Genomic DNA, 136318 nt, shown 5'->3' with positions numbered 1-136318 from the left:
CCACCTGAAGCAGTCTCCTCTGCAGGTCTTGGCTTTCCCTGGAGGAATGCCTCATATCTTCACTCCTAAAGGGTCTGTGCCCTTCCTGGTCCTGCCTGGACTAGGTTGTTGGAGTTTCCACTGACTTTAATCACAGGACATGGCAGTACCAAGAGATTCCCTAAAGCAGCAGTCCTCAACTTGGGGGTCGTGACCATTGGAAAACATGTATTTCCAATGGACTTAGGAAAGGAGACACTGGCTCAGTAACAGAATTACAGTTTTGAGGTAGCAATGGAAATTTATGGTTGGAATTTCTAAGACCATCAGAAATATGTTCTCTGATGGTCACGACACACAGATTGGGAACTGCTGCCCTAAAGCATCTCCTGACCTCCAGACATAATTTTTCTTACCTCCATTGTGGAGAAGCAATCCAACTTCCCCTTTGGTAATCTGGATCAGTCATCCCTCTTAATGCTGTTATTCCTTTCTTAGCCTGATGGCTTAAAGGCATCAGAAGCCCAAAGTGGCTAGGGGAAGTCAGAGCTTCCAATACAATGGGATGTTTGTCATGGCTCCTGGCAGCCCCTCTGGAACCAAAACTTCTAGGTCAGCAGAATTTAATGTTTCAGGAACAGGAAGCAAGGGGTGAGAGTCCTTTCTACCTCTTGATTCCTGGACCTAAGGATACTAGCCCCAGCCATGAAAACCTAGGAAGAATTTAAACTCAGAACTCAGTGATCTAGACCGAGGATAACTAGAGGAAGTTTCTGAGGTTAGAGTGAGCCCCAAACCAAGTTTAGGGAGGCTTCAGCTGGAATAAGAGATAAGGAGCTAGTCCTGCCTGAAGAAAGACCTTATCCTAAGAGGTTCCAAAAGGTTTGGGAAACTGCCAAAGGCTAAAGGGGACCAGTGTAGTAAATGGTCCACACTTCTCTGTGGAGGGGTAGAGGTGGATCTAGAGGCATGGGCGGAGCAGCTCATCTCTTGGTATCTGCTCCTGGCAGTTCCGCCACCTGCCAGGGTCCTTCCATAGGAAGCAGGAAGAACTCAAGTTTACTACAGCCCTTGGAAGGCTCCAGCACCGAGTAAGGGAGACTCGTCTTCTCCGAGAATCTCTGCAGCAGAGGACCAAGGCTGGACAAGGTGGGGTCTAGGGCCTGGGCTCCAGAAGGTCTTGGGGAGGGTTTAGAAGCTCTCTTTTTTAGACCTCTGCCACTCTTTTTATACTCCTGATTTCTGCCCTGCCCTCAGTGTCTCTGCACAGCTTGGTAGAAACTCCTGCCAATGGCTCTGGTCCAAATGAGGTGAGTAATGACTGAGTTAAAGTGAGTTGGAAGGATGCAGTTGACAGACACAGACTGAGGTGTGGGAAGGGATGGCAGGGTGGTGGGTCCTGCTCTCAGGGGTCCCAGGGAGAAGGTAGTGTCTGGCCCCTGCTCAGGCTCCTTTCTGCTTTTAGGACCTGGCTACCCTGCTGCAGGGAACTGTAGGGGACCTGGAGGCCACCCAGGCCCTGGTGCTGAAAAGGATTCAGATTTGGAAGCGGCAGCAGCAGCTGGCAGGGAATGGGACACCCTTTGAGGAGAGCCTGTCAGGGCTGCAGGAGCGGTGAGGACAGGGAGCTGGGGAGGGAGCTTGGCGGGATGGGTGCCAGTGTCTCTGCAGGATGGTACATAGATATGAGGGGAAGGAAGCTGAGCATGATGGCTGTGAAGTAGGCCAAGATGCAGGAAGTAGTTCCTACAGCTGCCCATGTACATCATTCACAAATGTCTCAGTTGAGGGGTCAGAAGTAGAAAGTCACCGTTACTTCTCTCTTCAAGCCCAGGGGAATGAGGAGGCTGGATTGCTTGTTTTTAAGACACAGACTTATACTGTAAGATGTCCTAGAATTTACTATGTAAACCAGGCTGGCCTTGAACTCACTGCAACCCTCCTGCCTCAGCCTCCCAAGTGCTGGAATTATAGGTGTTAGTCCCCATTCCTGACTTCTTTTGGTGAGGACACTTTCCCCAAAGTGCTTGGTGCCTCAGGTACTAGAAGGTAGGAAGAGGTGAGGTTCTCCACACGGAGTCTACAGTGAACTCCACACCCAGAGCCAAGACAGATCCTAGAACCAGCCTGGTGCCTTGCAGCCACACCCAGTACCTACCCCATACCTGCTCACTCAATATCTTATGCTCTCTCTGGGTTTGGGCTGAAGAAAACAGCCTGATATCTGTGCTCCCTGACAACCATCCTGGCCCCAGGTGTGAAAGCCTGGTGGAAATTTATTCCCAGCTGCAGCAGGAGGTTGGGGCAGCCAGTGGGGAGCTTGACCCCAAGACCCGGGCATCGCTGATAAGCCGTCTGGACGATGTGCTGCAAGCCCTCGTGACCAGGTATATGCCACAAGACCCTGCTTGGCTGTAAGCAGACCCCAGAAAGCAATGGGCTTAGAATTTGTGAAGAGGAGATCCCAGCGCTAACCCTTGCCCACCCTTGCTCCTCCAGCTCTTTCCTGGTGGAGAAGCAGCCTCCCCAGGTTCTGAAAACACAGACAAAGTTCCAGGCTGGAGTCCGATTCCTGCTGGGTCTGCAGCTCCTGGGGACCTCAGCCAAGCCTCCCCTGGTCAGGGCTGACATGGTAACAGAGAAACAGGCCAGAGAATTAAGCCTGCCCCAGGGGCCTGGGGCTGGAGTGTAAGTGGAGGCTGGCTGTGGGTGGGAGGAGGTTGGATGGGTGATGGGGTGGGAGGAGCTGCGGGCTGGCTTCATAAAGAGTAGGGTTTAGGAAAAGAGACCTGTGCAGAGTGGAGACACTGAACTCTGTTGACTAGTTAAGGCAGAAGAAGGCGCGGGATCTGTTCAAGATGGAAACTTTCCTCTTAAAAACCCGGAAGAGGGAGGCCAGCAAGATGGCCTGATGATATGACTTTGATTCCTAGAACTATGGAAAGGCAGGAGAGCTGACTCCTAAAAGCTGTTTCTTGACTGATATATGAACCCATTTTATCAGGCATATGTACAACAACAACAATAAAAATTTAAAACACAGGACAGTGTAGCTCAGTGATAAAAGGTGCTTAGCATGCCAAGGGCCTAGCTTCAGTACTAGCAGTATATGTAAATACACACAGAGAGGAGGAGAAATACAAATAGGGACATGGAGAGCCAGGGCCAGCGACAGCAGTGGTCAGCACCATTCCCCAGGGACCCAAGCTCCTCATCACAGATGAGCCTGCCTGCTCACACTCTGATGCCCCTGCAGGGAGAGCACAGGGGAGATCATGAACAACACGGTGCCTCTGGAGAACAGTATCCCCGGAAACTGCTGCTCTGCCCTGTTCAAGAACCTGGTAAGAGGCTGTAGGACTTTGGCGTCCTCAGACCTTAACTCTCATTGGAAGGGATGTGGAGGGCCCAGAGAGGAAGCCCTCAACACCTTTGATCTCTCATACTTCCCTGCTCTCCCTTATTCTCATCCCCGCAGCTCCTGAAGAAAATCAAGCGCTGTGAGCGGAAGGGCACAGAGTCTGTCACCGAAGAGAAGTGTGCTGTGCTCTTCTCTACCAGCTTCACACTGGGCCCCAGCAAACTCCTCATCCAGCTGCAGGTGGGTGCTGACCCCAGCTCCACTGCAGACACATACTTGAGCCACGGATTCTCCTGATAGCCTCATATCCCATTTTTCTGGGATAATACAGTGGAGCCAGACAACTGACAGGGGCAAGACCTGGAGGGCAGGTCTACCCAAGGAACAGTGAGTGTAGCAACCAAGGTCTGCTGCTGCTGCTCTGTTCTGTTTACTTTCTTTGAGGCCCAGGTCTCATGATGTAGTCTACGCTGGCTTTAAACTGTTTTGCTTTAGCCAGGTGCAGTGGCGCATGCCTATAATCCCAGCACTCTGGGAGGCAGAGGTAGGCGGATCTCTGAGTTCTACATGGTCTACAAAGTGAGTCCAGGGCTAAATGGAGAAACCCTGTGTTGAAGAAAAAAAGAAAAAGAAAAAAAAAAGACTTTTTTTCCTTTAAATATTATTATCATCATTATGGGGGTGTGAATATTCACTTGTGGAAGTCAGAGGACAACGCTTCCACTTTTAGGTGGGTTCTGGAGTCTAACTTGGGTCACTAGGCTTGTGCCGCAAACACTTTCTGCTACTGAGCCATCTTACTGACCCTCAAACTCTTTTTCTCATTTTGTTCCTCTCTTCTCCTTTCCCATCTCCTCTAATTTCCTTCCCTCCCCTCCCCTGCTCTCCCCTTCTTCCCCTCTCCTCTCTCTTTAAGAGTCTTCTATAGCTCAGGCTGGGATTAAACTCAATATCTTGCCTCGGCCTGCTAAGTGCTAGGGACCATAGGCCTATACCACCAACACACCTCTCTAACTCCTGTTACATGCTTTATATGCATCAGGAGATCAAGGCACTGCTATAAATGACACACACACACACACTCATGAGCACACGTGAATAACTTTTTATATAATAGGACCCTATTCCCAGTGATATGCAAGCAACACATGGTCTGATGGTTTTTCTCTTAGTTAGGGTTACTGTTGCTCTGATAAAGACCAGGGCGAAAGCAACTTGGAGAGAAAAAGATTTACTGCCTCTTACTGTTCCAGGTGACCTCCATCACTGTGGAAAGTCAGGGCGGGGACTCAAGCAGGGCAGGGACTCAAGCGGGGCAGGCTCCTGGAGGCAGGAACAGAAGCAGAGCCACAGAGGGGTGCTGCTTACTGGCTTATTCCTTATGGTTTGCTCAGCCTGCTTGCATACACCGTGCCACCTGCCCAGGGATGGCACCACCCACAGTGAGCTAGGCCCTCCCACATCAGTCACCAGTTAAGATAATGCTCCACAGGCTTGCCTACAGGCAGTCTTGTGGAGGCTTTTTTTTCCCCTCAAATGTGGTTCCCTCTTCTCAGATAACTCTTCTCAGTTAATCCATTACTTGTTTCTAGATAACACTGTAAGATAAGTACTAAACCAGGCAAGGTGGCATGGGCCTTTAATTCCAGCACTCAGGGGGCAGCGACAGGGAGATCTCTGCGATTTCAAGGCCAGTCTGGTCTACTGAATGAGCTCCAGGACAGCCGGGGCTACACAGTGAAACCGTGTCTTAAAAAAACAAAAACAAAACAATAAAAAGATAGGCACTATTAGTTACCTCAGTTCACAGATATGACGTTGGGTTATAGAATAAACTCAGTAGTTTGCCCAGTTCACATGGCTTCTAAGCATTGGAACTGGTGTTTGAGCCTGAAGCCCGGCTTCGGTAACTTTGTGACACTGACTTGTAACCAGTTTGCTACCCCTACACCCTCAGTGCACTTCACAGTGTCCAGAGATGTCCCACCAACCCTTAACTCTGTCATGTGAACTGATACGCTGGAGTAACACCCAGCTCTCAGAGGACGCTTCTGACTCCACTAAGGAGAAACTTCTCCCCTCACCCCTCAGGCCCTGTCTCTGCCCTTAGTGGTCATCGTCCACGGCAACCAGGACAATAATGCCAAAGCCACCATCCTGTGGGACAATGCTTTTTCTGAGATGGTAAGAAAAGACCCACAGTGGGAGATACGGGCAAGGTGGATTCTTATGTAGTAAGATGAGCGCTGTCCTGGCTGGTGGGTGGCAGGCATGTTCAAAGGCATGACAAGTCTTTCTTGTGGGCTTACTTTTGTGTTCTTACCATGTGTCATACCATGGCACCACAGCTACTGAGAAATCATTGTGAGCCAGCTCAGAGAACAGTGTTAGGAAGGGCACCTCAGAAAATCAGGACGAACAAAAGCCACCGGAGGAAGACTGGCCATGCTCTCTCCCCTTCTTTTACCCAGGACCGTGTGCCCTTTGTGGTAGCTGAGCGAGTGCCCTGGGAGAAAATGTGTGAAACTCTGAATCTCAAGTTCATGGCTGAGGTGGGGACCAGCCGGGGACTGCTACCAGAACATTTCCTCTTCCTGGCCCAGAAGATTTTCAATGACAACAGCCTTAGCATGGAGGCCTTCCAGCACCGCTGTGTGTCCTGGTCACAGTTCAACAAGGTCATTCCCCTGCTCTTTCAATATCCTTCTTTCTTCACCTTTGGGGCACTAAAGCCACCCAGCCTCTGCTCAGGGATAGACTTCTAGGATCTTTACAGCACTCCACCATGTCCGGCCCAGAGAGAAAACTCTTCCACTCGGTGGCATTCTTTGGCACCCATCAGTTTTGGTCTGAGGGAACCTGACCTCTCTTTTTAGCAATGATTTGCATGATTATTCAGATTGTGTGCAAACAGAGCTCTGAATTAAAACAAAAACAAAAAATTGAGTTTGACACCTCAGTCTATTGCAAAATTTGGGTGAAGTCACACAAGACCACATGGGTCAGGGTGCTGGTGTTGAGGGTGCTTTCCACACACCAGGCACTGTTTCACACTTGTGTGCGCCACCTCCCGTAATCCCTTCCGACATGCCTTTCAGGTTGCTGTCACTTGTATCTGTTTCATAGATGACAAGCCTGTGCTTAGAGAAGTCCTATAGTTTGTCCAAGGTACCCCCACAAGGTGGCACCCACTCAGGTAGAAACCCAGACATCTTTTTGTCTTCTGACACAGGGCTTGCTCTGTAGTTCAGGCTGTCTTCAAACTCACCGTATAGCTCAGGCTGGCCTTGACCTCAGGATCCTCCAGCCTCAGTCTCCTGGGTACACAGATTTACAGGAATGAGCCACCATGTGCAACAGGAGCCCTGTATCTCTGACTTATTAGCTACTGTATTTTTTGGTGAGATGGCTCGGGACTGAATCAGTTACTAGAACAGGGAAAGGAGAGCTCATGTGTCTGCCCCTGGTGGCCGTCATGCACAGCCACCAAATCAGCCCTCCGGTCACCTCTCATGGGACAATGCCTTGCCCTGGCTCCCACTTTAGGTCTTTCCTCTTTCAAACAAAGAAGCAAAATGGCCTGTGGGGGAGAAGATCATGTGACTGGAGAATGCGTTCCTGAAGAGACAGGACAGCAGGACAGTTGGCTTCCTCTGGAATGGACCTTTATCGGGTCCCACTGAGGACAGGGTTTAGCACCATGATTATGAGGGGCTCCCATGCTGACTGCTGACTTAAATTTGCATTCTGTCCTTCGCTAGCAGTGTGGACCCTAGGAGGTGAATACCTTTCTGGGCGTCATTGTTATGATTGTTATGTTATCCCCAGAGAGATCAAATAAATTTAAATAAAGAAAGAAAATAAATCAAATAAAAAAATAGCCTGAAGGAGCCCAGTGTGGCCACAGTAAGTGGCTGCTGTTGCTAGGCCTTAGGCCCACTTTGGTCCTCAACCTCTGACTCCATACTCTTATAGCCTTGTGCTTTCTCTGGCTCTCCTTCCCCACTCACCTCTGCACTCCTCCACTCTTCAGGAGATCCTGTTGGGCCGCGGCTTCACTTTTTGGCAGTGGTTTGATGGTGTCCTGGACCTCACTAAACGGTGTCTCCGGAGCTACTGGTCAGATCGGTGAGTCCCTGCCCCAGGAGGCCAGACACCTGTACCATCCAGTCCACACACAGACCCGCACCGTGCCTTCTCCTTCCCTCTGGCAGGCTGATCATCGGCTTTATTAGCAAGCAATACGTCACTAGCCTCCTCCTCAATGAGCCAGATGGAACCTTCCTCCTCCGCTTTAGCGACTCTGAAATTGGGGGCATCACCATTGCCCATGTCATCCGGGGTCAGGATGGTGAGTCACCACAGCCAGCCCTCTGACTCTGTGCTGTGATCTCTTGGGTTTCTGGGGGAAAGAAATGCCCTGGCTATCCTTGATGTCCACCTGATCTTCAGTAAGTTCTTCCTTAGGTCTGACTTCTCATCGTCTATGAACTAACCTTCCACTTCCATGGTAATGGAGACTACTGGGTCTCTATCATGCAAGACTTCTACCCTAGACCTTCTCTCACTTGCCCTGGTGGATTGAGAATGGGTCTTGCAGTGGGGCTGGGTAAAGAGAAGTTTGTACAGAGGAGACTTTAGGGTCTCGTTCCTCTTGTAGGCTCCCCACAGATAGAGAACATCCAGCCATTTTCTGCCAAAGACCTGTCCATTCGCTCGCTGGGGGACCGGATCCGGGATCTCGCTCAGCTGAAAAACCTCTACCCCAAGAAACCTAAGGATGAGGCTTTCCGGAGCCACTATAAGCGTGAGCAGGCAGCTCTGACTCCTCCTGCCACCCGCTTTCTCCCTGTCCCAACTGTACCCCTCTTTCTGCCTGCTGTATGTTGTCCCTGTCCTCCCTCCCATCTTTGTAGCCCCACCTCCACTGCCTGGGGACCTTCCTCCTTGCTATCTCCTTGACAGTGGGATACTCCACAGTTCTCCTTTCCTTCCCACCACAGCTGAACAGATGGGGAAGGACGGGAGGGGTTATGTCTCAACTACTATCAAGATGACTGTAGAAAGGTGAGTGAGATGGTTAGTGCTTGGAGACTGGAGGCCGGCACTAGTCTGCAGGAAGGAGTGTCCTTTGTCAGTCACCTGTGCTTGTTTTTCCCCTTCAGGGACCAGCCTCTTCCTACTCCAGAGCCCCAGATGCCTGTCATGGTGCCCCCTTATGATATTGGAATGGCCACTGATACCTCCATGCAGCTCAGCTCAGATATGGTGTAAGGAGCTTGAGAGACAGGGAGGGGACTGGCGTGTGCTGGGAGGGCCTTCAACATAGCCTGCTGAGAGGGCTGGACTTTCAGACTGAGGTGGAAAATTTCCTTTCTTGGAGGCAAGGTGTATAGTTACCAGGGGGAAGAGTGATACAGAGTCTGCTTTCTTTCCCAGGTATCCTTCACAGTCTCATTCCATCCACCCATTTCAAAGCCTTCCCTTAGAAGAGCCAATCAGTGTGCTGCCAGCCTTTCAGGAGTAAGTAAGCCGGGTGAGGTGAGGCAGTGTCCTGTCACAAGCCATGGCGAGGGGGGCGTATGTAGGAGAGGCAGCACAGGCTGACCCCAATCCTCTACATGCTTGTGGGGGTGATGTCTGAGACTCAGGTGGCCAGCCTTTGAGTTCCAGCTGGGCTGACTTTATATAGGTTACCTAGCCCCCGACGACGATGATGATAATAATAATAGTATTCTCTAGTGCACAAGCTTATTGTGAAGTTTATATGGGTTCATAATGTGTGTAGGTCTGAGCTGAGTGCTTAGAGCAAACACTGTTAGCATATTCTCTCTGGCCTGTGAAACTGACGGGAACTTATTTGCTGTATTGTAGTGCTGGGGCCTGAGCTCAGGGCTAAGGACTGATCACATGCCAAGTATGGCTCTATCACAGAGCTACATCCCAGCATTGCAATGAGTCTTATTTGTTAATCTTTTCCCTCCTCAAAGTGGCCTAGACCTTTATCTTCCCTAAGCACCACTCACTTGTTCCATCAGCTTAGGCAAGGGTTTAACTGTCTTCTGGGAGTTGATGTGGGCAGGTCTATGAAACAGAACATAGTTCAGACTAAAGAAACATTGGAAATTGGACATGGAGACACACACACAATGCACATACCATTCTACAAGGGGAGAAATCTGGTCTCAGAACACAAAAATGGCTTTCCGAGGGAAGCCAGGCAGTGAGATGCTCCTCAGTCAGGACTGCCTGGCAGCTTGATTTCTGACTCATATCTTGACTTTGCAATACTCTCCCTCTGCCTGCTTTTCCTTCCTGGTTCCAGGCCTCACCTGCAAATGCCCCCCAACATGAGCCAGATAAACCTGCCCTTTGACCAGCGTCACCCCCAGTAAGTGACAATGCCCCTACTGGCCACCCTCTCTGTCCTTTCCTTGTCCTTTATACCGCTTCTAATTCTCTGTTGTGATCTCTGGCAGGGGCCTGATGCAGTGCCAGTCCCAGGAGCACTCTGTGTCCAGCTCAGACCCCTTGCTCTGTTCAGATGTGACTATGGCGGAAGACAGCTGCCTAACTCAACCCGTGGGAGCGTTCCCCCAGAGTACCTGGTGAGTGGCAGCTTGGGAGTGAGAGCTCCCAAATGGGAAATGGGAGTTGTGTCTACTCCACTACTTCACCCTCCTCCTTGCAGGGTTGGTGAAGACATGTTCCCTCCCCTGCTGCCTCCCACTGAGCAGGACCTCACCAAGCTTCTCCTGGAGGGCCAAGCAGAAGCAGGAGGAGGGTCCTTGGGAGCCCAGCCCCTCCTGCAACCATCTCCTTACGGGCAATCTGGGATGTCAATGTCCCATCTGGACCTAAGGACCAACCCCAGCTGGTGATGCCAGCTGGAGAAGTATAGAGCCAGAGGATCTTCTGCCTCTACGGACCTGCTCTGGACCTGCTCATGCAGGTGCCTCTTCTCTCCCTGGTCAGGAGGAAAAATGGCTGGACGAATGCATGGTGTATGGAATCATTGTGCTCTGTCCTTCCTGCCATACCAGGGGCCCCTTTTCCAGCGCTGGAGTCAGTGGGATGTTCAGGCTCTAATGTGATACAGTCCCCTGCATGCCTATACCACACACACACACACACACACCAGGCTGTGCAGGAGGGGAGGAGGGGGACTATTCAAGCAGAGGTTAGGACACCAGTGGCTCCTGTGTTAAGCCAGGGCCTGGAACACACATGTAGAAACATGACTGTGCCATGGATAAAAGACATAAACCTAGGGCATTGAAGCAGGAGTTCAGAAGACTCTGGGTGGGAGGAAAAGGGAGGGGTGTAGGTATATGGTTACTGGTATGGATTTTGCCCGGGTTTTTAATTTTTCTCCAAATTCTTGCCAAAAACAGGCACCGTGACCGTTGAGACTTTGTTACAAGAGCTAAGCTTCTTTGTGTGTAGCTGTGCCAATATTTACCTGAGACACATTAACCTATAGATGTCACATATTCACTGTATGACGACACAGACCATGTGTCTGCGCTTTGGCCTGTGCAACCTCACTATCGGAGCCTGAGGACTGAGCAGGGACACAGACATCACTGTGCCGATTCCCTGGGTCTTGGGGGCCCCAGCTGGTTCTCTCTCCTGTATCTTTCTGTCCACTGCCAGCTGGTGTCCAGTCTCATGTGCCATGCAGTCTCGTTTTCCCTTGCCAGGGAGAGGGGATCATGGATCCTAAGCCATAAAATAAATTTTATTCCAAAATAACAAAATAAATAATCTACTGTACACAATCTGAAAAGAAAGACGCTCTAAGTGGTCGACAGGTGCTGCAGTCCTGCTGGCCGGCCTGAGGAGACCCAGGGTCCGACCCAGGCCTCTAAGGGGCTGGTGGAGGGAGCTGCGGGCCGCCCTCACACACAGTGAAGAGAGAACTGCCAGGAGGCGGGAGATGAGAATGGGTGGGCAAACTGCAGCACTTGTTAAAGAAACAAACTAGAAGCACAAAAAACAAAAACAAAAAACAAAAACGAGGATGGGAATGGGGAGGGGAGACCCAGTTTTCCCAGGCCCCCCAGTCTCAGAGCAAATGGTTTTACTGTAAGCAGCTAGACCTTCCTGGGGAAGTTCATTCCCTACTTCCGTCCAGCTGTTCACACCACTGGGGGCCACCAGGAGAATGGGTGTATGCAGAATGAGGGAAGAGAGCCCCACAGGCTAGAGGCAAAGTCCACACCCCTGAGCCGGGTGAGGGTGCACCCTGCACCCCCTCCTATGTCCTCTGGCCAGGTCTCTGCTTGTTATTGCTTGAAGCCCCACAGTACTATGTCCATGGAGCAGATAGAGGCAGAAGGGCAGCAGAAGGATCCTTCCACAGTGGTGACAAGAGTGCAAGGGCGGAGAATGGGGCTGGGTCTTGCATCTGAGACACCGTCACGCTCACTGCCGGCTGGCCTCGGCCTCCACTTTGACGCTGCTCCTGCGACCCTCCACCAATGCTGGGTGAGGTCCTGGGGCTGGGCATCGGTCCATTAAGCCTTCCTCGAATTCTGTAGGAAAGAGATGTAGGTTGGTTAGAACACTGGGATGCAGGCTGCGCAGAAACGCTGTCCTGAGTGGGGCCAGGCACAGAAAACTGTAAAGACAGCTCCATTTATTGAATTACTGCCTCCTGCCCACTGTGTATGGGGGTTCCATACCCAAGTGTATGCAGCTCTCCCTCCTATTTTGGTTGTGTGTAGCTCTCTGTCTCTGTGTGTCTCTCCCTTTCTCTATCTCCCCGCCTCTGCTCTGCTGGAATTTCTGGTTCTGTCAGGAGCTGCGGGGGCCGCTTGGCTCTGACCTCTCCCCCTCCCTCTTGCCAGGCCCAGCCACCCCCCATTCATCTCTGGCCTCCTCCCAGGCCTCAAGCTCCCTACAAGTGCCCCTCTACCAGATTTTGGTAGCCAAATCAGGGGAAACACAGGAAGCTAGACTCCCAGCTCCTCCCTCAAGAAAAGCCCCCCTCCAGTCCCCGCCCCCACTTCCCTCCCACGTACAGTTTAAAAATACCAAGCCAGGGTTGGTGGCTTTGTCTGCTGCGTCACTCTCAGCCCAGCGGCTGCCCTGGCCCTCTGCCGGCCCACTCTACCCCTATCCACACATAAAGTGCCCAGCTTGGGGCTCCTGGGCTTCCAAGCTGGGGAACCCCAACCCCACAACTGCCAGTGACTCCACCCCCATGCATGAGGCAGTTCTAGTCAGGCTTCCCTTACTGCTCACTCTCCTCCTGCTCACCTTCACCCCTAATTTTGTTGTCTACTCCATGGTCCGAGAACCCCATCAGGGTCAGACCCTCCCCACTGGTAACACAGCAGTAACTTGTCCCTGCTCAAGGTCTGGCTAGCTATAGCCCCTTCTACTGTTCTGACAGCTGTATCCCTCTTCTTCCCTCTGGTCCTAGAAAATGAGGACCCACATGCGGGCCTGAGTAGGTAAGGTGTTTAGGGACAGCACTGCTGGCTGCCTCACCTGCGAGAGGCGGCTTCGCAGGCACACAGGGGCTGAGGCGGCCCACGCGATCATGGGAGACGAGGCGGGCGAGCCGCAGCCCCTCATCCATCAGTGTCTGCTGCAGGATGTGGCGGCTCCATAGCCCATGGGCTGGCAATGCCAGGGGCAGGTCAGCAGGGGGCGGCGTCAGCCTTGGGCACGACCCCACAGCTGTGGGCATGGGCACTGGTCAGGTCAGGGGCTGCCGCCAACGGTACCCACCCTCAACCAACAGTCATTCCCATAGGCTCTTGTGCCCCCATCCAGCCAGGCCTCCCAACCCTGTTCCAGGCAGCTGACTCCCGGCTCATTCCTCTAACCCACCCACCACTCCCACCTTCTCCCAAAGCAGAGGAAAGTACAATAATGAACACTTACCCTGCAAGTGGCCATCGAGGCTCTCCCCAGACAGACTGGCACTGTCCTCCTCTAGGCTGGGGCGGTATGGGGGTGCGTAGGACTCAGGGCCTGGAGGAGGCTGCTGGATCTCAGTGTGGCTCTGTTCTCCAACCTGTGGGTGCCCAACATTGGGAAATGAGGACCTAGCAAGGCAAGTGGTTGGTGGAGGCTGTCCTTCCCTGCCCCCAAAACCATACCTCTTGTTTCAGTTTCTTCAGTGGTGGGCCTCCTAATTCTTCAGAGTGAAGCCTACAGAAATAGAAAACAAGGAAGGCAGGGTAAGGGAGGGCCCCAGAATGCACAGGGCATACAATCTGGCCAGGAAACATGCATTACTTCAAAACTCCACACAGAAGGTGTCTGGATAGGAATCTCAAGTCCAATCATCACCGTGGGGGGTTGGGAGTAAAGAGCAAGCCTCAGACAAGTTGACTTGGCAAGAGGAAGACATGTAGGTGGGCGGGAAGCCGGCCTAGAGCTGCCTGAGCCCCAAGTGGGGAGACTTCCTTAGCAGGATCCCAACCCAAGGCAGCCCTGGGGAAGTGGGTGGGGGTTCTCACCTGGATCCCTTCAAGGAGGAAAGATAGGTGCTCTCTCGGGCAACTTGGCGGGACAGTGAGAAAAGTTCTACCCTTCGCAGTAAAAGCGTGTTGTCCCTCATGCAGAACTGGGCAGCAGCTTCATTGATGGTCAGCTGTGGCAAGAAGACAGCCAGAGTGAATTTCCGACTCTCCCACTGCTTTGGCCCTTCACCACCAAGAGAAGCCCCTTCCAAAGGATGCATGCTCTAAATAACACCAGGAACTTCCCAAAGTTAGAAGGCAGAGGTAGGGACTCCTAGCACAGTGTCCCTATCAAGGCCTCCTCTGTTCCTGGGAGGATGTGAGCAGCACAGGGCTGAACAGTTGGGCTCATTACTATCTCAGCTTCCACTAGTCGATGGAGGTAAAGCAGCAGCTGGGGCTAGATGTGTGTGGGAACTTGGGTGGTCAAGGGGACAATGGTACAGAGCTGGAAAAAGCAAGAATGCAAGAATTCTCAGAGGCAAATGGATTGAGCCGCAGGAGTTAAGGGCAGTCCTGAGGACCCAGGTCTTCACCTCATGCAAGCTGAGTTGCTTGCCCTCCCGCCGTTTGGAATCCAAGCGGCCATAGATGATGCTGTACTTTCGGATCTCTTCTTCCTTTTGGCTGTCATTATCATCCATCTCAAAGATGTGGCCCACACTCCGTGCCAGCTTCTTATTCAGCTTCAACAAGGATGTGACCTCCCCAGCATCACCCCTGGGGAAACTCCGGAAGATCCTTTCCACACTCTCCACAACCATTCGGACCATCTCTGGCTCCAGGCGGTCTGGACCACCCCCAGTTCCAGCTGCAGCCACCCCCCCAGCCCCAACTCCCTCAGGGACTCCTCCCCCTGCAGGTGGGGAGAAAGGCGGAGACCCAGCCTCCTCTTCTCCTCCTGCTCCAACATCAGACTCTGGAGTGCTCTGGCCTGGCCAGCTCCGGGGATCCCCTGCCCCAGGTCCTCCAGATAGTGGTGATAGCTTCTCTCCAAGTTCAAGGGGACTCTTGGGGCTGAAACTTCGGGCACTGCCCGCCTTCTCTCCTGGGCTGCCATGCCCATTGCTCATGCTCCCTTTCCGAGTTCCCGCCGTCTCAGAGATCTTGAAAAGTGGGATGCTGGAGACAGGTACAGCAGGCACCGGTTGGCTGAAGAGCCCAGGGTTGGTGGCCCATTCTCTCAGAGCTTTCTGTAGACGTCGGACATGGAGTGGTTTGGTGGCCATGCCCACAAGTGCCATGATTTCCAGGAACTCCTCCTCACCCGCCTCGCACAGCTGCTGCACATCATCCCCTCCCTGCTGGATGAAGGTCTCGTAGTAGGAAAGGAGGTTGGCACGCTGCAGGACCCGATATAGCTGCAGCTCACCCAGTGTTCGAGGCAGTGCCATGGTTGGGGCACTGGCCCTGAGAAGAGAGAGGCAGTGAGTACAAGTGCCCCTGCTGGGCACCAACCCACACCAACAATTGTCCTCTCTTTCCTCCCTCCTCCCCCCTTCTCTCTTGAATGCTTTCTCTGCCCAGTGCACAAGGCTGAGCACACTGAGAGCACACTGCTCACAGGCACAGCCATGTCCTTGCCGTCCCATCCCCAGAAACACAGAAGGCAAGCTGCCCTACACAGCTATCTGACAAACTCTCACCTCAGCTTTTGCTTTCATCTTTCTGGTCTGGGGCAGCACAATTTTGAGCACTGAGGCCTACTAGCACTTCTCTGAAATGGCTAGACCCACTCCCTGCCCCACCTCCCCCAAATACAGTCAGTACCTCTTGCACTAAACACTCAGCAGCCTTTAACACTACTTAACGTAGCATTCCATATTGAAGTTAACTTAGAATACTGGGGCTACTGCTGGCCGCTTTACTCCTTGCCCAGGTGGCTGAGAGGCAGGGGTGTAGCCTCTCCCTTGGCCAGTGTACCTAGTGGACCCGTGTTCCTCTGCTCTTAGCTTTCTGGGATTAGGAACACCAGATTCCAAGAATCTGCTCCAACTTTCCAGGCTGCCCAGGACCCTTCAGTTGTTCCCTCCCTTTGTGTGGTCTTTCCCTCTATTCAGGAGACCCCTCTCTAACTCGAGCAATGGGGGAGGGAAGCCTCGTTTGTTCTGCTCTGGAGCCATACTTCCCACACACTCCCACAGAGGCAGCGTCTGTGGGCGAAAGCCGCCCGGGGGCTCCGCCTACTCCCCTCTTCCTTATTTTCCACCCTTATCTTCGAAGAGGGGTGCGGGAGCAGCTGAAGGCATCTTGAGGAAGGGGCTGCACCCAGGAACTACCCCTCCCAGGGCTGTGGACGGTGATTTAATGAGGAGACCTGAGCACACCCCCTTCAAGGCCGGAAGATGCTCCCTCAACTCAAAGGGAACCACCTTCTCCCGGACTTCGGGACGGTGCGCTGCCTGCTAACGACACTCTGAGCCAGCCGAGAAAGCGCCCCTGCCCCCGTACTGTTGACAAAGCAAGCTCTGGACCATTTCCTGGCGCTCAGGGACTTTCTTTGCTCACGTGCCAGGTCATGCCCACTGAGTAAATAAACCTGGAATGGAAAGCGAAGCACTACTCTAGCATATCCAGGTTCATCGGGTCTTTGTTCGCTCCCAGGGTCCCCTAATTCGAATACTCGCCCCCCTTTCCGTCAGTCTCCACCTCCCACCCCCGTTCTGCTTCCCCGCGTCCTCTTTTCGACCTCCACCCTCTGGACCCCGTTCCGGAGTCCAGCTCCACCTATCTCCACTCCCTGCCACCTCCTTTTGCCCACTAACTTGAGTCTGGGTTGCGGGGTCCGGCGGGTGTTATCCCCTCTGTCGGGCGGCTGCTCCGCTGTGGGAGAGGGCGCTCTGTGCATGGACGGCCGGAGAGCACCCGTGCCTCCCCTCGCCGCGCCCGGCCCCTGCTGCGCGTTGCGCTTTGCCTGGCGCGCGCGGCCCTGGTCCACCGCTGTCCAGGCTCCGTCCCTCCCTCCACGTCTTCTTTCTCGGAGCCTCCGCGCCTCTGTCTGTGCCTCTGCCCCCACCTCCTCGGCTGCGCTTGCCGCCTCTCCGCGCCTCCTCCCCCGCAGGACGCACAGGGAGCTAGGCCCCGCGCGGCGCTGGCTGCCGGGCTGGCGGGAGGAGGGCGTGGGCAGAACCGGGGGCTGGGACCGGAGGCGGGGGGTGGCAACCCAGGCCTCTGAGCCTCCGAGAGGCTGCCGCCGAGACTGAGAGGAGGAGACTTGGGGGTGTGTGCGGGGGGGTGTAGAGCAGGAGGCGGAGGCGGGGACTCAAGAGTCGGGGCGCCGACTTGGGGACCGAGGTGACGGAGGCCTGGCTGTGGAGGGGGAGCTTGGGGACCCAACGGGCGGGGCAGGTCGCTCCTTGCTGCCCACGCCGGATGCACAGCCGGCCCTCTCTGCGCCCACGTACCCACGTGAGCACCCCGCCGGCTACATTCCTACTCCCTGCACCACTCCTACCCCTGTGAGCCGAGAACGCAGTTTCACAAGTATGCAAAGGCACAGAAGCTCAGATACAGGCACACGCGTCTCAACGACCTAGACACCCGCTGCCCACACTGCGGCCGCGCCGCGCCGTTCGTTCGAATGTTAGAAATGATGGGGAAAAGTCGGCCAAGGGTCGTGGGGCGTGCGCTTCTTTCTGCTCGGCTTCTCTAGAATGTACGCTTAGGGTGGACCCCTGAGCGCCGGGCTGCGCAGGAATCCCTTCTCTGGCCTTAAAAGCTGTGATCTGAAGAGGTGGCTCTCAGAAACGCTGGTCGCCTCTCTCCCTGCATCTGGCTGTTGAAGTTTGAATAGGGGGTTATACTAGAAACGACTAGACTACTTTCTCGAGCGTCGCTTAGCTACGTCCACTTTGGCTAGGTGGGACAGGGATGTAGGTGCCATGGCTCGTGGCACCCTATTTTCTGATGACCAGGTCTTGTTGTTTGGATGGTTGGGTGGCCAAGCCAGGAAAAGGCAGCCACCTTCTCTGGGGTCATCTGTTCTCTGGACAGTGCAGTGGAAGGTGGCCAAGACGCTGAGAGTAGTTACGTGACTGCCCACCGTGGAGGAACGCCTTCAAGGAGCCCAACCTCCTCGGTTTCTTCTAGCCCCATCTGGTTCCCATTACACACGCCCACGGCTAGGAGGGGTGGGGGTGGGTACTGGGCACGCGGGGGTTGTGAAGCCTTTGGGGAAAATGGAGGGCGGTGGTGGGAAGCGTGGCGGACTGGCCAGTTCCAAACTTCGGCTCCGCCCCTCTGGTCCCCCTTGTGAGTGGCTCGCCCCAGCTGGGCGTGGGTGGCGTGGGCCGGGGCGGGTTCTACAGTCCCGATTCCTTCCAGACTGGCGGGGGGAGCTCTCGGTTTCTACAAGAGGGACGGGTACTTTATCGAGGAGGAACGGTTTCAGTAGCTCGGTTTTTTTGTCTTCATTCCAAACATAGTAGGGATGGTAGGAAGGAGCAGGGTCCTTCACCCGATCCCCTTTGCTGCTACGGAGGGCGCGACTAGACGGCCTCCTTGGAGGCACTCCGGGCCCTTTCCTTGTGCGCGGCGCCCTTCCCCCCACCCCCATCTGGTTATTTTGGAGTCTGGGTTGCCAGCCGCTGGCCCCGGGTTTCCTCGTGCCCCCACCCTCCCTCTGCCCACGCTCCCCGTGACGCACATCCTCTGCCCACGCTGCCTTTGCTCCAGGCGCCCCCCTCCCTCCCACAGATCCCCTTGGGGTGGCGCTGAGTCCTGAGGTCTGGAGAGAGAGACTGCAGCTAGTGGTGCTGTAGGGGGCGGGGAAGAGTAGGGCGTGAGGCTTGGGAGCTGGGACTCTGGGCGCTTGGTCCCGGTCCAGGAAAGAAGACGCTGGAGGGAGAAACCGAATCTTAAGGCCTTGGCTCCCGGGTTTGGGACCAGAGAAGAAGGAGTGGAGACAGATCTCCCGGAGACCCTTGTCCAGATCTCTTTGGGAGTCAGAATGGGTGCCGATGCGAACCTGAGTGTGAGAGTGAAACTGCCTGAGTTATCATTTGTAGCTTTGTTTCTCAAGACTTGCCTTGAGGTTTTGGTAGAGAATCTATGTGGAAACTGTTAATTGTAAAGTGCTAGTTAGATTGAAGATTATTGACAGTATTAGTTGATGTGTTTGTTTCTTTATATCTACTTGTGTATCTGGGTGTCTGTTGGATTATATCTGTGTCCTTATGTGTGTATTTTAAAATACATACACTAAAAAAAAAAAAAAAAAAATACAGAAAGCAACATTGACTTGTCAGGCTCCACCAGAGGCCCAGGGCGCCCCCGCAGCCCGCAGCAGAGCTGCTGAGATGTCTGTTCTTCGCTTTCCTCCCACCGCTCCCACCCCCACATACCCGCCTACTCTCTTCCGCTGAGAACAAGGAATTTCCAGCCTTTAGCAAAGGGGTGTGTTTGTGTGTGTGTGCGCACACACAGGTGTGCTTTCGGGGCTGACAAGAGACGAGTGGGAACAATTTTTTTTTTTTAATTTCTTTTTCTGCCCGGACTCCATTCTGCCCAGTGTCCGATTCGATTCTAAAACCACATCCTTCTTCCTCTGCCCTCCCACCCCAAGTCATCTCAAAGGCGTAAGAGAGTAACCAAGCAACCAATGTCATTTAACCGAAATGTAGGATTCCCTTTATTGTCTCTAGCGGTCTGTTCTAGGGAGGAAAACAGTATTCCCAGTCGTAGTTCTTAAGGAAAGGGGTGGAGGAGACAGAAGAGAGTGGGTAGAAGAGGAGTGGGGGGACTGCGTGCCAGGACTGTCTTCCCAGGCACGTGGAGATTTTCATCTAGCAGATTGCTCCGCTCACCCCCCGCCCCCCACGTTGTCACCTCACCCTGCCAAAGGAGAAGCGCTCAAGCACTCGGCAAGGTTTGGCCCAAACTCACCTTCCTCGGGGACACACACTCCCTTCTGGATCCCACTCCTTGCCTCCAGGCAGAATTAATTCCTCCCACTCTGTGGGTGACAGTGTTTTCTATGTCCTTTAAGAAATATGTTTTATTTCATGTGCATGTGTGCCTGAGTATGTATGTTTGTATGTACGCACCACTTGAGTGCAGGAGCCCACCGAAATGGTGCATGGGTGCTGGAAACCGAACCATCCTTAACTCCTGAGGCACACTCCTGTGTGCCTGAGTATATGTTTGTGCACCGTGAGCATATAAGAGCTCACAAAGATCAGAAAAGGCACTGGACCCTCTGGAACTGGAGTTACAGATCGTTGTGAGCTGCTATGTGGGTGCTGGAAACTGAACTCAGTCCTCTGTAAAAGCAGCCCTTCCATGGTCCCCATCTGTCCAGCTTACCCTGCCCGGGTTTGTTTTTGAGGTAGAGTCTCTCTATGTAGTGCTGGCTGTTCTGGGTTTCACCATGTAGCTCTGGCTGTCCTGGAAGCACTTCACCTCTCAAAAGTAACCTACAGTTATAACAGTTGTGAACTGTCATGTTGGTGCTGGGAAATGAGCCCAGGTCATCTGGAAGAACAGTCAGTGTTCTTTACCGCTGAGCCATTTCTCCAGCCCTCGTTTTACACATTTTAATAGTGAGTGGTCAGTGATCTTATGTAATTAGTTACCAAACCTAGAAATAGTTCACCCGTTTTTGCCGTTAGTGAAAATAAAATTGAAAGCTCAGTGGTGAAAATGGAAAGGCCTGGCCTGGTATGGTGGCCTAGGCCTGAAATCTCAGGCTATATGGAAAATTTGAGATCCACCTGGGGTACACAAAACCTTGTGTTCAAAATAAAGTAAAATAAAACCGGGCTGAAGAGATGGCCCAGTGAGTAGAGAACTCCTGCTATTGCAGAGGTTTGGTTCCCTACACCACATGACAGCTATCCACCGTCTGTAACTTCAAAACCAGAGTATCCACAGACTTTTTCTGACTGTCACAGGCATTATATGATCATTACATGCACGTGGTGCACAAACATACATGTAGACAGAACAGCTGTACACATTAAATAAAGATAGATCTTAAAAACAAACCGGAAAGAAAGAAGAGAGAGAGAGGGAGGGAGAGAAGGAGAGAGAGAGGGAGGGAGGGAAGGGTGGGCCTGAAAGTAAAGTGTGCCAGACTGCTGGTACCTGCCTGAATCCCAGCATTTGGCAGACAGAGGCAGAAGGATCACAAGAAGTCTGATGCCAGCCTCATCTGTACAGGACAGCCAGGGTCATATAGCCAGAGCCTATCTAAAAAATGCACATCTATACATATCACATGCATTCGCACACATATATTTACACACACAAGAGCATTGCTAGAATTTAGTTTTTAAAATCAGTTTTTGACCTACTTGAACACTGAAAAGACAGTACAGAGACTTTCCATATAGAGGCTTCTATCTTCACCTATTATCTTCTACTGAAAAATAGGCTACACTTGCTATTCTTATTATTACTCACATATTAAGAAAAAAGAAACTGGTGGCTGAAGAGGTGGCTCAGTGGTTAAGAGCACTGGCTGCTTTTCCAAAGGACCCCAGTTAGATTCCCACCACCCACAGGGCAGCTCACAACTGCCTCTAAGTCCAGTTCCAGGGGATCTGACGCCCTCACACAGACATACATGCAGGCTAAAACACCAGTGTACATAAAGTATAAATATTTTTCAAAAAGGAAAAAACAAATTAAGGTTATATTTTATTATTTTTTTCAAAAAATTTCAATTATTTTTTTGCTGAGTGCCTGTGAATGCAGTCCCCTTGGAGGCCAGAAGAGGGTGTTGGAACCCCTGTAGCGGGAGTTACAGGAGGTAGCCAGCCACCAGGAGTGGGTGCTGGGAGACAAAGAGCCGTACATACTTTTTTTAAAAGATTTATTTACTTATTATGTATTCAGTATTCTGCTGCATGGGGGCTACGCAGGCCAGAAGAGGGCACCAGATTTCTATGCTGGGAATTGAACTCAGACCGTTTGGAAGAACTGTCAGTGCTCTTAACCTCTGAGCCATCTCTCCAGCCCAACTGTATATACCCTTTACTGGGGCCAGCTCTGCAGCCCTATTCATAGTTTTCACTCATAGTCACTGAACTCAAATCCAAGTTTTTCAGTGCATTAGGCTCCTATCCACTACATGGCTTAACATTTGCAGGCTAGGCAGAATATGTGAACAGTACTTGTAGAAATGGAAGTACTTAAAAAAAAAGCAGGATCAGAAAATGGGCAGGGAGAGGCGACTCATGCTTATAACCCCAGTCTTGTTTCCAGGCCTTTTCCCCCCTTCCTGTTCCAAGACCCATAATATTATATGTAGTTCATGTTTATGTACATTCCTTTGCGTGAGATAGTTTCTCAGTCCTCCCTTGTTTCAGATGAACACGGTAAGTTTTCCTTTTGAGGTCGGTTCTATACGTATGGTGGATCCTCTAACCTGAGTGTGCTGAATGCTGAGGTTAACAGATTTGTGCCATCATGCCACCTGCTAAACTTGATTTAAAAAAAGTTTATTGTGTGTGGGGACACTGTGCCACAGAATCAGTGTGGAGGTCAGAGGACAACGTGTGGGAGTAGGAGGCTTGCTACTGACCATCCTGCCTTGTAGGTTGAGCGATAAGGATCTTTACACACAGAGTCATCTCAGTAGGCCACAGATGTGCATATATATGTATACATGTATGTGTGCACATACACAAGTCACAGGTTCTCAGGATTCAAATTCTCTAATCCTAGCTAGTCTTCAATTCTCAAAAATCCTCCAGCCTCGGCTTCTCAAGTGATGGGATTACAAGCATGAGTCATTGTTCCCCTTCAATTTCTGTAAGTACTATACACACACTGCCTGAAATTTTATTTCATATAGTGGAAGCCACCTAAGTCACAGAAAGAACTTAGACTTCAGTTCAGAACTACTTTTGTCTTTCCTTTCTCTCTCTTAGTCTTGGCTTCCTTTTAAACGGAGATGACAAACTCTGTCTTAATTCTCACCTGTTTCATTCCAAAATCAAAAATCTCCGTGACTTGTGCTCTATTTCTTGTGGTGCTGGTGATTGAAACCAGGGCCTTGTCCATAGTCCAATCAAAAAAGGAAACCAAAAACAAATTAATTTTTTTGATGTCTCGTTTTGTTTTGTAGTGCTGAGGCTCGAAGTGAGAGCCTCGGACCTAACATGCCTTCCCACTGAGATACACTCTCAACTCTACGACTACATTAAGAATAACGTAATCCCTGTGCAGCTCTGGCTGTCCTGGAACTCACTCTGTAGACCAGGCTGACCCTGAATTCACCTGCCTCTGCCTCTGCTGGGATTAAAGGTGTATGCCACCAAGCCCGGCTCAATGACTACATTTTAAAATGTTGTTTATGACTATAAAACCTAGACAACGCACAATATTCCTGCACTGACGCCGGAATCTTTCAGAAGTTTGAGGACATGCTGTCAGTAATTTTACCAAAACAAACAAACGAAAACCCAAAATTGTCACACGCCGGGCATTGGTGGCGCAAGCCAGCAGGGGAGGCAGAGGGAAGCAGAACCAATGAGTTCAAGGCCAGCAAGGTCTACAGAGGTTCAAGGTCTACAGAGCAAGCCCAAGACAGCCAGAGATACACAGAGAAGCCCTGTTTCGAAACAGACAGACAGACAGACAGACAGACAGACAGACAAAAGACCCAAGAAACTGTCGTGTCAGGAACCTTATTCGTAAAGAAAGAGGTACCATCGGCTTGCCTGTAATAAAAACACCGATGTGAAAAGGAAAGAAGAACTAGAAGGAACTCGAGACAGTTTCGACGGAAATACAGTCCAGGACGCTCCGCCCATTCACATTTCTATTGGGTGGCCTCGCCATCAATCTCCCTTGTAAATAAACCGGGGACGGAAGCAGGTCCGGTAAAAGGGTGGGACTTTCCTGTTGAGGCTGCGGGGTTGGGGTTGTTAAGAGGTGTGGCTTCTAGGGGCCGGGAGGCGGGAGCGCGCGAAGCCCCGCCTGCTCCCCGGGAGTGTGGGGGCGGGTCTCGCAGCTGATTGGCTGTTGGCGCTGCCTGTTCGGGGACAGTTGCAGAGGAGGGGCTGGCGAGGAGGAGGTGGTGTGAGGCAACCATGGCGGGAGGAATCAAAGTGGCTGTGCGGTCGGCGGTTGGTCCCGGGCCCCGGACGGGGGCCAGGGGCGGTGGCGCCGCGTGGCTGCTCCTTGTCATCTCCGGCTGCGTGGTCTCCGTCGCAGGTAGCACTAGGGCAGCAGCTGCCCAAGGCCGCGCGCGAGGGCGTTGTTTTTGGAAAAGTGGGTTCATCCCAAGGGTGCGGCCCGTTACTCGGGAGGGATGCCGAGGGAGGCGCTTCAGGGGTCAGTGGTCGCCCCGGGGCTGGTCCCGGAGAGCCGGAGTCCGGAGCCTTCAGCGGTCTCGGGAACGGAGACCTGTGCTTGGTGGGAAACGCTGCAGGGTTGCGAGGTGCTGTTGGGTTAAGTTTCTTGGTTAAAACGGAGGAGGTCTGGGGACCACTTCGCCCTGAAATAAGCCATGAGAAAGGAAACAATGCACTCATTCAGTTTACTAAAAAAACAAAAACAAAACAAAACAAAAAAACACATCAGGAATACGTTCTCCAGGGTTTCGCTGTGTAGCCCTGGCTGTGCTGGAACTTGCTCTTTAGACCAGGCTGACCTTGAACTCACGGAGGTCTACCTGCATCTGCCTCCTGAGTGCCAGGATTAAAGGCGTGTGCCACCACTGCCCTTTTTTAAAGAGCCTCCTCCCTAACAGCTCTGGAATCACTATAGTTCAGTTGCTCAGAAAAGGTAGAAGCCATCAGCTTTGACCAGGATGTCATTTTTCCAGCACATTCATTTTGTACCTGCTGCTGGGTAAAATGGGAGGAAGTCTGGGGACCATTTCTCTCTGAAGTATGTCATATTTCAGGCATAAATATATGCTTGAAAGAATGAGTAAACTTAGGAAAGATGTCCTACTCAAAGCTGATGGTCCTTCTCTCTTTTCTGGCCAACTGAACAACCCACTTTTGACTGGATAAAAAACTTATTTTGTGCTCCAGTCTAGAAAAATTAAAAAGTTTTGAAAGAAACTGATTTTTTAAACCCTTTGCTTAACAGTGGATAGGAAAGTAAGCAATGATTGCAAACTTCCACTGGAGGGAGTAGCAACCCCAGAGAAAGAAGACAGATAAACAGCTCTGAACTCATTCAAGCCCCTTTCTGCCCCACTATTTAGCAAGTATTAATACAGTTTGGTATAAAGCAGGCAAAAACCCTTGCAGTTTATTGCATGTGTGTGTGTAATTCTTGTGTTTGAGCACATTCAGGAGGAGTCGTGCCCTTGTGTGTATGTGTAGGACAGAGGCTGGTATCTGGTGTCTGTTTCAGTCCCTGGCTATCCTGGTTTGGAGACAGGTTCCCCTAGTGGAGCTGGAGCTGGAGAGTTGGCTAGACTGTGGGCCAGCCATCTCCCTGGATCCTGTCTCTGCACTGGGATCCTCGTACATGCCACTGTGCCTGGCTTTTGAGTGCTGGGCACCTGTACTCAGGTCCCTGTCTGAAAAGTACTGATACCATCTCCTAGCTCCAGGTTGTATATTTGACGGTGAATATGCCCTTTATTCAGGGCCTGCTGTACGGTTTCATTCTTTGAGTCAGGATTTCATAGTCCAGGTTGCCCCCTTGTATCAGAGACTTTCAGTTTTTCATCTTCCTGTCTCTACCTCCCATATGCTGGGGTTAGAAGCTTGTGCATCTATATGCCACCATACCTAGCTCTAAATTTGTAAGAAAATTATTTTTTCATGGTGCTAGATATCAAATCTAGGACTTTATACACACCAGGCATGAGCTCTAATCAGCTGCATCCCAGCACTGTTAATCTGTGATTGTTACTTATAAGGACTTTTATATAATTGTAAAGTAAAATTTAGAGCTTGTTTTCCCCTCCTTATATTTTTATTTTTTATTTTTTTGTTTTTTTCAAGACAGGGTTTCCTTGGCTGTCCTGGTCTTGCTTTTTAGACCAGGCTGGCCTCGAACTCACAGAGATCCACCTCTCTGCCTCCCCTAGGGCATGCACCACTATGCTAGCCTTAAACTTTTTTTATTGGGGCTGGAGAGATGGCTCAGAGGTTAAGAGCACTCACTGCTTGCTCTACCAGAGGTCCTGAGTTCCCAGTAACCACATGATGGTACACAGCCATCTATTATGAGATCTGGTATCTTCTGGCCTGCAGGCAGAACACTGTATACATAATAAAATAAATTAATCTTTAAAAAAATTAAAAAGAAAAAAAATTTATTGGATTTATTTATGTGTGAGTATTTTGCCTGCATATAGTTGCACCACATGTGTGGTTGGTGCCTAGAAGGTCGGCAGAGGGTGTCAGATTCCCTGGAACTAGAGTTAAAGGTAGACAGATGGTTTTGGGAATGAACTGGGATCCTTTGCAAGTGCTCCTAACCATTGCTCCTAACCACTGAACCATTGCTCCAGTGCCTGGCCCCCTTTCTAAAAAAAGTTTTATTTTTATATTTGCTTTTATTTTATTTTACGTTTATTTTATATATGGTCATTTATATGTGTTTCATTATTTGGATTTTTACTTAAGGTATTTCCAGGCCAATGAGATGGTTCTGGGGTTAAACAAGAATTACCATACAAATCTGGTCACCTGAGTTGAGTCCAGGAAACCTGTCATTGGAGGAGATAAATGACTCCCTAAAGTTGTCCTCTTATCTCTGCATGTAGGCCAGGATATGCACACACATGCACAATGATAATAAGATAAAAGGAGATCTGTAAAGCTGAATTGATACTTTTTTTATTTTGGAGGATAAGTCTTAAATATTTTTATTTTACTAATATTTTTAGCAGAGCTGGGAGTTGAACCTTGGTCCTCAAACATGCAATATTAGAGCTCTGCCATTGAACTGCAGTTTTAGATTTATTTATATATCTCTCTTTTTCTTTCTCTCTTTCTCTTTCTTTTCCCTTTCTCCTCTCTCTCTCTCTCTCTCTCTCTCTCTCGCTCTCTCTCTCGCTCATTTTTTTGAGACAGTTTCTGTGTAGCCCTTGCTGTCCTGGATCCAACGTGTATATAGAGATCCACCTGCCTCTGCCTCCCTGAGCATTGGGATTAAAGGTGTGCACTACCACGCCTAGTTTATTTATTTCTTTTTCAAACAGATCTTGCTAGGTGGCCCTGCCTCTTTATTTTTAATTTATAATTTGCATTGGTGTTTCGTGTGCCAGATGAGGATCTGGATGGATTCCATTTTTCAAATAGTTATTTGTCCCAGCATGTAATTTAATAATCCTTCACAAAACCTGCTGATTAAAGGTGCTAGGTCTTAGGACGCTTTTATTAAATTTGTTGTTTGACAAATTCATACATGTGCATAGCCTGCTCTGATCACTGCTACCCACCCAGCCAGCCCTTAGCTCTGCTCAGCCCATGCTCTGCTCAGACCCCTGCAGGGTCCTTTACCACATTCCTATCTTTTTTTTTTTTTTAAACTCAGCTGCTCACTCAGTTTAACTAGGGCCATCTGTGTGGTCACAGATTTGAAATTATCGATTGGAGCCTGAAAAGATGGCAGTTTTGGGCCCAGCTAAATGGCTCGGGGCATAAGGTGCCAAGCCTGAGGACCTGAGTTTGACCCCTGGGACTTGCATGACAGGAGAGAACCAGTTCCTTCTCTGACTTCCTCCACACATGCTGTGGCACCTGTGGGCCTGCACACATGCACACATGGACCACTGTGGCATGTGCTTGCAGGGACACATACAACACTAAACCTAAAAATATGTAATCTTAGAAAGATGCTAGTTGTAAAAGAGTCTTTTTAGTTTGAATGGGTTTACTTCTGGACAGAAAGGAGTAGAGGGCATTTAAGAATTAGAAGGCGGTGCTGGAGGTTTTGCTTAGCAGTTAAGAGTGTTCCTGAATGTTTGCTCAGCTTTTTCCTTGCTCTACTTTTTTTTTTGTTTGTTTTGTTTTTGGTTTTTTCCCCCTCCCTCCCTCCCTCCCTCCCTCCCTCCCTCCCTCCCTCCCTCCCTCCCTCCTTCCTTCCTTCCTTCCTTCCTTCCTTCCTTCCCTTTTCTGTGTAGCCCTGGCTGTCCTGGAATTCCCTTTATAGACCAGGCTTGCATCAAATTTGCAGAGTTCCACCTGCCTCTGTCTCCCTAGTGCTGAGATTAAGATGCATACCACTGTCACCTGGCTAAAAAACAAACTAGGTTTTAAATTAATTGTTAATTGTGGAGCTGTTTCTTTAAAAATGTAAATTAAAATATTATTTTTAAATTTCCACTTTATTTGGAGAAAGAATACAGCTTTGCCATGAGTACTGCCTCTGGTTCTTGAGTGCTGGAATTACGGTGGATGTCACCATGCCAACCCATCCTCAGTGAATCTGTAAATACATTATTTTCAAGTTTTACATAATATGAGATAGGATTTGCTGTGTAGCTCAAGCTGGTTTCAAACTCACTGTGACATAGGCTGTCCAAGTGCTTATGATGAACTTCCTTTCTCCTTTCTGAGAAACAGTTTCTCAGGAGCTGGGATGCCAGCTGAGCACTGCCATGCTCAACATAAATGGCATTGTGCATGCGTGTGCGTGCCTGTATACATGCATATGTGGAGGCCAGAAGCTGACGTCAGGTGTCTTCGGTCTCTCTGCACCTTAGTTTTGGGGACAAATTTCTCATTGAACATGGAGCTCACCAAATTGGCTAGACTGGCTAGCCAGTAAATCCCCAGGACACTCTTGTCTCTGCCTCTAGAGCATGGAATTGCAGTTGTACACCACCATGGCTGGCTTTTTCCACACGGGTTCCAGGTCTCCATGCTTGCACAGAAAGCACTTTATAGACTTGGCTATCCTCTCTAGCCTGCTCTTTGCTCTTCCGAAGGAAACAATGTCTTGATCTGTATTTCTAAGTAAGTATTTTTTCTATTTATGGGTACGTATATATTTTTTACATATGAACTTGTTAGGGAGATAAATATCAATAGAGTTTTAAGTTTGCTTTTTTCTTGAGTTTACATTTATGTGAGTGCCATATGTATGTAGGGTTCCGTAGAGGCCAGAAGAAGATGGTGGATCCCCTGGGGCTAGAGTTAAAAGCGGTTGTGAGCTGCCCCACATGGGTGCTAGGAATTGAACTCAAATCTTCTGGTAGGAGCAACAAGCACTCTTAAACACTGAGTCATCTTTCCAGCCACTCAATGGGATTTTTTTTTTTAAGGGATTTATTTCCAGCCACTCAATGGGATTTATTTTTTATAGTATTCTGCCTGTGTGTATGCCTGCAGGCCAGAAGAGGGCACCAGATCTCTAAATGGTTGCTGGGAATTGAACACAGGACCTCTGGAAGAGTAGCCAGTGCTCTCAACCTCTGAGCCATCTCGCCAGCCCCAGGTTGCTCTTTTTAGCCCACTGAGTTAATTTTCCTTATGGTATTTTCAAACAAGACTTGTCATTTCTTCTCTTTTCATCTCCCCCCTGTTTTTTTGTACTCTCTACTTTAAAAGCCTTTCTGTTTTGATGTCATATGCGAGACCTGCTTTTTCAAAATAGAGTTTTAATTTATATATGCTATTTGGTGGATTTTAGTATTTTTCACAGTGTTGTGCCGGTATTGTGACTGTCTAATTACAGAATATTTTAGTCAATCCAAAATGAAACTCTGTAAACCTTATCAGTCAGTCCCTAGTTTCCTATCTTCTCTCCATCCCTGGCATCTGCTAATCTATTTCCTGTCACTGCATTTGCTCCTTCCAGATGTTTTATGAATCCATCCTAAGTGTACATTGCCATTTTCTTCTTATGGCTTTTTTTTTCTTTTGCTTCTTTCATATTTTCAAAATTCATCCATTTTGTAGCATATTTCTTTTAAAAAGCTTGTTGTTGTATTTTATTTATATGGATATTCTGTTTCCATGTCTATGCACCCTGTGCATGCCTAGTGCCCAAAGATGCCAGAAGAGGGCACTTGATTCCCTGAAACTGGGCTTACAGATGGTTGTGTGCTGTTGGTCGTGTGGATGCTGGAAACTGAAACCAAGTCTTGTGGAGTAGCAGCCTATGCTTGTAACCGCTTCACCTTGTAATACTTCGTTTTCTCTTAGAGCTAAGTCATAGTCCATTGTGTGGATATACACATTTTGTTTGTGTACTCATTAGTAGAACAGCATTTTGGGTGTTTTTCACTCTTTGGTGGTTATACTGCTCTGATAGGTTTTATCCAGATTCAAGCGCATGTGTTTGTGTGAACATGTTTTCAGTTTTCTGGAATTGTACAAGGAACTATTAAAGTATTATTTTATTCTCCAGAAAAACAACCAAAAGGCAGTTGTATCATTTTACATTTATGTCACCCGTATATGGGGTCCTAGTTTCTCCATATTCCCAGCCAACCTAATGCTACTGAATTTCTTAAAAAAGAATTTAAAATGTATCCATCTTGTGTGTGTGTGCTGGTGTGTGCAATGTGTGTGGACAGGACAGTTTGCAGCCTGTTCCGGGGATCAAGCTCAGGTATTAGACCAGCAAGACAATCACTCACTGTTACCTGCTGAGCCAAATCTCTTATATATGTGTGTGTGTGGGGGGGTGTCTCACTATGTAGCTGTATGGAACTCAGCTGGCCTCCAACTCACAGGTCCACTTTCTACCTTCTGAATGCTGTGATTAAAGGCACCTGTGCCTGGCACCCAAGCATTTTTTTGGCTGTAGCCATTCTAGGAGGTGTGAAGTAGTATTTCGTTGTGTCTTTGGTTTCTATTTCTCTAATGATTTGAGCCTCCTTTTCGTGTACCTCTGTGTGTTTTCTTTGGAGAAAGGTCAGTTTACATCTTTTATGTATTTAAAGACCTGGGTTGGCCTGGGGTGGTAGCATATTGACTGTAATCCCAGTTCTTGGGAGGTAGAGGCAGAAGGTTCAGGGATTCAGGGTCATCTGCAGCTGCACAGTGAGTTTGAGGCCAGTGTAGATCAAATGAGGCCGGCTCAAAAAAGGGGGGGAAAACAAAAGAAGGGAGTTATTGTAATGGTTGTTTCACTGTGAGATGCATGGTTGAAGATGTGCCCTCCTGTTTCCTGGGGTAGTCTTCTCTTGTTCTTTGTGATCTTTGCATTAGAAAAGTTTTGCTTTCTGTAAAGTTTTATGCATGCATATGTATGTATGGGTGCGTGTGTGAGTGTATGTGGAGCCTAGAGGGCCACCTCAGGTGTCATTCTTAGTGACATTGCCCATCTCTTTTGAGTTAGGGTCTCTCATGGGCCTGGAACTCACCGGTTAAGTTAGGCTGGCTGGCCAGGGTGCCTCTGGGTCCCTCCTGTTCAGACTTCCCTGAGCTGAGATTATGGTGCGCACACTGACGTATTTACGTGGGTTCTGGGATGTAGCTCCTCCATGAGTTTACTCCACCTCTCCCCTTGCCCTCTCCTTTCTTCTTTTCTGGTGCTGGTAGGAAGCAATGGTTTCCTCAATCTGCTTGAGAGATTTCTTCTTGGCTTCCATATCTTTTAGGATCCTACCACAGAAGCCACTGTCTAATCCAAGGCCGTGGAGAATTACAGCTTTGTTTTCTATGTTTTGCTGTGACTTAGGCTTCTAGCTAAATATTACTTTAGTCTGGGCCCAGTGGCATCTTTCAGATGGATAGTGCCTGCCTGTAAAGTAAGCCCTGGGTTGGATCCTCATCAGTGAAAAGAAACATTAGTCTTAGTTTCACTTTAAAATCGTTTTGACTGGAAGGATGGCTTGGTGGGTACAGGTGCTTATCTATCAAGTCTAAGAACCTGAATTCAATCCCTAAGACTCATGTGGTGGCACAAGAGAAATGACTCTGAAAGTTGTCCTCTGGCCTCCACACTTTTGCTGTGCCAGGCTCCCCACCCCCACCAAAGTAAATAAAACCTAATAAGGAAGTTACTTTTAAAAAGTATGTTAGCTTCATGAGCATTTTTGCTTTTTGTTTTGTTTGGCTTACTTTTGAGTCAAGGTTTCTCTGTGTAGCTCTGGCTGTCCTGATACTCACTCTGTAGACCATACTGGCTTCAAACTCAGAGATCCTCCTGCTTCTGCCTCTTGAGTGTTGGAATTAGAGGCATGCACCACCACGCAGATCATTAATGCTTTTTTTGTGTGGATAATTTTTGACTTGGATTTGGATCAAGATTTTTTTTTCTTATTTAAATTCATTTACCTTATACTAAAAAAACCACACTGATAATTATATTTCTTAATTAATAATTAACAAGAAATAATAAATAATTGATAATTTATGATTGTTTAGTAGGTTTTTTTCACAGGGTTTTGAAGATGGCTTAGATGGAAAGAGTTCCTGCTGTCAAGCATGCTGGAAGGAAAGAATCAAGTTGTCCTCTGATCCTCAGTTGTATACTTTAGATGCATACTCATACCTCCCTTATCCCCACAAAAAATAAATGTAAAAACAAAATATTTTTTAAAATGTTCTGCATAATATAGAAATTCAATGAAGAAATAGTTAGAATAGAGGTTCTGGGTTTAATCTCTAATACTACAAAGGAAAAAGTTACTTAACTGTGTTGAAGAAGGGAGGAAGATATCAGAGAGTGGTTTCTCTTAAATTTTTAGTTACTAAGAATGAACACAAGTTGAGGCAGAGTCTTCTGTCTGAGTCAGAGGAGTGATGGATAATCACTGGCTGTTAAAGCGGCTGGAGCGAGACAGCTGCCTTGCAGTCCTTTAGTAACCGCTCAGTGGGCTCTTGAGAAACCCCAGCAAAACTGCCAGCTCCACCCTTCTGAGAAAAGGGGCACGGGGAGACAAGCGGTGGGTTCCTGTAGCTTACTTTAATTGCCTGTCGTCAGACAGGAAGAGTGTGCTGAAGGTGGGAGTTGGACTCCCGACTAGCTGTATGACCCTGGGAATTTTCCTTGGGTGTCAGTTTCCTTGGCATTAGTTTCCTTGGGCATGAGTATATAAAATGGAGATTATGAAAATGCCTACCACACAGCATTGTTTAGGAGGGTTAAGTGAAGCAGACAGCAGAGTCTGTTCAGAAAAGTAGTTCTTACAGGACAAGCGAGATGGCTTAGTAGCTAAGAGTACTGGCTGCTCTCGCAGAGGACCCAGGTTTGGTTCCCAGGGCCTCTGGGCACTGTACTCATATAATGAGCAGACACACACACACACACACACACACACACACGTAAAACATACATCCACATAAAATAAAGTTTAAAAAGTAGCTTTTATTCATTCTGTGTTAGTGTAGTGTTAACTATTTGTAATAGTTAGACAATTAAATGTTGAGGTTGTAGCTCAGTGATAGGGTATGTGTTTAGCATGTTTGATATCCTGTAGTCAGTCCTAAACAAGTACACATGTGAGAGTGAGTGTGTGCACACATGCAAGTTGGACAGAGATAATCTGCCTTATTTTGTCTCTTGTTTCAGGTTTTTGTCTTTTTGTTTTTTTCTGATTCATATTTTAAGCCCAAGTTTAAGTAGTAGTTTTAATTCTTTTTATAAAATGAGTTATAGTTGTAAGCTTGTTCTGTTATGTTATACTTCATTCTTGTTTCTTGTTTCTTTTTCTTTTTTTCATAAAGCTGGAATTAATGTAAATGTGGTCATGCTTCAGGAGTCCCAAGTTGATAAAAATTCCAGTCAACAATTCTGTTATAAAAACGTACTTATCCCAAAGTGGCATGATATATGGACACGGATACAGGTAATGGGAAGCCCCTCCCCCAGGGTGTCTCAGCTCCCTCTACCAGCTTAGGGTACTATGATTCTGAGGTGAACTTCCTTCCTGTAGTCTGCATGCTCATGCCCCCTTTGAAATGTCTTGTGCCTTCTTTGGGCTGGAATCTGGTGTGCATGTCAGCATGTAAACTCTTTTCTTGTGCTTCCCATTCTATTTTGATTCTGTGAGAGAAGTTTCCTCTGGGTAGAATGACTTTGGGCTCTTTTATTTCATAACACTGCTAAGTCACCCAGCAAGCAAGTCTTTGGGTGTGATAGTGATTGAACAAAATTGGCCTTTTGAAGATGCTGCTATAAATGTGGACACTGATGAGGGTGTTTGCTGTTCACATCAACAACATGAGAGCTGGGGCTGTGAGCTTTTTAAAATTCCTTTTTCATTTTCTGATAGAAAATTCGTACTGTATCTGGGGCACATTATAACCAACATTTATCCATAATCAGTGATTTGTAACAATGCACTGAACTTCCCAGCCAGTCATTATGGGAAACATTTATTTTCAGTTTTCTGGGCTGTGTATGACTGGCAATTTTCTTAATATTCCAGGTCTTTGCTTTGTATGATCTCATAAATAGCTGTATTGATAATCCTTTCTGCTTGGAAACTCCCTCCCCCCTCCTGGCTTAATAGTAGATTCAGACCATGTTAACAAGAAATTGTAGCAGCTGCCTCTATCAGAGCAGTATCATTTGCCAAATTATGTTTTGCTGCTGCATCTGTGCATTTCTGGTAAGCTTTGTGGGAAACTGGCACATGGCGCATTAGCTGTGTAAGGGTTTTAAAAATCATGTTTATGAAAATTTCCTACTTTTTCATTCTACTCTCCTTTATGTTACAGATCCGGGTAAATAGTTCCAAATTGGTCCGAGTCACCCAGGTGGACAGTGAGGAGAAGCTGAAGGAGCTAGAGCAGTTTAGTATCTGGAACTTTTTTTCTTCTTTTTTAAAAGAGAAGTTGAATGACACCTATGTTAACGTGGGTCTGTACAGCACAAAAACCTGCCTCAAAGTTGAGATTATAGAGAAGGACACCAAATACAGTGTCATTGTGACCCGGAGTAAGTCTCACCTCTGTTTTCTGGTGGATTCTCTAGTGAGATGGGACAAAGCTTTGGAGGGTAAAATTAGTAAGACAGGGAAGTCAGCCCAGGATTGTGCAGGTTTTGATTATAATCTAGACTATATCATGGCCCTTGACAGTTTAGGGAGTCTCCACCCCACCTAAAACTTTTAAGACCTAGCATTAAAAGTCTTCCTCTGTAACTCGTTGCCTAGAATTGGGCGGGCCCTAAGTTAATATGGTCAGTGCTACTGGAGTCAGTCAGTTGTATTCATGCCTTCTGGAGACTTCTTGACAAAGGTAGTTGTGCTGCTATGTTCAGGCCTGTATTTGAAGACAGGAAAGCTGAACAGTAAAATCAGTGACTCACAAAAGAGTACTTGTGGAGTCATAATTAAAGATGAAGACCCCTGTAGTTTAAGGCTTATTGACTGGTCCTTGGAGAAGATTTTTCTTTTGGATATAAAAGCCACGGGATGATCTGGTGTGCCACCAAGGGGTCTGCTTGGGCTTCCTGGTCCTGAGTGAGCTATGTTTGGCAGATAGACTTTTTCAGCACAGGGCTGTATAGTGAAGCAAAGTCGGAGGTGTGGTTGGGGAAGAAGAATGCTAGGTAGAGGACATAAGGACTACATCCAAAGTTCTAGGCCTATCTCTGAAATTCCCTGAAACCAAAATGCAGAGACTCCTTTTTGAGCAACTGTATGAAGCTATGATGGTATCATGTCTAATTTAGTTCAGCATTAAAAAAAAAAATCCTTAGTAGAGGAAGCCAAAATAGAAATAAGATATTCAAGAGAATACAGATTAGACAGAAACCTAATTATGTTTGGTGCCCAGAGTTTGTGTGGTATCTACACTGCTATTTAGTTGGCTGCTTGCTTTGCTTTAGCCGATCAATAATACCAATATTACCTTTTATAATAACTTTAACTGAGTCTTCTTCTTTTAAGCAAACATTTTATTTATTTCAGGATTTGACCCCAAACTCTTTCTTGTTTTCCTCCTTGGACTTATGCTATTTTTTTGCGGAGACTTGTTGAGCAGGTACGTGTGAACTTGATAAAACTCTTATCATAAGAATTTTAAGTACTGCTAGCTCCTCTTCTGGGATCTATGCTTTTTTGTTTTGTTTGTTTTTTAAGACTTATTTTTTTATTTTGTGTATATTTATTTTGTTTGTTTGTTTGTTTGAGACAGGATCTTACTATGTAGTGCTAGCTGGCCTAGAACTCATTATGTAGGCCAGATTGGCCACAAACTCCATCTGCCTCTGCCTCCCAAGTGATGGGATTAAAGGTGTGGCCACCATATCCAGTATTTTTTTAATGTGTATCTTTATGTCTCTGTCCATGTGCATGTGGTGCCTGCAGAAGCCAAAAGAGGACATCGGGTCCCCTGGACCTGGAGTTATAGGGAGTTGTGAGCTGTCCGTCATGGGTGCTGAGGACAGAACTCAGTTCCTTTGGAAGAGCAGTAAGCAGGTGAAACAGCGGAGTCATCTTTCTGGCCCTGCTGGAATATTTTAAAAATAGATTTTTTTTTCTCCCTGATTTGAATATGATTGTTGATTAATGTGCTTTCTTATTAGATAGTTCCATCATTAGTTTAATTTGAGTTACCTAGTACTAGAGAGTTGACTGCCAAGTTAGAAGTAATGTTCCTGTAGAGATTTATTTATTTGTTTGTTTGTTTTTTATTGGTTTTTCAAGACAAGGTTTCTCTGTATAATAGTGCTGGCTGTTCTGGCTTCACATAGGTGGCCTTGAACTCAGAGATCTGCCTTCTCTGCCCCTTGAGTGCTGGGATTAAGGTGTGTACCACCATGCCCAGCATTAGTGTAGGGATTTATACAGTGAATTTGCTACCAAATTATACGTTGATGAGTTTCATGCTGTTTAGATATAAGGAGACAACCATCAGTTCATTTCCTTTTTTTTAGAAACCTACTAGCATGATAGTCAAAACTGACATGCACTAGTATAAAGGCCCAATCTTGAGATGAAATTCTTACCTGGTACTGCTGAAGCAACCAAGAACCTGAGACCAGATAAGTCGTAGGCCTAGGGAAAACCTACTACAATTATTCTGCTAAAAGAACATAGCAGGAAAATGACTCCTAATGACAAAGTGCTGATCAGTGCCTCACTCAACCTTATCAGAGAAGCTGCTTCTTGCAGCATATGGTAATTAATACAGAGAGCAACACAGAAAAGTGAAAGACTTTGGGCTCATCCTTAGGTAGGCTGTCTCTATCTAGTCCCTCCCTCCCCTCAAGGCTCAGGGATGTGTGTAGAAGAAGAGGTGCAATTGTAAGAGCCAGAGGTAGTGAATGACGCACCAATGAACTCAGAGACTATGGCTATATTAACAAGTCACACACAAGTGCAAACCAGTCAAAATCACAGCATGAAGAAGGGGGAATAGGCGCAAAGTTCCACCTTTAACCAGGAAACTATTTGCAGGGGCTGGCGAGATGGCTTAGCACTTAAGAGCACTGACTGCTTTTCCAGAGGACCTGAGTTCAATTTCCAGCACCCACATAGCAGCTCACAACTGTCTGTAATTCCTGTTCTAGAGGACCCGACATCCTCACATGCAGTCAAATACCAATGTACATAAAATAAAACTAAAGAAATAAAAAAAAAAAAGAACTATTTGCAATTGATTTCTGCTGGAAAGGGAAAATCACTTTCTTCAAGGGAGGGTCATTGGGTCCATCAGCCACACTCCAGGGCAGTTTTCACACCCAGGAGTAATTGGCCAACACAAAACGGACTTCATGGGTTGGTTGGTTGTTGTTATGTATATGTATGACATTGAGTTTCCCTAGGATTGTTTTCACAACATGGATGAAGGTTTACAGCCACAGGTTGCACCACTGAAACCATGTTTCCCTCTCCCATAACCCAGTAACTAACTGTACAAGTTTTTGGTGGGTTGTGGGGGTGCAGTGGCTCATGAGAGGTCGGGGAATCTCTGAGTTTGAGGCCATCCAGATGTGCATGAGTTCCAGGTCAGCAAGGACTACATAAAACTGCCTCAAAAAACTGAACTATAAAAATAAGAGCAGTATGTATGCCATGCCTGGCACTTAGGTTCCCACCACTCTTCTCCTCCTTTCAGCTCTTGCACTCTTTGAACCCCCCTTCCATAATGTTCCTAAGCCTTAGAGGGGCTGATACAGTTACCCCATTCAAAAGTCATTTATTCTTGGTGCTTTGACCAGTTATGAATCTCTGCAGTCATCCCTGACCACTGCGAAAAGAATCTTGTCAGAGCAGAGGAGGTGATTTGATGGGCATGCTGTGTTCCTTTAGCAAAAGAAGAGCAGTAGCCCTCCACTTGGCTCCATAGGTTTTCCAGCCATGGGCTTTTGATGGGATTGCTCACCAGATATGAATTCTCTCCTGTGCAATGGCATCAGATCCAGTCCTAAAGTGACTGGTTACTCTTGAAGAAGATTCCAGTGCGCTTCTGCAGTGTGCTCATCTTGTGTGGCCTGTCAGAACTGTGCTGCACATGGGGTCCACAGCTGAGTGAGTCTGTTACTGAGAGTTTTCCCCCAGCATCCTGCATAGTCCATTCGGGCGCTGTGAAGCCACCCAGCAGGAAGCAAGCTCCAGTCAGCTCTGGCTTGATTTCTATGCTCTGTGTCTATTCCATGCTGGGATTTGGAGAGCATGGACATGGAGTGAGATTTGAGAGGTTCTCACTGATACTACCTTCTTAATATATCAACTGCACATTGGTCTACATTTCCTCAGCCTTGAATAGGGTGGATCCTCTTCTAAGCTTGACAGTTTAACTAGAGAGATGTGATTTCATCAGTGCTCTGTATAACTTATGTTATTACATAGTCAAGAAGAATATTCTCTCTGCAGGAGTCAGATTTTCTACTATTCCACTGGGATGAGCGTGGGGATTGTGGCCTCTCTCTTAATCATCATTTTTATGCTCTCCAAGTTTATGCCCAAGGTAAGTAGTCAGATTCCTTCTAGTGTTTAGCTTAGAAAGCTGGAGGGTGGCATTGTCTTCTTGGGTAGTCTTAGGACACAGAACATTTGCATTGATAGCTGCTGAGTCAGCATCCATCCTGGTTTTTTGTATTCTGAAAAGCACTTATATGATAATACTAAAAGCCTGATTACATACAGACTCTTTATTTAGAATCGTGTGCTCGGTGGGAACTGAGAGCCGCTCTCTGTTTCTAATTGCGCAGTTAGGCTTTGAGTTACTTAGCATCTATCTGCCTGGTGCTCAACCTTTTAGGTAGAAAGCACATGTTTTTAAGAGATATGTTTTTATGCATTTTGAGTAGGTAGAGTTGTAAGAAAAATTGTCCCATTTTCTTCTCTTATAAAAGCCTTGTAACTTTTGCTTTCATTTCTACTTTGTCTAGAGAAGTCCCATTTATGTCATCCTGGTAGGAGGCTGGTCCTTTTCTCTGTACCTCATTCAGTTAGTTTTTAAGAATTTACAAGAGATATGGAGGTGCTATTGGCATTATCTTCTAAGTAAGTATTATTGGCTTGGCTTTCCTTTGTGACTATAGATTGTTTGGTTATTTGACTGTGAGAAGATGTTGCCTGCTAACAAGGAGTTGGTAGCTAATACCATTTGATTAACTTGTAGAAATTACAATTTTCTACTTATTTCTGATACCACTGTCTCCTTAACATCTTTTGAACTCATGTGCTGTTGATAAAGATGAAGCTTTATCCCAGAGACTCATACTCCAACCAAGGACTATTCATGGAGATAACCTAGAACCCCTGCACAGATGTAGCCTATGGCAGTTCAGTGTCCAAGTGGGTTACATAGTAATGGGAACAGGGACTGCCTCTGACATAATCTGATTGGCCTGCTCACTGATCACCCCCCCCTGAGGGGGGAGCAGCCTTACCACAGAAGATGACAATGCAGCCACTTCTGATGTGATCTGATAGATTAAGATCAGAAGGAAGGAGAGGAGAACCTCCCCTATCAGTGGACTTGGGGAGGGGCATGCATGCAGAAAGGGGAAGGAGGGTGGGATTGGGAGGGGAGGAGGGAGGGGCTTATGGGGGGGATACAAAATGAATAAAGTATAATTAATAAAAGTTAAATAAAAAATTTAAAAAAAGATGAAGCTTTAATTTGCTGGTATTTATTTTTATAATATGCAAAATTTAAAAACTTAAATTGGCTTTATTAGTGTTAATTTAAATATGCTTTGGGACCTTAAGATATCAAACTGCAATGAATCTTGTATACAGTAGTAATCCTTTGGTCACACAGATAGAAATTCAGTTTATTATCTGAGAACATTAATATGGATATCTATATTTTGGGATTAACATGGACTTTGGAAATGTCCAACATGTGGCTTTTAAAAGTGATTTAGTTTCAGTAGCACACCAGGTCTTCAGCCGCAGCACTGGGGAGGCAAAGGCAGGCACACACCAGGCCTTCAGCCGCAGCACTGGGGAAGCAGAGGCAGGCACACACCAGGCCTTCAGCCGCAGCACTGGGGAGGCAAAGGCAGGCACACACCAGGTCTTCAGCCGCAGCACTGGGGAGGCAAAGGCAGGCACACACCAGGCCTTCAGCCGCAGCACTGGGGAGGCAAAGGCAGGCACACACCAGGTCTTCAGCATTAGCACTTGGAAAGCAGAGGGCAGCTAGGGCTACCAAAAGAAACCCTGTCTCGAAAAACAGCCGCCACTGCAAAACTAAATAGCCAAAACCAACAACAGATTTAGTAGTATTTCTATGTATGTGTGGGTGTGTGCACTCGGATGCTGGTCCTGTAGAGTCAGCTCCACTGGAGCTGGAGTTAAGAAGTGGTTATGAGCGGCCCATGTGGTTGCTTGGAACTGAACTTGGGTCCTCTGGGAGAGTCCTGAGTACTCTTAACCTATGAGCCATATCTTCAACCCCTTTGTTAATTGAGGTAAATAAATTTCTGACAAAAAGAATAAGAATGATACATGTATGTATGTATGTATGTAAAAAACAGTGAATAAAACTCATTTCCTGAGAATTCAAAATAGGTAAATAATTGAGTACAGATGTTGTCTAATTTTGCGGTTCAGTAGATGCCATCTAGTGAAGTTACCACTGCTTTCTACACAGTGGTTGAAAAGGGCCGTCTTCTGATACTTCTTACAGGCTACATCCTCACAGTTGGATTCATGAGTTTTGCAGTGTGCTACAAGTACGGGCCCTTGGAGAATGAACGGAGTATCAACCTGCTGACCTGGACGTTGCAGCTGGCGGGCCTGGGCTTCATGTATTCCAGCATCCAGATGCCACATACTGCCTTTGCTCTCATCATCGTTGCGCTGTGTACTAAGAACCTGGAGTACCCTATTCACTGGCTGTACATCACCTACAGGTGACTAAAAGGCAGTGTGGCTTGTGTTGATGTGAGACATGGGATTCACTCTGCAGCAAAAGGATATAGAGCTTTTCTTGGGAACCTTTGTAAGTAAGGAATCACTGCTGTTTCCACCCTTGTTCCTTTTTCAGTTGAGTATATTTCTTTTTTCTTTCTTTCTTTGATTCGTTCGTTCGTTCTTTTTCTTTCTTTCTTTTTTATAAAATAAAAGCATCTAGTAAAGTGTCATGTGTTCCTGCTACCACTGGGTGGTGCAAATTATATGAGGGTTTGTTTGTACCACAGGCCTCAGGTTCCAGTTTCAGGTCATTTCATACTGATTGTCAGATTGCTCCAAAAATCGTGATCTTATTTTAAGATGTAATTCACACATGTTATTCTTGCAAAAGTAAATAAGGAATGGTCCTGGATTCTGAGGTTGTCAGTGGCTGTTCCCTTGCAGATAATCAAAACAGTATCTTCAGTCTGGGGAACTTGAGTCACGAACCACGACATTATAACATCATTTTGTTGTTGTTTTTCCACTTATTGGAAAATAAATATTTTGTTGGTCATTTATTGGAAAATAAGTGAGTTTGACTACTCTGGTTTTTCACTTCTAGTTGGGTATGTCAGGAGTACACTCTAATGAAAGGTGTCCATGGAAGAAAGGTGGGGTAGTGACTCGAATGCTTAGTCTGTCTGCTGTGTGGTTGCTCTCCTGAAACAAGTGCAGTAAGGAAGGGCTTGGATATGATTAATGACTCATGATGTTATTTTGCTGAGCACAGAAGGATGTGCAAGGCAGCAGAAAAGCCTGTCCCCCCTCGCCTCCTGACAGAAGAAGAATATCGGATACAAGGAGAGGTAGAGACCCAAAAGGCTTTACAGGAACTCCGAGAGTTTTGTAACAGTCCAGAGTGCTCTGCCTGGAAGACCATATCTCGAATTCAGTCTCCAAAAAGGTAAACTCTTGGCCTGATAAGCCAAGTATTTATGGACAGTTAATGACCTTGAGTTCTGACGGAGATCATACCTGCAGATACATGTGTCATATTTTGCCCTTTGATTACTGCTCACCCAGGAGTAGTCAAGAACAAGTCACCTGTGTCACTGTGTCAATCTCCTGTTTCCCCGTGGCAGCTACCTCGTTTTGATTATACCATTAACTTAGGAAGACTGTAGTTCCAGGTTTGAGTGAGGTCCTTGAAAGTTTGACATGGATGTCTGAGTTTGCCCTCCCCTCTTTTTGGTTGGGAATAGTTGTACCAAAGAATCTGTGAAGTTTCAATTTGGAATCATGATAACATAAAGTTTATAGGGCCATAAGTGCAAAGAACTGTAATACTTTCATCCTCTCTTATCAGGAATACAGTGACTCAAGGAACCTTAGCACTTCATAACTGAAAAGGACAGGGTGGTAATTGTCAGGCAGGGTGAGAGTGCCAGGGATGTTGGCCTCTGATCCCATTCCTGTTTCCTGCCTAGTTCTTGCTTCAGTGTATCTATCTGCCAAAGTAAGGGCAGGAATTGCAGTCAGATGCAGTATAATTTGAACTGCAAGCATGCGGAGCCTTTCAGACAGTTCTTACTTTGGAAGCTGTTTGGGAAGGACAGGCAGCTTCCTGATGAGCATCCCTCTCTTTTGCAGATTCGCCGACTTTGTGGAAGGTTCTTTTCACCTCACGCCAAATGAAGTTTCTGTTCACGAGCAGGAGTATGGATTAGGGAGTATAATTGCCCAGGATGAGGAGCTGTCCTCAGAGGAGGAGAGCTCAGAGTACCCTACTGTCACACAGAACAGCTTCCTGACTTAGGTGGCAGCTGGTTATTTTGTGTAGATGGACATGGTGCCTTGATGATCTATGTTGTAAGTGCTATGCAGTTCTCCCAGGCCTTTGTAACAGCCTGGAGAGGGCACAGGGGTCCTACTCAATGAGCGGCTGAGTGGGCTATCCTCCTGCAGGACTTCTGATGGTCTCCAAGGGATCCCTGAGGAAGACTGGAGGATAGTGAGTGCTGTGGTAGCTTGCTTCCGGCAATTGAATGCTTGCTGTACTTTCTGTGCCTGAAGAGGTTGGTTGGCCATGGCCAGCATGACATGGTAGCTCCTGTTTGAAAGTTCACTGACTTCTGGCAACATTGTCACTGTGACAAACCCTCAAAAATGAGTATTAAGTGCAGTGATGGGTTCAGACGGAGGCTGCACCTTCTAAAGAGAGTCTGAGCCATTTTTAATTCTGCTTCTATTTCAGTGGATCCTTATAACAATCCTTGATTTAACTATTGAAGAAAAAAGATTGTTGCCTGTCTTGTTCTTTTAGGCACATGTATTTTTTTTAATGCAACAAATCCGTGTTCTAGAACCAATACGTTCTCCAGAGTACAAAACCCCACTGACCCCAGATATTTATTGGTATAGATATTCCATGAGAACCCCTAGAGCTGTTGTTGTTGATCCTTGGATTCTCACAACTCTGAAATTCTGAGCTTGCTCCATTTAGAAATGTTTGCTGGCCCTTCTGTAGGTTCGGCTTCCCAAGCTTCTTATTCTGTCAACATTGGTGCTTCTCTCCTGACGTTTCTCACCACTCATTTCTCCAACTCAGGAAGGATCTGCTCCTTATTTGTGGAGTATATACAGTTCAGAAGTTGATTCATTTTCCTCTTTGCCTCCTTTACTCTTTCCCTTTTCTTTTCTAACACTGGATTCCCTTTGCATTTAACAGTTTTGTTTTTACTTTTCCTTTCTGGCTCTGGGTCTTGCTGTGTCTTAGTCTGGTCCTTTAACTCAGCCTTTCTGTGCTAGAATTTTATGCCTTTGCTGCTGTACCAACCTTGTTTTTTTTTTCTTCTTTTTCATTTTTTTGAGACATGGTTTCTCTGTGTAGCCCTGACTGTCCTAGAACTTACCTAGTAGACCAGGCTGTCCTCAAATTCATAGACGTTATCCACCTGCCTCTGCCTCCCGAGTGACTAAAGGTGTGTGCCACCACTGGCTGGCATGCCAAATTTCTTGTGTTGTTTCACATATATGTATATGTATTCCCTTTGCCTTCCTCCATTATAACTGGGCAGAGAGGTCTTGTTTACCGCCCCTCGCCCCCCCCCCCCCCCCAGGGCTGAGGATATGTAGCTAGCTCAGTGGTAGGACATTATTGGGTCAGCACAAGAGGCCCTGGTTGGATCATTAGCCACAACAAAACCAAACCAATCTTACCTCCTTGTCCCTTGTCACCTTTTATATGCCTGTTCTGCCCATTTAGCCTTTGTTAGCACCTGCATGCTCCCAGATCTATTAGGTTTCTTTTTATATGATTTCAGTTATGTAGCTGTCACACTTCCCACGGCAGAGACTAGACCCTGAGGTGTGCTTCCCGTCTCTGATGTTCATTCAGCTGTCTGCATTAGATGCGATCCCCCAGAATTTACTATACTTACAGTTCCATTTCTGCAGAGATACAGTGCCTCTTGCTCAGTGATGTTAGCTTCAGAACCCTTTGCCGTGCAGATACCTGTAGGAGCTGGCAATATCATTTATGAGGGAGCAGACTCAAGGTTCTGCCGTTTGCTTGGTTCTTTCATTGTGATCTTCACCATCACATTGGAAGAAGTGTGTAGCTTTTAATGCCTTCAGCCAGGGAGGTAGGCGCTTGCTCACGTGGGTGTACAGCCTCAGACTCACTGTCTTAGGATCATTGACGAGGAAGGTGGTATTTTGAGGACGCTCATATGGCGTCTTCAGACCTGCTGTCAGCATGTGATTTTGAAAGATCCTGGGCTCTACTGCTAGCATCCAAAATGTCAGCTGAGACGCTGCTCCAGGTGACCAGTTAGGTATTTCAACCAATGTTCCCCATAGCCTTAAATTGTCCTAAAGTGACAACTACCTCAGTTGGTAGAAAGTAATCAGGAGAAATGGAAAAATGAGCATTATTTGAGCAGATGCTATAAGTTAAAGCTGTAGAATACAATAGTAAGGAACATTTTTATCTTTGTGAATTATGAATATGGTAAAAATTGTCCCTTTTCAAAGAACTGTTAAAGCATTTGAAGGGTGGGGACACAGCTTAGGTTTAGTGCTCGTTGCACAGGCACAGGGCTGGGTTCGCTCCTGGCGTCACAGAAACAAAGCCCATTGCTAACAACAAAGGCCTCCAGAATGCACTATTTTGGAGTCTTCTCTTTAGAAATTATGTTTTACCTAATATATTTTAATGTGAAAAAGAATTCAGCTGTACAAGTGGTGTTAGTTCTTGGGAGACCTTGGTGCCTTTCCCCAGATCACTCCTCCAAACGGAGGAGGCATCTGACTTATATTTTTATTTTAATGAGAAATCACTGTGAATGATTTCTCTCTTCTGTGTGGTTAACTCCCTGTGAAATATAGATTTCATTTCAAGGCCAGTTTTAAAACTGTATTTGAATTTGGGGTGAGTAAAGCAAGCTCATCTTCTTACCCGCCCCCTGGTAGTTGGAGAACTGAGTGCTGTGATCGCTGCTCTCAGGCATGAAGGACGGGGCCTCTTTTGAATGCTGTGTATCCTTGACCTGGCTGCCTGTGCGGCTCTCCTGGGTATTTCTGAGCCTCTGTGTGCTCCGATACTGCTTGACTCAGCTCAGTCTCATCCCTTCGGCTCGTCTCACCTATGATTGAAGGGAGGAACTGGAGTGAGCTGGACACTGGAGCCCTGTCTTTTGCCGTGTCAGCGTCTTGCTCAGCAACCATCAAGCCCTAAATTGGTTCCAGGGCTCAGGGTCTCATTAGTATTGGAAATCGATTACATCTAATTGGTCTGACCTGAGTTTATGGAACATGATTCCCTTTGATGGGAACACAAGAGGCAACTGGCATAAAACTTGACAGTTCTCTTTCCTCATGAGAACACAGTGACCAAAGCCAAGAAAAAGTTAGCAGCTTTGATAAGAGCTAGTTTCCCACCCACATTCTTACGTCAACGGTGGTGCTTTGCTGGTGATGGTTCTTTGAGTCCCACTGTTGCACTCTAAGCATATAACCTCCCATTCTAGGGCATAGCCCGCTATTAATCAGCTGTACTTCCTTTAGCTTACTCTACTTGGTGTGGGTTACCCAAGTCGGCCAGAGAATCCTCACAGGCCTGGATACCCATGAAGGGTTTGGGCATGGGTTGCATAATTGTCCTTACTATTTCTAGGGGGGTAAAAGATGAGCTGAGATGGACTCCCGTGTTAATATGGTCCCTAGCAGTGTCCTGATAACTATGAACTGAATGGTAAAAGTTGAAGTATGAGAACAGAAAACTAAGTGCCCTTCTAGTAGTCCTCTTTCTCAGGTCTAGCATATTGTCTGTATTTGAATGCTAAGAATTTTTTCTGAACGCAAGGGAGGACAGTGGGGCAGATTTACTAAGCTTTTTGCCTTAGCTAGGCACTGAAACCAAAGAGTAAACACACAGAGGAGCCGATGCACACAAGTATGCCTAATTCCTTTGCTTGTATTCACATAGCAGAAAGTATTTCTTTGGGGAGAACTTCGGCAATTTTTGTGGTGTCTTAGTGAGGTAACTATGGATTCTGTTGCTGTTGCAGTCCCTGTGGTTACTACCTTGAAAAGGTGCTTTGAAAGTCCGGCATGGTAGTATGTGCCTGAACTTGGAAGGTTGAAGTGACAGGATCACTTGAGTCTGCACATTTGAAATTGGCAGGGGCAACAATGGAGACCCAGTCTCAAAACAGGAAGGCAAAGAGTGTTAAGTGCCTTACATGGCAGGACCTAGAAGCCATGGGGACTGAACAAAGCATGTGAATGTCACTGTTAGTCCTTTAACCTCAGCAGGGACAGACGTGGTCACGGAAATCACACAACTGTGTCATTTTTCTTTTATACTTTTTTTTTTCGGGGCCTGGTATTGTTTAGACAGGGTGCCACTATATAGCCCAGGCTACCCTCAAACTCAAGGCAGCCTTGTCTTGGCCTGCTGAGTGCTGGGATTGCAGGCGTGAGCCACCATGCCCAGCTTCCTCTTTCATGCTCTTGGTGATAACTTGAAAATGGTGAAGTCACTTGTTTGAACTTGTGGGCAGCGTGAGCATCACTGTTGATTTGAGCTTGTGGGCAGCGTGAGCATCACTGTCAGGACAGATTGCCCCGAATGTGAACCTTACAGCCTATCAACTTGCAGTGGCAACAGTTTCCATGCCTATAGGATTGATGCTGAAGTAACAGGGCTAAGAAACTACTAGGTAAGTTTTAGCCTGTGGGTAATGCCTTAGTGTTATTTAGATAAAATAGTTGTCATGAATACGTAATAAATGTTAAGGAATGTTCAGGAAGAACAAAGTTTTCAGGGATGGTTATTTGCCATGAGTCTTACACATTTCTGTAAGAAAAACTGATGCTGTGTATTTTTTTTTAATTTTTATTATGGCTTGTAAATAATCCTAATTTTAATAAAGTTTTATACACTTTGTACATAGTCATTTTTTAAAATTAAAGTATTTTAATTTTTTGTGTATGTGCTTTCGTGTGTGAGTGTGCTCATGCTGTGGCACACACGTGGGCATCAGAGGACAACTTGTGTGACTTTGTTTTATCTTTTTACCGTGTGGATTCCAGGGATCCAATTCAGGTCATCAGGCTTGGCAGCAGGCGCTCTTACCCACTGAGTCTCTTAAAGAATGTTCATTTTTGTTTGACTCACATACTTTCAGGTAATTGATAATTAATTACATCAGTTTCATATGTATTTCCTTTTTCCTTCTTAACCACACCTCCCCATCCTGAGAATATTTTGGGTTACTGTTTTGGAGTCTAGGAGGTTTGAGGCAGTGTCTCATATAGCCCAGGTTGACTTTGCACTCCTTATTTTCCTATCCCAACCTCTGGAGTGCTGGGATGACAGGCATGAGCCACCACACCAAGTGTATTAAATTATAAAATCTTTTAAAAGTGGCTGTGTCTGGGAGGCTTGTTGAGTGAATTGGTGTGATCAGATGGCTGCCCTCAGCTATCAGAAACCAGTACCAAAGGATTGGAGTTGTCTTTTCATCTTCTTTCCATATTCTTCAGAATGTAAGTTACACAGACAGTAAAGTCCCTCTATTAAGTGTATAGTTGGGCTTTGTTTGGCACAGTCAATTGTCTAAACACCACCACATCATGATGAGGCCGCATCTCACCAAGTTCCTTTACAACCATTGTATGGAATAGGCTTATTTTTCTTTTCAGGGTTGGGGATTGTATTCTGGGGCGCAGTGCTAGCCACACACTACCACTGAGCCCAATCTCTAACCCTGGGGTAGGTCAGAGACGAAGGGGTAATTACAGGAGTGAGCTAATAGCCAGACTGCTTCCGCAGAGTCTGGAAAGCACATCCCACCGCTATACCTGCTCACAACCTCTTCAGCAAAGGCGCCTTTGAAATCCCAGCAGCTGCCTTGGGTGTGTGTTTGATACATTGTAACCTTAGAGTGACCCACTTGTTATTCCCCCCACCCAGGTCTTTCCTAGTGTTTGCTTTGTAGAGGGTGGGTCAGGGTCTCACTATGCAGCACTGGCTGGCCTGGAGCTTCCTATATAGTTGACTAAACTGGCTTCAAACTCAGGGGGATCCCCCTGCCTCTGCCTCCCTAGTGCCAGGATTAAATGTGTGTGCCACTACGTGTGCCACTGACTTCACTCAGCTTCTAGATTCACACCTCTGGGTATATAGGAGCCCACTGTGGGTCCCTGGCAGGCCAGTGTGGCTGGTAGCTGGAGATGTCCTGTTAATACCATTGTTTTCACACCTAAGAGCCATCTTGTTTTAAAGCTTGCAGTAGGCACTTACATGATTGATTGGGCAGAAAAGCACTCCAAGTGGGTGCAGGCTCCTAGCCATGGGAATGGAAGGCCCAGGTTCTAGTGCCGGCCATGAAGGCTTGTGTGGTGTGGTCCCGGGAAGGTATTATTTGAGTCCAGGGGAGAGTGGGATCAGTAGTGACCCTGGCTCTGATACAACCATACTGCCTACCCCCTGTAATGGGGGTTTATGTTTTGATACAACTTCGCTCAGCTTTCTCTTGCCTGCCTCCCTTCCTTCAAATAGAGTAAATCAATAAATTATGTAAGGGCAGGTTGAAAACGGAACTGCTGATGAACCAGGCTTATGCAGAGTGCTTCTTCGAGAGCCATAGAGCTCAGACCTTGAACCAAGCAGCAGAGGCTGAGAGTTGGAAAATCAAGTCTCCATGTTAGTTAAGTAAATGGAATGACCTAATTTTTTCTTTGTGCAAGCCTTGGAGGCAGGGGCACAGGCTATTAAGGAATTTTCCTGGGTAGATGAAGGCATGTTTGGGAAATTGGATTTTATAAGCTTTTACCTGTCTGAGGGAGCCATTTCTGCTGGGCTAATGCCCAGGAAACAGCATCTCAGGGTCTTATTTGGTATCCTACTGAGAAATGATTAAAATTAGAAAGCTTAAAACTTAGGCTGCAATCTTTCCAGACAAGATCAGGAAGTGTGTCCTGTTCCTGGTTCCTGATGTGCTGGCTGTGGCATGGGTGCTGTGTGAGCATGGCTTTGTCTCTTTACAACAAATGGAGCTTCTGTGCCAAATACCTCACAGGGTGGGGCGTGTGTGTGTGTGGTGGGGGATCCAAGCAAGTGTAAGGAGCCACAGCTCTGGCTTTAATCTATGAGTCTCAATGATGAAGTCTCACCTAAAGGAAGAGAAGTGGACAGGATTTGGATTTTCTCACTTAGCCCTCCAGGTAATCTGAGTACCCTGGGAATACTCAGAAAGATAGAAAAGGTAGCTTTAAGGGTGATACTGTTTCTCTGCTAGGAAGACCTCCATCCTACCCACCTACCTACCCAAACCTGCTTTCATCCATGGCAAAATTTCCAATTCTTGAAAAATCTTTTCCTTGGATATAAATTCTGTTCCTTTTGCTCTTAATTCCAAGTTCTTGGAATAGTGGAACATGAACTTGTCTCTATTAGAGCCCCTCAGCAAAAGCCAGGCAAAGAGCCTTTCCCTAAATGCAGGGAGTCTGAACTCAAGGGCTTGTGAAGGGTTAAGGGAGCCACACCCTGAGCAGGAACAGCCCTGGACTTTGTGCTGAGCAGCCATCTCTGTGGCCTCTTCTGGCCTGAGTGGCACAAGGAGCCTGGGTTAGAGGAGGCAACACAGAGGGAGGTCAGATAGAGGACACCCGGCTTCGTTGACACCATGGACAGCTCCTGTTAACTAAGACCTCTCCATCTGTGTCTCACACTCTCCTGTCAGACTGAGACTTGGACCCCATTCTCCAAGGGGCACCGAAGTACACCCTTGTTTCCAGTGTTGGGTAAGTCCTGTCTTAACCTGTCTCTGTGGAGTGCTCCTTCCGGGATCTTTTTCTCCTTTCTCCAAGTCATTATACTCTTAATTCAAACTAAAAAAAATGTGTCTGCTTCACACCCTTCCCTGCTTCAAAGACTTCGAGTGTGTATGTGTGTTTTGAGACTGGATCATGTTTTGTATGACTGATTGGTCTGGGGTTACTCAGGTTGGCCTCAAACTGATGGCAATCCTGCCTTGGCCTCCTGAGTACTGTGATCACAGGCATAAGCCACCATGCATGGCTACTTAGCTTTAATCTTAAAAATATGGGGTGACAATAGTATCTCCTTCATGGGCTGTTCTAACTGCCAAGTTGCAATGTTTAGAGCTCTGCTGGCCTGTAGTGACTGCTGCATGTTTTCTAGAGGCTGCTGTTACCAGTATTCATACTGTGCCCTAAGCATTTTGGAAGTTACTGGAGTGTGGAGAAAGCAGAATGGAAGAGAAGGAAAGCTGGGTTACTTCCTTGCCCCTAGGTTCAGAGAAGCCAGAGACTGAGGGAATGTGTTAAGAGTGCTGCTTGGGAGTGGCAGTGACCATTGTACTAATTCTGCCACCGCCGCCTACTCTGTCGGCCTGGAGAGCTTGCTTCTTCCTGCAGAAACGCCTGCCACATGCCTGCTGCATGCAGCCCAGCCCCATAGCCCTCCCTGTAGCAAACCTCCTTGCCAGTTCCACCAGCTACTAAAAAGTAGGGTGTGTCTCTTCAGGCAAGGTTCATGAGGTCCAGAAGATGATAGGGATGAGTATAAACCTGCAGATTTTACAGTGAAAGGCAAATGAGGGGGGACAATTAGAGACCTGGCTGCTGGAAAATCATGCCTGCTTCCATCTTCTCCAGGGATTGCTGTTGGGGAGGACTGACTATATTCTTGAACTTATCACCTTATCCAGTGTCATCTGAAAATGAAGTCAGTGTGGTAATGACAGGGAGGAGAGACCACCAGAGACAGGCATTATGGAAGGGCTTAGGTGACTGTAATAGGGGTTGAATATAAGCACTGGGCAAGCAGCCAGGGAGCACGCCCTCAGGGGGAAGGGCGCAACCTGGCTGAGGAATAAAGCTTGGCTCACACTTCCTTCAGCCTTCTCCTTAGGCACAATTCTGCTCCTCCACTGCTGCCCACTGACTCCATCCTTCTCCAGGGGGGCAGACAGATACGCCCACCTCATGTCCATCCCACCCTCCAGCCAGGGATCAGGACCCTCCACCTCCCTGGCTGGCCAGGCTGATTCAGAGGCCCTTCTGGCTAGAAGGCTCCCCTGCAGTGAGGGGGAAGAGGGCTCCCATAGGCCCTCTGCCCTCTTCCCCTCCCACCAGGCCTTAGCGCCTAAGTAGTCAGCAGCTATTTACCCTGTTTACTGCTAGGATCCTCAAGCCTCTCAATATGCCTCTCCTGGATGGCCCCGTGGGGGTGGAGGACCTTGTCCTCCTGGAACCTCTGGATGAGGAGTCCCTGGTCAAGAACCTGCAGCTTCGTTATGGAAACAAGGAGATTTATGTGAGCCCACTGTGGGTGCCAGACTGTGGGGTACCCAGAGGGTTCCAATATCCCTGCTGCCAGGCTTATTTGCTTCACCCTCCTCCTGATCCCAGACCTACATTGGGAATGTGGTGATCTCAGTGAACCCCTACCAGCAGCTTCCTATCTACGGCCCAGAGTTCATTGCCAAATACCGGGACTATACTTTTTATGAGCTGAAACCTCACATGTGAGTAAAGAGGAGGGTCAACAAAGCTCTAGCTATGTGTCAGCAAGGCATCCTCATTTCTCCCATCCCTTCCCCTAAAGGAGGTTCTCCAGCATCCCTTTCCCCCTGAGAGTCCTTCCTAGGCCAATCACATCTTGCCTAATATTGCCCACATAAGGAGGGTGGGTGAACCTAGTGCTGTGGATTGAAAGATGCTATATTGGGCTGGTCTCATGTTAGTTCTTGCCCCCTTCCTTCCTGTAAGCTATGCTTTGGCAAATGTGGCCTACCAATCACTGAGAGATCAGGACCGAGATCAGTGCATCCTCATCACGGGCGAGAGCGGAGCTGGGAAGACTGGTGAGGAGGTGGCTGGCTCGGGGGAAACCAGAGAATCGCATCTGGAATTGTCTCCTTATCTCTTCCAAGCCAGGCCTGCTTGGCTGGCCTATCCTCAATCCCCACTACTTCCTCTTTAGTTCCTCTTCTTCATTTTATAGGGGTTTATTTATTTTATGTGCATATGTGTATGCTTGAGTGTATATGCAAATGCATCATATACATGCAGATGCCTGCAGAAAACAGAAGAGGTGGTCAGATCCTCTGGAACTGGAATTGCAGGTGTTTTTGAGCCATGTAGTGTGTGCTGGGGACTGAAATAGGTCTTCAACAAGAATAGCAAGCTGGGTGGTGGCGCACGCCTTTAATCCCAGCTCTCAGGAGGCAGAAGCAGGCGGATCTCTGAGCTCCAGGTCAGCCTGGTCTGGAGTGAGTTCTAGGACAGCCAGGGCTGCACAGAGAAATCCTGTCTCAAAAACCTAAAAATGAAAACCAACCATCCAAACCAAACAAAAAAGTAGCACGTGTTCTTAACCACTGAGCCGCCTGTCTCTCCTGCCTTTATTTCTGCCAGTGGTATGAGGTATCAGAGATAAGTGGGGTAAGAGTGGGTGTGTCCTGGCTGGGGACTCCGTGGTATGAAGGGAGGTGCGGGTGGATATGCCCTGGCCAGGCACTCAGAGCTTCTCTGCACAGAGGCGAGTAAGCTGGTGATGTCCTATGTGGCCGCGGTCTGTGGGAAAGGAGAGCAGGTGAACTCTGTGAAGGAGCAGCTGCTTCAGTCAAACCCAGTGCTGGAGGGTGAGCGCTTGGACCTCTATTCTCTCCATCCCTGTCTTGCCTTTGCCCCCCACTGTCCCTCAGCCTTAGACACTCTTCCAAAATCACTGTTTGCCTTCAGCATAGGAAACCATGTGACTAGGTAGTAGATTGGAAGGAGCCATCCCTGCTGTTGGGGGGGTTCAGCCCCTCACTTCCTCTCTCTTCATTTCCACAGCATTTGGCAATGCCAAGACCATCCGAAATGATAACTCTTCTCGATTTGTGAGTAACCGCATATGCCCAGGAGGAGTGTGGGGGAGGAGGCTGAGAGTGAGGAGGGCAGCACAGACCCCAGGTGCTGAGAGGAGAAGTCAAGGCTTTCTCTGGTCTCTCTCTGAAGGGAAAATACATGGATATCGAGTTTGACTTCAAAGGGTCCCCCCTCGGCGGCGTCATCACCAACTGTATGTGTCCCCCTCCCATATGCCTCACCAACACTCTCCACCGCCGACTTGGTCCCTTTTTGCCTATTGCTTCTGCAGACAGGAGGATTATTGGATTTCAAGAACCTCTCCAACCCTTGGGAAGACTGGGGCTCAGGGTGGACTTAGAGGGAGATGCCATGCTGTGTCCCAGACGCCCAGGTGGATGTTTCCTCACTCTCTCCCAGATCTGCTTGAGAAATCCCGAGTGGTGAAACAACTCAAGGGGGAGAGGAACTTCCATATCTTCTATCAGCTGCTGGCTGGGGCGGACGCACAGCTGCTGAGTATGTGTCTTCCTGGGCACCTCCACCCTGTCCTATCACTAGAACCCTAGGCCCCCTTCTCTCAAGCCTCCTTCCCTCTGCTGTGAATCTTGTGACTCAGGGTTGAGACTGAGTTCCCTGGCCGCTCTACTCTCTGCCCTTGCTGGTATGGGTTGCCAGAGAGCCTTCCTGTGTCATCACTGCCCTCATCCCTATGCCCTGCCTGGTTCTTTCCTCCTCAAGCTGATGTCAGGTATAAGACACTCATCCCCAGCTACCTTCCTTCTTACCTCACATTAAGGGGTTGTGTTGACAGTTACACAGAGATGTAGGCAGAATGTATGAGTGTTTGAGGACTTCCAACAGCTTTGGTAACTGCGTCTGGACTCGTTCACCTACCTCACCTAGGACCTTCCCTGGTTTTCTTCTTTTCTTTTTGTCCTTTCTTTGTTTCTTTGTTTTTTGAGACAGGGTTTCTCTGTTGATGGAACTAACTCTGTAGACTAGGCTAGCCTCAAAACTCACAGTTTTATTTTCAAGAGTAGCTCTCTAGAGATTTCTTTCATTCATTCCTTCATCAAGCATGTGTTGAACTCCCCATCAGGCATCATGGTAGTGGTGAGCTGAGTATGACAAGGATCCTGTCAAAGAACTCAAGTTCTGTAGAGATGGCAGGTGCATGAGCAGACACCCTGTAATGCAGAGCGGTTCCAGTAAGCCTGTGTAGTCAGCTGTAGGAGTGGCTGCTGTGGCTCTCCTTGCCTGTCCTGGGTAGGTGGCTATGGGTGAGTGTCATTCAGTGATCTGCTGGAGCTTTGTTCTTGATGGGGTTTGTCTCAGCCTCCCCTCTTGCTGTGAGAACCATGGATTTTTAGCTCCTCAGGAGCCGTCTCTTTGATTTCTGCTCCTTGAAATCTCTATGGTTCAGGAGCCTCCATAGGTCTTTTCCTTCTCTTCTTGGCTTAATGGCCTTAGTGCTGTTCAATCTGTCTGACTCACACGTACTAGGGTTTTATTCTGTCTGGTCCATACCTGTTAGTCTAAGTTGAGTCTGGGTGAATCTCCCTGGTGTTAGTATTCCCAAGTTTTCTGACTCATTCTCCAGCTTACTTACTTTTTTTTTATTTTTTATTTTATGTACATTCGTGTTCACACTTACTGTTTGTAAGTGTGTGTGTGTGTTTGGGGGGGGTGTTGTCAGATCCTCTGGAACTGTAGTTGTAGATAGCTATGAGCTGCCATGTGGGTTCTGGGAATTGAACCCCGGTCCTTTGGAAGAACAGGCAGTGCTCTTAACTGCTGAGCCATCCGTCCAGCCCCTTGCCTTTCTTAATAAGCACAAATTTCTGTATGCTAGAGGAAGCTGCCATTAAAATCCAGTTTGAGGTTCACTACCCTGATTTTCAGATTATTTTCATAAAATAAAACTGACATACCTAGTCTGTGATCAGCCTGACTCTATACCTAGTCTATGATCAGCCTGACTCTTCCTACCTTAGGTAAACAGGTTGGAGTATTTCCTTGATTCATTTACTAAAATGACAAAAAATTCTGTTTGCCAACCAGGTACATAGATAGATGATGGAGATAAGAAGTAATCCCAACACAAAAATCACTCATTTGGGGGAAGAAAAAAAATTCAAAAGTTAGCTCTCCTGATGTAGGCAGGGAGAGTCTCACCTCAAGGGAAAGCTGTTTAGCTCAGCAGTCAGCATTGGAGAAAACCGTCCAGCGGAGGCATTAGGGCTGGAGAACAGGTACTGGGTGCGTTGACACAGCAGAGGATGTTGAAGCTGGGGCCAGATATGTGTTTTCCTTTCTTCCCTTACCTTCTTGCCAGAGCAGGAGACAAGATTTGCTTGATTGTTTCCATTGTTTGGAACTCTGAGGGTGGGGATAAAAATTCATGAGACTCTTGTGGAATTCTTTAACAGGTATGAATACCCAACCCCCAAAACCACTTTAAAAGTTAGTTTATCATCATAGAAATTTATTATCCCCAAGCAAAGGAGACAAAGGATGAACCTAAAACATGAACCAGGGTCATGACCCGAGTTGTGAGCCAGGCTGTATGCTCTAGAGAGTAGGTGCTGACTCTTTTCCTCTATGCTCGCCCTCCCAGAGTCCCTAAAGCTTGAGCAGGACACAAGTGGCTACACCTATCTGAACGGGGAAGTGTCCAGAGTGAACGGCATGGATGATGCCTCCAACTTCAGGGCTGTACAGGTGAGTGCCCAGCGTGGGGCAGGCTTGGACCCTTAGGCCATCCACTGAACCCAGGGTTTGTGAATAGAGGCACGGGGCCGGCCCCACCAGCTCAGCTTCATTTCTGCTTTCTTTCCAAGAGTGCAATGTCAGTGATTGGGTTCTCAGAGGAGGAGGTCAGACAAGTATTGGAGGTCACAGCTCTGGTGCTGAAGCTGGGGAACGTGCAGCTGGCAGATGAGTTCCAGGCCAATGGGATACCATCTAGCGGCATCTGTGATAGGAAAGGTTGGTACCACTGGCCCTGAGTCTCCTACATCCAACATGACTGGCTTCGGCTGGTGCATTTGCACTCAGCCCACTCCTGCAGTCTCCTCCAGAGAGACTTACTGATGATTCATCTTCGGAATGAGCTTCTGAAAAATTTTAGGCTTCAGTCTGCGACGTTCAGAACCTTAGCTGAATCCTCTGAGATCCGACAATCTGACAGGAGATGCTCTAGGAAAGTAGAAAGTGCAGCCGGTGTGCCCCGTTCTTCCTGGACCAACTGCAGTGACTCCCAGCCAAAGTGGGTCTCTAGTCACCCAGGCAGCTTTGCTGATCGGCACCCCACGCACAGACATACGCTGGGATGAGGTCCCCTTTCTGGCCACATTGTTCTTCTTGTCATGCTAGGCATTCAGGAGATCGGGGAGATGATGGGCATGAACTCGGTGGACCTGGAGAGAGCTTTGTGTTCAAGAACCGTGGAGACAGCCAAAGAGAAGGTGCTCACACAGCTGAATGTCTCGCAGGTAAGAGCCCTCCTGGAGGATCTGACTTTGAGACTGTTCTGTGGCTGCTGCATTAATGAGACTGTCCCACACCCAGGCTCAGTATGCTCGGGATGCCCTGGCTAAGAATGTTTACAGCCGCCTCTTTGACTGGATAGTGAATCGCATCAATGAGAGCATCAAGGTGAGAGGCCAATGTGCTTTCCCAAAGCCTGCTTCATAGCACTGACTGCAGACAAGGATGTACATGGTTACACAAGCGTGTCCATTCGTCAGCACTTCCTCTCAGGGACATCTATCCAAGAGAATGTTGCATGCAAACATTTGTAGGAAAGCTATACATGATAGCCAAAAAAGGAAACTGGGGGGATCAGGAAGTCTCAGCCAACTTAGCTACACAGTAAGTTCAAGGCCATCCCTGGCTATGTGAATACTGTTTCTCTACAAAGTACTACATAAGTTAATGAATACATAACTAAATAATACTACAAAAGTAGAAACAACCCATGTTCATCAGTTTATGACTAGATAAACAAAGTGTGGTATATCTGCAACAGAATACTCAGTCAAAAAGGAACAGAAGGGCAGGAGAGGTGGCTCAGCAGTTAATAAATGAATATTTCTTTATGGTTTTGGTTGGGGGGGGTACAACAAAAGATCTCATTCATGTTAAGCATGGCTTCACTGCTGAGCTACAGCCCAGCTTCAGTAAAGCTGTTCATGACCATCTATGTTGAAGGTGAAAGGCCCCAGATTTAAATGAGATTTAAATCTAGGCTGGGATAAATGCTGTTTTCTTTTAAGATTTGATTTTTTTTCCCCTCTAGAAAAATGGAACTAATCACATAAGGTTATAAATGGCATGGGATTTTCTTTTATAAAATGTTAAAATGTAGCTGGGCATGGTGGCGCATACCTTTAATCCCAGCACTCAGAAGGCAGAGGCAGGCGTATCTCTGTGAGTTTGAAGCCAGTCTGGTATACAGAGTTAGTTCCAGGACAGCCAGGGCTACAGAGAGAAACTCTATCTTGAAAAAACAAAACAAAATAAAAATAATAATAATAAAATATGAGGGATGGCCAATACCTGAGGGGTAGGAACAGTGACACCACAGTTCCTCTCCAGCCTGTTCAAGTGTGTTATGATTTTGTCTGCCCCTACTCCAGTCCCATCCACCTGGTGTGCGCAGTGCACATTCCTCATATTTATCCCTCCCTCTTCTTCAGGTGGGCACTGGGGAGAAGAGGAAGGTTATGGGGGTCCTGGATATCTATGGATTTGAGATACTGGAGGTGAGAAAGCACCAGACAACCTCAATGTCCTGCTTCCCTGTTAGGGGGACAGGCTCCCAGTGGTGAGGGAGAGCTATGAGGGGAAGGGTCTGAAGTGAGCTTCCCTCCTTACACTTAGGATAACAGCTTTGAGCAGTTCGTGATCAACTACTGCAATGAGAAACTACAGCAAGTGTTCCTAGAGCTGACCCTCAAGGAAGAACAAGAGGAGTACAAGAGGGAAGTAAGCCTCCTCCTTGCTTTGCTCAGGGACTTCCAGATGTATGCCTTTCTTCTTGATGGCAGTTTCCCTGTAGTTGTCCCCGGAGGAGAACACGGGGGAAAGCGTTTCTCTCACAGCTGAGCGCTCAGTATTACTGTCTCCCCAACACTGTGCCCCGCTCCCATCTTCCATGTGCCCAGCTGTCTTCTCCAGCCAGGCTAGACAGGGGACAGATGGATGGAGGGCTGTTTGTGTGTGGAGAGTCCTGATGAGAGTGAATTGACAGTTGACTGAGAGACAAATTGAGACCAAACTGAGGATATTTCTCCTGAGCTTCGTACCTTACACACCCCTTTCCATTCCCTTCTCTAACATGTCGGAACCCCTTGCCTCCCCCAGGCACTGGCTGACGCTGCTGTCTGCTGTTAGAGTTGCATTATTCTAGACTCATCAGAAGTGCCCTGTGGTGCCCAGTTTTCACACCCTTTCTCTGACTCAGTGTAAGCCCCTGCATCCCATGGCTAGGTGTTAGAAAAGCTCTCAGATTAAGCCAGTCTACTGCCAGTGTGAGCAGCCAAGTCTCACTCAAAGACTCCCAGAGATTGATCCCTGTGAGCTCAAGAGCCCTTGTCTGCAGCAGGGCCTCAGGAAATACGGCTACAATGCAGGAAAGACATTTAAAAAGTTGTTTCACAGATTTTTTTTCTCCACCAACATGGAAGGGATGAGTTGTGAACTGAATGAAACCAATGACCTCTTGAATGATTAGCCTTTCTAAAGTTCCTTTGTAGGGTCACTAAAGAGAGCCTGCATCTGGTGAGGTCTTTTAAGGTTTTCTGGAATTTGTTTCTGTAACCGATATCTCCCTTTGCCAGGGCATCCCATGGACAAAGGTGGACTACTTTGACAATGGCATCATCTGCAACCTCATTGAACATGTGAGCAGCTGTTCTGTCACCTCAGGGACTTCCCTTTCTAGACTGCTTGAACATCTCCCTTCTCTGTCTCCCGCTCTCCCTTTCCCCTCTTGCAAGAGGGACAAGGATGGAGAAGGGTTGAGGGGACAGCAGTGATGATTTGGATGTCTTGAAGGACCAGGTCAAGGTTATGTTGATCTTGTTACCTTGGTCTAGAGTCAGCGAGGCATCCTGGCCATGCTGGATGAGGAGTGTCTGAGACCTGGAGTGGTCAGCGACTCCACTTTCCTAGCAAAGCTGAACCAGCTCTTCTCTAAGCACAGTCACTATGAGAGCAAAGTCACCCAGAATGCCCAGCGCCAGTACGACCACACCATGGGCCTCAGCTGCTTCCGCATCTGCCACTATGCGGGCAAGGTGATGTGGTAGGGCTGTGTGGAAGCCAAAGGCAGTGGGGGGTACAGAAGCGGTAACTGAGAATGCTTCTTGGTCAGCCTGGGAAGCCCAGTGCTAGGAGAAGGGCATGGGGTCTGAACCCACAGCTGTTTCTCTGCAGGTGACATACAATGTGACCAGTTTCATCGACAAGAATAATGACCTACTCTTCCGAGACTTATCCCAAACAATGTGGAAGGCCCAGCATCCCCTCCTTCGGTCCTTGTTTCCAGAGGGCAATCCCAAGAAAGCGTCTCTCAAACGTCCCCCAACTGCTGGGGCCCAATTTAAGAATTCGGTGTCCATACTCATGAAGAACCTGTATTCTAAGAACCCCAACTACATCAGGTGAAAAGCAGGGAACCCAGGGAGCATCCTCCATGTGGGCTGGGGTCCATGCATGGTGGAGCATGTTGGGGAATCTCTGCTCACATGAAGACCCAAGCATCCTGTGGCCAACCAAGTGATATCAGAGGAGAGTAAAACTGGGAAGGCCGAGAGGGTATTCTTTCATTTCTATAGAAATTTTCACCTCAGGGGGTTGTGGGGAGTAGGCATGTGGAGACCAGGGCATTTCACTGACGGGGTGTCTGCTCTTGAGCCTGTGTCCTTCCGACTTCATGACCAGGTGCATAAAGCCCAATGGCCAGCAGCAGCAAGGCAAGTTCTCCTCAGAGCTGGTGATGGTCCAGACTCGGTACCTGGGCCTGCTGGAGAATGTTCGGGTGCGCAGGGCTGGCTATGCACACCGCCAGGGCTACAAGCCTTTCCTTGAAAGGTACCGACTGCTGAGCCGCAGCACCTGGCCTCACTGGAGTGGGGGAGATCGGTAAGACCCAGGCGGGAGAAGGGGCTGAGAAAACCTGCTGAAGCAGGGCGATGAAGTCTTGGGAAAATGAACCCACAGCTCTTCAACAGGGCTGCAGGTGCAGGGAGATGTCACACCGCTCTGTAGCTCTCCCCCATCCACCCCTGTAGGGAAGGTGTGGAGAAGGTCCTGGGCTCTCTGACTGTGTTGCCAGAGGAGCTGGCCTATGGGAAGACAAAGATCTTCATCAGAAGCCCCAAGACGGTGAGTCAGGAAGTGCACTGGAATTTGGAGCCTCTGAGAAAGGCTAGCAAGGGAGGCAGCATCCACTGCAGGACTAGATGGTGCCTGAGGGAGGTGACACCCTGGGGCTGAGTGCTGGACCTTCTCTGCCCTAAGCTCACTGCTGGGGGCGGGCGAGGCGGGAGGGGGCAGTCTTGGGTGCTGGCTGGGGAGCCTCCATCCGGTGTAGTACAGGAGGAGAGAGCAAACACCTTTTTTGCAACCCTCCTCCCCCAGCTTTTCTACCTGGAGGAGCAAAGGCGCATGAGGCTTCAGCAGCTGGCCACCCTCATACAGAAGGTTTACCGGGGCTGGCGCTGTCGGACGCACTACCAACAGATGCGGAAGAGTCAGATCCTCATCTCCGCTTGGTTTCGGGGCAACAAGGTGTTGCCACTTCCTAAGCACCAGCTCGGCACTCCTGTTGCAGGGATATGCGGTTTAGAGTGTGGCTCTTTCTAACAGTGCCTGTGTTTCCTACAGCAAAAGAAGCAGTATGGGAAGATAAAGGCGTCAGTGCTGCTGATCCAGGCTTTTGTGAGAGGGTGGAAGGTAACAAAGGGCAGAGGGCTTCTGTTGGGTTGTACCTCATACTGTGAGAAAGAGCTCCTAAAGTGACACCCGGACCGTCCAATAGCTCTGGCCTATCGGGCTGTGGATGTGTTTCCAGGAGACCAGTGTGTGAATCTAGGTGTGTTTCTGCCTTAGCTGTAGGTGACTTCATTTTTCCTGTTATACTCTCAGCCCTTTGTTTGTTTGTTCATTTATTTTTCTGACTGTACTTTGGTTGAAAACAAAATAGCAGAACCTCTTCTAGACTGTCTTCATGCTGATTTCTTCCTCTCACATCCCTGCTAGGCCCGCAAGAATTACCGAAAATACTTCCGGTCAGGCGCTGCCCTCACCTTGGCAAATTTTATCTATAAGAGCATAGTAAGTGCCGGGGCTGAGGTGGAAGTGGGCCAAAGGAGTTGGGACAGTCATGTAGGGAGATGGGGAGTGACTCCAAGCTTTCCCTTGGAGCTTCTTCACTGTATGGGATGGAGCAGTCATGCAGTGGGAGCAGGCTTGGGCGGTCGTGGCCAGAGTCACATCACTTGGCTCAGGTAGATGCTGTCTGCATCCTGGGCTGGGGAGTAGTTCTGGCATTATCACCTGAGCTGTGGCACAGACTTAGGGAGAGACTGGCTGGGGTTAGCCTCCTTATGAAGTGGACATGAGGACACACAGGGTTAACTAGCCTGGCCTCCTAAGATCCATTTTGAGGTGGAAGGAATCGTACCTCCTCCATATCTTCTATTAACCCCCAGGCAAGTGAGGAGGGCCATCTCTGACAGAGGGAACTGACGGGGTGGGGGTGGAGGATGGGGGGTGGGGGGAGAAAGGGGGGCTGGAAGCTTCCTGCAGGATGTCTGCCAGATAGTGGCGGCACTTCTGAGAGGGTATTGTGAAAGCCATAGAAGGAACAGGACCCCAATAAAGCCTTGGGAAAGGCCAGACAGGAAGGGGACATGGGGCATTAACCCGAGGGTGGCAGGAAGGTGTGGCTAGCTTCAGGGAACTGGATTGTTAGTTCTTTGCTCCCTCACCAAGTCTGCTCAGTTGAGCATGAGGTGCCTTCATTTGGAACTCCTCTTTGCCATTGTAGATCCCAGACTTCTTGCCTGGGGAGGGGTGGGAGTTCTGAAGCTGAGGTCTCCTGGCATCCTCTGCCTTTGCTTCCCCCTCCTCCCTGGCCCCATGCTAGCTTGGCCTGTTGGGCTGGCTCCACCACATCCTGTCTCATTCCACAGTCTGTGCTGTCTCACTAGACACCTGAAGCCCTCTATCTGACTTTGCACTTATCTTCTGAGTGTCCCTTCTTCCAGCTTTTCTTCCACCTGTGCTTTCTCAGGCAGTTGCTGAATGTCAACCCAGGAGCTGTGTGACTTAATAAATCTCACTCTAAGAATCCTGGGTTGTTTGTTCTCTCTGTGTTTCTGACAAGCTGCTATGGCAGTTAATCTAGTGCCATCACCTTTGAACGCTGGCAACATGCTACGCTCATCTTCCCAGGCTTGACTCCAAGACAGCCCTGTTATATAGGCCCTCTGCTTCCTCCAGTCTGATAGGTTAAAAAACTAAGACTCGGGCCAGGTGTGTGGTGCACGCCTTTAGTTCCTGCACTTGGATGGCCAGCCTGGTCTACATAGAAAGTGCCAGGCCAGCTAGAGCTATGTTGTGAGATCGTATCTCAAAGAACAAAACAAAACAAAACAAACTAAAACTTAGGGAGGCTGAGTAATTTGCCCCAAGCCCTGTAGCTTGTCAGTGGTAGAATTGGGATGTAAAGCATTTGCTCTCTAAGTTTCTAGTCACTGCCTAAGATTGTGTTTCTAAGTGAAGTTTGGGTACTAGGAGGGCTTGAACTCTGAAAATTTAGCACTATAAGCCCATGGGCTAGAAGGTATTATGGGAGATCCCGGAACCTCGAGTGGGTTGGGGCTTCAGGCTGCGGCTCACGGATCGGGCAGGGTCCCATGGGCAGAGCTGAGCTATCAGATGAGTAAGAAGTAGGTCGAGTATAAAGAAGGAGAGCTGCGCCAAGGCTGGAACACTGGGAGTGCACAGGGTTTCGGCATGTGACCCTCGGCCCCAAGGAGAGGGCTTTGAATGGCAGGCTGAGGCACCATTAATTAGAGGGGAGGGTACATGTGGTGTCTATCCAATAACCAACACAGAAAATGGCCCCAGCTGTAGGCCATTCAAAGGCCTGAGAGAAAAGAAAGCCAGAGGACAGTATAGAGAGAGTAGCTTTGGTGTTCCTCGCCCCACCTCACTGCCCTAGGAGTCAGGCCGGCCTGTCCTGCCGCTTGCCATGTCTGCCCTTACAGCCCTGAAGCAGCACCCACCGACCAAGACTCCAGAGACAGTTCTGTGCCACCTCTTCAGCTCCGTTCCTGCCTCTCCCCAGGCGTGCTTTCCTCTGGAGTGGGTGTTGATCTGCCTGCCTGAGAGTGGCTCTTCTCATAATGCCATTCCTAACACTCTGCTTTCAACCCAGGCACAGAAATTTCTCTTGAATCTGAAGAACAATTTGCCACCCGCCAAAGTGTTGGACAGCATGTGGCCAGCAGCCCCTTACAGGTGCTTCAACACAGCCAACCAGTTGCTGCGGCAACTCTTCCACCAGTGGAAGGTGAGGCCAGGCACCTCCCTTCTCTATGCGACCCTCCTCCCTTGTTTTCCTCCTCATTCCTTTTGTTGTCACTGGGGCAAAATATACCTGAAGTAACATCTATTATGTCCTCATGTCTAAGTGTTGGGACTCTGGCATAAGTGTGCTCAGGGTGTTGCAGAGTTGGTGCCACGAACCATGCCATGCTTCTGTTCTTGGCCTTAGCCCTGACTTCCCTCCCCATAACCTATAGTCTACTCTGTTTCAGTGACTCACCATTGTAGCAAGCTCCTGTTAGTGGGGGACCACATAATATTTGTCCTTTCTGTGTCTGGCTTGCTTCAGTTTACATCATAATGCCATCCGTTCTTTTATTCAGGAAATACTATAGGATGCCAATCCAGGCCAAGCCTGGTCCTGTGTGATTGGCACGTGCTCTTATAGGGCTTGCATTTGCTCGTGTCTGTTTCCCTTCAACATCCCTTCATTCCTTCTGCTTCCCTCACTTGTTCCGTGCCCTGTTGCTGACATTTCTCATCTGTCCTTCTTCCCCTCTCATGTCCTCATGACCCCATTCCTCACTTCTTTTTTTTTTTTTTTTAAAGAAAGAGTTTTGTGTGATGTGAAAGTGTCAGACCCTTTGGACCTGGAGTTTCAGACAGTTGTGAGCTCCCATGTGGGTGCTGGGAATTGAACCCAGGTCCTTTGGAAGAGCAGACAGTGCTTTTAACCACTGAGCAATCTCTCCAGCCCCCTTTCTCACGTCTTACCTTCATGCTCTGAGTTTCTTCTTCCTCACAGTGCAAGAAGTTCCGAGATCAGCTGTCCCCAAAGCAGGTGCAGACTCTGAGGGAAAAGCTGTGCGCCAGTGAACTGTTCAAGGGCAGGAAGGCGTCCTACCCCCAGAGGTGAGGGCCTCCAAATACTGTAGCCTCTTCTGTCACATGACACCTCTCAAGCTTTGGTTCGCATCAGAGTTCCCTGGGAGAACTGGAGACACTTGGCTGTGCCCTTCTCTGAGTCCCTGACCCAGAAGGTGTGGGGCCACTGGTGCCAATGGCATTGATCCCGGACAATATCTATGGACCACTGAAACAGGATGCAGTAGAAGGGAGGGCCTTGTTCTCACAGCATGCCTCTCCTGTGCCATCAGTGTCCCTATTCCATTCCGTGGTGATTACATTGGGCTGCAGGGGAACCCCAAGCTGCAGAAGCTGAAGGGCAGGGAGGAAGGCCCTATTCTGGCGGCAGACATTGTGAAGAAGGTCAATCGTGGCAATGGCAAGGTAAAGAGCCACCCACTGACTTAGAGAAATGGCCCGCAGCCTTCTGCTTCTGCTCTGCCTTGGGGGTGTGGAGGTGGGGTGGGAGTGCCTGTCCTCTTCCTCCCATCTCCTCTCTAGATATCTGCTCGGATTCTCCTCCTGACCAAGAAGCATGTGATTCTCACGGATGCCAAGAAGTCCCAGGCCCAAATCGTCATTGGACTGGAGAATGTGGCTGGGGTGTCGGTCACCAGCCTGCAGGATGGGCTCTTTAGTTTGCATCTGAGTGAGGTGTGTAAGCACAGGCAGGGTCTCTGGAGTGGTTATCCTGGGGCTGAGGTGGGCTGGATATGCTGGAGCTACACTTCTTACTCTGGGTCTTTGATGTCCCTCAGCCTGCTCCCAAGAAAGAAAATAATCTCTACTATTTTTTTTCCCTCTTCCTAAGATGTCCTCGGCAAGCTCCAAGGGGGACATCCTGCTAGTCAGTGACCATGTGATTGAGCTGCTGACAAAAATGTACCAAGCTGTGCTGGATGCCACACAGAGGCAGCTTGCTGTCACTGTGACTGAGAAGTAAGGCCATGAGCTGGTGATGAGGGACAGCTTGGGACAGATGACCAGACTCCTGGTCACTGTGACCGGGAAATTCATGCAATCAGAAAGTGAAGCAGGCTGTGTCAGGTCAGGGCTCATAGGTTTTCCTTAGTGTTGTCCACACTGCTCTCACCTCACATGGGACTCTGTGCACCAAGTTCTCTCGGGTCTTGAGTCATCAGATGGGTGGGGGTGCCGCCCCCCATGGAGAGAAGTCCACCTACCAATGCAGGAGTCAGGCTGAGAGGACAGAGGTGCTAGCTTCGGTTTCTCTGTCTACTCTCCCTCCAGGTTCTCAGTGAGGTTCAAGGACAGCAGTGTGGCTGTCAAGGTTATCCAAGGCCCTGGGGGGAATGGGAACAGCAAGCTGATTTGCAAGAAGAAGGGGAGTCACTCCATGGAGGTGACTGTACAGTGAGGAGGTTGGGGCCTCCTGGAGACACAGCTCCTTCCTGCTTTGTGTCTAGCTCTTCTGACCATGAGGTGGGACTTAGAGAAGAAGAGGCCTTTCTGTTCCCTGGGTCATTCCAGAATCTTTCTCCAAATATAGCGTCCTCCCAGCCTCAGCCCATCTGCCCACTAATAAATCATGTGGTTCAAAAAGGTCTGGGCGGTGTTGTCGGGTCCATGTTTGCTCACTTACATACACTTATTTATTTACTTGACTTTGATTTTTACGCAGCTATGCTTGGGCCTCCATCCCTTCCCCCATGCTATGTGTCCCCCTAGGCTTCTGGAAGCCAGATTGCACAGACAATAAGAAGAAGAAGGGAATTGTCTCTGGCCTCCTTGACCGGCTGAGCTCTGGTGGAGTTTAGAGATGCTGGGATAGGGCTCAGGTCGCAGGTGGCCAACGAGCTGATTCATTAAATGTGTCCCTGGAGGGAAGATCTGAGGATGCCTGTCTTGGAGAGTGGGCTCCTGAGAGATGTACCCTGAAAAGAAGCGTCAGGCTGGAGGGTTCATGCAAGCTGAGGCAAGTCAGGGTATGCGGGACCCTGCTCCCAGGATCTCCATCATCTTGTGTGCCAGAGATGGGCTGCATCACAGCTGCCTCCCAGAAACCCACTTCCTTGCCATGCCCTGGAGATGCCAAGCTGCTGCTAGTCCCTGTCCCATGGCTGTGACCCCCAGCTGGCAGCCCTGGACAGGGGCAGACTCCCCCAGTTCGGGCATGAGCATCTCCAGGACTGACTCCTTTCCTTCATTTTCTCTGTGTCATTGTTTTCTCTCAGTCTTGGACTGTGCCATGCCATCTCACTATCTCTATTTGTGTGGGCTTTGACAATGTTAATATGTAATATTTTGTAGAAAGCCATTGCTTTATAGCTTTTCCTACTGTCCTTTATTTCCCTTTTCTCATAGACCATCTTGTCTCACCACCCCGTTCTATCTTTGGGGAACATGCTGCACATAGCAGTGAAATTTAGATCTGCACTCAGGGAGAGGTTAGGAAGGGCTGCCATTGTTCCTGTGTCTGGAAGCTTCTTCCTCCTCTCTCAGGCTCCACCCTCTGTGCCTCCTCCCTACCTCCTCCACTGAGCTCTGAGGCTGGGGTCCCTTGCAGCCTCTATCAGTAGGCAGCTCACGGGCCCAAGTAATCATGCTGGCAGGGAGACCCGATTAACTGTTCTTCCTGGCTGCAGATTAATTTCTCCTCCTGCGCTCTCCCTCTCCCTCTCTTCTCTCTCCTTTCTCTCACTCTTAGCCTAAGACCAAGCTTTGGAATAACCTGCTGTGGGCAGCAGTGGGTCCTGGGCAGACAGAGGCTACAGCCTGTCCTGTGGGGGCTGGGTCTGGAGGAGGGATAGCTCAAGCTCCGACTAGCCTCCCCCTATCCAAATGACAACTCCAACCTTGACTTCTCAGAATCAGAAAATCTTGTCTGACTGGGAGCGGGTGGTGACCTGAGCCTGGTCGCCCCCGCTCTCTGCCTCATCTCCTGCTCCCAGGGCCCAAATTGTCGTCACTTTCCCAGTGAAGTGTCTGGTCATTTTCAGAAGCAATTTCAGGACAAAATGCAGCTGCTGCTCCTATCCTGCTTTTCTTTTCCCAGGGCTGAGGGAGCTGCCAGCTCCCTGGGTGGGGGCAGGGATGAGGAGGGCCAAACAGGTTTTGGGCCTCCATTCTTCCACCATGCAGATGGGTAGGGCTCATCACCCCTGTGCTGTCTCCCCTTCCTCCTCTCTCCTGATTTTGCCTTTTCTTTCTTCTGGAGCTCTGGGTCCTGAAATCTTTGGGGCTCCATTTTCCCACCTAAAGAAAAGGGCTGGAATTGACATTTTCATGATGGGAGTCAGGATTCTGCCACCAGTCCCTGTCTCACCCAGCCTTCTGCCTCAGCACAGCCAGCACTCTCAACCTGTAGGTTGCTTCAACCCCAGAGGGTCCCAGTCTATCCTGGTCAGCCCTGACTCCCCAACTAAGGAGCCACTTAGGGGCCTCACAGCTTCACCCAGCTCAGGCATTCCTCCTCCGTGCCCTCAGGGCCTCTTCCTAGTTCTTGACAGTGTTAACTTGCAGGTACCGGTTGATCAGAGAACTGCCGTCCTTCCCTCTCCAGTGTCACGTGTAGCCCAGCCCCACTCTCACCTCATCACCTCTCCACATGGAGTACATGGTGGCCAAGTACATGTCATCTGTGCACACAAGCATGTGCCTTAGAGAATGGCTGTCTCGTCTCACCTCTCTATAACTGAGCACACACACAGTGGGGTCCCAGATGGGGGTGCCTGCTGCTGCAGACCCTGGACTTTATGTACTGTCTTCTCTATGGTGGAAGCACCTGAGGTGTGCCTCAAGTAAAGAAATGTTCAAGGCGGGGGGCCCTCCTAGGTGCTCTATAGCAGCAACAGACACTTCACATGTTATTTGCATATGGTTTGTGAGCAAAATGAAGCTGCCTGCTCCAGCTCCCTAATGCCTCCCTCCCTCACCACCTCTCCAACATGGGTCAGCACCAGCTCTTTCAAGTCTTTATTAATCCCAGAGATCAAGGGGTGATCAGCTCCCTCCCAGCCTCGACTCCTGCCATCCTCTGTAAGCTACAGCATCATCAAAGGACATTATTCATGGTGGACCTTTGCTGGAGCTCTGCTTCCCTGATGTCAGGACTTGAGGATAAGGGTGGCTGTATTGCAGGGAGAGGCCACCAGGCTTTTGGACTCACATCTGCTCTTGTATAAGCAACTCCCATGGCCTGCCCAGCTTGGCCTTCAGTCCCCAGGTAGGAGAAGAGGAGGGGGAGCCATGTAGGACAGGACCTGGGCTTCTTTAAGGAACCATTTGCATGCAGACAGTATCCCAGTTCTCTTTCTCACTACAGCAAATGCTCACAGCTTTGGGTGTTGGCCCATGGTCTTTGCCCACACAGTCCTGCAATTAACTGGGCAATGAGAAGCTTTTAATGAGGCCCTATTAGCTTCTCCTATTGTGAAGAGCTTGGTACCCAGCTGTTGCCCACATTCTGGGGTAAACATGGGACTCTGTGCAGCAAGGGTGACTTTCTGTCTCTATGACCCAAGTCCCAGGGTATGCGGAGTGGGGAGGAAGGACTTCAGGACACAGCTAGCACTTGAGATGCTCTTGAAGGTAGATATTAAAAACAAACACACACCTTGGCTCTGGTTTCCTTTTTCATAATTTTGCTTTCTGGAGGCAGGATTTCTTTGTGTAAAAGCCCTGACTGTCCTGGAACTCACTTTGTAGACCAGGCTGGCCTAGAGCTCACAGAAAACCATCTGCCTCCTGAGTGCTGGGTTTAAAGGTGTGTGCCACTGTCCCTTCTTTTTCATAAATTTTTATTGAGCATCTGTGATATGTCAAATACTATAGGGTGAAGGACACAATAACAGACAAAATTATTGTTCTTAAGATGCTTAGGCTTTGTGTCTTTGGCAGAGACAATAACCTCAGCATGCTGTATATAATACATGCTGGAAGAACGGAGCACGGGGTGGTATCCATTTTAAATAGGGTGACCAGAGAAGGAGTTTATGGTGAATAGGGGCACACACTACACTCTCCTCATCTCAAGATGTAAAAAGGGTTGATGTTTCCAAATCTCCAAGACTTGGAAAGATGGCTGTCTGTGTCCTGTGGAAGAGTAAAGGTTTTCCCTCAAAGGTCAACATACCAGTGAGGTAAACAGAGTGAGAGACTTGGGGTGTGAAGAGCCTGGATTGCAGCTCTTCACTAATTGGTAGCTGTGTGTGCGGGAGTGAGTCGTTGAGCCTCCCTAGCCTCAATTTCCTAATCAGAAAAAAATGGATGCATTTCTTATTTCCATTGTGTAGGTGAGGAAAATCAAATGCCTACTGCACATCTAAGCTCCTGGCGAGTCTCCAAACCCCGCAGCTAGGCCCCAGCTACAGCTTTGTCAGAGCAGGGCCGGCCCTCTGAGTTCTAATTCTGACCCTGGCGCTCTCTCCTCCCTTGGGTCTCTCCCAGCCTGAGAAACCTACAGAACATCCCCTTCATCTGGGTGGGATATAAACCAGGGTTGGGAGGGTCAGAGAAGAAGATGTCTGAGCTTTGAGGGGAAAGGGAGGCAATTGAGAGACAAGGTCATGAAGCAGGGTGAGCACAGCCATGCTGTCTGTCCCTTTTCTCAGACCATCGCAGGAGGGAGGGAAATCAAACTCCAGGCAGCCAAGGCAGCTCATTCAGAGTCAGGAAGGAGAAGGGTGGGGATGGGAGTATGTGGCCCTGGTAATATTAGGGGGAGGTGAGGGGGTCTTTGTCCTCAGTCCAGCACTCTCTTGGAGGCCTCTCTTGGAGAACCAAGAGACAGAAGCGCTTCTACTGGGAGGGGAGCACCCCAGTCTTTAAGTGGGGCCTCAGCCCCAGATGTCTTGGTGGTATCAGGGACAGAAACGCTTTTCTGAGCTGTTCCAGGCTAGTAGTCAAGCTTGCAGGTTTAAAGGGAGAGGAGCTGATGAGTTATGAGAAAGAGGGCCAAGAGACACACCTATTGAGCTAGACCTGGAATGCCATTTTGTGAGAAATCGCAACAGCATTCCATAGAGTGCCTACCTTGGGCGACTTCAGAAAGTGGGCTGCTGGACAGCTCTAGCTCACTGCTGGGCCTGGTGTGTGTGTGTGTGTGTGTGTGTGTGTGTGTGTGTGTGTACAGGCGCGGTGCGTGTCTGGGTATGTGACTGCAGCCTGCATTTTCTCCCCTACCAGCCTTCCTCCTCCCCTCCAGCCACCCTGGGATTGGTGACTCTCAGCCCCTCCCCTCGACTCCCCCAAACCCTCCCAGAACCTTTATCAGGGAGCTGGGACTGGTTCCTTCCAAAGCCCCCTGCACTCCTGTTTCTCTCTCTGCAGCAGCACCAGCCGGATCCCTGATCTTGCCATCCATCCAGCTCCACAAGTAGGTTCTGGGAGGACATTGTGGTGGACTGAGGCCGGCACCAAGAATGAGGGGTGAGAGTCAGAAGGGGATAGAGGAGAGGGCAGCCTCTAATGGGCAAGCAGGGTACCAGGAAGGACATCAGAAAGTGCCCGAAGGATGGAGAAAGTTTTTCTGTAAGTCTCGGTGTTATCTAGTACTGTGAGACAGTAACCCAGGGTCTCTTTAGCTAGCTGAAGAAACAGACCAGTGTCTTTCAGTGCCACACCATTGCTCATTGTCGGGGCAGCCCCTGGGAGATACTTAATAGGGGATCCGTAAGCTGAGTCCAGACGATGTACTCCCTTCTCAGAGATGCATCTCCCTCTCTTCAGATCAGGGCTTGGACTAGGGAGCTAGGGGATAGAAGAACATGGTAGTGCCCAACTGCTGGTCAGGAAGGCCTCCTGTGTTCCCACCAAGCTGTGTCTTTTCTCCTCCTCACCTTTATCCTTCAGGCACCATGAGGAGCGGCATGCTGTTTGTGGTTGTCCTTGCCCTCAGCTTGGCTTGGAGCTTCGGGGCTGTGTGTGAGGAGTCCCAGGAGCATGGGGGTACTGGCAGGAGGCACAGTAAGGTAAGGTGTACCCTGACAGAGGCTAGTACCACAGGGACACTTAGGATTCTGTCTGTCTGTCTGTCTGGAGGGAAGACGGTGGGCTGCTGGGGTTTGGGCAATTTTGTCTCTGAATTTATCTATCTATCTGGTCCTCTCCTGTTTCCATTGTCTCCAGGGAACCTCTCTGTATCTTGGATATCTTGTGCCCTGAAAATGTTGTTCAGCATTATATGGACTGAGCAGTTTGCATTTATGTATTTAGAAATATATATACATATATTTACATATATATATACATATATTTACATATATATAAAACAACAATTAAAGGAGGAGTGAGCATGAAGGGAAGTACATGGGATAGGCTGGTGGAAGGAAAGAAAATGGGAGAAATAATATAATTATATTTTCATTTAAAAATTTTAGATTAAGAACTATGTTGTTAGTTGTTGGTGACATGGTAAGTGGCACTGTGGGTAAGCGAGGGTGCATAAGTTCTCAGTAGCCTGGCTCAGGTCTGTCTCTTGCTAAGGGACAGCTCTCCTCTCTAGATGGAACCAGATGCAGTCAGAATTTCTCCCCCAAGTGGCCCCCTGTGTGCTATTTCATCTATCAGCTACACGTGTTTTGTTTTTTTTTTTAAATTTCAAGATGCAGATCCCCCCTCTCCCCTCTGCCTACCCACCTCCCATAGTCTCAGGTATGTTTAAGGGCCTAGCTCCTGCCCTTCTCTTCGCTCCCTTGCCTACTTCTAGCCTCTGCTTCATCAGGAAACAAAACAAAACAAAACCAAAAACAAAAAAACAAGCCAAGGTGAGCCTGGATTTCCAAAGTTCCTCTAAGAAAAAGAGGACTTGTCAGGGTCGGTGTAGGGGGAGTGCATGGAGGAAATCTTTTCGGGGTTGACAGCAGTTACATTGGTACAAATGCTTGCAAGGTGATTACGGGTGGGACTCATTACACATTCAGCATGTGAAGTCTCGCTGCCTCTCCAGCTCCAATCTGTTTAGCATCTCATTGCAGGAGGTGGGCTGAGTATTTGAACAATTTGGAAAAAGTGGCTTCTGGGAAGCTGTGTGCTGGGCAGAGAGAAGAGAGAGAGAGAGAGAGAGAGAGAGAGAGAGAGAGAGAGAGAATACACACACACATACCAGGGCTGCACAGGGTGGTAAGACTATCTGAATTCTTCAGAGACAAGCCTGCTTCAGTATCTGGGGCAACAAGAAAACCCCTCTGCCTCTCTTGCTCAACAAAAGAGGCCATCTCTCTCCCCAATGTCTGAGGATGAGGGGTCCTGGGTGTACACAGCAGTCCAAGGATGCTAGGACTCTAGAGATCCAGACAAGCACTGCCTAACAGCAGCAGCAGCATTTCTCTGGGCTCTAGTTTACTGCGTGCATGGCATGTACCCACCCACCCTGCTGTGCCCGAGTTGCTTAAAAAAAAAAAAAATCCTGAGGATATCTAGTGCTTTTGCAGTGCAGCAGCTCTGAAGTGTGAGGTTCTTTTGCAGGGGCAGGAGAAGGGCCATCATTCCGAGCAGGCAGCCTTCCTGAAATTCTAGATCCAGGGTGGAAAGGGAAGAGACAACAAAAACCAGAATGCAGGAAGCTGTAGCAAAGAGCGAATGAAAGACTGAAGAAAGCGGGAGAGAATCGTCCATGGGCACAGCATGGAGTAGGGAGTGTCACATTTGTATGTGCACCCTGGCAGCCCTCTGCCACCTGACCTCAGGACCAAGTCCTGCCCCTGACTCAGTCACGGGGCACAGGTGTCGTGGGCCTTTCCTGGGTGTGGGGAATTCATGGCTCGATTGGTGGACTAACTGCATGTCTGAACAAGCTGGTTTCTGAACCTGTGGCTTTGTCACTGAGATGCTGCAGGAGCTGATGGGTCGGGGGAGAGAAGACAATCACCCTTGGCTTTGGGACATAGCATGGTCAGCATCCCAGGAAGTCAGTCTAGGCAGTCAGGCCAACTGGTCAATCACCAGAAGCCTCCACAGGGCTCCAAACTTCACCCTGCATGTCAGCACTATAGAGTCACGTTCAGATTCAGGTCCTGTCCAGGAGGTCTCCGGTGAGATTACATTTCTAACATGTTGCTGCTGCTGCTGGCCCGCATGCCACACTTTATGAGTCCATTTCTCTTTCAGGGTGGGTTTGGGATAAAGCTGTTTTGTGGGTGGGGTGCGGACCTGCCTCTCAGCTCTTTGCTTCTTTCTCTCCCTCCAAGGACTCTGCTCTCTCCCAGCTGCCCCCGTCTCTGCTCCGGAGACTCTACAACCGCTCAGTCTCTCTGGAAGGATTGCTCAAAGTGCTGAGCAAGGCTAGCACAGGTAGGAGGAGGCTCTAGAGAGGGAAGGGCAAGGGGCAGAGGTCTGAAGATTAGACCGGCCTGGGAAACCTCTTTGTGTGGGAGGGAGGGAGATGGGGGTTGTCTGTGTTGATGAAGGCAGTGACTTGAATTCCTCTCTTTTACACACTTGCCACCTTCACAGGACCCAAGGAGACATCACTTCCACAGAAACGTGAGTAGCTTGTTGCCTATGAGTGCTGACCAGTTGCCCAAAGTTCTGCAGGCATGGGTTGGGGGGGGGGGGATGGGCCATTTTGGCTGGCCTCTTCTCAGCTGGTGCAGACAATATGCCAGCTGCATCTGCTTAGCCAGTCTTTCCAGGCGGGCCATGGCACAGGGGAACAAGGAAAACGAAAACGCAGGTGTGAGGGGCATGGGGGATCGTCCTTCATTGGCTGGGAACTAAGAGACTCTCCTGGTGACAATGAAGATTCTAAGCCAGGTGCCTGCTGTGTGAGGAAATAGATGAAATGTGGGTGTGTGTGTGAAAAGAGAAGATGGGCAGAGAGAATACACCTGATGGCTGCGGAGTTCAGGCTCCAACGAGACAAAGATATGGTGACACATTCATAACTCCAGAACTCAGGAGATTAAGAAAGGAGGATGGAGAGTGCAAGGCTAGTCTGGGCTACACAGCATGTTCCAGGGAAGCCTATCCTACACAGACCTGGTAAGGGTGCAGACAAGAATTGGAGATAGGGAACCAATCTTCCAGTCTCGGAAGTCTTGACAACACTGGCCCTTTCTTTCAGGTGACATGCATGATTTCTTTGTGGGACTTATGGGCAAGAGGAACAGCCAGCCAGGTAGGGTACACCAGAAGGAGGGTCTGGGTACTGCTAAGGATGTGTCAAAAGTACCTTCCAATGTCACCAAAGAGGAAAATGTGCTTTTTCTCAATTGTAGTGAGTGTCTGTGGCCCTTTCTTTCTCAGTCAGCTCAGATATGCACTAACAGTCAGTCACGCCCCTGACCACAGAGCAGGACAGCCCTGCTTGGCTGAGAGAGGGACAGAAGGCTCTGCCTCCTCCCCATCCCTCACCTCTGCCTTTTATGGCCAGCCCTTCACTGATTGGCAAGAATCCATCCTAACTCTGCTGCTTACTTTACCACCAGACACTCCCACTGATGTGGCTGAGGAGAATGCCCCCAGCTTCGGCACCCTCAAATAGGCCCCCAGTGCAGAAAAGGTAAGCACTATTGGCTGGGGTGGGGATGGGGGAGGTTGGAGCTGTCAGCTGTAGTTTTCTTGGTGCTATCCAGGCATACACCTTTTCCCTAAAACACAGATACCTCGCCAGTGCCCAGCACATCAAGTGTCTTGCACAGTGATGCCCAGAGATACACACTCTGCTGTCTTTCTCCGGTGGCATGGACTCTGATGATTATGAGCAGATAGAGTGGATGGTAGGAAACAGGGAAAGGAGGCCTGTGGAGCTCCTCCAGGGGTCAGCTGTTGTTTTGGACAGTCTTCTTGTGATCTATACAAAAGATGGTGAGGTCATCTTTCATTCTCTGAAGGCCTGATTCACAGCCAAATGTTTGCCTACCAAGCAGGTTGAACTGCACAGAGCTACAGCCTCAGAATACAGTCAGGTACAGTTGTGATTTATGAAGAGATTCAGGGACGATAAAAGTCTATGCAAACAGCTGGAAACCACACCCTAGCTCCTCAGTGCAGCAGACTGTATTAGAGCACAACCTAAACTCAATCCTGGATCTTCCTTTCTTTAGTGTGTCACCTTGGCCAAGTGACTTAATGCTGGGCCTCAGTCTCCCCATCTGGAATATAAGCGTGGTGATAAAATCTCTCAAGGTTGTGGTTTTATAGACAAAGCTTACTGAGTCATCTCTACTATGGCTCCTCTGGTCTGGGAGCTGGGTGTTAGGGAGGGTGGGTAGAGAATGTCCTTATGTGTCCCCTGGCTGGCTTTTATCTGACTGCCAAAAGCCATCTAGGCCAGACCTCGGGACTGAGTGGGCTGAGATTCCTCACTCGTCCACCAGTGTGAAAGTCCCTCAGGGAAGTCTAGTCAGACACACAGAAGCTTCTGCCTTAACACCGTCCACCCACACATGGCAACAACTGATGCCTTCCTCTTTGTGGTCTCTAAAGAAAAGGAAGGCAAGGCGTGGTCGGGGATTTGGGAAGCTGCTACAATCCTGCACAGCCTCTGGCCTCTCTCCCCTTGCTCTGGGAAGATGGTGACTGGTTTTGGGGTGGCCAGTTTGAGACCCAAGAAGCTGATTCCTGATACCACCTGTTCATGACTCCCTAGGACTGGGTCTGGTCCCCTATTTACTATTGGGTGAGAGGGCACGAAGGACTGTAATAACTGCTGATTACATGGTGCTTACCGTATCATTTTGCTCTCATTAGATGGTTATTTCAGGCCTGCCGATGGGCAGATAATTATTTGGCTAGCTATATTTGGGCGATATACTCTCCTCTAGCATTATACACTGGCCATAAAGATAATTGCAGTGCAATTTTACCATAGTATTTTATACCAATGGTTAAAAGCAAGTGCATTGTGGAAATCTACTTTCAATATTTGCTGGTGAATCCAAACCCTTTCAGAGGGATTGAGACAGTAATTGCAGCCTTCCTAATCTCACCACCGACGGTGTTGTAAGCCTGTTAGGTGCCATACAGATGGGGCATACAGTCCACAGGGGCTAGCATTTAAAGGTGATTAGAAGAAGTGGATCAACACAGATGGCTTTGTTATCCTATTTCATTCACAAGAAGCTACTGAAAACGAAAAGTCATTTAGAGCCGGTCTGGGAAGACTGAGTCAAATGGGACAGGGCCAGTTGCTGTGGATGGGCTGTGTGTGCCAGCCTCCTGGCAGCGCTGGGTGATATAAACTGGCACTTCACCTTCCTGCACGCACTCCACAGACCATGACTCAGTGCTTATCGCATCACGGAAGAGGCAAGCACCTGCTCCCGCAGATAGTTCTCAGCCCAAAGGCTACTGGGACAACTAGAGTTAATTTTTCCTTCTGCAGAGGTCGCCAGCCTTGTTTCCTCAGTGGGTGAGAGAGTGGGCATTTTGTAGGACGAAGATGTGATTTTTTAAAGTTTTGTTTCTTTATTCTTGTCTTTAGGGCTGTACTTCTGAACGACAGGACCGCATCACAGGGCCCACTGCATGCTCTCCTGCTTCCTTTCCTCGTTTCCTGCCTGTGAGACCCTCCTGTGGATACTTTCCTACTCAGCATGAAAGTTACAAATGAATGGCCTCGATCCCATGGGCACTGCATGTGTCCTGCATTAAAAATACAATATCCCCTCTGCAACAATAAAGGGATTTTATAAAGGAGTGATAGATTGATTGGTGAATGAGTGGGCTTTTCCATAAATACATATACACAAAAAAATATGATACAAGGCCTGCAAGGTGGTTCAGCAGGTAAAGGGGCTTGCCACACGGGCCTGATGACCTGAGTTCAATCCCTGAAATCTACGATGAAAGGACAGAATCGCCTCTCAAAGATTGTTTTCTGACCTCCACATGTATGAGCCACTTTTCACACACACACACCCCGAACCAAAACAAAAAACACTAAACATGATATGTAAATGACACATATTTATTTTGGATACATATTAATTGCAATTAACATCACATTTGCTGATTAGAAGAACAGAAGCTATGCCCCAGTGTGGGGGCACACATCTGTAACCCTGGCAGGAAGATCCAGTCTTGACCACAAAGGGAGACTCTGTTTCAGGAAAACAAAACCAAAACCAAACCACCCCCAAAGTGGACAGTTCCTAACAGCTGAAAACCTTCACAGCCAGTTTCAGATAGAGAGGAAACAGACATTCTGGTTGGTCTGTGTTTCTAGGCAGGACATGGAAAAGTTAAATTAACAGTTCCCCCACTTTGTAAGTAGGGGGCTTCGTAAAGACCTTTTTTCCTCTCTCCAAATGTTAGTGTGGGATCTGGGCATGATGGTAACCATTGCTTTGTGGCTGTTTCCCCCGGGTTACATGGGATTATTACTGTCTTCAGGTCTTCCTCCTCAGAGGAAGTTCTAGTTTCCAACTGGGTCCCCCTTTGACTGACAGTTACACAGTATATGCAGGGAAAAGAGAGAAAGATCCCATTCTCACAGGCAGGTCAAAAAAACCCTGCATTCTGCCCACTGTGGTGCCACATGCCTGTAATCCCGGCACTCAGGTAGAGGCATGTGGATCTCTGTGGGTTGAGGCCAGCCTGGTCTACAAAGGAAGCCCAGGGGAGCCAGGGCTGCCCTGTCTGTCTCAACACCCCCATCCCCCCAAAGAAGGTAACTGTACTCAGTGGTGTTGAGGGCTATAGTTGAGAATGAGATACTAAAGGCTTCTGTGACAACCTCTCCCTCAACCCCAAGGAAAGGAGGACCATGGGAGGTCGTTGGGGAGGGTCCTTAGGGATTGTGATGGATGCAGAGGTGTATTTCTTCACAGTTTCTGGCTTCTGCAGGTGGGGTGGGAAAGGACTAAGTAGTCTCTGAGAAGCTGGCTGTGTGCCAATGAGGGCAGCAAGACTGTAACTGGTGTCTTCTTTCTGGGTGGGTGGCACAAGGGTGAAATGGTCCTGGAAGGAATAGGAAGCATTGTATGAAATTCCCAAATGATCAATAAAAATGTTGGAAAAAAGGTGACTGCACTCCAGATTCTAGAGCCATTCCCTAGAAGTCATCCATGTGACCTTCAGAACGAGCTGTCTGCAGGGTATTTAAGACAGTTCTTAAGGGTCTGTGAGAATTTATCAGGGCTGGGATAGCCCTAAGAGTCAGTTCTGCTCAAATCTGGAGTCCAGCTGAGCTGCGACAGTTGTCAGCCAAGTAGAACATAAATGCGGAGAGGTTGCTCTCTGGTGGGGCTAACAAATATTACAGTGCTGGGATCTCAGCGGGGAATCAGTCTCTCTCCCTCCCCTCCCCTCCCTCGTTCACCGCTCTGTAACCCAGTCCAGGCTGGCCTTGAATTCACTATGTAACCCAGGCTGGGTCTCAATTCCCCAAATCCCTGTCTTCTAAATTCTGGGTTGACAGGCATTGGATACCACACCCATATTCTCAAATTCCTTTTTACTGTACTAAGAACATGGAGACCCTGTCCCTCCTGTGATGGGGAGGTTGAGGTCTACAGAGAGCCTCTCCTACGACCTTCCCAGCCCTGCCTCCCCACTGAGCTTGCGCACACGGACCCTGTGACTGTGTGCTAATTCACTTTAATAATGCCAGCAGGAAATACTCCACACTTTGGTCTGCGTCTTCCACGTAGTTTGTCAGCGGGAGCTGACTGGGCTCCACACTCCAAAGACGACAAGTGCAGCATTTATCCTTCTAAAGGACCTAATATTTGTACTAATAAAGACACGGGAGGTGTAAACTGAGGTAAAAACCTGCTAGCTCAGGGAGGTAACTTTATTTTCTGAACTATATATAAAATACATATTTACAAGCCTGATTCTCCAATTGCTAGCTCTTTAGAAATCTTTTTACCAGTGTCATTCTGAGATAGTTTACCTTTCTCTTGAGCTCCCCCAAACCCAAGAGGGTTCCTTAGCTCTTTCCTAGAATTCTGTTTTATCTGCGTCCTGCTAGCTGCTGCTCTGTTCCTGCAAGTCCAGAGGAAAAAATTCCTCTCTCTTACAGGGAGTTCCTTCCACGAGAGCTCTTCTAAGCCAAAAACAATTAAGTTTTGTATGTACAGTAATTAAATATCCTGCAACAGACTGAGGCAGCTGTGAGAGGCTGAACAGATCTTTTGAGTCCTGTGCCTTGTCTAGCCTTGTGTGGCTATGGGCACTGGAGCTGTCTGTTAGAATATAGATAGCATCAACCTTCAAGTGACTCTTCCATTGCAGAGCAAAGTGAAATACTCCACCCCAAACTATAAGAACAGGTTGCAACGGCTGTTGTGTGAACTTCTGTGGGAGACTTATCTTTTCACTCCAGATAAGTCACCAGTGGCAGAGCAAAGAAATAATTCCATTCAAGTCTAGTGAGCCTAATTTCAGTAGGCTTACAGAAGTATGAGTAAGAGGTAATGCACAGGAGCATGAGAGACGGTAACTTACAAGGAGTGGGTGTCCTCCACGCAGCAGCTCTTAACTGCTGGCTGCTTTCTTGTCACAAGCTTGAGTCGCCTGAGAGAACCTCAGCTGAGAAAATGGCTCCTGGAGACCAGGCTGTGGGTCAGCCTTTGGGTCATTTGCTCATTAAGGATCTATGTGGGAGGGACCAGCCCACTCTGGGTGGTTCTACCCCTAGGCAGGAGGTCCTAGAGTAGAAGAAGCAAGCCAGTAAGCTGTGGTCCTCCATGGTCTCGGCTTCAGTTTCTGCCTCCAGGTTCCTGCCTTGTCTGCCTTTCAGAGACTGTAAACTGTAAGCCAAATAAACTCTTTGCTCTTTAAGTTGCTGTTGGTCATGGTGATTTACCACAGCAATACACACCCTAAGAAAGACAATGCCTATATACCCTGGAAAGGGATGGGACCTCACGAAAGATCCCCCACCAACCGTGACAGAAATTAATGAGTCCAATCTTATGCAGACCTAGCCAGATACTGAAAAATTCAAGAGGACAATTGCCTTGCCGCGCTGCATTTCTCTTGTGGTTATCCTCGGTCAACTCCTTGGGTAGGGAATCTTATGACCTTGTTTCTGTAACTGGTAACCTATGGCCTAGTTCCTGGTGACCTTGGGATGGGGTTACTAGTTCCTGATGACTTTTGGGTGACCTTGTTTAGGCCTAGTTCCTGGTGACTTTCGGGTTCTCTCAAAAGTAAGCTGTATTTTGGGGTACACCCAGGATTGGCCAGCTGGTTGGCGGTTGGCTAAGTGGGAATCTGAGAGAGCAGCCCCTGCTGGCCTCTTGGAGAGATAACGTGCTCACAGGGATGAGAGGGTTGTCAGTTATATATTGTTAGAAAAATACAGTGAGGACAGAAACAACAGTAAAAACTTGCATCATGTGAATGGGGTTGCAAGCAGTTTATACCAGACCTAAGAAACGGGTCCTTACTCTTAATTGCAAATAGAAACCTTATTTTGCAGACACTTAAAACAGGAACTTCAGGCACCTGGTGCAGTGGTGCACCAGGTAATCCCAGCAGTAGGGGAGACAGAAGCAGGCTGTGAGTTTGAGGCCAGCCTGGTCTACAGATGAGTCCAGGACAGCCAAAGTTACACAGAGGAACTCTGTCTTGAAAAACCAAAACAAACCAATCAACCAACCCCCTCCCCCCAACAACCAACCAAAAAAACTTAGGGGGCTGGAGAGATGGCTTAGTGGATAAGAACACTGTCTTCTCCTCCAGAAGTCCTGAGTTCAATTCCCAGCAACCACACGGTGGCTTACAGCCATCTATACAAGGATCTGATGCCCTCTTCTGGTATGCAGGCACACACGCAGATAGAGCACTCATACATAAAATAAATTAAAAAAATAAAATCATAAACAAACAAATAAACAACAACAACAAAAACCCTGTTTTGATCTCACCTCAATTCCCCAAGCCCTGGAGGGGCTTACTGTAGACAGCTCAGTCAGGACAGAGCATTCAGTAACTGCTTATGCTCAGCTTTCACCAGTTGAGTCTTTGAAGTTAGCCACAGCCCACGGCGAAAAGCAGCAACCCTGACCAAGGACAACAGCAACAATAAAATATAGGCATAAACATAAATGTTTAGAAGGCAGTTTGAGAAAAGGGAGTGATGAGGTCATGATGGTGAATCAGAAACAATGGCTGTGAGACAAGGAGCTTTGGTGTAAGGAAGTCAAGGTAAAAAGGCACAGAAAGGGAAATAAAGAGAAAGAGCCCTAGAAAGCAGCAACAGGTGGGATTTTTTTCTGCAAAGAACCCAGGGCACACCCCACTATACCAAGCAATGTGAGCTGAGCAGGACCCTGCCGGGCATAGTTACACCAGTGTGAGTTCATACTGCTGCAAACTCAAAACCAAGGCTGAACTCCTCTGACCCAGAGAGGAAAAGTCCCAATACAAGCACCTCAAAGAAAGAATATTCTCTGATTATCATAGTTTCATGAACTAGGTCTTTAAGGTCCCTATCTGAATGCTATGCCTCAGATTTTGCCTCTCTCTAAATTAAAGGTTGGACTTGAGAGAGATCTTTTTTCACTCCTTCACCTCCTCCTCACTGTCCAATTCTTCCACAGGTTTCAGGTTTTAGGAACTCACAGTAGGGTATCAGCGTAGGCAGACTTTTTGTTTGTTTTTCCAGACAGGGTTTCTTTGGGTAGCCTGGCTGTCCTGGAACTAGCTCTGTAGATCAGGCTGGCCTCAAATTCACAAAGATCTGCCTGCCTCTGCCTCTGGAGTGCTGGGATTAAATGTGTGTGCCACAGCTGAGACAGGCTTTTTTGTGTAGCTCAGGCTAGCTTCAAATTTGCAATGTACCTGAGGATGACCTTGACTATCTGATACTTTTATATAAACAGACAACATGACCAACTGTTACATGGTATGGTTAAAGGGAAGGTTTTTATTGTAGATATGAAAGAGGGTGAGGGGGGGAGAGGGAGGAGAGAGAGCACAACAGACAGAGGCAGCTGGAAGCATCCAGAGCAGAGGGGGGGGGTAGAATGAACACAGCCAACAGACTTAGCCATGAGAAGTAGGAATAGAACAGAGTGAGAGTGAGAGAGGGAGAGTGAGAAAGGGAGAAAGAAACAATGGGGAAGCAGAGAAGAAATTTAGAAGGGTTATAAGGAAGATGAGTAGCAGGGGGAGGGAATTTAGGGTAGAGGATATGGGGAGAAGAGATAGGACCTTAGCATGGACCCTAAAATGTGTAACAGGAACTTGTGATACTGGGGATGCCCGGAGGCTAGCATGCTCTCTGGCATGCTGACCGGCAGCACAGATAGCCGTTAGTTCCTTCTGCCAAAGATAAGGGAAATGACTTCTCTCGGTAGAGGGGAAGAAGCTGCACAAGTTCCTGAGGAATGCTGATATTGACCTAACTGCCAGAAATCCTCCTATAGCCAGGTGGAGCCAATTTCTGGATGTTTGGACTACCTTTTGGAATTTTGGGAAGTGGAGTGTCCCTCGGATCTAACACGTTCCGTCTTCACCTCTTGAATTCTGGGATTACAAATACACAGCACCACATATGGCTTAGGTGGCACTGGGGATGGAGACCAGAGTCTCACACATGGTAGGCAAGCATTCTACCAACTGTGCCAAGTCCTCGGCCCGTAGTAAACTTTATCCTGTTTTCCCCAACCATATAAAATTGCAAGCAAGCAACCTCCACCCTAGTTCTGTGGACTCAGAGGCCAGGGCAGGGTTAGCACCTACATGTCTTTTTTTTTTACTCACAGTTCCTCCCTGGGTGGACAGCTGAGGCTCAGTTGTGTGGCAAGTTGCCCAGGAATACGACCATGCACTTGATGGCACAGCTTCCTACTCCTGTTCCATGTGGGCTACTGTCAGGTCTGTAAAGCGTCTGACAGTCACACTGGTGGCGTCCTTGCACCTTGTGCAAGGGCTGTGGAAGGCTCATTCATCAAGGAGGCTCGCCACTCTACATCCATGAAGACAGCAGTGCAGGTGCAGCAAGAAGGCATGCCCTTGCACACCCTCATTCAGCATTAGGGGAGTGTAAACTGGTGTGGCCACTCCTTTCAGGCAGAGTCGGACAGTTCCTGAGTGGGGAGTGAGGACTGAAAGAAAATAAAAAAATAACACCACACACACACACACACACACACGAGATCAGTTTGAGAAGGCTGCCAGTAGAAACTGTCACCCCCATGCTTTATTCCACAATCACTTTTTATAGTCAGAGGAAAGCACCTGGATACAAATGAAGGGGTTCATTGAGAAGTCAAACTTGTTTACCTGACCACTTGTCTGTGAGATCCTCACACAAATAAAAGGAAGTGAACTTGGCAAAACATCCTGCCTATCCCTGTCTCCAGGTGAAGGTCAGGGTGAAAACATGCTTTTTGGGGAAAACTCAGTAACAAAGCAGACTGAAAAACAAGCAGTTCTCCACAGAACTCACTCTGTAGACCCCCAGCCTGGAAGTTTCTTAAAAAGTAAAAATAGAATTAACACATGACCTAGTAGAAATACTTGCACATTTGTGTTTATTGCTTGCTCTCTCTACTCACACCACCAAGGGAATGGAATCAATATAGAAGTCTATCAGCTGGCAGGTAATGAAAATGTTGTATACAATTAGCTTTTATCCAGCAGGAAAGAAAAGCAGAATTATGACATTTTGAGTAAAAAAGGATGGAATTGGTGAGTACATTAAGAGAGGTAACCCAGGCTTAGAAAGACAAACATTACACATATTCTCTTATTTGTAGGTCCTTCTAATTTCTATGTATTTGTATTTAAGTGGGAGCGTACAGACAGGCAAGGAAACTAGAAAGGGACTCACTCAGGAGAGAACAAAAAAAGCTTTAAGGGAGTTTGGTGAGGAGGATCTGAAGGTGGAAGAATCCTAGTAATGGAAGGGTTTATGCAAGAATGGAGAACAGGGAGATGGAGGAAGGGAAAGGTGATGGTGGAGGGTCAAAGAAAACTAAATAGATACGAGAACGTCATAAGGAAACTCATTAATTTGTAGCTAATTAGCAAAGAGAAGGAGGAAGACAAGACCTTTCCCAGAAATCAAGGAGGGGGCAGGGCTTCCTAAACACAGAGGTCAATGGGCCTATTGTGCTGATCTGTGCTAATAACTGTAGCTGCTGACAGTACCCCAGAGGACAGACTTGGCTAATAAACTAATAACTGTAGCTGCTGACAGTACCCCAGAGGACAGACTTGGCTAATAAAGCCTATGTATTTTGTGCATTTAGCACACCACTCGCTCTCACTGTCATCTCCCACCTGGTAGTGGGAAGGAAAACCCCACTCACCAAAGTAAAGAATTACTGAACAGCCACACCAGCTTAGACCAGTTAGCAACATCCGCGCCCTCCCCTTCTCATATATCCACCAAAAATTATTAAATTCTGCCATGTGCCTCCACCAGGAGTTATGCCTGGCTGCCCATTCTCCCCAAGGAGGGGAGACCCACTCATGGGAAGGTGGTGGCTTCTTCCCTGTGGAGTAGCCAGACTAGGGTGTCTAGGCTGCTAAGGATGTAGGCAGGGGAGAAACTTTTGGTTTTATGGCTAGTCTTGAGCAGGAACATTGGATGAGAGGATTCAAAAGAAGGGTAAAGGCCAGCGATCAAGTTCTAGTCAGGAAGACACACCAGTTTAGGATCTGACGTGGGCTATCTCGGTCCAGGGAATCCTGTGACTCCATCTGGCCATCTAGGAGGAAGGAGGATCAGTTTTAGACTATGAGAAGAGTTTCCCAGGGATCTAACCTGAAACACCGCGTTCGTTCACCCCCCCCCCCCCCCATCTACACACTCACACTGTCCACAGGCTTTAGAAAGCACCTATACCGTCTGGGCTAGGAAGGGTGGCAAACAAAACTCAAAATAGGGGCTCTTGCAAAACCAGATTCCTGCCTCCGGAAAGCTCACAGGAGACACGAATTAAGCAAAACAAGTGCACAACTTTCTGTAAGAGGGGTATGTTCAACTTGGATTTTCCCTCTTCAGGCACCTCAGCGAGGGGCTCCGCCCGGCCGTCGGGGGGCGCTGCTTCCTCCCGTGCGGCGGGGGGCGCTGCCTCCTCCGGGACGGCGGGGGGCGCTGCGGGCCGGGCGGCGGGGGCGGCCCGGGCCGGCGCGGCGAGCGGCTCGGCGGATGGAGAGTCTGGCCGCGGCCGGCGGCGCCGCCTCCTCGTCGGGCCGGGCACGGCGGGCCGGGGCCTTTGTGTGAGGCGGTGGCGACGGCGGCGATGGTGCTCGGGTCCCGTGGAGCCGGGTAAGCGCGGTCGGGTGAGGGCGGCCTCGGGTCGAGCCGGACTCCCGCTCGGCCTTCGTGTCGCCCTGGCCGGACGCGCCCCGCTGGGGTTCCCAGCCGGCCGCATTCTCTCTCCGGGCGGCCGGGCCGCGGCTCCCCGGCCTGCACTCGGCCGGCTCCCGGGCTGCTGGCCTGGGTCGCAGGAGGCAGCGTGCGCTGTCTGGGGCGACCCCCTAGCCGGAGCGGCGCGCCCCCCGCCCAGTCCTGCCCCTGCCTCCGCGGATCGCCGGGCAGACCTCGGCGCCGCCACACGGTTGGGGCGCACTCCTAGCAAATTACAGATCTACAGGGTGCCCGGAGCCTCCCACGGTGGAGGAGTGACCATCAGGGCCCGCGAGACTGGCGGTTGGTACACAGCAATATCCAGACGAGTTCTGGAGCCCGGAAAAAGTTGGGAATTGTTGGTGCGATGGAGAAAGGGGCTGTGCTGCTCAGGGCGAGTTGTGAGACGCACAAGCATGTGACGAGCTGTACTTCCGAGGTGCGCAGGAGCTGAAAGGGGGAAAATTGATGTTAAAGAGGCTTGAAGGAATCTTTCCCTTGCATAAAGCATCCAGTTGTTAGTATAATGTTGGTAAAGAAAATGCAGCGTACTTAAGTAATGTTAAATACCACATCTGTGTTCGCTTTGCTTTCTTCTTTGGTTATGAATTTAGCTTCTTCCACAGAACACACTGATGCAGTGAAATCAACATCTGGAATGGTTCTGGGAAAGGCTAGAGAGTAGGCATGTAGCCTATGAAGGACGAGATGGGGATTCAAGAGGGTGAGATTTTGAGCTTGGTCAGGTGGCTCATATCTGTAATCTAACATTTGGGAAGTAAAGTCAGGAGGATCGTGAGATCAAGGCCATCCTTAGTAACAGCAATTTCAAAGTAAGGAAGGAAAGGAGGTTTATTTTGAGATTTGAAAGGACAGCTATGGTAGACAACTTAAAAGTGCTAGCGTTCTCTCTTCCTCGGTAGGTGATGGAGCATTGATAATGGTGTTCAAGTATGTTTGTGGCATTTGGCATCATGAGGAAAAAGAATAGACTTCATAACAGAAGAAAGTTTGTATAGAAAGAAGTTAATAAAGAACCTGAGCCTGCTGTTTTGGTGGTGTAGAAGATTGTGCTCAACAGAAAGTCTCCCGCTCAGCTGGAAGAGTCCTAGCCTGACACCTACAGTCATGCGCCTCTTTTTAACAGTCTGGCGTTATAGCCCAGGCTGTCCTAGAACTCTGATTTCTCCTCCACCTAATTCTAGCTTTCCAAGTGCCAGAATCACAGGTATATGCCACTGTACTTGATCTTGATCTCTTAGGTTTTTGTTTGTTTTGTTTGTTTGTTTGTTTTTTAAAGATTTATTTGTTTTTGTTCTGTGTGCATGAGTGCCTGAATGTAAATGTACTGTGTGTGTGTGTTGCCTAAGTAAGTCAGGAGAAAGTGTCAGATGCCATGGAATTATAATTTTAGACTTTTGGATGCTGGGAATGGAACCTGGGTCCTCTACATGAATAGCAGATGCTCTTAGGGGCTTTGCAATCCCAGCCTCTTAGACTTTCAAGAGCAAGCTAATCAATTTCTTTCTTCTCATCCCTTTTGGGTTTTGTCATAAAGACTCTGTAGTTGAGAATATGCAGGCTGAAGATCATTTCCTCCTTCTTATCTTCGGCTTCCATTTTTCTTACTCATTCATTGCTGCTCAGCCAGGACACACCCAGAATGGTTGTATTTTTGCCTACACAGAACCTTCTTTTAGGGCTGCTGTTTGGCTATCTCACCTTTTTGTCCTGTCCACAGATTGACGTTGCTGATCCAGGGGCAACTTCATAGGAGCTGCTAAGATGGGCATGAGGATCAAACTGCAAAGCAGCAACCACCCCAACAACTTGCTGAAGGAGCTCAACAAGTGCCGGCTGTCAGAGACCATGTGCGATGTCACCATTGTGGTGGGGAGCCGCTCTTTTCCTGCACATAAGGCCGTGCTGGCGTGTGCAGCTGGGTACTTCCAGAACCTGTTCTTAAATACTGGGCTTGACGCTGCCCGGACCTACGTGGTGGACTTCATCACGCCTGCCAACTTCGAGAAGATTCTCAGCTTTGTCTACACATCAGAGCTTTTCACAGACCTTATCAACGTTGGGGTCATTTATGAGGTCGCCGAGCGACTGGGTATGGAGGACCTCCTCCGGGCCTGCCACTCTACTTTCCCAGACCTAGAGAGCACTGCAATGGCTAAGTCCTTGACCAGCACCCATGACAGCCAGTCTGTTACTCTGAGTTGTCCTTCAGTAGACCCTGCCCACCCGTTTAGTCCCGATAGAAACTATGTGTTGTCTGCTGATGCTGGAGGGAGCTATAAAGAGGAAGAGAGGAATGCTACAGGGGATACTAGTCATAGCTTGGCCCTGCCACAGCTGCCACTGCCACCAAAGACAGAAGACCATGATGCCCCTGTTCCGTTTACGTCTGTTCCCAGTATGGCAACCCTACCGGTCCTAGGCACTGCCAGCACAGGCATCCAGACCAGCACGAGTTCTTGCCAGCCATACAAAGTTCAAAGCAATGGAGACTTCAGTAAAAACAGCCTCTTCACCTTGGATAATGCCATAGACTCTACACCCAGGACCAATTCCTGTCAGAGCAATAGTGACCACTCCAGAGATCCAGGCTTTGGGCAGATGGAGGACCTCCAAATGGAGGAACTGGGGGAAGATGATTTGCAGTTTGAGGACCCGGCTGAGGACATTGGGACAGCGGAGGAGGTGATTGAACTGAGTGATGACAGCGAGGATGACCTGACTTTTGGTGAGAGTGACAGCCGGGAGAGTAAGGCCATGCCCTGCCAGGTATGCAAGAAAGTTCTAGAGCCCAACATCCAGCTGATACGGCAGCATGCCCGGGACCACGTGGACTTGCTCACAGGCAACTGTAAGGTCTGTGAGACCCACTTCCAGGACCGAAACTCCCGGGTGACCCATGTCCTGTCCCACATTGGCATTTTCCTGTTCTCCTGTGACATGTGTGAAACCAAGTTCTTTACCCAGTGGCAGCTAACTCTGCATCGACGGGATGGCATATTTGAGAATAATGTTATTGTCCACCCTAATGAGCCCATGTCTGGGAAACTGGCTCTCTTCTCAGGGGCAGCCTACCCTGAGTTGAAATGTGCTGCTTGTGGGAAAGTGTTGGCCAAAGATTTCCATGTGGTCCGAGGCCACATCCTTGAGCATCTGAACTTGAAGGGCCAGGCCTGCAGCGTCTGTGACCAGCGCCACCTCAACCTGTGCAGCCTCATGTGGCATACTCTCTCTCACCTGGGCATTTCAGTCTTCTCCTGTTCGGTCTGTGCCAGCAGCTTTGTGGACTGGCACCTCCTAGAGAAGCACATGGCGGTGCACCAGAGTCTGGAGGATGCCTTGTTCCGCTGCCACTTATGCAGCCAGAGCTTCAGGTCGGAGGCCGCCTACCGCTACCACGTCAGCCAGCACAAATGCAGCAGTGGCCTCGACCCGAGGTCTGCTTTGGGGCTCCCACACCTAGCCCTCCAGAAGCGGAAGCTGCCGGCGGCAGCAGAGGAGTTTCTGAGTGAGGAACTGGCTCTGCAGGGCCAACCTGGGAACAGCAAGTACAGCTGCAAGGTGTGTGGCAAAAGGTTCGCCCACACGAGCGAGTTCAACTACCACCGGCGGATCCACACAGGTGAGAAGCCTTACCAGTGTAAGGTGTGCCACAAGTTCTTCCGAGGGCGCTCAACCATCAAGTGCCACCTCAAGACGCACTCGGGGGCGCTCATGTACCGATGTACCGTCTGTGGCCACTACAGCTCCACCCTTAACCTTATGAGCAAACATGTCGGGGTGCACAAAGGCAGCCTCCCACCTGACTTCACCATCGAGCAGACCTTCATGTACATTATCCATTCCAAAGAGGCTGAAAAGAACCCGGACAGCTGACTGGGTCTCAGCACAGCCGGAGGGGGCTTCCAGGCGGCAGCCGGGATGGTGATTCTTTAGAGGCTGTTGGACCTTCCTCAGCTGACCTCCAGTTTTGCCTTGCTAGGAGTCCTGTTCTGTCTTGTGTTGAGAGAAGAAATAGCACATAAGCTGTTACTGTTTTTGAGAGGCAACAGCCCTGTTACATTTACCTCCATACCTATTCTTGCCCACAGAGGGCAGCGGTTTTGATAATGTTTGAGGCTGGCTTTAGGATCTAGTCAAGTGGCCCTGTCACCTAGGTCCCTTCGCTAGTTTCTCTAGTTGTAGTTTACTGATAGGTTTTTATGCTGCTAAGAATCCGACCAACAGCCTCACTGAATAGCAGAGGTGGGGACAGGTTTTCACTGTGGCTGTGAGTACCAGCATTTGGGTGGGACAACAGTGGGGAGATGGGGGAATGTGGCCATTCAGAAGGAACCAGCCTCAGGGCAGCGCATCTCCGCTCCCACACCCTCCGCAGCGGGGACAAGCCCTCAGGAGCTGCACTGCTTGAGCCACAGCTTGGTCTGACTGGACAGCGGAAGTCTCAGGGCAGCTAGATCCACACTGAGGACTGAGCCTTCTGTTTAGGTTGGAAAGCATTGGGTGTCCCATGGTGCCAGCAGATGGGGCAGCCTGGATGGAAGAAGCGGCTCTCCTTTCTCCTCATTTCCAAAGAAACACGGTTCTGTAGAGTGAGAACCCTGGACGTCAAGCCTTTTATCAGGAGCAGAGAGGGCAGAGCCGCTTCGGTGTGGCCACCTGTCACCTGGCCTCCTTGCATCTCCCTAACCTTGCATCTCCTGGGCACAGAGATGTCCCTCAAGCAGCAGTCTTGCCTTAACTTACATCAAGTCTCCCACTCAGGACGGTTTGACCCACGGCGTAGATGAGGAGACCCTGTGAGGTGGTGGATCATGAGCTCTTCGGGGTTAAAGGAACCTGAGTAACTGGTATACAGCAGGGTGTGCTTTCCAACTGTCCCAGTTGGGTAACTTGTTTACTTGGTGGTAAAAATGTGGGAGTTTGGCAGTTCACCTGCTGAAATTGGTTCCAGTCTTTCATAGTATCACCTCCAGGGGGCACTCTTGGATGGCAGCTGGTTTGGGCCTCCCCTGTGGCTGTTTGGCTTCATTCTTAGTCTATGAAGGGGTCTTGCCCAGAAAAAAAAAAAGGGCTAAAGAGGACCCTTGATCTTGCATACTTATGGCACTTCAGTAGCTCATACTACCTCACCCTGCTCAGGTGAGCTCTGAGAGTCCCAAATTTTGGGCTCAGCCTCTGATGCTGCCCCCATGTGGTACTCAGCAGCACCCTGGGCTGTTTCATAAGCAAGTGGTTTTAAGTAACTCACAAAGCCTTTTTAGACATTAGTATTTATTTATTTTTTTCTGATTTGTATACATGTTACCCAGCATCTCTTTTTGATAAGCGGCTTTAGGAAAATTAGTTTCTCTCAAGCAAGGAGCCATATCCCAACAGGTGGTTACATCTGTGGGTTGGAGGATGGGGTTAACTACGAGAGAGTGTGCCGGGCCTTTTCGGCAGCACAGCCTCTTCAGGTGTAGTCTCCAGCAGAACAAACCCCAGTCGAGTCACACGAAGGTTTTTGCACAGTTTATCCTTCTGACTTGGGGAGCCTCCTGTCTGTATATTAAGATATGGAGGCGGACCAAAGCTGTATCCTGTCGGGCTGGCCATCTGCCTCTTTCTCCAGCCTTGAGCTGAGAAAGCCTGTGAGTTGCTGCACAGGGTTTTCTCGTGGGCTCAAAGGCCAGCTTTTGGTATCTAAACCTGTGACATTTCCATCAGGAAGTCCTTGCTGTGTGACTTTTAGTTTCTGAGTTCCCATTTTCTTACGCTGAGGATGCGTAGCAAGCTACAGTTCTGCGTCTGCTGGGCTTTCCAAGTCTTTTCCGGCAGAGGCTGCGAACGGTTGATTTGAGAGGGGTGGTACTCAGCGGCTCTCAGCACTGATGGAGGAGAAATGGTTTTCCTTAGCATGTGGCATCATGGATGCTGGGTGATCTGTGTACTTAACTTGAAACTGTGAAGTTTTCCCTTTTTGCCATAAACCAAAAAGCAGACATTTGAAGTTTTGCCCCTGAAACACTAAAATACAAACTATATCTTCTGATCACGGAAGCCCAGTTGGTCCCAGTCAGACATGTAGCAAGCTCATGAGGCTCATTGTCCAAACCATGCCTCTCCTGTTCTGTGTTAAGTTGTATTTTCTTTGCCTGTGCCTAGTTCATCCTTCTCTTGAGTTGATTTACTTGAAACAACGTGGCAGTGAAGGGTACTCAAGGATCCCTGGTGGAAGGTGTTCATTTTACTTCACTTTCTCCTTCCTTTTGGATTCCCCTTTAGCTCTCTCCCTTGCTGTGGTGTTCTAGAGCTCTTTGAACTCTCAGTGTTTCATCTCTGCCTGTCCCCCCCCCCCACCCCTGTTTTTTTTTGGTTTGTACTCATGACCAGCTGAACAATTTTCAGAACTGTCTTGTTCAGCAATCATTAGGGCTTTTTGAAGAGCATCAAGCCAGCCTCTGGGACAGTCCTACCTTCTTCCCTAAGGGGAAATGGTAATGCTGATGTGGTGTGCTGGCATCAACGTGGGCTGCTGCGGCCAGCAACAGGATGCATCCTTGCATGCTGGCGACCCCTGGTGGTCAGAAATGCCACAGGCTGGCTGGAAGCTCTCCTGAATGAAGCCCAGGATTTGGTTCTAAGTTTTACGATTCTGTCGAGTCCCCACAGTTGATGGCTAGTTTGAAGAAAAGAAGTAACGGGGGCTCAGGAACCAGGAAATGGGTGAGAATTATTTTTTATTTTATTGTGACCTATCTCTAGCCCTTTGTCTACAGGGCAGACCTGTACACTTCAGAGCTTTTTAACCTAGGCAGGACCTTACTACTGATTACCTTCCTTTTCTGGCTTCCTGTTGTGCCCCTCCACCATACTCTAAGACTACTCAACTTGGAAAGTGAGCTTAAGTCTCTGGATAGATGGTACTGAATTTGCTGGCACAGGAGTGGGCTCCTGTGAAGTGGACCCTGTCTGCCTGAGAGTATCTAGATGTCCCAGGTGCACCAAACAGCTGCATCACATCCCTTTCAGTGTGACTCTGTCATAATCCATGTCACAGGAAAATGACGCAGAGACATTTTCCTTGTCGGTCCCTACCTGAGTAGCTCAAGTCTCTTCAGAAGCGGAGAAGCTGTTGCTGTCTAACTCCTTCCATTAAGTTAAGAAGTATTGACCTGATATTTAAGTGTTTACTATCTGCTGTAAAGTTTTGTATATTTTGTAAACCTTTTTCCCCAAAATAGTAGACGTCTAAAATCGTACATCTGATTCTTTTATATTCCGTTGTTCAGCACAAAGTGTGGTTTTTATTTAGAATAAAAAGAGAGTGAGATTAAAAAGAGAAAAGAAACCTGAAGTGGGAGTTGTTTCTCCACGTCCACACATTTACCCAGACTTCATCTCCCTCAGGAGCTTCCACCAGTTAGGCAGGTGCCAGGGTTCTTTCCAGCAACACATTGTCTCCTGTGGCTGGAATTCCCCAGGATTGGCTTGTTGACTGGTTTTTAGTGGGAAATGATTCAGTGTTCGAGGGAAAACAGCTCTGAAGTGATCTGCCCGGCCTCTGTGCAGGTCTCAGTGCAAAGTTAGGAAGCAAGGTGGCTCTTGCCATCCACTTCATGGTGCAATAGTGAGTCTGAGTCGGAGGCAGCTGGGGAGGGAAAAGAACCATCAAGCAGGAGGCAGAGGCTCCATTTTGCTAGGTAGAATGCAGGCCTGTGGTCCATTTGGTCCCAGAGCACATGGCTGAGGCCGGAGGCCTGGCCGATCATCTGCTTGGTAAACATCCGCTGGGTAGACAGCCTTGTAATCAGTGTGTCTAGTTTCTACTCATCCCTTTCATGGATGGAAAAGCCCTTGGAAAAACGCATTCTGGTCTCAGGGAGGTGACTTCTGTGGGTGCCTTTGTATAAGATACAGACCAGCATACAGGTGGGCTTAACTCACATTGTTCAAAGAAAGTCTTTTTAGTGTAATTTTTGCATTATTTGGTTAATTTTTTTTTTTTTTTTTTTTTTTTTTTTTTTTTTTTACTGCACCTTAAGCTGCAGCTAAAGTGTCTGGGTCAGCAAGCCTTTGGCTCTGTAACTGAGTCGCTGTCTATAACTCAGGACCCTCTCAGTTGCAGAACCAGTGAGTGGAGTCAGTACTGGTTTCCCCTCTTCACGGTTGATAGACCTGGGTGCGTGCACCATTGGAGCCTGTGGGGAAATTTTCAGGGAGTGCAGGTTGAGGTTTCTAAAAGCAAAAGTGGTTTCTGGTTGAGTAGTGGTTAAGCCTTTCAGGAAGTTAGGGCGGTGGCTCAGTTGTAAAGTCTGCCGCACACATGGCGGACATGGTAGTGGCATGCATCTGCAGCCTTAGTGATTGAGGGCAGGGATAACTGTGGGGCCTGAAGCTTGCTGGCCAGCCAGGCTAGCCGAGGGTGAACTCTATGCTCAGAGACATTCACAAAATAGAAGTTGGAGAGCAATTGAGGAAGACATCTGATGTTGACCTTTGGTTTTGGTATGCACATTCACACACATGCACACGTCTCCAACACACACAGGTACGCTGCTGGTAGAAGAATCAGGAGACAGATCAGAGGACAGTATAGGGGCACCCATTACCAGAGCAGACTGTGGGTCTGCAAGTCCACTGTTCTCTCAATGGGTTCCAGAAGCCAAGGACGCAGAAAGCAGGAGCTGCATTCTGAAGCTTTCGCTTTGGTCTTTCATGTTCACTGCCCCAATTTCCCAAGTCTGGCAAATGAGCCTTTGCCAGAGGACCAACTTTTTAGCAAGAGGACATCTTTTCTTACTTTTAGTTTCAGTAGACAAACTGCTGAGCGGGGGAACTATGAAAAGACTTGACTAGTGAGAACTCGATGTAGAGTTCTGGAAATCGGGAAATCAGCGTTTGGCCTTCCATCTCCCTATATGGGACAGTGGCAGAGTACTTGCAGTGGGCTCTCTAAGTGTTCTCAGAGTGATTTTTTATCCTTGATAGTTTGCTGTGGACTGGAGAGATAGATGGGGGTGGGGTGGGTGGGATCACTGTTGGCTCTCTGTCTCCCAAGAAGATAGTGTCCTAGGTTCAAAGCTGGGAGGTCTTCGGCCAGGAGGCCACTACTGCCGGTAGAGGAAGCAGGATGGGTGGGAGGAGGGGAGTATACCACACGGAAATGGAGCTGCGTTTCCTGGATGACTGGGTGGAAGGACCGTCCTGCTGAGCCAGCTGTAGGGTGCCTGCCGAGACCCGGCTTGCTGGCTGTAACCACGCCCTCCACTTATCACACAGGATGACTGCACAGCTAGAGAACGCCTTGCTGAAGCCACCCGGGTCCCTGGCCTCTGGCCTCTTGTCCCCACAACTTGCATAGTGAAGCTGGAAGATCAACAGGCACACAAACACAAAAGGAAAGCTTTGCAAGGTTCCTGTGGGGCTCATTCTTTCCGGCCAGAGTGATTTATGAAACAAGGGCCTCTAGTTCCCTCTGCAGAGCATCTCAGCCTCCCTGCCTTCCTAAACCCCCCTGAAGCACACAGTTCTCCGACATGCCCAGCACAGCTGTCTCCACTGTTTGTTTATTTTGCCCCACACCCTTAGGACCAGTTCTGTGTTCTTCCCAGCCCATCTCCCCCCCCCCCCCCCCCCCGCAACGTTCGATATACTTAAAATTGACCCTGAAGAAGCCAGCCCTCCCTTTCCCCCTCCAGATCTCTTGCTTACCCCTTTGGAGTTTGTTATTGGTGGAGGAGCCTGGAATCTACCTTAGCTGGCTATGGAATTGCAGAGTGTAGGTGAGGCGTTTGGAGGCAGAGAGGATGCCGGAAGGTTTTGGATGGGTTGGGGGTGGAGATTTGTTGCAGCAGGCAGGCTGTCATCCTTGGTAATGATGATGGAGTGCTGGGTGGATGACGAAGAGGAGGCTCGCCCGCCCGCTGCCCTGGCTTGCTCCTTGGGGAGGTAACGGACCACAATGCTCAGAAGCCTGCTCCGGAAGCTTGAGCTAAGAAAGTTGTAAAGGATGGGGTTGGCGACGCAGTGCAGCATGGAGAAGCAGTCAATGATTTCGTAAAAGAAGTAGAGCAGGTTAACCAGGTGGCAGTGAAGGAAGATGTGTGTCGCATGCAGAGTGAGCAGCAGTGTGGTCACATGGTAGGGCAGCCAGCAGACTACGAAGACAGCTATGTAAGCCCACAGCAACAGGCAGTGGCGCCTGCTCTCTGGTCGTTGCTGCCTCCGAAGCCGGCAGGCCGATAGGATGTTGAAAACTGCGATGAGAGGAAAGGGCAGTAGGAAGCCCAGGACGGTAGCAGACAAGGACACTGCCAGGGCCCAGGTGCTGTACGTTTCAAAAGGTGCCAGGAAGAGGCACATGGGCTCAGAGCCGTCCAGCAGCTGGATATGCACAATCTCAGGCAAGGGGATGATGGCTGCGAGGACCCAGACGCCTGCGCACACAGCCCTCCGTACTCGGTGCTGGTGGCGCTGCCAGGAGGGAGAGGCATTGGTGAGCGTGAAGTAGCGGTCGATGCTCAGGCACGTGAGGAAGAAGATGCTGCTGTACATGTTGGCAAGGGAGAAATAATGGATGAAGCGGCAGGAGAAGCTGCCCCAGAGCCAGGTGTACTCCAGCATGACCTCCAGCATCCAAACAGGCAGAGATAGGATGATGCCCAGGTCTGCGATGGCCATGTTGAGAATGTATAGGCTCAGCATCCCCGCCCGACCCGAGCGGTGCCAGTTGACACATATCACCAGGACGTTCTCCACCAACCCCACCACGAAGATGGCCAGATAGAGGACGAAGAGGACCACTTGCTTGGTATTCTCGTTGAGGTCCGTGTGGCAGTCAGTAAAGGTGTGGTTGAGGAGTTGGAGCAGCTGTGTCCAGTTGTGGATCTCTTCAAAATCATTGTTGGGTGCCAAGGTGGGCCCAGGTGCAGGACTAGGTTTGACTGACATGAGGACCAACTAATGTCTGTTGGAAAGAAGGGAGGGTTGGGAGAGAGAGAGAGAGAGAGAGAGAGAGAGTATTCCCCCTCCTCCGTAGGGCAGCCTCAGTCTCCCCATCTAAAAGCCCCAGGGCCCTAGGAGAATTCTGGGGCTGATTCGATGAGAAAAGTATGTTTAGAACTCAAACTCTGACTGCTTAGGTTTAACTTAAAAGCAGACATTTTGTAGGAAGATGAATGGCAATTGTACTCGAGGTTTCTTCCCAGAATTGGCAGACCCAACTCACCACCAGCCCCAGTGGTTTCTAACTTCTACTTCTGTCTTAGACTTTACTAATGGCGCAATTTTCATTAGGGCTCCTGCTCTGCCTTTCTGTTTGTTTGGAGGTACGGAATACACAGACACACAGACACCTACCCATCCCTCAGACCTCTGAGTTTCTGCCTGCCATCTTCCCAGGGAGGGGCAGCACTCACCGGGGTTGCTCCTGGAAGCACCTGCCCTGGAGAGGCTGTGGATGGGGCTGTTAGCTACAGGAGGCTTCTGAGGCAGTTCTGCCTCTGTCGGAGCTGGCTCTGCTGCTGGCTTCAGGCCGTTCTGCTCGTCAGCGGGAAGTAGCTGTCACAGGCTGAGGCTCTGTGGGAGAGGGCTGGGGTGTTTCCTGTGTTCTCCCAACCCAGTCCAAGGGGATGGACATCCCAGAAAGACTGACGATGTGTGTCTGTGTTGGGGGTGGGGGTTGAGGGGGTGGTCAAGCCTGACTGCAAGCAGACTCACTAAGCATGCGAATTAGCTAAGCTTCAGTTCTTGTCACTTCTGACAGCGGGACAACCACAGTATCTGTGAGACCTCAAGGCAAACGAAACAAAACAAAAAGACCTTGTGGAAAATTTCTTTTTTCTTTAATAACGAAAAAAGGATGTATTTTCTGTGTATGAGTTTATTCTGCCTGCGTGTGTATGCATGCACCATGTGTATGACTGGTGACTAAAGAGGTCAGGAGAGGTCGAATCTCCTATAACTAGACTTGTGGATGGTTGTGAGCTCCCACCTGGGTGCTGGGAACCAAACCTGGGGCCTCTGCAAGAGCAACACATGTTGAGCCATCTCTCCAGCCCCCATAGCAAGCTTCTTATATGAAACAGAAAGGCATGTTTTGACTTTTCCCAATGGCTTAAAGTCTCACTCCGCACTGTGTGTCTAACAGAACTGGGGGACAAGGACAAACGCACACTGAAAATCATCCAGGCTTTCACTTGTGGCACCTCTAGGGGTTCCGCTCCCCATTATGACCCTTCAGACCTTCTGCTACTGGGGGAGCTTCTCAACAGTTTGGGGCCCGGAGATTGTCTTTCTTTCTCAGGCACATGCCCATCCGTGGCAGACCACCTAGACCTGGGCCTGTGTTTTGTAGGATGTACAGCTACAGCTCTGCTGGCTGCCAGGATTAAAGGGATTTTTATGAAACTGAAATTCTCATAACAAGGTTTGTTTTTATTATTTGTGCGCGCGCATGTGTGTGTGTGTGTGTGTGTGTGTGTGTATGTCATGTGTGTGCTAGTGCCTAGCAGATTCCAGAAGAGGGTATTGGATCCCTGGAGCCAGAGTTACAGGCAGTTGTGACTCATTCCATATGGGTGCTGAGAAGCAAACTTAGGTCCTCTGAAAGGGCAGCAAGTGCTCTTAGCCATCTCTCCAGCCCCCAAATTAACCATTTTAAACTGTAGAGTTCAATGACATTCAGTACATGTAGGCTGGCTAGTCTTTGCCAACTTGACACAAGCTGGAGTTATTTGAAAGGAGGGAACTGAGAAAATGCCTCCATAAGATCAGCTGTGGGCAAGCCTTGAAGGCATTTTCTTAATTAGCGATTGAGGGGAAAGGTCCCAGCCCATTGTGGGTGGTGCCACTCCTGGTCTGCTGGTCCTGGCTGCTATTAGAAAGCAGACTGAGCTAGCCATGAGGAGCAAGCCAATAAGCAGCCTCCATGGCCTCTGCATCAGCTCCTGCCTCCAGGTTCCTGCCCTGTTTGAGTCCCTGTGCTGACTCCCTTCTATGCTGGACTAAAATGTGGACATGTAAGCCAGATAAATCCTTTCCTCTCCAAGTTGCTTTTGGTCATGGTATTTCATCACAGCAATAGTGAGCATAACTAGGACACATGGACACCTCTAAGTCTTCCTCCCCCACCCCCAAAATCCCTACACTCATTAAGTCATGTCTACTTCTTCACTTGCCCCCTGGAAACTACTATCTTTTCTGTTGTTATTGCTTGTTTTGAGTGGCAGGAAAACTTTGTGGAACCGCTTCAGACTCCAGCCTTTTCTCTTCTGAGTCTCTATTCCATGGCAGTGCTGGGCCCAGTGGGCAACAGTGACACCACTTTGGCTGGCAGGAGCCTATCTCTGGAGGCTTTACTCGCACTCTGGTTACTGCCACTCAGGAAGAGCTTTATGGGCACATGCTGTCTTTTTTTTTTTTTTTTTTGGATGGGTTTATCAATTCAGTTACCCTAGGCTTCTGAACTGACCACTCCTTTTTTTTCTCCTTGTCTCTTCATTTTTTTAAATTAATTACAATCTATTCACATTTTATCCCAGCTGTAGCCCCCTTCCTCATCTCCTCCCAATCCTGCCCTCCCTCCCTCTTCTCCTCCCATGCCCCTGCCCCAGTCCACTAATAGGGGAGGTCCTCCTCCACTTCCATCTGACCCTAACCTATCAACCTATCAAGTCTCATCAGGACTGGCTGCATTGTCCTCCTCTGTGGCCTGGTAAGGCTACCTGTCTGCCCACCCCCCCACCCCCCACCCCCCGCCCAGGGAGGTGATCAAAGAGCCAGCCATGGAGTTCATGTCAGAGACAGCCCCTGTTCCTCTTACTAGGGAACCCACTTAGAGACTGAGCTGCTTAAAGACTGAGCTGCCATCAGCTACATCTGAGCATGGATTCTAGGTTATCTCCATGAATGGTCCTTGGTTGGAGTATCAGTCTCAGAAAAGACCCCTGGGCCTAGAATTTTTTGGCTCTGTTGCTGTCCTTGTGGAGCTCCTGTCCCCTCCAGGTTTTTCTATCTTCCTCTTCTTCCATATGTTTCCCTGCACTCTGCCCAAAGTTTGGCTTATGAGTCTCAGCATCTGCTTTGATACCCTGCTGGGTAGAGTCTTTCAAAGACGTTCTGTGGTAGGCTCCTGTCCTGTTCCCTGTTTTCTTCCTCTTCCTATGTCTATCCTGTTTGCCTTTCTGAATGAAGGAGGACCCTGGGAAAGATGCTCTGTTTTTTTTTTTTTTTTTAGAAGGAGGCCTGGAAATATAAAGCTAAGGGCAGCTTGTCACCCTATCATGTTGGGGGGATATCTAACAATGGCATCTATCATTCCTGGAGACTCAGTTGAGCTAACACCACTCAACAAGCACCTCCAGGCCTGGTGCCCACAGCAAGAACACTGCTGGGACAAAGCTGGGATGTCCCCGTCAGCAGCAATAAGCAGCTTCCCCTGTCTGTGCCCTTGATGAGGACATGCTTCCTGGAGATTCCATACTGTCCCTGTGACACTTTCCATACAGGTGACATGGATTTCTTTTGTCCATAGATTGAGGCTAGAAGGAGGCTGGACTCTCACCTGTGACTGAGGTAATCCGCCTGCAATCAGCTCTCTGCCCATGGTGCTTTACTGGGTCTAGACATTAACTGTAAATGGAACCGTAAGACAGTGGATCTTTGTGCTTTTTGTTCTTTGTTTATGTTCCCAGGCCTCCTTCACATTGGAATATGTGTCAGCACTGAGTTTCCTTTTAGCTATGTAAGGTTCCATTATATGTACATACCACCCATAATTTATTTATTCACTGTTGTGTGTGTGTGTGTGTGTGTGTGTGTGTGTGGCCTTGGCTGTCCTTGACTCAATTTGTAGACCAGGCTGTCCTTGTACTCACAGAGATCCACCTGCCTCTGCCTCCTGAATATTGACTAAAGGTGTGTGCCACCGCCACCTTTCATTATGGTAAATCCAGATAACATTTATTAACTGTATCATTTTAAAGGGTACGGTTCAGTGTTGCCATGCCACTATCATATCAGCTTCATGGAAAAGGACATTGAAGCTCTGTGACTCTCATTCCTCTCTCCCCCTCAAGGGTTTTTGGTAATTTTAAAATCTTTAAACTTTTTTTTTTTATGTGTGTGTGTGCAGAGACCACAGTATCAACTGTTTTTATCTATTGCTTTCCAATTTACCTTAAATGATTTTATTTCAGCATCGGTGTCTGTGTGTCTCTGCATGTATATGCCACAAGTTGTGAGTGTCCTTGAAGTCCAGGAGAAGGTGTCAGATCCTCTGGGGCTACAGTGACATGTGATCTGGTAGAGCTGTCTTAACCATCTCTCCAGCCTTAGTTTTTGGACTAGCCCTCTAAATGTGTGAGGTAGCCCCAAAGTAAATGCTTGTTTTTATGAGTTGCCTTGGTTGTGGTGTCTCTTCACAGCTATAGAACAGTTAACTAAGGCACCATTATATGACCCTACCTCTATTTCTGAGTCCTCCCTTGTATGGTCAGACACAGAGAATCCAGACCACTCAGTCCCTAAAAAGAATGAAGTCTCAGTTGAACTAAGACTACAAAGCCAGCAGAAGCAATTAGGGCAGCCACAATTTAGGAAGGAATGGGTGAGAATTCTGCAGATTTAAGGGTAGATTTTTTTTCCTCTTTCATGTGTGAGTGTGTGCATGTACGTGTGCACGTGTGTCTAGGCTTTTTGCCAGCCTGACGACTACAGTTTGCCTTCAGCGGCAGGAATAGCCACCTTGAAACAATTCCTGGAAACTTACTTTCTCACTCCTTGCCTAACGGCACTTTTTTTTTCCTACAAAAGTGTAGGCAAGTCAGTATAATCAACATTACAGAGGAAGGAAGGTAGGAGGGAAGAGGAATTGAGGGGCATAGATAAGGCTGGCAGCTTCTCAGGGTTGGCCTTGGCCCTGCAGAGAGGCTGAGACAAGCTGTCCCAGGGTCCTTGCTGACTTGCGTGGCCTGCTTGGTATGGGCAGGTGGGTAGTGGAGAGGTCAAGGCTGAAGACTTTGGCAATGGTTATGCCATCCAGCGTGAGCTTCCAGAAATCCACCCACTGAGAAGCTGAGGATGGCTTCAGAAACTACGTTGCCCTCAGGCTCCCCAAAGAATGGACCCACCTCCCGAGTCCTTGGCTCTTTGGGCTCATCTCTGTTCTGCTCTTCAGGAGACAACACAGCAATAACACCAACCTGGGGATCAGAACTGATTTTACTTATTCCATCAAGTAAGTCTCTGCTGCTGTGTGGCGCTGGGCAACTCAAGTTTTCAGGGTCTCCATTTTTTGTTTGTTTGGTAGGATAATGATGTTTCCCTCATAGAAAAAAGTACAGTAGATTGTAAATGTAAATTGCTATGAGCCTGGAAGCCACCATCTCTGGTCTCCACACTCACCAGCCATTTTTCCCTAAGTTGGTTACCTTTCTCACATTGAAGGATAAGAACAGCCCCAAAGGCCAGAATGAGTCACTGGCAGAGGAGACAGTGACAGGAGCAGCTAACATTAACTGAATAGTTGCTATTTTTCAGACACAGCTGGAAAGGACATTATCTCATGATGAGGCGACACACAGGCCCAGGTCAAGCTGCTTAGCAGTTCAATAATCCTGTGTAGGTTGCTAACCAGCACAGCAGATTCAGACATGGATTCCCACAGACCATGTCTGCATACACAAATTCGTCTGCTATGTATAGTTTTATCAGGACTTCCTTAGATTCTCAAAGGGGTCCAAGACTTCTAAATGTCAAAAATGACTGTCCATGGATACAAGCTGGGATAAAAAGATAGAACTGGATGGTTATTTTTGGAGGTGACTCAGCCTTGGAAATCCTGGGATATCTCCATGATACCTGTGCATTTGAGGTGCTCTGGAAAGGGCCCTGAGAAAGGGGAGGTGAATAGCTTTGCTTCTCTTCCATAGCCCTCCACAAGGTGAAGAACAGCTGTTTACTTACTCCCTGCATTCCTGAGCAGGTAGGAGAGGGGGAGTGGGGAGGGAAAGTGCAACACCAGGGAAAGGAAAGGGAAGCTTAGGAGGACTGATAAGAGAAGCTAAAGGCACCAGATACCAGCTTCCCGTCCTCAACATCGAACCACCCAGAAATCTCCCAGCGTGCTTCACTCCACCTTTGAACCTCCTTCCTTTCCCATCCCTCCCGAAGCCCCTGTTTCTTTCTCAGCTTCCTCTACATCCCACAGCTGTTCTGACAGCCTCTTGCTGATGCCAGAGCTTTTCGATTCCTGCTAACAAAATTTTCTCCCAATTCTGCAGTGCTTCCTGTGGGCCTTCAATTTCTGTCTGCTGATGAAGTCATCTAGTTTCTTCTGCATTATAAAGATGAAGAAAATAGAGGCTCTAAGGAAGCACATACTGTCAGGCAAGGCATGAAACAGGTAGAAGTGCAAAATCATCTACCTTGTGTGGTGCTTAAAACACAAGAAATGGCTGCGAGACTTCTTTGTGGGTCTCCAAGTCCGTCAAAGCTCTTGTGGTTAGTGCACTCAGATCACCATGTGCCTTTAGTCAAATGAAGCCACGCTCCCTGTCTAGCTCCAAGGGAATGTTGCAGAGTGTGGAGTCCTGGGAAGTGGGCTCTGAGGTCTTTCTAATGGACACAGACTGAATACTGTGCAAGGTTCCACCTGGGGCTGCATACCAAGGGCCTTCTCTGGTAAAAAGAAAGACAACAGGGTAAAGAAGTCTACAATAGCCTGGCCTCCAAGGCCCCTCAGACCCTCAACCCCCTCCCAGACCACTTTTCTGAGGGAAGAGAATAGATCTAGCGTAGTAGGTCTTTTCTTCCCTTCCAGTAGTTCTGCATCTTCATTCCTGGGCATTCCTAGGACCTATTCCTTTTCTTTCCTGTTTTGTTTCTGTGCTGTTTAGTTCTTTGTCAAGCTAGAGTTACCGGGGACAAGGAGCCACACTTGAGAAAATGCTACTATCAGATTGTCTGTAGGGCATTTTCTTGATTAATGATTGTTATGAGAAGGCCTAGCTCTCACAGGTGTCACCCCAGGACAGGCAGTGTAAGAAAGCAGGCAATGTGAGCTGTAGAAAACAAGCCAGTGAGAAGGGTTTTCCATGACCTCTGCTTCGCTTTCTGCCTCCACGCCCCTTCGGAGATGGTAAACTGTGAATCAAATACACCCTTTCCTCCCCAAGCTGCTTTGGTCATTGCAAAGTAGGGCAGTGTATCTTGGAAGTCAGACTCTACTCTCAGGCTCCCCCGCTCCACCATCTCAGACAAGTATTATTCCAGGAAAACAACTGATAACTTCTTGCCCTCTCCTTTGGCCTTTCCTGTGCTCCTGCAAGAAACAGCAGTGTTGCTGAGTGCTGCAGTCAATGAGGAAACATGGGTTCAAAAAGGAATTTCATTGTAAATTTGTCTGTAGCCCACGTAACAGTAGCATTCTACCTGTGCTCAGATGCTGCCAGGCTGTGCACATAGAGTTGGAGTCTGAACTTTGACTAATGTGGGTCATGAGCCATTTGGCATAGATGGATCTGCACAGAAAGTCTTAGAGGAATGGACCAATTAGGAAGGTATTTCTAAGTAGGAAGTGCCCAAGAGCATTTGTGTGTCAGCAGAGAAAATCAACCGGAGGAGCAGGATTAAAAAAAAAAAATAGAGTGTTCTAAAGAAATATGACTAGAGAGGAACAGCAGGCCTCCTTGCCAGAAGCCTGTAGACTAGCTGCCTGTCTACAATAGTCTTTTGTGTTCTTATTTTTCTCCTGTCTGAAAACAGGGCAGGTTCATTTTCTCCTGAAAGTGTCTGTGCTTGTCCTCTGCAAGCCATGTGGCTCTACCTGGTGGCACTAGTGGGCCTCTGGACTCTCCTGCGCTTGTTCAGGGAGAGGCAGGTGGTGAGCCATCTCCAAGACAAGTATGTCTTCATCACGGGCTGTGACTCGGGCTTTGGGAACCTGCTGGCCAGACAGCTGGACAGGAGAGGCATGAGGGTGCTGGCTGCATGTCTGACAGAAACTGGAGCTGAAGAGCTGAGGAGCAAGACATCAGACAGGCTGAAGACAGTGGTCCTTGATGTCACCAAGACAGAGAGTATTGTGGCAGCCACTCAGTGGGTGAAGGAGCACGTTGGGGACAGAGGTATCGTTGAGATTCCTGTGTGTCTGTTGGTGTGTCTCCCTGTTTGAAAGGGGCCTCCCCTTCACTCTTCCTGACAGGATCCTGGAAGGGATTTGGAGGGCTTGAAGTCACACCATCCTCCTGCCTCCCCAGCACATCACCTGAGCACTTTTTCTCTCTCCAGCCCTTACCTTTTGTCTCCCAAGCACTCTGGTCTTGGTGAGTAGGTGCCCTGGTGAGGATTCACCCTCTCATGTACTTGTCTGTGTTCTGTTATCTTTTCTGTGCAGAAAATCTAGACTTCTGGATGCTGAGTGAGGGTTAGCGTTAGGGTTACAGTTAGCATTGGGGTTGGGGTAAGGTTTGGTGTTGGGGTTAGGGAACAGAGAATACTTGACTCTGGGCTGTGTGTATAGGGTTATCTGGAGCCATGCTGGAGGAGATCTCCTGTGTCAGCACCGTACTTGCTCTTACTTGTGATCTGAAATCCTCTATGAAGGGAGACATGATTGTACCTGAGTACAGAGCAGGCCATGGCCAGATTCAGGACTGACTTGGGAAAACTAAGTCCTAGAAGGGGGTTGCTCTTCTTTCATTAAGCTGGTAGAGTAAATCATTATGGAACAAAAGAAGAACATTGGTTTAAAAGAAATCTAAGAGTAAATTAAAAAATATGGTTATTGTTCAAAACACTAGTACAGGTAAAACCACAAGAATTAACCTACAATTTATCACCCAGTAGATAAAAACTAGTAACATTTTGATCTGTATACATTAAGATGAGTGTATTCTTTTCACTTAAAAAAAGGTGAGGAATTTTTACCGCCTCAGTAACATTTATTTGAATGATAATAGTTAATGAACTGGAAAACCTAACCTTAACAAAGGCCCACCAATTTAATAACCTTGGTGTTAGGAGCTGCAATAGTTTGGTACACTTGTGTTTGTTTTAGCTTCGTTTTTTTGAGACAGGATATTTTTGTTTCATTTTGTTTTGTTTTTCAAGACAGGGTTTCTCAGTGAGTCTTGGACTCACTCTGTAGATCAGGCTGGCCTCCATCTCTGAGGTCTACCTGCTGGGATTAAAGGTGTGTTCCACTGCTGCCTGACTTGAGACAGTATCTTGCTACTGAGCCGTTCTTGAACTCATGATCTCCCTGACTCAGCCTCCTTTGTATGGGGATTGCAAGTACGTGCTTCAACTCCCATCTTGTTTCCTACACTTCTCAGTAGAACTACTGCTCTTGTAATCAGTTCTAATAAGCATGTGTTGGGATGCTAAGAATAAAATATCGTGGTTAAACAGTTCACATCTCTAGAAACACGAGGTATGGTTTTGGACTGAGGGAGCACATAGCTTTTGGGCCAGTTCTTCAAAATCCACAAACACCATTAACTAAACTAGCCCTCAGTTGACCTCGCGCTGTTGAGGTATATACACTTACAGGCTGGTTGCCTGAAGAGCTGTAGCTTAGTGACTAAAGAGACACAGGACAGTAGTCTGTGGGTGAGCAGGAAGAGAGAGGGCTCTGTGTTTTGGGGCAGAGGCTGGAGCTGTACTGTAGCCTTGCCTGCTCCCTCTGGTTGGCCTTGATTTTGTAAGCACCTCAGGAAAGTTGCTCAGTGTTGTATGTCAAGGAGTACAGTCCAGAAGACAGGTGGGGGCAGGGGACTGCTGTCTAACTTACTTGCTTTTGTTTGCTTGGTTTTTAGAAGAGAACCCCTTCCTGGGGTTCACAGATTTATCTAGGCTGCTGGGCAAGAAGGCTACTGTCTAGAATGCCCCAGTTTTGGGATTACAAGCATGCCACCATGCTCAGCTTCTTATGTGGGTTATGGGGTCAACCTCAGGCCTTCAGGTTTGGGAGGCAAGTCCTATACATGCTGAGGTATCACCTAGAGCCTTTCTTCTTTCTTTGCCATTTGAAAGGCAAAGGCAGGGGTATGTACACTGCTCAGAGAAATCTGAAAATGCAACTGAAAGAGTAAAATATCTGCAGGAATGGGATCAGTCTGTAAATCACAAACATAGTTTCATGGTCCCCAGGTTAGCAGAGGTGTACCATGTCTTAACGTCCTTTCTTAAACTTGGCAAGCCAGAAGAGACTGGTTGTTACTTCCCAGGCAGGAGCTCGGCCATGCCCACTCAGAGGAGAGAGGTACCCAGCTGTGACTCAGCAGCTTCTGGGGTGGTCCCCAGTCCCACTGATAACATGGTGTTATTCATCACATCCTCCTCTCCAGTCAACAGGAAGTGGTCTTCCCTGTGGAATATGCATTTCATCCATAATTAAACCTGTGTTGTGTGACTCTCTCTTCTTCCCACTGTCTCCAGGACTCTGGGGCCTGGTCAACAATGCTGGCATCTCCATTCCCACGGGTCTCAATGAGTGGCTGAACAAACAGGACTTTGTAAAGGTTCTGGACGTGAACCTGTTGGGAGTGATCGATGTGACTCTGAACATGCTGCCCTTGGTGAGGAAGGCCAGGGGCCGCGTGGTCAACGTCTCCAGTATCATGGGCCGAGTGACTCTCTCTGGTGGTGGCTACTGCATTTCCAAGTATGGTGTAGAAGCCTTCTCGGACTCCCTCAGGTATTGGACAGGGATGTGGGTCCGTTATGTCAGGGTTTTTATTTCATCATGTTCTTTAAGATCCTTTCATGAAGCGGACACTCTGGTTTGCGGTTCTCTCACCTTTCCCCAGTGAATCATTCACTGGGAAGCACATTTCTACTGCTCTCTTGAAGACAGAACCAAGACCTGAGTTCTGTTTATCTTGTCCTGCCATGGAGGAGGGAGGGCAATGTTCCTGAGACAGAACTGGGCCAAATCTGCAGACTCTTGATCTCTATACCTAAGATATAAAAGCATAACAACATATCCTATATGCTTTTGGATTGGGGAGAGCATCTCCTTCAGTTCCACAAACGGGTATTGGATCCCTGTCGGTGTCACGGCCAACACACTCCAGCATGACCAAATGTTTGGAACCTGACAGAAAGACAATGGCAATGGGGAGAGTGGGAGAGGAGACAGAGAGCAACTGTGGCTTCCCTTGGAGTGGCCATGGCCCGGTCAGCAGTGTGGGCTCTTGCAGGCATCAGATCTATCAGGGTCCTGAGCAGGATTAGACTGTATCAGAGTCAGAGTAAACAAGGGAACATGGGAAGCTGGAACCTGGAAGCCGTATGAACAGGTGGATTCTCCTTGGTGAAAGGACAGGACAGACATGGGAGGAGGGTGGTCACCAGGTGGCAGAGCCAGAGGGAATCACGGGCTGCAGGGAGCAGGGAGGCTGTGAATGGAGGGTGTTGCATACAGGAGGTTGCTCTCTGAAGACACCTGCAAGAACAAAGTGGGAGATGTCCTGAGAGCTTCCTGGAACGGATGTGGGGTAGATGGAGACTTAGGAATGAGGTACAAGGATGAGGAGCCTTTGCATCTGCAGTACATGGAGAATGGCCTTACTTGGTGCCATAGGGCAGAATGTCTAGCTTTAGGTCAGTGAACTACACATAACAAGTCCTGAGTGCGGGGTTCAAAGCACAGAGTCACTCCCCGTTTCATTGTCTTGAGCTGCGCACCCCATATCCAAAGCTTGGGACCCTTCTTCACCACAGGCTCATTTTGGCAAGTTATTGTAAACTTACTGCCTGTTTTCTCATGGAAAGACCTGTGACATCCTTGACATCTGTCTGTCTTGCAGGAGGGAACTCTCCCACTTTAGGGTGAAGGTGGCAATTATAGAGCCTGGATACTTCCTGACTGGTATGAGCAGTAGTGACAGGCTGTTGGCAAATGCCAAGATGATTTGGGACCAGGCCAGCTCCGAAGTCAGAGAGATTTATGGCGAGAATTTCCTGGCATCCTGTAAGTGAGCTGTGAGGTTTGAAGCAAAGTCTGCTTCTGGATCCTTCCTCTCCTCTTCATGTTACCAACACTAACGCCAGGCTCTGTCTACAAGGAAAGGGCATTAGATGTATTTCCTTGGGGCCAGCGTGGGCGGTGTGATCAGAAAAGGAGTTCTAGGTTTTCAGAACACGCTGCTCTGTTCTGTCTGGACCTCTCATTCTCATGAAGCAGTGAGGGAAGTCATGAATGGAAGGCTATATTAGACCAGCACTTCCCCTGAGCTGAGATACAGGGGGCTGAGTGTGCACAGCTCTTTCTTGAAGCACGGTTGTGGTCCTGAGGAACTTGGGTAGGCGAGGCTGGGGCGTGGCTTCTCATGTGGGGCACATAGATTCTAGAGAAGGTTTTCTCTGTGTTGGTGACATAGCAGGAGTGATGGGAGGTGAGAGACAGGCTGAAGCATCTCTCATGCCTCCTAGATCTGAAACAGCTAGAGTCACTGCAACACCATTGCAAGGAGGACCTGTCGGAGGTGACGGACTGCATGGAGCATGCGCTGACTGCCCGTCACCCTCGCACCCGATACTCAGCCGGCTGGGATGCCAAGCTCCTCTACCTCCCCATGAGCTACCTGCCCACCTCTCTCGTGGATGCCATCATCTACTGGACCTCCTGGAAGCCTGCCGAAGCTCTGTAATGCCTATACCTATGTGCACAAATTGGGAGATATAGGTACAGTGTGAGAGAGGGGATCCTAAAAAGTTAGAGAAAAAAAAGAAATTTCTGTCCATTTTATTTTACCAATAAAGACTCAAGAGGCAGATACTGGGGTGAAAACCTGCTAGTTCGGAGAGAAAGAGAAACAACCAGCTTACCTTCCCACCAAGATCACGTCCAGATGGAAAAAGCACAAAATGCTCACTAGCTTAGCTGACAGCCCAGGAGGAAAAGGTCAAAAATCCCAAGGCCAAAGTCTTGCTTGCTGAAAGCCCAAAATGCCCCAAAAGTCAGAGAGCTAAAGTGTAAGCTAAAAGCAAAGAGCTAAAGCCCCTTCTACTTCAACATGCTGTCTTAAGAGCACCTTCAACTCAAAATCCCTCCTATTCCTTAATCCTGGGCAGCTGTTTTCTTGCTCTGTCTCTTGACCTAGGGTTAACTTTATTAAATCCTGTGTACGGACAGCCCTTGGATTAAGAGTTAGGGATGGCTGGACCATACCATAATCACCTGTTTACAATAAACAGAAAGTTCTTGGATTAAACTTGTGTGTAAGGGCTCAACAAAACCAAACAAGAAACAGGGTTTTATAGTTCACAATTTTGGGGTTCATAATGGAATCAAATATCCTGCAACAAGGGAGTTCATGTCACTAGGATTCATAATCCACTTTTCTCAATCCACTAATTGTCCTGTGATGCCGAATACCTGTGCTGACCAAAGGAAAGAGCCAAAGAGTTCTTCCAAGGTTATATTGGGACACAAAAATGCTGGAAGGTAACCTGTTGAGTCAGGCAGTTGCCCAAGGCTCTGAGCATCATGGTCTATCATGCTGATCCACGAAATTGAGGAGGTTGGGACCAGGTTGGGCCAAGCCCTGCCCTGTGTCCTACTCTGCAGCACATGCACATGTCCTAGAGAGGTGATACTCCCATGCAGCATGGAAGTGTCCCTTCTCTGAAGTCACCTGTGACTGTGGTGTGGGTTGGAAGCATCACCAATAAAGGCAAGTACTCATGCTTCCTGAGGCCAGGTCAGCAGGCTCTGGCTGGGAGGTCTGGCCCTGGTGGTGAGAATCCAGAGGACAATGGAGAAGCCACTTTCCAATTGTCCTGAAATCATGGCTTCTTCGTGTTTCTAGAGTAAACCATGAGATCACCTGTGCCCTGCGATTTTAACTATGGCTTTGATGGATACTTCAGTTTGGATCACTTGGGGACAGAAGGATGATCTGAGAGGGGTTAGGACAGGTCAGCAGGCTTATCCTTGCCCTGTCTCAGCCCTTCTAGCCACTGAGGTGGGCCAACCGCTTTCCATTCAAAACTTAACAACAACACAATAAGGCAGAGAGTGGGCATGCAAGTTGATGCACAGAAGTGACCTGTAGGCCTCAGCATCATTGCTCCCTTCGCTGCAGACTCACTGACTGACAGTCCCTTCAAAGCTCTTGTGATTCTGTCCCATGCCTCACCTCCTGTCCCTCTTCTGTCTCACCACTCCACTCCTCCAGCAGCATGTACACAGAATCATTTTTCAACCCTGGTCTTTCATTTTCTGGACAGCATTGTTGTTGCAAAAGAGTAAGGGTCTTCATCTTCCCATGGCTTCCCGAGACCTGGCACTGCCTGGTGATAGGGTTGTGGCTCTCTCAAGAGTGATCTGAGAAGAAAAAGCATGTGTGGAAAGAGGCAGAGGTTCCTGGGCTCAGTAGAAACTTGCCCTTGGGAGGGGCATCTATGGATTCCTGAGTTTTCTTCCCTCAGTATAAATATGGAAGCCAAGGAGCCAGAGGAGAAACTTGTAGCTAAACAATGATTTTTGTTTTGAGTGAAAACAGAAAGTGTTCCTTCATGTCACTGTGTCATCTACTTCACTTATGGTATTTTGAAAGGTTTTTTAAAAAAGTTATTTGTGTGTATGTGTGCGTATCTGCATGCCACGTGTGTGCCAGTACCACAGCGGTGAGGAGAGGGGATCAGGGCTCCTGGCACTGGAGTTATGAGCTGTTGGCAGTGTGAGTGGAGAATGAGCTGAGCACAGTGTGGGTGTTAGGAACTGGATTTGGGTTCTTTAGAAGAACAGCAAGTGCTCTTAACTGCTGACCCATTTCTCAAAGACGTGTATTTGTACTTTAGTTTTTCTTTTTCTTTTTTTTTTTTAGAAGATGTCTTATCACATAGCACAGGTTTACTGTGACCTTTTAATCTGTAGCCCCAGTGTCTTCATTGCTGGTATTAAGAAGTGGTGCCATGCCTTGTGGTCATCTCACATTTGGTCAATGCATAAAACACTAATATTACATATGGATCCTTGATCCCAGTAGATGTCTCTGTTCAGATTCTGCCTCAGCGGTACAGCCCCAAGATCAGAATAGCTGGGCTGCAAGACACTCCCACTCACAGCCCTGAATGTGACCAGGCTCATCCAACCTAGGGAAGAGGAGCAGTTGGGCACTGCCAACGGGTTTGTGTAGGAATCTCAGGAGGGATGGATGAGCTGAGGGAACCTGAGATAGGGCATCCTCCGTTTCACTGTGGAGCCTTCAATGGACAGTCCTGTGGGGAGACGAGTGCTGCATTAGGAGTCTTGTGTGGAAACTCCTCAGCACACATGTGACACACATTGCGTCTGTACTTCTTGGACCTCTATGTGTAGCTAAGTTTCAGGGAAACCTGTTCCCTTTGTGGTCCTTGTTCCTATGAGATTTCACTGTTTTTAGAGCCTTAGTAAGAGAGGGCTCTTGAGTCTGTGTACATGACTGTACAGTGAAAGTCCCAGAAATGGAGGCTTAATGATGGGCCTCCCACACCCTGCTTCCTAGAACTAGCAAGTCCTCACAAATAAGGAGCAGACATGAGATGCTGTGAAACCTAATAAAGAAGGCAGACACCTGTAGTGTGTGTGGAGGGTATACTGTATTGGGGCACTTTCTGACAGAAATCTGATCCTCCAGAACAACAAGACTACTTTGATTCATGCAAGTTGGGTTAGAAAGTGGTGAGTCATGACTAAGGAGGAATGTGACTGTATCCTGGAAGGTACCTAGTTTATTTTGAACGGCAATCAGAGTCAGCACATCCCTAGAGACATGAGCCAGATTCAAAACTCTACATGCTTCTTTAGAAGTTCTGAGCAAGGCTTGCTGTGAAATTAGGCAAGGAGTCCTGGCTCGGGTTAGTCTGGGGCATTCATGGTTGTTACAACTCAAGACAGCTAGGTTGTATCCCAGTTGAATCTTACAGCCAAAAGAAGGGCATCTGTTCAAATGTGCCTACTGTTGCTGTGAAGGAGTACCGTGACCTAAAGCAGCGTGGGCAGAGAGGGGTTTATTTCACATTAGAGTTGACAGTCCTCAGGAAGGACAGTCAGGACAAGTCCTCAAGGCAGGAATCTGGAGGCAGGAAGTGAAGCAAGAGCATAGAGAAGTTGCTTACTGGTTTGCTCCTCTCAGCTAACTCATCCCACTTTTTATACTGCCCAGAACCACCTGTCCAGGGGGACCTTGCCCATAGGGGATTAAATCTTCCTCTGTCATTTAGCAATCAAGAAAATGCCTTACAGACTTGCCTATGGGAAATCTAATGGAAACATTTTCTCAACTGGGTTTTTTTCCATTTGATTCTCACTTTTGTCAGCTGACAAAAACAAGCAAACAACAAAAACTAACAAGAATAGTCTTGAGGAGGTGAAAGTCATTTCCTCCCCCACACCAACTCTGGGAGTTATTATGAGTCTGGGGTCCCAGTTCCATTGTAACCTTGTGCTCCTTTGGCATCAGCTTCCCTGTTTGGGGCTGGACTCTCCTCCTTCCTAGGAAGCTGCTGTATCAGGAAGGCACCAACTTTCCCTGTCTTCTCCTTGTAATGTTCTGAGTCCAAGTGCAGGTTGGCAAGAGCAACTATGTTCACAACATCCAGTGTTTGCAACAGCAGAGTGCAAGCTGCAGAGACATAGGTGAGCCTGGGACTGGACCATAGTGGAGACATGTAATGACACACGCATGTATTCCCACATGAGTACAGGAAGCAAAGGTCATAAATACAGATGTGCCAGGGATGTTTACTTTGCAAGATGAGGAAAGGCAAAGGGCACTAGATATCAGAAGACCAAAGTCCGTTCAAAGAGCAGAGGTTGGGATTAAATGTTCCAGAAGTATCGTGGTCATAGAGGGACATGTGGATTCCATGATAGAAGCCTGCAGCCCTCTGTGCCTGTGTGAGCTGATACTAGGCTCATTTTGAGTTAAAGTATCTCTCTCTTCTTGTCTTGTACAAGCCATGTGGCTCTACCTGGTGGCACTAGTGGGCCTCTGGACTCTCCTGCGCTTGTTCAGGGAGAGGCAGGTGGTGAGCCATCTCCAAGACAAGTATGTCTTCATCACGGGCTGTGACTCGGGCTTTGGGAACCTGCTGGCCAGACAGCTGGACAGGAGAGGCATGAGGGTGCTGGCTGCATGTCTGACAGAAACTGGAGCTGAAGAGCTGAGGAGCAAGACATCAGACAGGCTGAAGACAGTGGTCCTTGATGTCACCAAGACAGAGAGTATTGTGGCAGCCACTCAGTGGGTGAAGGAGCACGTTGGGGACAGAGGTATCGTTGAGATTCCTGTGTGTCTGTTGGTGTGTCTCCCTGTTTGAAAGGGGCCTCCCCTTCACTCTTCCTGACAGGATCCTGGAAGGGATTTGGAGGGCTTGAAGTCACACCATCCTCCTGCCTCCCCAGCACATCACCTGAGCACTTTCTCTCTCTCCAGCCCTTACCTTTTGTCTCCCAAGCACTCTGGTCTTGGTAAGTAGGTGCCCTGGTGAGGATTCACCCTCTCATGTTCTTGTCTGTGTTCTGTTATCTTTTCTGTGCAGAAAATCTAGACTGCTGGATGCTGAGTGAGGGTTGGCGTTAGGGTTACAGTTAGCCTTAAGGGTTAGAGGTTGGGGTGAGGGTTAGGGTTGGGTTCGGTGTTGGTGTTGGGATTGGAGGTTATGGTTATGGTTGGGGTTAGGGTTAGGTTTAGGTTTGGGGTTGGGTTAGAGGTAGGGTTGGGGTTGGGGTTAGTGACTTGGCTCTGGGCTATGTGTACAGGGTTATCTGGAGCCATGCTGGAGGGGATCGCCTGTGTCAGCACCGTACTTGCTCTTACTTATCACCTGCAGTCCTCTTTGAAGGGAGACATGATTGTACAAGTAGGCCATGGCCAGCTTAAGGACTGACTTGGGAAACTAAGTACAAGAAAGGAGTTACTAGTAGTGACCTAAGAAGAGTGATTCAAAGAAATTTAAGAATAATTGAAAATATGATTATTGTTCAAAACACTGGGGACTATGAAGTTAAAACAAAATTAACCTATATTCTCATTACCCTGACAAAAAAGCCTGTAAACATTTTGATTCTATATAGGCTTAAGATATGTAAATTCCTTACACTTAAAAAAATGATCAATTTTACTGCCTCAAGAATGTTTCTTCAAAAAAATTATATTCTGTGGTTTAGCACCATACCTTAACAAACCTCCAAGAATTTAAATGTATCTTGGGGCTGCATACTGGAATCCCTGGCACATATTTCTTTCTTTTAGTTTATTATTATTACTTTTTGTAAAAGTGTCTCTTCTTTCTTCCATAGGAAAATTGCTCAATATATTAAATTTTTTTTCTTTATTCTTTGGTAATTTCAAACACCATGTATTTGTATTATACCCACCCAAACCCTCACTCTTCCCTCTAGTTCCTTTCTTCCATATTTTCCTCCCAATTTCATGTCTTCTTAAAATATAACACAGTAAGTGTGATAAACCATTCAACATTGATGGTTGCCAAGGCCAACTTTCTTCAAAGCACAAATGCAGCATGGCTATCCAAAGTCTCCTCCAACCAGAACCTCTAATTAATGTTTCTCAAATGCCATTAGAGTATGAGCCTTGCTTTTTGTCTTTTCTTCCTCCTTTCCCCTTTGTATTTTCCTCTGCTCCCTCATCTGCAAGGTATCTAGATTAACAATCATAATATGTCTTCAATTTCTGTTCTTGCTATTAGCAAACATGAAGCTGCTGATTGTTGTTTCTCAGGCAGTGAGTCGAACCGTCAAGAATCAAAAGAAAAGGAAGTACCATGCTGCCATCCCAGCCCACTTTACCACACTGCTAATTGTATTCCACTCTGTACCCAATGCCTGTCTGAATGGTTTTACCTCCCAGTGGAATGTGAATTTTAGTCATAACTTGACCTGTGTTGTGTGACTCTCTGTTCTTCCCACTGTCTCTAGGACTCTGGGGCCTGGTCAACAATGCTGGCATCTCTGTCTTTGGTATGAATGAGTGGATGAACAAACAGGACTTTGTAAAGGTTCTGGACGTGAACCTGTTGGGCATGATCGACGTGACTCTGAACATGCTGCCCTTGGTGAGGAAGGCCAGGGGCCGTGTGGTCAACGTCTCCAGTGTCATGGGCCGAGTGACTCTCTCTGGTGGTGGCTACTGCATTTCCAAGTATGGTGTAGAGGCCTTCTCGGACTCCCTCAGGTATTGGACAGTTATGGGGTTTTATGGGGAAACCTTCAGCAGGGTGTCTTATTTAATTGCAGTTTTTGAGAGCCCCTAATGAACTGTCTTTTCTTTCTCGCTTGGGGGACTTTCTTACCTTCTCTCTGGAGTAAGGTGGTCATTTGTTGGGAAGCCCCTCTCCATACCTATGTTAGGTCACTGAGGCCGGAGGTCACTTAAACTTGTCCTGTCGGAGGCCTGCCTCTCCCACAGCAGGGAAGCGTCTGAGGTGCCCCTGGACTTGGCCACCTTCTTTCTCGGGTTAGCAATGTCCTGGAGGTGGGATGAGTACCATCCACAGTTCACAGTCCTCACAGTCTAACAGGACAAGTTTATCTGACCCTGATAAACAAATAAACAAAAAACCCAACAACACCACAGACGGAGGTAACCCAGAGAGTGAAAGAGGAGAGAAAGGAAAGAGGGTGGATAAGATACAGATTATTAGCAGTAGTGATCACCTTGATCATCAGATTTGTGGAGGACCCTGCAGCAGGGGTCTGAGGAAAGGGCTAAACATGAGAACAGGGCAGACTGGTTACATGGACTTCCTAATAAAATGTCCAGGCCCAGCGTGACTATTAGCAGGGTACAATGTCATCCTGGAGCAAAAGGCAGGTCAGACCTGGCAGTAGTGGAGCCGGGTAGACACTCACAGGGCAGCTTTTAGAGAATCCGAGGGTTCTAGACAGGTCTATAGACCATGCTGATCAGCCCTCACTGTAAGAAACTCGGTCAGGCTTCCTGCTGGGACAAGGTCTCTAAATGTAGGATGACAGGCCACAGAGTAGCACCCTGAAGACATTTGGAGGAGCCAGGAAAAAAACTGGCCTGAGACTTCCTTAGCCAGTAGTGGGTGCAGGCGGGGTCCAGCAGTGAGGGGGAGCTGACTTAGGCAAGCCTAGTGAACCCCTGTGCGTGCACTATGCAGACAGAAGTCCGACCTTGTGTCGTTTAGTAGAATGACTAGATCTAGATTTAGACCAGTGCGCCATGCATGCTCACTCGGAGCGACATTCAAAAGTGCAGAGACAATGTCCCTGCCACAGGTTTCATCCCCATCTGCTGCATGTCTCAGATCCAAAAGCTTCTGAACTTTTCTCTCCACAGGCTCATTTTGGCATGCTATTGTATTGTCAGTTGTGTTATTTTTCTCAAAAGACCTCTGATGCCTTTGACCTTTGCCCGTTGTCTTACAGGAGGGAGCTCTCCTATTTTGGGGTGAAGGTGGCTATCATTGAGCCTGGGGGCTTCAAGACCAATATTTCCAATAGTGAGAGGGTATCACACATCATGAAGAAGCTGTGGGACCAGAGCAGCTCGGAGGTCAAGGAGATCTACGGGGAGAAATTCCTGGACTCCTGTGAGTGACCTATAGAAACCTCTTTCTGCTGCTGGTATAGGGCCTGCCACAGGCTATTTTTCCTCATAGTGGAGCTGTTCAGTCCCCTATCCTTGGGAGCCCATGGTATTCTGGTCACTTAAAGAGGTTCTGAATTCGAGAATGTGGGGCTCTGTTTACCTCAGCATCTTAATGATGAACATGAAGCCAGGGATGGGCATTGGCACCGCTTTCCCTGGGCTCCCACTGCTAGGTGAGATCTTCCAGTCATTCTGTCAGATAGTTCTCTGAACAGGCACACAGACAGCTGAGTGTGCACAGCTCTTCCTAGAAGCTGGGTTGTGGCCCTTTGTGAGAAGCTAGGACATGCTAAGCTTGAGCATGGCTTCCGAGTATGGGATACGTGGACTCTAGAGCCGCTTCCTTCAGTTGGACACAGAGCAGCAGTGGTAGGATGAAGAATCTACCCAAATAATTTCTCATCCTACACAGATATGAGAGCATCAGAATTATTGATGAACACATGCTCAGAGGACCTGTCTGCGGTGACGGACTGCATGGAGCATGCGCTGACTTCCTGTCACCCTCGCACCCGGTACTCAGCCGGCTGGGATGCCAAGCTCCTCTACCTCCCCATGAGCTACCTGCCCACCTCTCTATCAGATGCCATACACTACTGGGGCTCTATAAAGCCTGCCCGGGCCCTATGAAGTCTGTACTTGTTTGCAGAATCGGGGAAGTAAGGTGGATGGAGGGCACATTGTTCACTATACTTATTAAAATAATTCTGCTTTCATCCTACTCAAGATCAGTGAAGTCCAGAGGAAACAGCCAAAGAATTCACCAAGGGAAAGGGATACAAAGGTGTTGGCAATATCCTGTTATGTTAGGCAACTTGCCAAGGCTTTGAGCTCCACGGCCTGTTGTGAGGATCCATAAGAATGTGCTTTACCTCCATGCCCCTATGCATGGACCTGGCTATTCACACTATCATGTAAGATTGAAAGAACCCACTTTGAAATCACCTTTGTCCATGTTGTCAGATGGGAGGGGCTGTGTCAGCTGTGCTGGGGAGGTTATTGCTGGTGGTATAGAATCTAGCAAAGATGGAAAAACCCAGTTTTGATTTATCTTGGAGCCATGACTTTCTTTGGATTCTTTTCTTTATAATAAAGTTGAAAAGATTACTTGCATCCTGTTCTTTGAACTAGAGAAGCAGTGAGGTGTGGAGCCCTGGCAGACACAGTCAGGGAAGAGGAGACTGTCCTGAGGAGGGCTAGCACAAGTGAGCTGGACTGTTCGCTCTGCAATGCTCAGCTCTTCCCACCATGGACAAGAGTGACCATTGCTTCCCTTCCAGGATTCTGAAGTATTCTGGCTCACGGGATAAGGCTGAAGAGTGTGCATCAAGGAGATGTCCGGGAGGTGTTGGCAGCCCAGATCCTGTTCTGGGGGGGATGGAAGCCTCTTCCTTCTCTCTCCAGCACTTCCTTGAAGTCTCACTAACTGGCCATCTCCGTTCCCTGTGGTTCTGCAATTACCACTCCTCCTGTCCTTCTGCAGCTCTTTGGAGGATGGAGTGAGTGTCGTTTCTGGATCCTGGTTTTTTATTTTCTGCACAACATTTGCTGTGCAAGGTCAGAGATGCTCTTGGACGTGCCCTGGCTCCCCACGACCTGGATCTGTATGCCAGGAGATGGTCCTCTCACGTGGGGAGCGAGCAGAGGAAGGGGCAGAGTGCCGGCTTTAATCCATGGGGAGGGGCCTCCCCAGACGTCCTAATGTCTCCCGAAGCATATGGAAGCCACATTGTCATCAGTGAATCAAGTTTAATTGAGCGATGAGTCCTATCTCAGGAGAAACCAGAAATTGATACCCCATGTTGTAGGAATAATAATATGGAGAATGTATGTATGTGTACATACATACATACATACACACACACACATTTGTCAAAAAATAAATTTAAAAAAGAAAAGAGAAAAGTGACTTGGTTGTAGTTGGAAGATACCTTGTTCAAAGAGTCAAACAGGCCCCTGAAGCCAGGATGCTGTAGAGAGCAGGGGAGCCCAGGAGAGCAAGGTCCTGAGTGAATATGCACTGCTGACATGGACGCCATCATGACAAGGACCAAGTCCTCAGACCTGTTGTAGTAAATAAAAACTGCTAATGAAGTTTTAATTAAATAATATTTTATTATTTAGTAAATAATATTAAATTTTAAACATTTCTGGATTATTTAATAATTATTAAATAATTATTATGGCAATTGTTAACCCGCTACCATATCAATAAAAGACACAGACACCTGTTGTATTTAAATAAGCCTTGTTTTACCTGGAGCTGGGCAGATATTACCCTCTAATACACCTTGTAACCTCTCAGCCCCACATCCCATGCTCTAATCATTAGAGCATGCCATTTACTCTAATCATTCCTGTATGGGCTACTTCCCCTCCAATATTCCAGTAATACTTATGCATGCTTTCATCTGGGCCACCACTCTCCCTGCCATTCCCACTCCAGCCTGGAAGGTTCTTTACCTCTCCCATGGACACTCTGCTTCCTTCTCCTCCTTCCTCCTCCTCCTGCACCTCTCTCTCTCTCCTTCCTGTGACCTTTCCCCCCTCAAAAGCCTGAGAACCTTAGCTCCCTGTCCCACTTCTGACCTGCCCAGGCTTTAGCATTTTTTTTTTTTTTTTTTTTTTTTTTATTAACCAACCAAGTTTAACTTATGTAGAGCAAGATTCACACAACTGAGTGTGCTCAGAGCAGATAGCAAAAAGACCTTGGGAGCAAAATGATTAACAACCAAATTCAAAGCACCAGACCATGTTGCTACACAGACCTATGGGAACTGGCAAAACCTTCTTCATCTGGCCCAAGTTCAGGCACTTGTGAATGATTGAGCAGTGTGTGCAAATGCTACCGATTGCAGCGTCCTCCTGGAGGCTTTTCAGCCTGAGACTGCTGTCTTCAGACCTTCTACAGAGACTAGCCTGCACTTCCTGCTTGCTGATCATGATAAGGTGCTGAGGATCCAGGCTGCATCAGTGCACGCAGGAGCCACTGGATGCCAGCTTTTCTGTACATGTGTCTGTGTGCCTGTCTCTCCTCCATTCCCTCACCTCCTCTAGTGAGGTTCAAGGTGCCAAGCCTCTCTAGTAACAGCAGGGAACAGTTTTCCAACTCCATTTAATAATTTTGTTTTCTGGGAATCTCTGTAAGAAAATTTGACTAGCCAAGGGTAGTCAAGGTAACTCAAGATCGCTGTAGTCATAACAAACTGATTCTGCACAGCGGGGGGGGGGGGGAGGGCTCCTTGAGGAGGCAGAAGTGTTCCTTTCTATCCTTCCCTCCAACTGAAGGACTTACTCTTCTTAGCTCCATTGGAACTGACAACAGGAGTGTCGTTCTGGTTCCCAGGCTCCTCCTTTTCTCCTTTTTTTGCTCAAGAGGTCAAGTAAGGTCTGGAGACCCTACTTGCTCTTTCCATGTCTACATTCTACTTCCAGGTCACCAAAACCTTTTTCCTGCAGTTCTAGGGAAAATGGACTTAGATTTCTCAGTAAGGATTTTAAAATCTAGATTCAGAGAGGATTTTCTCTTAAATGTGAGTTTTGGGGTAGGGTGAAGGAAGGGAACAGGGAACTGAACCCAGGTATGCCCTCACAGGTGCTGGTGGCTGTAAATGCCTTTTTATGCTAAGTCCAAGTGATTAATAACAGCTGCCTGTGTTCAAAAAGTCCCAGTTCAAAGGTGCTTGACATTAAGACACAGTCCAAGCCTGGAACTGGATTAGGGTGGAGCATGTGTTGTGAAATATGTATGTATAGATTCTCACATGGGCATAGGAGGTTCGAGAAGTCAAGGTTTTGCTGAATAATGCGTTGTATTTTCTTTTGGGGCAGGACAGGAAATAACCAAGGATCTTAGTCTCTCATAATAGCAAAAGCAATTCAGAGAGCAGAGGTCGGATGAGGATAACGTGTTCCTGAAGGCCAGCAATTGGGGAGGAAGCTGAGGACTTCATGCCAAAAGCCTGTGGGCTGCCCTGCCAACCACAGTTCACTCACTTTCAAGTCTGAACAGTGGTCAGACTCATTTTGACTCAGAGTTTGGTGTCTGTTCTCTGTGAAGCCCTATGGCTGTACCTTGTGGCTGTAGCGGACCTGTGGAATTCATAAAGGGAAAGGTGGGTGGTGACCACATCCAAAGAAGCATGTCTTTATCATGGGCTGTGACTGTAGCTCTGGGATCCTGCTGGCCAGACATGAGGTTGCTGGCTGAACCTCTGATGGAGAAGAGAGCAGAGCAGCCAAGGAATAAGACCTCATATTGGAAATCAACAAACCAGAGAGTGATGCTATAGTTTCTAAAGAGTGAAGGAATGTATGTAGGGATTGGGGAACAATCAAAGGTACTACCCAGATTCTTCTAAGATCTAGGAGGATTGGAGGAAACCACAGAAGAAAAAAAATAATAAAATAACTGCTGGGTTCCTGTTTCTCACCTGCATGAGGTCATGAGGGCTTATTTTCTTTAGGATATAAAGAGAGCCCTAGTATATGTGAGTCTGTACACGTAATTGTCATGCCTGCCTTTTTTTCTTGGCTGCTTGTGAGTGAGTGTGTAGTCCCCTCCTCCCCTCTTTTTCCCTCCAGTCTGTTGCTACCCCTCCACACCTCCTATGTGACAGAGCAATTCTAAGGGAGAAGTCACCAGGAAGACAGGTAGCCAATGACAGGTAAGACCCCAAGAGTTGGGGTAACCTAAGACAGATACCATAGCTTGAGGTTGTTATGCCTGATCTTTGAGACCCCCAAAAGACCACCGGAGTCAAGTCTGTTGCAAAACACGTGAGAATCTTTATTCTTGGCTCAAGCTGGGACTTTCACAGACACAAGGCATTGGTATCCAGCTGAGAGCCCCGAGCTCTGGATTGTGGGTGATTTATAGGTCCCAGTACCTCCCAGTGCACCCAAAGCAGGGGGATTCCAGCCTGGCAAGCTTCTAGTGGTTAAAATAGAAAAGGGGAACAATTCAGAAACATTTCAGAAACAATTTGCTGTGGGAAGGTGCCAAAATGATGAACGGTTCTGGCTTTCTTTGTTCTCTCTCTTGGCAGAGGGGTGGGGAGAACGGCTGGCCTTGGGCTAAGAGGGGAAATTATCTCAGTCTATGCTATTTTTAGGAGCAAAGCTACAAGTTGGAACAATTTGGGGGGCCATCCATGCCAGTTTCCTGGCAACGGTATCTTTAATGAGCAGCAAGGTCAGCTCTTCCCTGAAGTTGGTTGGATTTGCCAACTTGGAAGTGGCAACGTCAACTGGCCTGATATATTTTAAACCTTTTGGCTCAGTAACTCAAGAAACCTAATTTTTAATTCTCTGGCCTCTCAAGGTGAGCCTGAGGCAACTTCCACTGACTTGACTAAGGAAGTAGTTGGGCAGAAGGTATGTGCTGAAGCTGAAGTCTGCCCAGAGATGAACAACCAATAGCAGGCTGGAGGTAGAGGAACCTGATTGGTCACCCAAAGCTATGTAATGTGCTCTCTTCTGGAATAAACATGTCTGCATCCACTCGCCCTTGGATTATGTTCACCTGACTCCCAGTGTCTGTGTGATGACTCCATGCCTCTCAGCCCTTCAAGCTGGACCCCCTCTTGTCACCCACGGCCTTAGGGTAAGCTTTCGTGTGGCCAGTCTTTGCCCTCTCAGCCCTTCAAGCTGGACCCCTCTTGTCACCCACGGCCTTAAGGTAAGCTTTCGTGTGGCCAGTCTTTGCCCTCCCACAGGATGGAAATGACCTAAAAGAAATGAGGTTGCTTTACTTCTGAAGACTACTGTAGACAGTGAGTGAGCTGGAGAAGGGACACAGCAGCCTGAACTCTCACACCTCAAGTGTCAGCTAGGTGAGAAGAGCTGGCATTTGAAAGTGGGAGGCATTCCAGCCTTCTGTGCAGCCCTACAGCCCCTAGCTCACATTTTAAAAATCTGAGCCCAGGCAGCCGCTGACTTGGCCAGAGTCAGTAGAGAGGCCCAGAAGTTGACTAGATCCAGAGTAGGATTGCTGCAGGACAGTTCTGCATTATTCTTCTCTGGGGTCAGGTGACTCAGTCATAACTGTGTCCACGCACTGAATATCTGCTTCCCCTGCCCCTGCTCACCCCTTGAGAAACATGGCCTTCTCCTGGGCATGACTTCCTTGATGACTCACTCAGGAGGCCAGCAGAGACCAAGGATGCTTGCCAGACCCGTACAGGGTGTGTCATGGCCTCAAGGGGGTGGGGGTACGTGCTTTGTCACCGATCACTGCCTGTGCGCTTTGGGTCTGCCCCTCTGAGAGGGGCCAAGGAGCAACCCCTACCTTTGTACAAAATGACCCAGCTTGATCGTGTGGAGGCCAGAGTTGATGTTTTAAGTTAAAATTACTGTGGTTAAGAGATCTATAAAACAAAAATGCCTCTACCCCATAAGCCCCACCTGCCCAAGGACACATAACTTCCAGGGTCTGTTGTCCATGTAAGATAACAATCCACATGTCTTCACTTCAGTAAACATGATTGGTTGCCCCAACTGCACCGGATATGCTTGATCACGTGTCAGCGGGAGGTATGTAGACAGGAAGAATGTCAGTATGCATGCTTCCCCGCACCCCACATTAGAGGAAGGTGGGAAGTGTGTACCCTTGTGGGTTTTGCTTTGATAAGCACCTGACTGAGGTAATTCACAGCCATTCTCCGGGAATTGTGGGTGTGAATCGGGCCAGTGTCTCTCATCCCGTCCATGATTTAATAAAACTTGCTTCAAATTTGGCTCAAAAATTGTGGTAGTGGTCTTATTCTCACCCAGTGGAATTAGCAATTGATGTGATACTCTCTTTCTTTACCTGTGTAGCTGGTCATTGTCAATAAATAGTGGGGCACAAAGATGCACCCACTGCTCCTCTGCTTTAGGGAACTTTTGCACCCAGTTTCTGTATCAGACCCTTTAAACAGGGAAGAGATCAGTGACCAGTCTTATCTTGATCTCCTGGATAGTCAAGGCAAGATCATCCCAGTATTGCTCAGTCCCCGAAAGCTATGTAGTGATGGGTGGTGTCCCTCAAGACTCAACTCAGCTGGCTTCCTTCTTTCATCTGCTTTAGTAGCTTTTCCTCCTAACTTTCTGTGAGCTCTATACTCTATTGTCTGGGAGCACTCTCTCTCTCTAAGTTCTGCTGCTGCTGTTTTCCAAGTCTTGGCACTGCTCTCCCTACAAATCCTCTCCCTTGGACCTAAAGCTCTGCCCTAACTCTTCCTACAAGACAAGAGTCTGTTTGTCTGTCACTCTTAGAGTACCTCAGGTCAGAGCTATCCATTCCCTAACATCCCTCTTGGTGCTGTGTCTTGCCTCCTGGCTTCTCTTGCCATCTGCTATTTTGTCTGTCCTTGGCCCCACACCTTCTAATGGTTTTGACTTTTGCTCTATTTTTTTTCATACCCAATTAGCCACTGTGTCAGTGGCTTGATAGCCCCTCCCTTGTATTGTCACCCTCCCTGCCTTCAGCTCATCAAACCACCTAGAATGGGAGAGACAGATGCCTTTCCTGAGAGCCCTGTTCTAAGGGAGCTGATGTGTTCTTAGTATTGGGCTCCAACAATGGCCCAGTCACCAGGAGGTAGGATGGTGGAATACTGGTTGAGTTCCAGTATGGAGGTTCCTTGCTGGTAACTTGAATATCACCCGCCCTAGCACCACCAAGGTTCTAACTGGCTTTGGTGTTTGTTTGTTTGAGACAGGATCTCATGCAGTCCAGATTGGCCTCTGGCTAGATAAGTAGCCAGAGGATAACCTTTGAACACCTGATCCTCCCATTTTTGCCTCCCAAGTGCTGAAATTACAAACCTGCGCCACCACACCCAGCTGTTTGAGTCTTTCTACTTTTTAAAAATTGAAACTCCTATCTCCAGCCTCCCTACAGAGACTCCCATGGAGTCAGCACAATGGAGTCACACCCAGCCTGGGAAAACCCTGTTTTTTTTATCATTGCTCATGATGGAGACTCAACATCTCCAAAGAAGATGGTCACAGAGGCACTTGCCTACAATCCCAGAGCCTGGAAAGACAGGAGGACTCTCACACATTTTAAGTCAACTTGGCAAGTTGTAGGCTAGGACAGCCAGGGTTATAAGGGAGACCCTGTCTCAAACACTGAACTAAATTAATTAATTAAAGATCTCAAAGGGCTGATGACCTGCAGTTCATTTCTCCTAAAACTTGGCAGTCACAAATCAGCTTTTGTTTGCTTTGAATTACTCATTTTTGTCTTTTTTTCCCCCAAATAATAAAAATTAAGTTTGTTGACATTTCTGAATGCGTGGCAGATAGTTTTTATCCCAAGGTAGGAGGTTAAACTGGGGTGGGGTTTTCTTGAGAAAGCTCGGATCAGAGCTTTTATGCCTCTCATGCCCTTCCCAGAGTTCACGCTACTATGAATTTTCCCATTTTTGGATCCCTCCCTGAAAGGTCAGGGAGCAATGGAAGCTATGGCCAGGGCGGTCGCTCTATCAGAGGTGACAGCTTCAGGTTGGACTTGAATTTCTTGCACCTGAGCTAATTGCTGTGGCAATGCATCCACCTATAAAATTACAGAGCAGCACACCCAGGGGCCCAGCATCTATTGCCAACTCTCAGCAGCTCTCCTTCTCTGCTCTGAGGACCAGCCTATCCTGCCATTTCCTGGGCCCATCTTGGACATCGGCTACAATGGCAGCCCTTACAGACTTCTCTTTTATGTACCGCTGGTTCAAAAATTGCAACCTGGTTCGAAACCTCTCAGAGAAGTATGTCTTCATTACTGGCTGTGACTCTGGCTTTGGAAACCTGTTGGCCAGACAGCTGGTGGACAGGGGTATGAAAGTGCTTGCTGCTTGCCTCACTGTGGAGGGGGCCCAGAAGCTCCAGCAGGATACCTCCTGCCAGCTGCAGACCATCCTCCTGGATGTCACCAAGACCGAGAGCATCAAGGCAGCAGCCCAGTGGGTGAGGGACCAAGTGGGCGACCAAGGTGGGGTGAGCTACAGTCTTCAGCATTCTTTCTCTCGCTCTGTCTCTTTCTGTCTCTGTCTCTCTCTCTTTGTATCTCTGTCTCTCTCTGGGATCCTGATGTCCAAATGGGATTGGAGACAGGACATAGGAAATGAGCTGGGAGGGTCTGGTCTAGATGAATCTGGAATTACTGCATGGTTTGGCCAGTTGACACGAGAAAGAAACATCCTGAGGAAATTATCTCCCTCAGAAGGGCAGGACAGAGGCAACAACTGCAATGTTCTGAATGTCCAAACCTCTAAAGATAGAGGGGCCTTCTAGATACTTTGGGAGTCCCACCATCGGCTCCCATAAAAGTTCAGGCTCAGGCTAGGCGCAACTGTAAAGGGAAAAAAGGTGGCATTCTCTGAGTGGGCCAGGGTGATCTTTTCTGTGTATCACCATGGATGTTGCTGCCTCCAGCAGCTGGTTGCTCTCCCTGGAAAATGAGCCTGTGCTGGGGGCTGTACCAAGAATGTGTGGGGACTTGTGCCTGATGGACTTGTAGAATCCAGGCTGTGGACACAGAATTGCTTAGTTACAAGAACAGAACCTGGGGGAAGTGCTTGCTCTCGAAGAGTACAAAGGCCTCTGTCCAGGCCGGGCCAGCAGCTCTCTCTCTTTGCCAGCTTTCTCCCTAACATCTAGCTCTAGCCAGTACATAATGCATTTTAGTTTTAAAAAAGATGTTATTATTATCGTGTGGTGTGTGTGTGTGTGTGTGTGTGTGTGTGTGTGTATGTATGTGAGTGCACACACATGTACACAGTGCGTGAAGAGATCAGAAAAGTGCATTGGATCTATGGATCTGGACTTACAGAAAAATAAAAATCAGAGCAGAAAAAATGTGTGTGGAAGTCAGAGGATAACTTCTGGAAGTAATTTCTCACTTTTTTCCATGTGAGCCCTGGGGACTGAACTCAGGTCATCAGGCTTCTGCTGCAGACATCTTTATCTGTTGAGCCACCTTGCTAGCCCTCTGTCTCTCTGCTCTTTCTGCTGGAATCAAGCCTCCTGAGAGCAAGTTTTTTTTTTACTCACTCCATGTCCTTAGTACCTAGGAAGGTGCTCAATAAATATTTGCTGAATGAGTTCGTTAATGAATAATTCAGCTAGGGTGAGCCTCTTCCTCACCTGTCTCAGCCTGTTCCCTGAGCCCAGCCACTTGTATTCATGACTCACTGGGTGTCTCTTAACATTGCTGTAGCAGATTCATGCAAATGTAGTGGGATGAACAACACACATTTATTACCTCATAATTCTTGAGGAAATAAGTTGAAAATGGTTCTCACTAGCCAAAGTCTCAGCAGAGCTGCAGTCCTGGGGGGACTCTAAGGCAACACTCATTTCCAGGACTTTCCATCTTCAGAGGCTACCTACATTTCGTAGCCTGTGGCCCATTCCCTCTTCTAGGAAGTTTGGGCCACGTCCTCTTTATGCTTCTTCATGTCTCTGGTTCTCCCGCTCCTGTGTTCCTCTTCTACTTAGGTATCCTGTGATTGTATGGGCCTAACCCAGTAAACTTGGGATAATGCCTCCAGCGTAAGGTCAATTGATTAGCTGCCTTCCTTCCACCTATAGCCTCAATTCTCCCTTTCCTATGCAACTTAACAAACTCCCAGCTTCCTGGGACGGTGACATCTTTGGAGGACTATTATTCTGCATGTGCCATTGGGCAACATCTTTCATGTAAGAAGCACTAGGGATAGTGTGGGGTGATGTGCACCTGCATCCCAGAGCTCAAGAAATTGAGGGAGAAGGACAGAGAGCCCCCTGTAGGCATAGTCCTGTTAGCCTTGCTCTGACTGTCCTATAGTTATTCTTTATAGGAAAACAAACAAACCAACGCAAACAAACAAACCAATACCCTAGCACAGTGTCAGAGGCATCAATGGTGCGTGGCCCTCTTGAGAGAAGACACCACTGGTAAGTTAGGATCTTTGAGTTTCAGGAGCCACATTTTCCTCTGTACGGCAAGGGAGTTCCCTTATCTGGGAAGGCCTTAAGTCCTGCCAACCTGTTGTCATCCTGGAGTCTTTCTAATTTGAAGAAGGGATTAGATGAGGAGAGGCATGGCTTAGGTGGGGAACTCCAGAGCTAGGGCAAAGATGGGTCAGAATTGAATCATGTGTCCTGATCTGCCCTTAGGAGAGGGTGTGCTCCAGCGGGAAGACTGTCTTGAGGCTATGTTAGTCAATGAGACTATACCAGGGAGGCAATGGAGGGACCAGGGTATGCGCCATGGGACCCTGAAGAAGGAAGAGGCGCCTTCCTTGTTTTTTATTTGTTTGTTTGGGTTTTTCTGTTTTGTTTTGTTTTTACCATCACATCCCCTGGTGGAATTTCACTAATAAGCTGAATATATATATATATATATATATATATATATATATATATAAATTAAAGGACTGATGCTATTCTAACCCTAGCAGGCTTTGGGAACAACTATCCTAGCATTATTTGGGACCCAAATTATTATTTATTATTATGAGAAACCCAAGGCTAAGGAGGGGAGAGATCTGTCCAAGGCTGGAGCTTGAACCAGACTTAGAACCTGAGGTTCTTCAGCCCTGAGGCCCTGGGTAACCACACTCTTTTTCTCCAGTCCTCTCTACCTAATTTAAAGAGATAATATTTTCCACAACTGTTTATTAAATGTTCTTATGCATTTGTCTATAAATATTCTAACCACACTTTTCTTTCTGGTCTCTGAGCTTCTGGAGGTGGAAGACCCCAACTTATTCACTTTACATGTCCTTTGCTCAGTAACTGGCACAGAACAGATACAGAGCGAATGAATTAATGCATGCATGAATGAATGAATGAATGAATGAATGAAGTTTGCTAGATGAATGAATGGATGGACTGGCTTGGTAATAGTGAACTAGAACTTTTTTCTACTTAGAAGTGTAAAGAAAGCATGAATGGTGTGAGAATGCAGGCATTAATATGTTTGTAGGAGAGCGGGGTCTCTTACCCCAGACCCCATGGCTTCAGTGCCACTGGTTGCACCAGCTTGGGTTATAGCTCGAACAGAGCCTGATTTAATTGGCAGACCACAGATCAGGGTGGAAAGTGTCTCATCAGGAGCATGGAACATGCTGATCTGTTTGCTACAGCGCCCCTGGCTGTCCCGAGCCATGGAACATGCTGATCTGTTTGCTACAGCACCCTGGCTGTCCCGAGCCATGCCATCCTTGAGTGTCTCTGCCCACTGAGCCTTGTGTTGCTCACCTGATCAGCCATCCTTGGGCACTGAGCTGTTGGCTATTGGCCTCTGGAACCTTCTCGGAGATTTTGCTGCTCCCTGTGTGATTGATTCTCTTTGCCTTTCTCTCTTACCCTAGGCCTCTGGGCCCTCGTGAACAATGCTGGTATAGCCCTGCCCAGTGGTCCCAATGAATGGCTGACCAAGGAAGACTTCGTGAAAGTGATTAATGTGAATCTGGTGGGGCTGATTGAAGTCACCCTGAACATGCTGCCTATGGTGAAGAAAGCCCGTGGCAGGGTGGTCAACATGTCCAGTTCTGGTGGCCGTGTGGCCGTCATTGGTGGTGGCTACTGTGTTTCCAAGTTTGGTGTTGAAGCCTTCTCTGATAGCATCAGGTGACTGGGTCCTGGTACCAAACTGGGTGGGGGTCTTGGGGCTTTACCACAGTAGTGGGGGACTGAGAGCGACAGGGTGAGGCAGGGTAGTTCTGAGGAGAAGAAGCTAAAGCAGCAGCTAGAGCCTTCTCTAAGGACAGAGAGAAGCGGAGGCCACGTGGAATGAGGATACAGAAGACATCAGGTGGGTCTTCCCTTGGGTGAGGAAAGGCCTGAGAGGCCTGTAGGGGAAAGAGAGGAGGGGAAAGAAAGACAGAGAGACAGACAGAGACAGAGAGACAGACAGAGAGAGAAAGACAGAGACACAGAGAGAGACTCCAAACAGAGGAAGGCCTGGAGCACAGGTGTGTCTGGAAGCCCCTCAGAAGATGCAGACCTTTTACAGATCCCCTTATTCCTTTTGTCACATGGCTGCTGAGTGGAAAGAACCTGGGAGGAGCGAAGGCCTTGGCCTAGATTCTTTGATGGCTTCCTGTTGTTTATGCAAATTGCCCCAGACAACTGGATCAGTTTGGGAAAGTACTGAAGCCCCAAAGAGCGCTTACTGGCATGAAGGCAATGTTTAGATTAGCTCTTACGGTGGGATGAACACTTCCAGGCCCCGGAAGAGGCAGCTCCCTCCCTTCAAAGGTGTCTCTTGATGCCCGTCACTATAAGGCTAGACCAAATGCAGCTCTTAATTTCACAGGCGCGAGCTCCATTTCTTTGGGGTGAAGGTCTGCATCATCGAGCCAGGGAACTACAAGACATCCATTCTGGGCCAAGAAGCTCTGCAATCACGCATGAAGAAGCTGTGGGATCGGCTACCACAGGAGACCAGGGACAGCTACGGAGAGGACTATTACAGAGAATGTGAGTCTCCAGGCAGACATGGGGAAGATCTGGAGGTTTGGGGTTGCTGGCTGGATTTCAGGTTGTAGATGATGATATGGAGCCCCAGAGATCCTACATACAGCCAGTAGCAAAGCTGGAGTTTGAGATTAGAGCCCAAGCAGCAGGGGCCATGTTGGTGGGAAAGGTCCGGTGTGTTGCGGGAGGCTGCCTGCTCCTGGTACTTGTCTGCCAACTATGAGGTGCAGGTAGATCTTGTCAGAATGCACTGAGAATAGAGTAGCAAAGTGACAACTAGCTAGTGGGCTGGAGCCAGTCTGCCTACTCCAGGTCCAGGCTCTGATGCTTGTGGGCTTGGGCATGGCTTGTTCCATGTTGTCCTTTCCTCTTTCAAAGTTTTGTTGTTGCTGTTCTCTGGTAGACAAGGCTGTCTTTTTTTAAAAAAAATATATTAATTACAATTTATTCACTTTGTATCCCAGCTGTAGCCCCCTCCCTCATCCCCTCCCAATCCGACTTCCCTCCCTTATTTCCTCCAATGCCCCTCTCCCAGTCCGATAGGAGAGATCCTCCTCCCCTTCCATCTGACCTATTAGGTCTCATCAGGACTGTCTTCATTGTCTTCCTCTGTGGCCTGGTAAGGCTGTCCCTTGCCTCAGGGGGAAGTGATCAAAGAGTCAGCCACTGAATTCATGTCAGAGAAAGCCCCTGTTCCCATTACTAGGGAACCCACTTGGACACTGAGCTGGCCATGGGCTACATCTGTGCAGGGGTTCTAGGTTATCACCATGCATGGTCTTTGGTTGGAGTATCAGTCTCAGAAAAGACCCCTGGGCCCAGAGTTCTTGGTTCTGTTGCTCTCCTTGTGGAGCTCCAGTCCCCTCCAGGTCTTTCTATCTCCCCCTTCTTTCATAAGATTCCCTGCACTCTGCCCAATGTTTGGCTATGAGTCTCAGCATCTGCTTTAATACCACTTCCTCTGGAAGTCAGCAGCCTGTGTCCCTGTTTTGTGTGTTATTAAGCTCAGAGCTAAGCTATCCAGGTGCAAGTTTCAATTGTCTGCTGGAAAGAGAGTTAACCTCTCAGTTTTTTCATGTGTAATGAGTTACAGTAAGAATTCAGTTCACAGACACAAATACACACACACAAAGACACATAGATACACACACATAGACATACACACACACAAACAGACAGACAGACACACACACACATATAGACACACATAGAAACACACACACATATACACAGAAACACTTGATCCTTGTAAGAACAATCTGAATTCAAATCTTGTAGTTCTTGTCATTATCTTCCCTTAGATTAAAATATGGCTTCCTTTCCTCCATTACACTGGTACCTGCAAGCTGTAGAGAGATCCTTAGAGAATCATTATTCAGACAGGCAGTGGTGGTACACACCTTTAACCCCAGCACTGTGGAGGCTGTGAGTTCAAGGCCAGCTTGGAATCCAGAGCAAGTTCTAGGACAGCCAGGGCTACACAAAGGAATCTTGTCTCAGAAAACAATAACAAAAACAACAACAACAACAAAATATTATTCAAAGGTGCAGGTGGTACGAATCTGTAATCTCAGCACGTAGGAGGCTAAAGCAACAGACCAGTTTGAGCTACATAGTGAATTTGGGGCCTCCCTGGGCTACAAAGTAAAACCTGGTATCAAAAACAAATAAAAATGATTCCAAATCCAGAGGGACAAGTTTGTAAAATATAATACCCAGAAGATGTTTGAGGTGATCACTTTCTGCTACTGCAACAAATTACTAAGCTAATAAACACAGAAAGGGAAAAGGTTTATTTGGCTTCCTTTAAGGATTTTCAGTCCACAATTAGTTGACTCTATTGTAGCTTTCGGCCTACACTGGGGCAGTCCATCAGGCACTCATGGCAGAGGGGGAGGGCTTCGTTCTGTGGCTGGGGTGGCAAAAGAGAGACAGGAAAAGGGGCTATGGCCTCAGCAAAATTCCCTTCAAAGGCTCTTAGAAGCCTGAAGACCTCTTACCTCACTTCCTGAAGTCCGAGCCTTGCCTAACTACAACAATGTAAGTCAGACAGTCAGTCAAATCCACGGTAGGCCTGAAACTGCCCAGGACTGTGAGCTTATTCTCAGTGACGTGTTTTCCTGGATATTTTGCATCAGCAGAGATACTAGAGGCTCTGCTGATAATCATAATGGAACTGAAGTGATGGTCCTGGTAGTCTGGGGACAGGGCACAGACAGGAGAAGTATTTAGGAGGATAATACAGTGCCTGTATGTGGCATAAAAAAACCCCACAGGCCCCTGGCTTTAAAGCTCAGGAGCAGGCTCCAGGTTTCCTGGCATTACTCATATTAAAGTGGTGCACAGTTACCAGAGCAGGCATGAGAACAGAGGACAATGGATCTTGTACTTGCACTGATGGATCCAGGACAGACTGCGGCCAAATGGGTTAAGGGAGAGCTGAGGACCGACAGGCTGTTAACTGGATTTCTTGTTTCATCTCCACCCTGCTGAGCCTCAAAGATTCCCCTTTCAGCCATGGCCTTCTCAGGAAAAAAGAACAGAAAAGCCGAGGGGCAAAGCCCAGGGGCTGAGAGTAGAGATCTGTGACTCAAGATACAAACTCTTTCTCAAAGGCCCAAATCCAAAATGTCGCACTTCTAGTGTTTAGAAAGAGAAATGATACTGATGATCCTGTACAGGGGTGTTTAGGTAAGACCCCGTGCAAGTTTTAAACACTGAAACAAACTTCTGAGGGACATGGAGCTTGGATAGAATTCAGGAAAAAAGCACATTACATAATAATAACAACAAAGGCTTATGTTCTATTTCCTTTCACCCCTAATGTCTCAAACAGATACTGAAAAGTTGGTTAACTTGATGGACAAGGCACATACGAGAATCAGCGATGTCACCAACAGTATGGAGCATGCTATTGTCTCCAGGTGCCCCCGAACTCGCTACAACCCTGGTCTGGATGTCAAGTTCCTCTACATCCCCCTGGCTAAGTTGCCCACCTGTGTGACAGATTTCATCCTAAGCAGATACTTGCCAAGGCCAGCAGACTGTATTTGAACTGAGGAGTTCAAGGGGTGGCCAGAGGGGCTCAGGGGAGCGAGCAAGAAAGCTATGGAATCACAAGAGGCATTATTAAATATCTCGTGGGCGAGGACACCTGCTCACCTGCCACCCACCGCAGGCTGCGTCTCCTCCCCTCCGCCGGGGCCTCTAGAAACCTGATGCCTCCCCTCTTGATTTAGAGCTGCTGCAAAGGCTTCAAGTCATCCCACCACGCAGGTACAAGTGGCCCTGAAAGGCCAAGGAGAGAAAAGCTGACTCCTGTTGAACAAGAAGCCGCTGCCACCTCTGTAAAACACCATGGGGCGATCTAGCCGTGGGAGTCTCAGCCCCTCCCCACAGCCCTCTAAATAGGCACTGGTTTGTAAATATATGAAACATGTCATATGGTGGCCAGAACTGCCAAAGCATAGCCAGAAAATGTTTTAAATACTTTCCTTTTCTTTGCATTTTTCTACCTGGAGGATATTGGGATCCATATAACACTCACTTCTTTAAGCACCATTGATTAATGTTTCAAGTATTTATTGAGTACTTCCTACCTACCAGGTACTGAAGCTCTGGGGGTATAGGAGGAAGAGGAGGAAATAATGATCTTGGTTTTTTTTATTGTTTATCCTTTGTTTTTATTTTATTACAATAGCTAGCAGCAGAGCTAGGACAACAATAGAAGAGACAGAAACCAGAAAATGAGAATTCGAAGGACCCTGGAGTTACAAGGCAGTAGTTCCCACACTTGGAAGTGTATCATCGTCACTCAGTTAATTAAAATGCATGTGGAAGCTGGAAGGTGTCTCAGAGGTTAAGAACACTTGTCGCTCAGAGGATATGGGTTAGATTCCCAATATCCTCATGGTATCACACAACCATCCATTATTCCAGTTCCAGGGGATCTGGTGCCCTTTTCTGACCTCCCCAGGTACCAAGCGTGTATATAGTGTGCATACATATATGCAGGCAAAGACACTTATACATATAACATAAATAAATCTTTAAAAAAATACACATGGAAGCTGGGCATGGTATCTCATTCTGTAATCCCAACACTTATGGGGCTGAGGCAGGATTGTTGTGAGTTCAAGGGAAGGATAGATTATGAAATGAGACACTGTCTCAAGAAACAAATAAACCTCAGGAAACAAACAAAAACTTCCCATGAACCCCAGTGTTAGAAAGTCTGATTCAATAGGCTTGAGGCAGAGCCCAGAACTATGAACTGTGTACCAAGGACCTAAATGCACCTATGCACCTGGAGCTGCTGACAGTCCTGCAGGAGAAGCAGCCACTGTGCTCAGAGTGGGAAGTCATTTACCCAAGATCCTCAGCTTTGTTGGCAAGCAAATAGAACTCACGTATCCAGATTTCTTTTTCCAGCTACAGAAGATTAACTGTAACATCTTCAAATAAGTCAATGAACTAAATAACATATTTTTTAAAAAACAGCTATGAACTTCTGGGTTCCATGTGCTTTTGCTTTTTCTGAAAAGAAAAACAAAATTTTTTTTTGAGATACTGTGTATCAAATCGAGAGCCTGAGCATTCTGGCCAAGCATTCCACCACCCAGCTACATCCCCAGCCCTCCGATTTTCAGTTTACCTCACTAAGAGCTCGGTCTGGCCTTGAACTTGATATAACTTTCTTTATTTTTTGTTTGTTTGTTAGTTAGTTTGTTTGTTTTTGAGACAGTTTGCTCTTTGTAATAGCCCTGGCTGTCCTGGACTCAATGTGTAGACCAGGCTGGCCTGGAACTTACAGAGATCCACCTGCCTCTGCCTCCCCAAGTGCTGGAACTAAAGGCATGTGGCACCACACCCAACTATTCTAACATTCAATATTGCCTCAAACTCATGATTCTCCTGCCTCTGCTCCCAGAGTGCTGTGATTATGGACATGTGCCACCAGTCCAACAACAATGATTAACTGTAATAATCATGACTCCTTATGCAATAAAGGTCAAATATGATTATTTAAAATCAAAATGTCTTTATGTTTCATCAACATCTGGCTGAGGTTGAAGATAAATATGACCTTAGCTGTTTCCCTGAACTCTTCCCAAATGAGGCAACTGTCACAGTTTCTAGGAGCTAGTGTGAAGAAACATCTGGCCAGAGGAGCACTGTACAGCCCACTACAAGCATTATACAATC

General features: G+C 48.2%; 11 protein-coding genes across 17 annotated transcripts in view; 8 read left to right on the top strand and 3 right to left on the bottom strand.

Moving 5' to 3' along the window:
* The window catches only part of Stat6 (signal transducer and activator of transcription 6), a 33962-nt gene extending 22855 nt beyond the window's left edge, over positions 1–11107 (top strand). For all 3 annotated transcript variants that reach the window (XM_060370945.1, XM_060370944.1, XM_021658063.2), the window contains exons 5-22: positions 990–1128; positions 1237–1289; positions 1445–1593; positions 2235–2366; positions 2479–2667; positions 3236–3323; positions 3458–3580; positions 5432–5524; positions 5812–6018; positions 7374–7468; positions 7555–7691; positions 8001–8147; positions 8344–8407; positions 8506–8610; positions 8780–8863; positions 9666–9731; positions 9820–9948; positions 10032–11107. In XM_060370945.1, coding sequence (XP_060226928.1) covers positions 990–1128; positions 1237–1289; positions 1445–1593; positions 2235–2366; positions 2479–2667; positions 3236–3323; positions 3458–3580; positions 5432–5524; positions 5812–6018; positions 7374–7468; positions 7555–7691; positions 8001–8147; positions 8344–8407; positions 8506–8610; positions 8780–8863; positions 9666–9731; positions 9820–9948; positions 10032–10221 — 2190 coding nt within the window. In that variant the 3' untranslated portion in view covers positions 10222–11107. The remainder of the gene's footprint in view (positions 1–989; positions 1129–1236; positions 1290–1444; positions 1594–2234; positions 2367–2478; positions 2668–3235; positions 3324–3457; positions 3581–5431; positions 5525–5811; positions 6019–7373; positions 7469–7554; positions 7692–8000; positions 8148–8343; positions 8408–8505; positions 8611–8779; positions 8864–9665; positions 9732–9819; positions 9949–10031) is intronic.
* Positions 11061–16818, bottom strand: Nab2 (NGFI-A binding protein 2). 2 transcript variants are annotated; one of them, XM_021658073.2, is made up of 7 exons: positions 16587–16818; positions 14358–15231; positions 13819–13952; positions 13456–13507; positions 13238–13370; positions 12839–13030; positions 11061–11877 (listed from the first exon to the last, which is right to left on the bottom strand). In XM_021658073.2, exons 1-7 carry the CDS (start codon positions 16667–16669, stop codon positions 11768–11770), a joined length of 1578 nt encoding a protein of 525 aa, XP_021513748.1. In that variant the 5' UTR covers positions 16670–16818; the 3' UTR covers positions 11061–11767. The 2 variants fall into 2 exon arrangements, with proteins under 2 accessions (XP_021513748.1, XP_021513754.1); XM_021658079.2 differs by lacking the exon at positions 12839–13030.
* A 7009-nt stretch (positions 16819–23827) lies between these two features.
* Positions 23828–47398, top strand: Nemp1 (nuclear envelope integral membrane protein 1). Its single transcript, XM_021658235.2, has 9 exons — positions 23828–23982; positions 33366–33487; positions 34362–34581; positions 35558–35630; positions 38468–38561; positions 38986–39100; positions 40737–40962; positions 41736–41909; positions 42596–47398. Exons 1-9 carry the CDS (start codon positions 23859–23861, stop codon positions 42759–42761), a joined length of 1314 nt encoding a protein of 437 aa, XP_021513910.1. The 5' UTR covers positions 23828–23858; the 3' UTR covers positions 42762–47398.
* Positions 47399–49158: 1760 nt separating this feature from the next.
* Myo1a (myosin IA) lies at positions 49159–66374 on the top strand. The gene is made up of 28 exons (XM_021658103.2): positions 49159–50257; positions 51662–51794; positions 51890–52005; positions 52250–52344; positions 53020–53124; positions 53321–53367; positions 53486–53549; positions 53756–53854; positions 55956–56059; positions 56179–56326; positions 56714–56832; positions 56909–56995; positions 58039–58104; positions 58223–58327; positions 59182–59244; positions 59440–59640; positions 59780–60006; positions 60287–60487; positions 60637–60730; positions 60986–61135; positions 61232–61300; positions 61607–61681; positions 63792–63926; positions 64707–64813; positions 65059–65191; positions 65309–65461; positions 65619–65746; positions 66059–66374. Exons 2-28 carry the CDS (start codon positions 51681–51683, stop codon positions 66183–66185), a joined length of 3132 nt encoding a protein of 1043 aa, XP_021513778.1. The 5' UTR covers positions 49159–50257; positions 51662–51680; the 3' UTR covers positions 66186–66374.
* A 4553-nt stretch (positions 66375–70927) lies between these two features.
* Positions 70928–77404, top strand: Tac3 (tachykinin precursor 3). Its single transcript, XM_021658299.2, has 7 exons — positions 70928–71144; positions 71621–71739; positions 73957–74059; positions 74222–74251; positions 74832–74885; positions 75196–75269; positions 77193–77404. Exons 2-6 carry the CDS (start codon positions 71626–71628, stop codon positions 75249–75251), a joined length of 357 nt encoding a protein of 118 aa, XP_021513974.1. The 5' UTR covers positions 70928–71144; positions 71621–71625; the 3' UTR covers positions 75252–75269; positions 77193–77404.
* Positions 77405–85655: 8251 nt separating this feature from the next.
* LOC132648658 (proline-rich proteoglycan 2-like) lies at positions 85656–87157 on the bottom strand. Its single transcript, XM_060370889.1, has 3 exons — positions 87152–87157; positions 86355–86477; positions 85656–86252 (listed from the first exon to the last, which is right to left on the bottom strand). The coding sequence occupies exons 1-3, from the start codon at positions 87155–87157 to the stop codon at positions 85656–85658; spliced, it is 726 nt and encodes a 241-aa protein (XP_060226872.1).
* Zbtb39 (zinc finger and BTB domain containing 39) lies at positions 85809–90982 on the top strand. Of its 2 annotated transcripts, XM_060370942.1 has the most exons (3): positions 85836–85946; positions 86951–87255; positions 87769–90982. In XM_060370942.1, exon 3 carries the CDS (start codon positions 87813–87815, stop codon positions 89922–89924), a length of 2112 nt encoding a protein of 703 aa, XP_060226925.1. In that variant the 5' UTR covers positions 85836–85946; positions 86951–87255; positions 87769–87812; the 3' UTR covers positions 89925–90982. The 2 variants fall into 2 exon arrangements, with proteins under 2 accessions (XP_021513790.1, XP_060226925.1); XM_021658115.2 differs by lacking the exon at positions 86951–87255 and having other exon boundaries at positions 85809–85946.
* A 323-nt stretch (positions 90983–91305) lies between these two features.
* Gpr182 (G protein-coupled receptor 182) lies at positions 91306–97676 on the bottom strand. 3 transcript variants are annotated; one of them, XR_009587105.1, is made up of 4 exons: positions 97451–97676; positions 95745–96999; positions 94070–95399; positions 91306–93681 (listed from the first exon to the last, which is right to left on the bottom strand). XR_009587105.1 is itself a non-coding variant. In XM_021658147.2 (3 exons), the coding sequence occupies exon 2, from the start codon at positions 96981–96983 to the stop codon at positions 95787–95789; it is 1197 nt and encodes a 398-aa protein (XP_021513822.1). In that variant the 5' UTR covers positions 96984–96999; positions 97451–97676; the 3' UTR covers positions 91306–95399; positions 95745–95786. The 3 variants fall into 3 exon arrangements, 2 of the variants coding, with proteins under 2 accessions (XP_021513822.1, XP_021513814.1); XM_021658147.2 differs by having other exon boundaries at positions 91306–95399; XM_021658139.2 differs by lacking the exon at positions 94070–95399 and having other exon boundaries at positions 97451–97674.
* A 7013-nt stretch (positions 97677–104689) lies between these two features.
* On the top strand, positions 104690–110254 carry LOC110561850 (retinol dehydrogenase 16-like). Its single transcript, XM_060370941.1, has 4 exons — positions 104690–105160; positions 107475–107733; positions 108848–109011; positions 109473–110254. Exons 1-4 carry the CDS (start codon positions 104848–104850, stop codon positions 109688–109690), a joined length of 954 nt encoding a protein of 317 aa, XP_060226924.1. The 5' UTR covers positions 104690–104847; the 3' UTR covers positions 109691–110254.
* A 3576-nt stretch (positions 110255–113830) lies between these two features.
* On the top strand, positions 113831–118774 carry LOC110561646 (retinol dehydrogenase 7). The gene is made up of 4 exons (XM_021658159.2): positions 113831–114300; positions 115969–116224; positions 117445–117608; positions 118080–118774. Exons 1-4 carry the CDS (start codon positions 113988–113990, stop codon positions 118295–118297), a joined length of 951 nt encoding a protein of 316 aa, XP_021513834.2. The 5' UTR covers positions 113831–113987; the 3' UTR covers positions 118298–118774.
* Positions 118775–126166: 7392 nt separating this feature from the next.
* Sdr9c7 (short chain dehydrogenase/reductase family 9C member 7) lies at positions 126167–136117 on the top strand. Its single transcript, XM_021658212.2, has 4 exons — positions 126167–126638; positions 130006–130264; positions 130953–131116; positions 133950–136117. Exons 1-4 carry the CDS (start codon positions 126200–126202, stop codon positions 134165–134167), a joined length of 1080 nt encoding a protein of 359 aa, XP_021513887.2. The 5' UTR covers positions 126167–126199; the 3' UTR covers positions 134168–136117.
* Positions 136118–136318: the final 201 nt, after the last annotated feature.

This window comes from Meriones unguiculatus, chromosome 17 (genome assembly GCF_030254825.1).
Source record: "Meriones unguiculatus strain TT.TT164.6M chromosome 17, Bangor_MerUng_6.1, whole genome shotgun sequence".
Taxonomy (NCBI): domain Eukaryota; kingdom Metazoa; phylum Chordata; class Mammalia; order Rodentia; family Muridae; genus Meriones; species Meriones unguiculatus.
Note: the sequence above shows the minus strand (reverse complement) of the source record. Positions and strands in the feature narration are given on the sequence as shown.

Excerpts from the sequence above, each read along its gene's own strand:
- LOC110561850 (XM_060370941.1), top strand. The coding sequence starts at position 104,848 with ATGTGGCTCTACCTGGTGGCACTAGTGGGCCTCTGGACTCTCCTGCGC. Across the intron at positions 105,161-107,474 it reads GGAGCACGTTGGGGACAGAG|GACTCTGGGGCCTGGTCAAC; the intron begins GTATCGTTGAGA and ends CACTGTCTCCAG. Across the intron at positions 107,734-108,847 it reads GCCTTCTCGGACTCCCTCAG|GAGGGAACTCTCCCACTTTA; the intron begins GTATTGGACAGG and ends TCTGTCTTGCAG.
- Tac3 (XM_021658299.2), top strand. The coding sequence starts at position 71,626 with ATGAGGAGCGGCATGCTGTTTGTGGTTGTCCTTGCCCTCAGCTTGGCT. Across the intron at positions 71,740-73,956 it reads CTGGCAGGAGGCACAGTAAG|GACTCTGCTCTCTCCCAGCT; the intron begins GTAAGGTGTACC and ends TCTCCCTCCAAG. Across the intron at positions 74,252-74,831 it reads GACATCACTTCCACAGAAAC|GTGACATGCATGATTTCTTT; the intron begins GTGAGTAGCTTG and ends CCTTTCTTTCAG.
- Gpr182 (XM_021658147.2), bottom strand. The coding sequence starts at position 96,983 with ATGTCAGTCAAACCTAGTCCTGCACCTGGGCCCACCTTGGCACCCAAC.
- LOC110561646 (XM_021658159.2), top strand. The coding sequence starts at position 113,988 with ATGTGGCTCTACCTGGTGGCACTAGTGGGCCTCTGGACTCTCCTGCGC. Across the intron at positions 114,301-115,968 it reads GGAGCACGTTGGGGACAGAG|GACTCTGGGGCCTGGTCAAC; the intron begins GTATCGTTGAGA and ends CACTGTCTCTAG. Across the intron at positions 116,225-117,444 it reads GCCTTCTCGGACTCCCTCAG|GAGGGAGCTCTCCTATTTTG; the intron begins GTATTGGACAGT and ends GTTGTCTTACAG.
- Nab2 (XM_021658073.2), bottom strand. The coding sequence starts at position 16,669 with ATGCACAGAGCGCCCTCTCCCACAGCGGAGCAGCCGCCCGACAGAGGG. Across the intron at positions 15,232-16,586 it reads ACCCCGCAACCCAGACTCAA|GGCCAGTGCCCCAACCATGG; the intron begins GTTAGTGGGCAA and ends CTCTCTTCTCAG. Across the intron at positions 13,953-14,357 it reads AGCAACTCAGCTTGCATGAG|CTGACCATCAATGAAGCTGC; the intron begins GTGAAGACCTGG and ends TTCTTGCCACAG.
- Sdr9c7 (XM_021658212.2), top strand. The coding sequence starts at position 126,200 with ATGCATCCACCTATAAAATTACAGAGCAGCACACCCAGGGGCCCAGCA. Across the intron at positions 126,639-130,005 it reads GGACCAAGTGGGCGACCAAG|GCCTCTGGGCCCTCGTGAAC; the intron begins GTGGGGTGAGCT and ends CTCTTACCCTAG. Across the intron at positions 131,117-133,949 it reads AGAGGACTATTACAGAGAAT|ATACTGAAAAGTTGGTTAAC; the intron begins GTGAGTCTCCAG and ends TGTCTCAAACAG.
- Myo1a (XM_021658103.2), top strand. The coding sequence starts at position 51,681 with ATGCCTCTCCTGGATGGCCCCGTGGGGGTGGAGGACCTTGTCCTCCTG. Across the intron at positions 64,814-65,058 it reads AAGGCGTCCTACCCCCAGAG|TGTCCCTATTCCATTCCGTG; the intron begins GTGAGGGCCTCC and ends CTGTGCCATCAG. Across the intron at positions 65,462-65,618 it reads TTAGTTTGCATCTGAGTGAG|ATGTCCTCGGCAAGCTCCAA; the intron begins GTGTGTAAGCAC and ends CCTCTTCCTAAG.
- LOC132648658 (XM_060370889.1), bottom strand. Across the intron at positions 86,253-86,354 it reads TTTTCCGGGCTCCAGAACTC|GAGTGCGCCCCAACCGTGTG; the intron begins GTCTGGATATTG and ends GTAATTTGCTAG.
- Nemp1 (XM_021658235.2), top strand. The coding sequence starts at position 23,859 with ATGGCGGGAGGAATCAAAGTGGCTGTGCGGTCGGCGGTTGGTCCCGGG. Across the intron at positions 35,631-38,467 it reads TGCGGAGACTTGTTGAGCAG|GAGTCAGATTTTCTACTATT; the intron begins GTACGTGTGAAC and ends TTCTCTCTGCAG. Across the intron at positions 39,101-40,736 it reads CTATTGGCATTATCTTCTAA|GCTACATCCTCACAGTTGGA; the intron begins GTAAGTATTATT and ends TACTTCTTACAG.
- Zbtb39 (XM_021658115.2), top strand. The coding sequence starts at position 87,813 with ATGGGCATGAGGATCAAACTGCAAAGCAGCAACCACCCCAACAACTTG.